The sequence below is a fragment of the Schistocerca americana genome, chromosome 2, assembly GCF_021461395.2.
Source record: "Schistocerca americana isolate TAMUIC-IGC-003095 chromosome 2, iqSchAmer2.1, whole genome shotgun sequence".
NCBI classification, from domain to species: domain Eukaryota; kingdom Metazoa; phylum Arthropoda; class Insecta; order Orthoptera; family Acrididae; genus Schistocerca; species Schistocerca americana.
Genome location: NC_060120.1, coordinates 219,281,949 through 219,426,127, shown reverse-complemented (window position 1 = coordinate 219,426,127; position 144,179 = coordinate 219,281,949). Strand labels below are relative to the sequence as shown.

Here is a 144,179-nt window from a genome sequence, read left to right as displayed (position 1 = left end):
TGGAATATTTACTTAGTATTTTTTGGTGAAGGAATTTTTGGAAAACCATATATAGTAATTCCGCTTTAGTGACACTATCACTATTGTGCAGCAAAAGTACTCATTGCGTCTTGCGCTGGTGAACTTTACATAGGACCAAAATCTCTCAGGGTTTTATACCAGATTTCAAGAATTTTAGTTGTGCAAACCATTAAAAGCATCTCACATAGAAGTCTGTGCTAAACTACCAGCTTCTGTAAAACGTTGTCAGTCTTGGAGATTCTGCATTCTTTTAAATTAGACATGCTTTTTTCATTGCTTCAGCAATAATGTTCTGACATGGCTGTGTACAATGAGGGATTATTTTCCTCTCTTATTAATTTATCTGCTATAAATCTCTCAATTGCCATCAATCCTATTTCTTTGAGTTTAAGCCACATATGGGCTATGCTTCCATAGTAGGTTGGGAAGAATAGGGACTGCCTCTAAGGAAGGAAGCAAGCAAAGACTTTTTTAAATTTTTTTTTAATTTTTTTAAAAATATATCTATCTCGCATTTATTTTTGATGGGTATGGATGTTATGGAGTATTGACGAGGTCTTTGCTGACTGCACCTGGCATGCTGCATGCTGCTCACAGCTACATGGGAGACAGCACTTTTAAGCTTCCCACCAGCATGCCACGGTGAGCTTGCTCTTCTGTTGCTCCCTGTATTCAATGGGGGTGCCATGCCTACATGTCACCAGAGGATGCTGAACTGATATGACTGCACTGATATGACTGCACTGACTGTGACTCTGATTGACTGGCACACCTTTTTAAGCAGCTGCACTAACAGCTTTGCCACTTACTCACTGAATCTACAAATGTATCGACCTTTGATGGAAGACTGAAGTGACAAAATTACACTGTCAGTGACTTATCTAATTGTATCAGCATTCAAGACTTCATTTCTATCAGGTACCAGCACCACAAAAAGACCTCATAACTATACTAAGTTATGCACATCTAAATTATTACGTGTAAATATTGTAAATAAACTTATTAATGTGTCACCTTTTTGTAGATATTGTCTTTACTGGGCCACCTCATCTACCAATACATCAGTTACAGTACTCAGTCTTACTACAGTGACCTTGTGGTTACTAATCCCTGTGTCTATCATGACGCTCCCAATTTGCTCAGGATTATTTGTTGCTATGAGGTCAAGTACATTTTCACAACCATTTGCTCTTCAAGTGAGCTGTTGAACTAACTGCTCAAAATAATTTTCGGAGAAAGCATTTGAACAATTTCAGATGATGTTTAACACCCACCACCAGCTTTGAACATGTATTTTTTTTCAACTAAACAATAATCTGTATTTTTTGTCCCATGTAAGAATCCATCACTTGCCTTCTGCATCTACATCTAAATCTACATCCATACTCCGCAAGCCACCTGACAGTGTGTGGCGAAGGGTACCTTGAGTACCTCTATCGGTTCTCCCTTCTATTCCAGTCTCGTATTGTTCGTGGAAAGAAGGATTGTCGGTATGCCTCTGTGTGGGCTCTAATCTCTCTGATTTTATCCTCATGGTCTCTTCGTGAGATATTTTGATGGTAAGCAATGAGTATGATACAAAGCCTAAAAACTAAACTCAGAATTACTCCCAGAGCCAACTATGAATGACTTCAGATCAAACCAATATGAGGATCACTTCTCTGATCTAACTGGCATATTAGCACTGAGCAAGTGAAGCACTGGACAAACACAGTTTCTGTGTTGTACCAGTGGTGGTCATATTAATGCTGAACTGTGACAGCTGTGTTTCGATAGAGTAGTAAGGTAACACTTGGATGAGAAAGTTTGTGGAAATGATTGAACTGTCCGCAATTTAATGACAACTTTCTATTTTTATCTAAAAACTGTATTTGAAAACACTGAAGATAACTTCTTTTTCAGCTATCCATACCTGCAGAAAATATATGTCACCCTCAGGATAAAGCATCTCAAGGCTTGGCTTCAATATACAGTCCAGAATATTAAAATAAGCCTCTCTGTTGAAGATATCATCTATTCTCCACAGTGGCCCTGCTCCCTGAGCAGAGACGTAACCCCAAACACCAGCATAAAAGCATTTGTTTCTCTTCTTTTTGACCGAAAATGTGGAACTGAAACACTCTCCCTGTGGTGACGACACCTAGTGATAAAAAATTCATTTGCCTGTTAATAAAAAAATTTCTCATAGAGTCAATATTTTCATTTACATAATAACAAAGCTACTTTAATCACAATAAAGGGAAAATGTGTACCTATTTATAATGCACATTTCTAATAACCACAAGTGAAAATAATTTAGAAACTAAAACTGTACTAAAACTGATACAATCATTTTTTCATTTCCTACCTGGCACAGGGCATTGTTAATGGAAGAAAATAATTTTTTGTCCGAAAAAATGACTCTACTCCAATCAAAGTCCATATATTCTTCTGCAAAAGCCATACGGTCAATCTTTTGAGAGGCAGTTAAATGCCGATTTAGAGCACCAGCTCTTTGATTGCAAAGTCCACTGTTTTTCAGTCTCCTTGCCACAGTTCTTGCACTACCAGGAAAATGGCAAATCTCTCCCAGAGCAGAAACACTGAGAAATGGTTTGGAACACATGCTGTCCAACGTTGGTCATCTCTCACACTGGACACATGGGGTCGACCACTCCCTACTTTCCGCCCAATACGCCCAGTTTCCAAATACTCTTTCCACCAGCATCTAGCAGTCCTCTTTGGCACCCCGTGTTTCACTCCAGCTTCAGATGGACAGTATTTTCCATCTTTAACCAGTGTTATCACACTAGTTTTGCTCTGTTGGTCCCACTGTAAATTCATTTCAAAATTTGCACTTATACACAAGGACATTCACAAACAAACAAGGAAAAAAAAATGAAAAATACAGAAAATCAAAAATGTTATTAGTTATGTGATGAAAAAAACTGTGGAACAATTGCACAAATAATCATCACTAAAAGGAAAAACCAAATTATGAAACATCAAAAATGACATTCAGCAAGCTAATGAAGTACTGTATTTAAATTGGAAACAAATCACAAAATTAATTTTGAGTCTGACTCATGTCTTGCATATAACCATACTTAACAAAATACTCACTTCTTACTTTTGACTTGAGTAATAAATCAAACCAAGTAACAGAATGAACAAAATGCTCACCGCCATGTGGTGTTTATGTTGGCTGGCAGAGGATGGCTGGAACAGCCAGTGTGATGTACAAGGAAAGATAAATGGTAGACTTGAATGCAGACCCAATGTGCAGACAACCACTCTGATCATGTGCTTCAAAGATGTGGAGACTGCGCCAGAAATTCAGAGATCCAGTGGAGCAAGAGAAACCAATGTTATATGTTGTTAGGATCTTTGAAGATCTGAGAGACTGCCCACTTGTATTTTGATCCTGAGAAACAATTGACCTCTTCGGAGAGTAAGATGAGAAACTAACAAAACTTACAGAGCAAAGAAAAATATGCTACAAGCTATTCTGAACTCAAGAGGTTTTAACATATATATTAATTTTTTCTAATTGAATTACAGGCAATGAAATGAAAGGAATGGAGTCATTCAGGGAAAAACTAAATGAAGATACACTCATAGAAAAGGACAGCCATGAAAACTGTTCCGAAATGCTGAACTAGAAATGTGGTGAGTGCATTATGACAAATGAAAATGTGTGTCAGACCAGGACTTGAACATGGAACTTCAACGCGCGCGCGCGCACACACACACACACACACACACAACACACACACACACACACACACACACACACACACACACACACATCTATATGCAACTCACACACACATGACTGCAGCCTAAGGCAACTGTAGCCACACTGCCAGTGTGTGTTCAGTTGTATCCATATGCAGAAAAATTTGTACCCTCTGTTTTTCCAATTGTTTTTCCATTTATCCAATATGAGAGTTATCTGTTGTCCTATTCAGGGTGTTCACTGCAACAGTTTCTTCAAGATTTTCCACCAATCTGTTTGTGATGGCCTTAATGTTGTTTTCAAAGGTTTCTTTGGTACTTTCTGTAATTAAGATACTGGTGTCATTGAAAATACATTGCTATTAGGTCAATTCTGAAGCTAGACCCATGAAAATTGTTTTCTCAATCAGAAATATAGAAATATGTTTTTCAGTATTTTTGTAAATTTAACTTGGGTACTTTGTGCCCAACTGAAAAAAAAAAAAATGTTAATTATTGTAGAATTATATTAACAACATACTTTTTAAACAGTTGCTGATGTGTATGGTCCAGAACCAGAAAATAACCTTTAGCACACACTTATAAATATCAATGCTCTTTCAATACCACCTATTCCGACTTCATGATCACCATCAAAAAAGTTAAAAAATGCAAATTTCGTTCATTGTTGTTGACTTTTATAAACATACTTCTTAAAAATATCGTGATGTGTAAGTAAGATTTTGAACCTCGAAGTACTGAATATGACACTGATTGGGGAAGTGAAATCCGCTACTGAGACTTAAATTTTTGGGTTAAGTTTAACTGAAAAATTGCATATGGTAGAAGTACTTACTAGAAACAATTTTTTTTGAAAATTTTTAAAGTACAAAGTAACTGATTAGATTACAATTTTTCAAAAGGTGGGCATAAAGTAACCCCCCCCCCCCCCCCCAACCTCTGGTATTCCAAGGGTTACCTTTATGGGGATGAATGTTTTCTCTTTCTCTCTCTCTTAATAAATCATTATTAAAAAACTACTGAAGTATTTATAAAGCTACACGTATAAAAATTGGTATTTGACTTCTTGGTTAAATTAAAAATATACCTATCAGACTGTTTTTGGAACGTCAACCTCTAAGGGGGTGAAAGAGGGGACAAAAAGTTTTAGTTAAATATTCTGTCATATTAAAAAATTTTAAAGCTAAATCTATGAAAACTGATATTTCACTTCTCAATTGGTTATAAACAAATATGCATTAGGGGATGAAAGTTTCTATGGAAATACAGGGGATGAAAGTTTCTATGGAAATATCACCACATGATTGCAAAAGGCATGATTAGCAAAAGCCTTGGACTCCAGCTACCAGAATTGCTTCTTGGTCAGAAGTACATTTGGAAAAGACCGTGCTTCTATGGCCTTAATTAGCTTGAAAAGTTTACAAGGTGGTTGCAATTTGCTTGGAAACGACATAAAGATGCAAGGTGGGGGTGGGGGGGGGGGGGGGGGGGGGGGGGGAGGAGAAGAAAAGAAAATTCTACTCAGACCGTACAGTCTACAAAAATGCAGCAGCAAGTGCTAAGCTAGTATTTTATATTTGTTTAAGGAATTAGTGTTTTTTATAAAAGTATTTCTAGGATTTTTGAAAAGACAAACAGTACAGGAATAGATCTGTAGTGTGACACCTCCATTTGGCTTCCATTTTTGTGAAATGGTTTCACTCTAGCAATTTTAAGAATATTGGAAGGGAAGAGACAGGAAGGAATATTGGGTTTAATGTCCCATCAACACTGAGGTCATTACAAACAGAGCACAAGCTTGTATTAGGGATATCAATGAAAACCTAACGCTGGATGGCCAGATGTGAATTTGAACCATTGTCCTTCTGAATGTGAGTCCAATAATACCCTAACCATAGCGCCACCTTGCTCGGTAAAGCATGTTGGAAAGCAGCCAGTTGAGCAGGACAGGTTTACAATATAAGCTAGTGATTCAGAGATTATGTCTTTGCTCTTTCTCCCCCCCCCCCCCCCCCCCCCCCCCCCCCCCAAGCTCCCTTGCCACCCCCACTTTTTTTTTACAACAAAATCTAGCAGCAGATGGCTGCTTTGGCTAGCTTGTCTACCGTTTCATTGCTAGGTATCAGGCATGCCACAACATGCCTTCACCCAGCACAGCGTAATTTCTTGATTCCTATGTGAACCGTAACATCAAATTCTTAGTGTCATATGCTACTGGATGACTGGATCTTCCACTGTGCAGATTTCTCAGTAGTTCCAGCACTGATGTCAAATCAGATAGGATAATGAATTCAGAACCCAAATGCTTCTCGACATACTGAAGGGCTCAAAGACAGCCAAAAGCTTGGCTGTCATAATGGCGGGTTCCTTATGGAGGCTGAATTTCATTCCAATATGACAGCTGCTGTACTGGTAAGAACAACCACATACAGCTTCACTCTACAAAGCATTGGTGCTGATGAGTTGTACTCCATAAAAAATCAATTATTTGAATAACGACAGCCAAAGTCCAAGTAAAATACAACTTGTGGTTCCAATAACCTGGTATAGCAGACTACTTCAATGCAGGATAATTGCTGTGCAGAAATTCTTCATTTGAGATATGGACTAGTGTCTTTGTTTGTGGTAATAACAGGAGGAAGAACTTTATTGAGACAGAATATGGATGTATAGCACAACCTCATTAAGGTATAAATGTCACGTAATATCTGGTCTTGTGCAAGCTGTGACTGTTTGAGTAAAAATTTTGCACTCAGGTATTCATGATGTAGGTATAGGACAGACTTTCTTGCTTCAATTAAAAAGCATTAGTTGGTATACATCACATTGCCTCAAGGATTCCTGGAGCTGACCCAAAGACAAGCATAATCTATGTATGGAAGTATTAAATGAAAATATACTCGTAGTCTTAGTCCAATGGCTGAATCTGCTCCCCAGCTCACACTCATGATAGCTTGAAATATATTAATGGATTTTTCACAGCTTGCAACAGCTTCTGTAACATGTGCCCTCTGCCAAAGATTGTGGTCAATATGGAGTCCAAGATAATTTGCTACTGTCTTGACTCATAGTCTGTACAGACCAAGCTTCAGTGTATGAATGAGAGGAACTCTGTGTCTGATGAAAAGTAGAACCAAAGGCTTGCTAAATGATATATCAAAACCATTCTTTGCCATATAAGTGTGTAGTCTTAGGCATAGCTTGATCCATCTTCTGCAGGACACCAAGTACATACTGTAAAACTGTTACATTTTGGAACAAACTGTTGTGTAATCCAACATAAATATGTTAGAAGCAGGAGAGAGAGAGAGAGAGAGAGAGAGAGAGAGAGAGAGAGAGAGAGAGAGAAAACTGAACCCCGGAGTAGCCCCACACAGCCATTTCCACTTCTAACTATAAGTGATGATGAATGGAAAGTAACTGGATATGTTTGGTCATGATGCTACCAGAAATATTCTGCTTCTACATTTTGGCAGCCAGCATCAACAAGGTGATATTATCATATGCATTGTTTATGCCAGTAAAAAGAATGATGACATATCCATTGCGACAGACTTCTTTGGACATCGGTTACTAATGTTATTAGTGTTTGATTCATGGTATGTCCTCTCCAAAACCCAAGATCTGTGTTGGGGAACAGGTTGTGGTGCTCATACTACCACTCAAGTTTACATTTCAACATCCTTTCCAGCACTTTCTCTACACATCTCAGGAGCATTATTGAACCATATGAGGTTGCTTCATTAACTGGTTTACTGTGTTTTACTATCAGTGCTATTTGTGATGTCTTCCATTCGTGGTTATTAATTGTTTTGTTCCAAATATTATTAAAAATACTACAAAGATGATTCCTCCCTTTCTGCATTAAGGAAGAGAGCATATACGAGGTGCAGCAATAAAGTAATGAGACTGATGCAAAAAAAAAAAAAAAAAATGTTGCTTACTGTTTCAGTCAAGTTTAGTGTTGTCTCCTTCAAAGTAGTTCCCTTTTGATTGCACACACATTTTCCAGTGCTTCTGCCATTGATGGCAACATTTTTGGAACTCATCTTCTGTAATATTCTCCAAAACCCTTGTCACAGCTTTTGAACAGCTTGTGTTGTTTGAAAATTGTGTCCCTTGACCACTGTTTTGACTCTTGGAAATAGAAAAAAGTCGCACGGAGTGATATCTGGTGAATAAGGTGGCTGTGGTAGTACTGAAATTTGTTTTGAGGTTAAAAATTGCTGTACTGACAGAGCAGTATGGGATGGCGCATTATCGTGATGCAGAATCCAATTATCAGCAATGTTGGCACGGACACGAAGAACTCTTTTATGAAGTCTTTCCAAAATTTCTTAGTAGTAATACTGGTTAACTGTTTATCCAGGAGGCACCCACTCTTTATGAACGATTCCCTTGGAATCAAAGAAGCACACATGCATGCATTTCACTTCTGATTTTGACATGTGAGCTTTTTTTAGTCTGGGTGATCTCTTTGAGCACCACTGCGGACTTCAGCGTTTTGTCTCTGGATCGTACTGAAAAAACCAACTTTCATAGCCAATGTTAACACAGCTCAACAATTCTGGATTGATTTCCGTTTGCTCTAACAGATCGGCTGCCACATTTTTCCGGGTTTCTCGCTGCTGTGGTGTGAGATTTTTGGGGACCATTTTTGCACAAATCTTTCTCATACCAAAATCTTCAGTTATTATTAGACGAACTGTTTCTTGATTGATGTTCAGTTCTTCTACAATCATTTTTATGGATAATCTTCGATCAGATCGCACGAGTTCATGCACCCTGGCCAAGTTGAGGTTGATGGTCAGAAAAACTTGAGCTCTCGACATAACCTCCTCTCCAAATGCCTTCTGAAGCTTACCGTAAGTTGTTGTAGCGTTTTCACCCAATTTAACACAAAAGAAATGGCACACTGTTGCGCAATATTATGTGGCTCCATTTCTGTCACAAGAGACGCAGACACGTGTTAACTTATTACAGCACAACTCAAGACTGAGCAGTTGCATCGATGTGCCACTTGGACTACAAGCAGCTTACAGACCAAGGTCAAACGTATTGTGCCTACGCAAGCCTGCAGGGTTGCCACATCTTGCAAAGAAAATCAGTCTCATTACTTTATTGTCACACCTCGTATACTGTCAGTCCCTGGGGCACTACTACTCCCAAACAACAGAGCTCTGTTGAGTTCCACAACAGTAGAGCATTTGTTCGGGAAATGGTCTCCTTCCTCTTCTTTCTCATCAATGTAGTGTCCAACTGAAACTGTTGCCAAACACTTCAAGAAGCCATCCACTAATTTGTCCTGTTGTTGTTTCAGGCTCTATGTATGCACTTAATTAGCTATCAGATGATTGAGCAGGGTACATCATTGTTAAGGTTTTCACAGAAGTTTATCTATGCAGATTTCTTATTATTTTCGAATAGTTGCTTTACTTTCATCTGCAGTCTATTGAGGTTTATGTTATTTTCTTCCAAAATATGCCTTCTGTACAGTTTTAGTGCTTCCCTTCACTCCAGCAATGCATTATTGCATTCATCATCCCACAATACTAGTAATGTTTTAGTTTTCAGAACGAAGGGTTTATTCTGTAAGACAGATACTGTTGCAGTTTCTTCAATACAAGCAATAATATTTTTATAGTCTGTTCTTGCCTCTCCACATTCTGAAAATGTCTGTGTCTTTTTCAAAAATGTAGTAGTGTACTTATTTCAGTCTGCTTTCTGAACTTTCCACTTGTACGCTGATCATATGACACGACTTATTGCTCCTGCATCCCACCTGTGAATGGTGGGTAGATGATCAGATTGAACGAGTTCTGCAACTACCTCCCACGTGAAGTCCAATGCTAAACTCGGTGACACCAAACATATATCTACAGCTCCCAGTTGTTGGTTTGGTACAGTCATGTTTGTCAGCAACCATCATATAAAGCAATTAAGCTACCATTGTCGACAATCTCGATTACCATTTTGCCGATGGCGTTATCTTGCTCTGAGCCTCAAGCAGGGTGATGAACATTAAAATCACCTAATATTATCTTTGGATGTGCTACTGAGCTAAGCAATATACTCAGCTATTTGTTACAGTCTCTCTTTGCACTCAGTAAACTGACATTACGTTTATTTCATTCCAGTTCCTACACAAAGTAGCAGCAGCAGCTTCAATTGGTATCTCTTGTCTAACACCCCTTGAATATTATACAGGATTCCTTTTCTTATAAGGAGTGCACTCACCCCATATCCATGGTCTCTGTCAGATTGAATCACATTAAACCCAGGAAAGAGATATGGTTCACTTGCTAGTGACTATGTTACAGATATCACACGTAATGATACCTGGTTGAAGAACAAAAAAATGGAGGAGGTTATGTTCTCTACTTTTAGTGGAGTGAGGATTTTAGTGCACTATATTCTTAACATATCTTGTAATTTTTGAGAACCAGACTCACAAGCGATTCTGCAATGAATTTCTTTACATTATTATTGTTTGATACCGCATATGGATAACCCATCATCTTTTGTAGTACATTTATTACTATATTATAAATTGCTTTGATTAAGCCTTTCTGAACGACTGGGTGTTCCTGAAGCATATGAGGCTACAGTGGGTATGGGTTGTTTCCCCCTGGAATTGTGTGAACTACGTTCAGCACTCGTAAGCTTTTGCTTGTACTGCCTGGAACTAAATGTACTCTTTCCTGCACAGTTCTCTGTTGTGCCACTACTGTCTCCATTTGAACCCTATTTGCTTCATTATTGCCTACTGAAATGTCAAAAATATGCAGCCTTTCACTGGAAAGTCCAGGATGGACCTTTCACTGGCATGTGTAGTCAACATTAGTAAAACACGTGGTGTCTGTTAAAGTGGCTGACTTGCAGAAGACCTGTTCCTTTTATTTAGTAGTTTCTTGGTATCCAAAATGTACTGAGTGACTAGCTGTACTAGGCTGAGAGTATACAAAGGTGTGGAAAGACACCAAGTTTCCTGCTACTACATCTGTGAATGTAATGAAATTTACTTGTGAAGCTGCTTGCTGTTATGCTATGCCATTTATTGCCATGCACTGGTTAATTTTTCTTTGTCAGGTGGACTCTAGACACACACTAGAATTAGATGGATGCCCTTCTAATTAGTGGGCACAAAACGGAGGTGTTTGTCGCATTCATTAATGTTGTGTGGCCCTAAGCAGTGAGCATAGCATTTCATACAATGGCATTGTTAGTGACCATACCACAGGCAATTCAACCATTGGAGACCAGGTCTCACTTATGTTTCAACAGTACAACGCACACCATGTATATACAGAGAGTCAGGTTGTTTCTGCACTTCGAAGGGTACAAGGCACAATGGCCATGACACTTACTTAATCTGTTCATATGTTTGATCTGAAAATGCTTCTTGCTTGAAGTACTGAAAACTGAATCATATAGTAATTGGGTAGATAAAAAAAAATCTACTCACCAAGCAGTGGTAAGAGAAAACACATATAAAGGTTGAGGAAATGTGGAAGCTTTTGGAGATCAGGTTTAAGGGGAAGGAAGAGGATGAAGGAAGAGGATGGCTAGGTTTAAGAAAAGGGAAGAATTTGGAAAAGTCACCCAGAATCCTGCATCATGCGATACTTACTGTACGAGATGAGAAGAAGAGCCAGTCTGTTAAGGAGAAGATTCCACTACTTGGGAGTACATTTTTTTATCCAACCAATTACATTATATTTTTGAAAACTGATTATTTTCTTGGATACTGATGTTGGATGACATCTACTGTTTCTTCTTCTGATAAGTCATTACTTATTTCATGAGAAAATTGGTGTATGCTAATGGAAAAAAATTTCAACACCGATAAATACTTAATTTAGAATAATGCAATTTCAGGAATACATTTGTCTAGTTAACACATTTAAGTGATTAACATTGCAATTTCACAGGTTAATTGCAAGAAAAGCAATTGCAAATGTGAAATGCTGGTACTTAATAACTGGTGTAACAGCCAGAATGTCGAATACAAGCAAGCAAACATGCATGCATTGTGTCGTACAGGTGCCAGATGTCAGTTTGTGGGATGGAGTGCTATGCCTGTTGAATTTGGTTGGTCAATACAGGGGACGTTAATACTGGTTATGGATGACACAGGAGTTGTCAGCTGATGATGTCCCACATATACTCATTTGGAGACAGATCTGGTGATCATGGCAACTTGTCAACACACTGTTGAGCATGTTGGGTTTCAACAGTGGTATGTGGGCGAGGGTGATCCTGTTGAAAACACCCTCTACAATGCTGTTCACGAATGACAGCACAATAGAATCATCAGACTGATGCACAAATTTGCAGTTGGGGTGTGTGGAATAGCCACTAGAGTGCTCCTGCTGTCATACGAAATTGCATCCCGGATCAAACTCCAGGTGCGTGTCCAGTTTGTCTAGGCTGCAGACAGGTTCATTGTAGATGCTCACCTGGTCTCCTCCTAATCAGCACGTGGCCTCACTGGTTACAAAGGCAGAACCGACTTTCATCAGAAAACACAACAGACCTCCACTCCACCCTCCAATGAGCTCTTGCTTGACATCACTGAAGTCACAAACAGCAGTGGTTTGGGGTCAGTGGAATGTACGCTACAGAGCACCTGGTTCAGAACTATCCTTGAAGTAATAGATTTGTAACAGTTGATTGTGTCACTGTGGCGCCAACTGTGCTTGACTTGCTCCTGAAGATCAGTACGATGTGTCATTGCCTTATGCTGAACGTGATGGGTTCCCTCTTCGTAGTGCTGTGTGGCAGTCTGGAGCTCGATCTTCTTGCAACTGTACCTTCCTCTGATCACCACTGCAGCAATCATGTACAGTCACTACATTCCTGCCAAGCCTTTCTGCAATATCTCAGAAGGAACATCCAGCTTCTCGTAGCCCTATTACACGAGCTCGTTCAAACTCAGTGAGCTGCTGATAACGGTATCTTCATCATCTTAAAGGCATTCTTTGAATCAACAACTTACTACATCCAGTGTCAAAGGTAGCTAGCGCTCATGACTGTTACAGCTTGTATTAGAAGCAAACCTGATTTGCATCCTCATAGTGGTGCCACTAGCGCCACTCTTATGCAACCTGTGCGAAATCTGAATAGACATCTTTTTACAGATGTATAAACACACCTACCAACATCCATTTATCTCTAACAACTCCTTCTTGGTGTTAAGATTTTATTCTATCACTGTGTATACTGCAAGACCCACATGTGTAAAAACAGTATTTTGCTGGTGATGATGTTAATTATTAGTGATGGATGTGGCAATCACTGATCTCCTTCAGGACATACTGTGGATGATCAGTGTCACTGTACCATGAGGTTGTGAGCTCGTGATCCATTGTTATGCAGATCCCGGCGCGGGGTAGGCTGACGGGCATCCAGCAGCTGATGATCCCGGTGAAGGTGTGAGATGGTACTGCCTTATGGGCAGTGGCAGGTGTTGTGGTCCAAAGCATAGTCTCAATGATGGCTGGCAGTTGGCCTGGAGTGTGGACTGTAACTTGCCGTCAAGTGACCGAGTGGTGACCTAAATACCTGTCAGCGGAGGAATACAGACAGTGTCATGGGGACATGTAACAACATGGACACAAATAGGTGCCTGCAACTGTAGTGCTGTTTACACTCAGCTGAGCAAAAGCTACAGATGAGTTGCAAACATGTATGACACACTGATAGGGCATGAGGTTAGCTGTAAAATGAGTGTATCATAGTGCCAACAGACACATTAATTGTCATAAATTATTTAGTAAGTAGTAACTGAGTGCCCAACACAGAGTCCTCCAAAGGTACATGAAAGATTAGATCCATAATTAAACATTTGTACTGTTGAATCTATTTGTTTATATTTAATTGTTTAAATGTTAGACAGTATTTATTTGAATCAGGTTGAGTGACATAGTGAGGAAGTGAGTGCCCAACACAGATTCCTCCAAAGGTACATGAAAGATTAGATCCATAATTAAACATTTGTACTGTTGAATCTATTTGTTTATATTTAATTGTTTAAATGTTAGACAGTATTTATTTGAATCAGGTTGAGTGACATAGTGAGGAAGTGGACAGATGAATAATGTGATAAGGATAAGATAGGGCAGGCATAGAGGAGATTTCCCATATCCTTCTCAAAGAAATCATTCCAACACTTGCATTAAACAATTTGGACAAACTCCAAAACACCTTAGTATGAATAATGGTAGCACCTCCCTCCGGACATTCTGTTTTGTGTGAAATATACAACTGTAACTTAATGTTCCCCCCATGAACCACGGACCTTGCTGTTGGTGAGGAGGCTTGCATGCCCCGGCACTATAGATAGCCGTACCATAGGTGCAACTACAACGGAGGGGTATCTGTTGAGAGGCCACACAAACATGTGGTTCCTGACGAGGGGCAGCAGCTGTTTCAACAGTTGCAGGAACAACAGTCTGGATGATTGACTGATCTGGCCTTGTAACATTAACCAAAACGGCCTTGCTGTACTGGCACTGTGAATGGCTGAAAGCAAGGGGGAACTACAGCCATAATTTTTGCTGAGGGCATGCAGCTTTACTGTACGGTTAAATGATGATGGCGTCCTCTTGGGTAAAATATTCCGGAGGTAAAATAGTCCCCCATTCGGATCTCCGGACGGGGACTACTCAGGAGGACGTCATTGTCAGGAGAAAGGAAACTGGCGTTCTACGGATCGGAGTGGGAATTAGTGAAGTTTGGTGGCAGGAGGTTCAATGGTTCAAATGGCTCTGAGCACTATGGGACTTAACATCTATGGTCATCAGTCCCCTAGAACTTAGAACTACTTAAAACTAACTAACCTAAGGACAGCACACAACACCCAGTCATCACGAGGCAGAGAAAATCCTTGACCCCGCCGGGAATCGATCCCAGGAACCCGGGCGTGGGAAGCGAGAACGCTACCGCACGACCACGAGCTGCAGACGGTGGCAGGAGGAACACGACTTCTGGTCAGGTGAATACAGGGTTATAAATACAAAATCTAATAGGGGTAATGCAGGAGTAGGTTTAATAATGAATAAAAAAATAGGAGTGTGGGTAAGTTATTACAAACAGCATAGTGAATGCATTATTGTGGCCAAGATAGATATGAAGCCCATGCCTACCACAGTAGTACAAGTTTTATGCCAACTAGCTCCGCAGATGACGAAGAGATTGATGAAATGTATGATGAGATAAAAGAAATTATTCTGATAGTGAAGGGCGACAAAAATTTAATAGTCATGGGTGACTAGAATTCAATAGTGGGAAAAGGAAGAGATGGAAACGTAGTAGGTGAATATGCCATAGGGGTAAGAAATGAAAGAGGAAGCCACCTGGTAGAATTTTGCACAGAGCATAACTTAATCATAGCTAACACTTGGTTCAAGAATCATGACAGAAGGTTGTATACATGGAAGAGGCCTGGAGATACTGGAAGGTTTCAGATAGATTAAATAATGCTAAGACAGAGATTTAGGAACCAGGTTTTAAATTGTAAGACATTTCATCACAATCTATTGGTTATGAAATGTATATTAAAACTGAAGAAACTGCAAAAAAGGTGGGAATTTAAGGAGATGGGACCTGGATAAACTGACAGAACCAGAGGTTGTAGAGAGTTTCAGTGAGAGCATTAGGGAATGATTGTCAGGAATGGGGGAAAGAAATGCAGTAGAAGAAGAATGGGTAGCTTTGAGGGATGAAATAGTGAAGGCAGCAGAGGATCAAGTAGTTAAAAAGACGAGGGCTGGTAGAAATCCTTGGGTAACAGAAGAGATATTACATTTATTTGATGAAAGGAGAAAATATAAAAATGCAGTAAATGAAGCAGGCAAAAAGGAATACAAACATCTCAAAAATGAGATCGACAGGAAGTGCAAAATGGCTAAGCAGGGATGGCTACAGGACAAATGTAAGGATGTAGAAGCATTTCTCACTAGGGGTAAGATAGATACTGCCTAGACAAAAATTAAAGAGACCTTTGGAGAAAAGAGAACCACTAGTATGAACATCAAGAGCTCAGATGGAAACCCAGTTCTAAGCAAAGAAGAGAAAGCAGAAAGGTGGAAGGAGTATATAGAGGGCCTACACGAGGGTGGTGTACTTGAGGACAATATTATGTAAATGGAAGAGGATGTAGATGAAGATGAAATGGGAGATATGATACTGCGTGAAGAGCTTGACAGAGCACTGAAAGTCCTAAGTCGAAACAAGGCCCCAGGAATAGACAACATTCCATTAGAACTACTGACAGCCTTGGGAGAGCCAGCCCTGACAAAACTCTATCACGTGGTGAGCAAGATATATGAGACAGGTGAAATACCCTCAGACTTCAAGAAGAATATAATAATTCCAATCCCAAAGAAAGCAAGTGTTGACAGATGTGAAAATTACCAAACTATCAGTTTAATAAGTCACGGCTGCAAAATACTAACGTGAATTCTTTACAGACGAATGGAAAAACTGGTAGAAGCCGACCTCAGGGAAGATCAGTTTGGTTTCCATAGAAATGTTGGAACACGTGAGGCAATACTGACCCTACGACTTATCTTAGAAGATTAAGGAAAGGCAAACATACATTTCTAGTATTTGTAGACTTAGAGAAAGCTTTTGACAACGTTGACTGGAATATTCTCTTTCAAATTCTGAAGGTGTCAGGGGTAAAATATTGGGAGCGAAAGGCTATTTACAATTTGTACAGAAACCAGATGGCAGTTGTAAGAGTCGAGGGGCATGAAAGGGAAGCAGTGGTTGGGAAGGGAGTGAGACAAGGTTGTAGCCTATCCCCGATGTTATTCAATCTGTATATTGAGCAAGCAGTAAAGGAAACAAAAGAAAAATTCAGAGTAGGAATTAAAATCCATGGAGAAGAAATAAAAACTCTGAGGTTCACCGATGACATTGTAATTCTATCAGAGACAGCAAAGGACCTGGAAGAGCAGTTGAATGGAACGGACAGTGTCTTGAAAGGATGATATAAGATTAACATCAACAAAAGCAAAACGAGGATAATGGAATGTAGTCAAATTAAGATGGGTGACGCTGAGGGAATTAGATTAGCAAATGAGACATTTAAAGTAGTAGATGAGTTTTGCTATTTGGGGAGCAAAATAACTGATGATGACCGAAGTAGAGAGGATATAAATTGTTGACTGGCAATGGTAAGGAAAGCGTTTCTGAAGAAGAGAAGTGTGTCAGGAAGTCCTTTCTGAAAGTACTTGTATGGAGTGTAGCCATGTATGGAAGTGAAATGTGGGCGATAAAAAGTTTGGACAAGAAGAGAATAGAAGCTTTCGAAATGTGGTGCTACAGAAGAATGCTGAAGATTAGATGGATAGATTACATAGCTAATGAGGAGGTATTGAATAGAATTAGGGAGAAGAGAAATTTGTGGCACAAGTTGACTAGAAGAAGGGTTCGGTTGGTAGGAAATAGTTCTGAGGCATCAAGGGATCACCAATTTAGTACTGGAGGGCAGCGTTGGAGGGCAGTGTGGAGGGTAAAAATCGTAGAGGGAGACCAAGAGATGAATATACTAAGCAGATTCAGAAGGATGTAGGTTGCAGTAGGTACTGGGAGATGAAGAAGCTTGCACAGGATAGAGTAGCATGGAGAGCTGCATCAAACCAATCTCTGGACTGAAGACCACAACTACAACAACGACGACAACAACAACAACAACAACTTAATGTAAACCATCTTACAATCTTTAACATATAACGAAGTAGTAACACATTCAAAGTTTAGAAAAACATATGTTATGTGTATTTGAAGTATTTAAAATTGTGGAAACTTGCATCCAATGGAATGATGGTCGAACTTCCAGATACTCACTTCACCGCAATAGTCAGTCACATCATGTACATGATAAAGAGGTAAGCAGAGCATGTTTGGGGTGTTTTAGTGTCTGTACCTAATTGGGTAAGGTTCTAGCTAAGGTTGAGCAACCAGAAACCTGCAGGGATTCAAGTGTTTTTGGTGTTACCAATATTTTGATGTGCACTGATTCTGGGCTTAGTCATTTTGTTGCTTGTCAGCTTTTGATTTAGAGAATATTTGAATAGTGAGTGCTAAGATAGCTACCAGTAACTTAACGATAGTTATACTGTTATTCAACATATACTTGTGTGAATTTGTTGAGGATTAGGAATTAATTTGGTATACAGGGCGGGGGCGGGGGTGAGGGCGGGGGCGGGGCCGGACACGGGGGCTGGGTTGGGAGAGTGGGAGTGGGAGGGGGAGCGGGATGGGGATGGGGATGGGTATGGGGATGGGGATGGGGATGGGGAGGGGGAGGGGGAGGGGGAGGGGGAGGTGAGGTGGAGTGGGCTACATTCTCACTTTTGAATTTCCTGCTGTGAATCAAAGTTTAACTGCCACATACTTTTATGAAACTACTGGCATCAATACATGCTTAAAAAGTAATATTCTTACCACAGAAAGCTTGGTATAATTATCCAGTTTGATAATAGATATCCACTTGATAACACACATCTTCATCAGGCGGAATCTGAAAATGTCAACTTTGTTGTTCTTGTTGTAGAAACACAACCCTGTTCACCATTCTAATTAACACTCAAGTGCTAAAGACAGTATAAATCCCAGAAGCTACTACAAAGCACTAAGGAAGAGAAAAATTTAGCAAATAATTTAAAGCACTAGTAAACAGCCCTGTTTAACCTTACTGTCATTGCGGTACACCTGCAGCATGTGATGGCACTCCCTAAGTATGACACAGATGAATGGCCTTGTTCTCTATGTGGTGTCGGTAAAGATGTATCCATAGTTAGTGTTATGGAAAATGGCTTTCTACATCTACATATGTACTCCACATGTCACCATAGAGACCATGGCAGCGCCTAACTTGTACCACTGCTAGTCATTCCTTCACTGTTCCACTCACAAATGGAGTGAGGGAAAGACAACTGTCTATGTGTCACCATATGAGCCTTCATTTCACTTATCTTGTCTTCATAGCCCTTACGCAAGATGCATGCTGATGGCAGTGGAATCATTCTACAGCCAGTTGCAAATGCCAGTTCTCTAAAGTTTTGTAATACAGTTTTGCAAAAGTAACATCATCAACCTCCAGGGATTCCCATTTGAGTTCACAGAGCATTTTTGTAATACTTGTCTGTTGATAAAAACTATCAGTAACAAATTAGTAGCATACCTCTGAACTGCTTCAATATTTTCTTTTTATCTGATGTAGTGGTGATACCAAACACTTGGCAGTACTCAAGAATAGGTCACACAACTGTTCTTTAAATTGTATCCTTTAAATATAAACTAAACTTCCCTAAAATTTTCCCAATACACTGAAATTGACCATTTGCCTTCCCTGCTACCAACCTCACATAATTGTCCCATTTCATACTGCTTTGCAACATTACACCTAGATATTTGATCAACTTAGCTGTGTCTGTACCACACCACTAAAACTGTATTTCAACATTACATTTTGTTTTCATAATCATTAGCATTAACTGACATTTTCTACATTGAGGGGAAGCTGCAATTCATCACAGCAAATAGAAATTCTGCCCAAGTCATCCTTTAAACTAGTGAAGTTACTCAATGATGATACTTTCCTGTAAATTACAGAGTCATCAGCAGACAGTTGCAGACTGCTGCGTAACACCTGTCAGATCATTTATGTATAGGGAGAACAAGAAAGATCCTATCACATTTTCCTGGGGCACTCCTGATGATACCCTTGTTTCCAATGAACACTCACCATTCACAACAACATATTGCGTTCTATTACTTAAAAGGTCTTTGAGTCACTGACATACCTGAGAGCCTATTCTGTTTGCTCAGACCTTCACTGACAATCTCCAATGGGGCACTGTGTCATAAACTTCCCAGAAATCTAGGAATATGGAATATGCCAACTGCCCTTCATCCTTGGTTCATAGGTTATTGTGTGAGAAAAGGGTATAGAAATTTACTACATTTGAACTCAGTAAGCTAAGTAAAGGTGTAAGAATTCATCCCATTATACTTAGAGATCTGACCATGATTCAAATGGTTGGCTAGCTGACTATAGGGTGAGAGACTGACTTCAGTCACAATTGCACAGAAAAAGTAAACTGTAGACTGATTGCACTTAGAACAACTGTAATTACTTGCAACAAAAGTAACCATAAGACCTGGTTGGGTTCTTTGGAAATAAAAAATGAGATCCTTTAATTTGATTTATTCATCTTCAAACAATGGAAAACATGCCTAACTGTACCACACTCATTCCTTTGATGAATCTGCCAATTTTAGAAGTTCATTCACTCCAAAAAAGTCACAGACAATTCATCATTCAAATTGCAATGAAATATTTCTCTCAATGCACTGCCAAACATTTTATAATTCAAGTTTGTGTATTTTTGCCTCACTCCTCCTCCATGACATGTTCAGGGAGCAAATAACAAAGAGTAGTTTTTGTAGATCCGAATTTGTATTCCTCCAGATCTGGCAACTTACTCGTTTTCAACTCTTTCAGCTGCTTCTCAACAGCAGGGGCACCTACTTCTATGTCCTCCATCAATGAGTCAGTGTGACAGGCAAATGATAGTATGTCTGTATGATCCTTCTGCTTCAATGATTTATAAAAGCAGAATTTCAGCTTTCTCTTGCTGTCTTCAGTGTCACTGAGACTGGTCAATGAGTGAGTGAATAGGAGCCTTCAATCTGCTAACAATTTTGTGCAGGACCAGAATTTTTTCTCTGGTTATCGGTTAGATCTTTCGCAAATGTATGAGTGTGGAAGTTTTATGATGATCTTTTCATAGACACATGAAGTTCTACTAACTTCCATTTGTTGAAATTTCTGACTATATTTTTATTTGTTTTTCCTAAAAAGCAGTCTGTTCTCTCAGCAATTTCTGAATTTTGTTATTAAACTATGGGGATTTTCTCCATCCAGTATAAAGATGGCGCCCACGAAAAAGGATAGTGTAATGCTGTCATCAAAAACGGAAAAATGTAAGTTCATTGTGTAAAGAATCTAATAAAAAAGTGATGAAAGGAATCTTATGTGTTAGGTGCAATTACTGGTTGCACGAAAGGTGCGCCAAAATAAACTTAAAACACATCAGTGATGATTATTCATGAACATGTCTCACCTGTTTACATTTTGAAACATCCGAACTTGAAAAAGCAGTGAAAACAAAAAGCGAAATTATCAAGATATTACAAGGTGATATTGAGATGTTGAAAAGTGAAGTCTTGACTTCAAAGTGTGAAAATGATAAATTATTACGAGAAAAAGAAGTCAGTGTGTCCGAAAACAGTGAAACAAAAACAAAACAACTTTGCGAAAATTCATGTGCATAAATTAGTAGTGGACTGGTAAACAACAAAATGGTGACTCCAGGTAAAGTCAATGATAGATTAGTGAGAGAAGTACAGTCTGTTTGTGTAAAAGCCCAAAAACTGCAACAAATCGATACTCTGAAAACTCAAGAGCGAGTATAAGCAGTAACAACGATCAAAACTTTAAGCCTAATGTATCAGTTGTGCACAATGATTCACCGATAACTTCAGTAACCCAAAATCCATCACACAAATACAAGTGGATATCAGTAACATACACTAAACATGGCTCAAGTTTACAAAAAAACAAAAACGAATTTCCATTAATAGGCGATTTGTTACTGAAAAATGTCGGTGTTCCAGGATGCAACATTGATGTGCGGCCTGGAATTAGAATGCAACAGTTAAACAAGCATTTTAAAAATATGGAAATCTTCAAACACAATACTACAGAAAACGAACTCAAACAAAACTATTGTTGTGTGCTAATACACGTTGGAACAAACTCGATACAAAGTAGCAATGAGGAAGAAATCGCTAATGAAACAAGAAACTTAATTCGCTCAGCCAAAAGTGTCATTAAAGGTTCCCAGCGGAATAATAAAACGAAGATCTGTAAGTGATCAATATACCTGCAAAATAAACTATGCCATAAAAGAACAATGTGACGTGCTTGGGGCAGTGTTCATTGATCCAAATAAATTTCTGAATGATAACTGCTTAGGAAAGGATGGCCTGCATCTAAATAGATTGGGGTCTCAAACACTCAGTAGAATGTTCACAGATGTTTGCAAGATGATAAGAAGCAAGGGAAACTAAAAAGGCTTGATAGGGGTGAAAAACTGGACAAAGTAGCTAAAACGTCCAAAAATAAGCATCATCCAAGAAATGTGGAAGGACAGAATACAGACCTAAAAATTGGTTTTCTAAATACTCAAGGACTGAATGACAAGGAACTGGTACTAAATGATTTTTCATCAGTGAATAAATTTGACTTGTTGTGTTTAAGTGAACATTGGGCCACTGAAGCCGAACTTCCATTCTGTAAATTAGAAAATTATAGTCTATTAAACAGTTATTGCAGAAGACTCCACAAGAGAGGTGGTGTAGCAATCTATGCTGACACATCAATGGACTGCTTAATTGATACCTTAGATTTAGATTATCTATGTGAAGAACTGAATTTTGAGGCCACTAGTATAGTTATTAGTAGTATGAAACTAATAGTAGTATCATTGCACAGGTCTCCCAGTGGTATTATTAGTGTTTTCTCAGAAAAATTGGACATCCTCTTATGTACACTTACTGAGAACAAATTTACCAACTATGAAATTGTAATAGGTGGTGAGCTTAATTTGGATTTTAACATGTTGACTGATAAACATAGTGTTAGTGACCTGAAAAACCTATTGTGACAGTTCAACCTACAGTATACTAACTACAAACCTACCAGGGAACTAGCATGTTTAGACAATATATTTGTTAACTTTAAATATGCCCAAAATCAATGTGATGTAACAGTGTTCCCTTTTTCAGACCACAAATCAGTGTACTTAATATATGCAAATAGGATCAGCTCTGTCACTCCTTGTGATGCATCATCCAAATCAAAAATGGTGACCACTAGGCCAATGAGTGAAAGAAAAATTGATAAGTTTAAGAAATCTCTTGCAGATACGGCTTGGTTTTTCCAGAAAGTGATAGTAATATTTGTGCACCAAAACATGCAACAGCTAAGATAATATTTAAACACTTTTTTAACTCATTTCTGCAAATATTCAATGACAGTATTCCCACCAGAAGATGCAAGATAACAGATAATGGCTGTGAAAAAAGGGGGTCAAAAAAGAAAAATTCTTCGTACACAAAAATGCTGTCTGTTATGAAGGGTCATGTAATGACTCTGCTAGATATATACAAAAATACTATGACTGATAATGCAAAATCCTCATACGTAAAATGTAGAAATGATTATAAAAAAGCAGTTATTCAAGCAAAAAAGGCACACAATGTCCAATGCATCGAGAGTGCTAACAATAAATGCAAAGCTGCTTGGAATATCATAAACAGCTTTTTGAAAGAACAACAAAAGGTCAAACTCAGCATCTCTTCACAAGATTTCAACAAGTATTTTATTAAATCTGTGGAGGAATCAAGCAATTGTATTAGTAAGCCTAATGTAAGTGCAGCTGAACTACTAGAAAGAAACTATCATGGAACTGCCTATGACAATATTCTCACTTTCTCTGAGGTTACACCAACTACTATTTTAAAAAAATAGTTAGGAACTTCAAATCATCAGATAGTGTTGATATTTATGACATGTCATGCAACTTGCTGAAAAAAATAATTGATTCTATTGTGTATCCATTGAGCCACTGCATAAATAAATGTATATCAGGGGGCTACTTTCCAGAGGAGCTGAAACTATCTAGGGTGGTCCCTGTCTACAAAAAGGGTGACAAAGACAACCCTGCAAGCTACAGACCAATATCAATTGTTCCAGTCTTGGCCAAAATAATGGAATATATCATATACCCTCAGTTGTCAACCCACTTCAAAAAACTTGGAATATTTAATGAGTCACAATATGGATTCAGAAAAAAATTATCAACAGTTGATGTAATAGACTCCATAATTAAATATATACTTAGAGTGTTTGAGGAGAAAGGCTATGCTCAGGCCACTTTTTGTGACCTGAGTAAAGCATTTGACTGTGTAGGACACGATACACTGCTAGCAAAACTCCATTTATATGGCATCAGGGAAAACAGCTTAAAACTACTAACATCCTATCTCCAAGTGTATTGGCTCAGAAAAGTCTACTGAGAAACATACTAAGATGGGAGTTCTGCAGGACTCTGTCTTGGGACCATTTTTGTTTTTGGTTATGATAAATGACTTACCCTCCTTTACAAGTTCCAGTACGGTCCTATTTGCAGATGACACAACCTTCCTAAACTACAATTATGACCTGAACAAGCTAAAAGATCTGTGGACAATACACTTGCCCAAGCAAAATATCGTCAAATGGTTTTCTCCTGAATGAGAACAAGACACAAAAAATGTTATTTAGCCTAAGGGACAAAAGCCCTGTTAATGATCCCAGCTATGTAAAGTTCTTGGGGATTTACTTAGACAATAAATTGTCCTGGGAACAACACATAAAATATATTAGTATCAAACTGCCTAGAGTAATTTATTTATTAAGATGTCTTATAAAATATGTACCAGCAGCCTATGTTAAGACTTCGTATTTTGCATTCTTCCAAAGTATTGTGTCATATGGACTTATCCTCTGGGGAAACTCAAGCCATGTTCAAAATATATTACTTCTGCAGAAGAAAGCAATCAGAGTCATTACATGTTCCCAGCATAAAGCACATTGTAAGACCTTGTTCACCACACTTAAAATAATGACTGTTATAAATCTGTACATATACCAAGTGTTAATCTATACAAAAAATAACCTACACGAAGTAAAACATAGAAATAATATCCATGGCCACAACACAAGGAAAAACAAGACCATATATACATGTCATCCTCTGCTTCAGTACCATTTTGGTCACATAGTGTCTGGACATTTTGTTTTGATCCACCTACCGCTTTGACATAAGACCAAAATTTCTTAGGAATTTTTGCCAAGTCAGTACATAGAACTTTACTTTCGAATTCATTGAATGCCTCTTGCATAGCCCTCCTCACACTACATCTCGCTTCGCGTAATTTTTTTTTATCCGCAAGGCTTTGGCTATGTTTATGTTTGCTATGAAGTTCCCTTTGCTTCTGCAGCAGTTTTCTAACTCTGTTGTTGTACCACAGTGGCTCTTTTCCACCTCTTATGATCTTGCTTGGCACATACTCATCCAACGCATATTGTACGATGGTTTTGAACTTTGTCCACTGATCCTCAACACTATCTGTACTTGAGACAAAACTTTTGTGTTGAGCCATCAGGTACTCTGAAATCTGCTTGTTGTCACTTTTGCTAAACAGAAAAATCTTCCTACCTTTTTTAATATTTCTATTTATGGCTGAAATCATCGATGCAGTAACCGCTTTATGATTGCTGATTCCCTGTTCTGCGTTAACTGTTCCAAATAGTTCGGGTCAGTTTGTCACCAGAAGGTCTAATATGTTATCACCATGAGTTGGTTCTCTGCTTAACTGCTCAAGGCAGTTTTCAGATAAAGCACTTAAAAAAATTTCACTGGATTCTTTGTCCCTGTAACCCATTATGAACGTTTGAGTCTCCCAGTCTATATCCGGCAAATTGAAATCTCCACCCAGAACTATAACATTGTGGGGAAATCTACTCAAAATATTTTCCAAATTATCCTTCAGGTGCTCAGCCACAACAGCTGCTGAGCCAGGAGGCCTATAGAGACATCCAATTACCATGTCTGAGCCTGCTTTAACCGTGACCTTCACCCAAATTATTTCACGTTTTGGATCTCCGTCAATTTCCTTCAATACTATTCCACTTCTTATCGCTATAAACACACCTCCCCCTTCACTGTCCAGCCTGTCTCTGCGGTATACATTCCAGTCTGAGTTTAGAATTTCATTACTGTTTACATCTGGTTCCAGCAAACTTTCTGCCCCTAGTACTATGTGGGCATTGTGACCTTTTATTAATTAGAGCAGTTCTGGGACCTTTCTATAGACACTCCTGCAGTTTACTATTAGCACATTAATATTGTTATTCCCTATTGCATTTTGCCTACTCCTACCTTGCCGCATCTCAGGAGCCATCTTGTCGGGCCTAGGGAGGGAATTCTCTAACCTAAAAAACCCACATGTGCACTCCACACGTACCCCGCTACCCTTGTAGCCGTTTCCTGCGTGTAGTGCATGCCTGACCTATTCAGGGTGACCCTACATTTCTCCACCCGATAGCGGAAGTTGAGAAATTTGCACCCCAGATCTCCGCAGAATTGTCTGAGCCTCTGGTTTAAGCCTTCCACTCGGCTCCAAACCAGAGGACCGCGATCAGTTCTGGTAATGATACTACAAATAGTTAGCTCAGATTCCACCCCACGAGCGAGGCTTTCCGCCTTCACCAACACCACCAACCACCTGTATGAACTGAGGATGACCTCTGAACCCAGACGGCAGGAGTCATTGGTGCCGACATGAGCAACAATTTCCAGTCGGGTACACCCAGTGCTCTCTATCGCTGCCAGCAGGGCCTCCTCCACATCTCGGATGAGACCCCCTGGCCAGCAGACAGAGTGAACACTGGCCTTCTTCCCGAACCTTTCCGCTATTTCCCTGAGGGGCTCCATCACCTGCCTAACGTTGGAGCTCCCAATCACTAATAAACCCCTCCCTCCATGTGCCTGCTCGGACCTTGCTGAAGAAGTGGCCACATGTCCACTCACAGGCAGAGCGGGCAATGCCACATGGCCAGCCTACACATTGACCCTCCACCTCGTGCGCCGCGAACGCCGCTGAACCCGCCACTCCCCTTGGGCAGAGGGTGGCCCAATCGCGCCCGGTACCTGCGAAGATGTCTCGACAGCAGGGACAGTGGGTGAAGCATGTAACACCTGGGGTGTACCATGCAATGCACCAGACCCCCACTGCCGCTACACTCTGAGGCAGCAGCCTGAAGACGGCTGACTGCGGCCATCAACACTTTCAACTGTTCGCGAACAGTGGCCAGCTCCTCCTGCGTTCGTACACAATTTACTGTACAGAGTTAATCAACTTTTAACTAGACTGCTAATTCACTAAAGACAGCTGATAGTTGACTAGACTGTGGTTACTAGACACTTCTTGTAGAAAACAATGCAATTAGCACTACCTGTCTCCGGACTGTATTCAAAACAAACCCTAGCACTACTGGCACTATGGCTGACTAAAGGGACTCTCTCTGACTGTATTCAAAACAAACATGAAATCTATGGAACATTATTACTAGCACTCGACAATTAAAGCTTCCTAAAAGCAAAAACACACGGAAGAAGAAGTGACAAGTAAGAAAAATACAGTTAATACTTAAATTAATGTAGCTCGCTGCACAGCAGACGTGACACAGATGGCAGTTAGTTGTCTGTAATTGGTTTTTATTTGTCAGTCTGGGTTTGTTGATGCTTTCACACAAAGTCAGTTTCAGATTTACATACACTCCATCTCCATGTCTGCTCTTGAAACAAAGAAACTTGTCACATTAGAAGTTAAGTAGCCTCCTTATGACCAAATTATACGTAAATCCATAACCTGTTGTTTACAGTGTAAAAGTGCTCATATAACTACTTATTTGATAAGATAGTGTGGTTATAATTACAAATCGGGTAATCTATTTTCTAAGTGTTAATAAAAAGAATTCTTTCCAGATGTCGATTCCTCTAGTAATGGCATGGCTGTTAAGTTCTCAGGGAAGACATTCTTCAGAATTCCAAATAAGATACTCAAAAGGTAAGAGCCCTCTTTAAAGCTCAAATTCTTTATAATAATTATTTTAATATAAAGTATAAGCACTTAAAAAACACAGTTAATACCTTTTTGTACTAAGTAGGAAGCAGCTGATGGCATTGCCATTGGGCAGAAATAAGGATGAGCTACTGAAGATGATTCACCACTCTGATTGATATGTGAGATGGAGACCAGTGAAATCAAAAGAAAAATTATGACCTACACAAGAGACAGAAAACAAAATGCAATTGCGCATTTTAAAGCTGATAAGCTGACACTTGTAAATGTGTTCAAGTATGCGTACATGAGAAGCTGTATCACAGCAGATGGAACAAGTACAACTAATGTGAAAAAAGGAGTATCTCAGCTATTACAACCACTTGAAAAAAAATATAACATGGAACTGTGTGTCCCTAGATAGCAAAAAAACTATTTGATAACAGTTATTCTTCTGCGGGTCATAAATGTGGACACTGAGGAAGGTGGAAAATAAACATCTGCGAGCTCTTGAGATGTGCTGCTGGAATAGAAGTTATAGATACTTTGGGCAGGATAATAGAAGAGACAAGGAGCCTGCTCCAAAAAGACATTGATACAAGAAACAAAATGATTAACTGGGTGAAGATTTTAATGTCGTTTTGGGTGGTTGGCTCATCCTATTAGTTCCTCGGTCAGCCAGTCATGTTTATGGCTTCCACTGCTTTATTAATACTGTTAACTTACAACAATGGTATGAACAGATATACTGGACAATGTGTGTGATTTTTTTTTTATGGCTGAGGCTTTGTACCACAATCTTGAGAAAGGGCACTGATGACCACATTGTTTAGCACCCACCAGTTTTAAATCCATCCACTCATCCATCCATTAGTCACTTACCTTGTCATTCCTCTCAATTTACTACTCTGATCCAGGAAGTGATGAGAGGTAGAAGAGGTAAGGGGCAGTCAAGTCAGGTAAATATGGATGAGGTTAAAGCTCATAGGAAATACAAGAATGTGGAAAGATTAGGTACACCGGCACAAAAATTACTATAATATAAAGTTTAGAAACAAATTTCAATGAGTTTTGCTTGACAGCTCCTTTCCATCTATTGGATAATTTTTTAGTAGACGATATTTATATCTAAGAATAGGTGAGTCTATATGTGCTTGTATGTGTGTTTCCATTAAATATTTGAACACAGGTTTTTCAAACATGAGGATAAGCAGCCACTCATCAGCAAGTGATTGGTAACTAGTTGATATAAGCACTTAAAACCTCAGAAAATTGTACCGGGTTTTGCTTGTTTTCTAGTTTTAGTTCAAAAATTTTCTTTCACAGAACATCAAAAGTATCCAAACATAGATGTTTATGACTGTAACCACACTGATTATGTTTGGCTGCTGAAATAAGACACTATTTTAAAAGGAACCATCTCCTTGGACTAATCTTAATGTTCAGCCACTATTTATCTATCCCTTCTACTTTATATTTATGAGTACAAACTCATACTCTTAAGAAAAGAATTCTAATTAATGTAAAAATAAAAGCATTTTTGCTATTTACTTGTTTTATTACATGTAATCATATAATTCTGATGTTTGGATAACTTAAGAAAGCTGTTTTGTTGAAGATTGTTTTTATTTGGTTTTTAGTTTCTAAGGATTGTGGCTAAGACATTGAACTTTTATTCAGGAAGATCAGATTCCAAATAGTCCAAGACACTGCAGAATGATTTCAAGAAAGCACTTCAGATGACTATCAGAATGATTCCTTTGATAAGGCTGTGGCCAGAGTCCTGGAACTTCTTTATCCAGACAAACTTATCCTCTAATGGCATTAATGTCAAAAAAGAAATTAAACGCTAATCTTGAACATTTTTCCATCCTAATCTCCCTTGATAAGTGTCGTTAATTAGTATGACGAGTTTTATATTCTTGGTAAAAAATGAGAATTCCACAGAATCAAAGCAGTCTACCAAGAATCTCATGAAACTACTAGATGCTAATTCTATTTGCAAAGCACTGTATTTTTTCAGATTAATTCTTTTTCTCCTTATTCTTTGTCTATTATTACTACTACTACTATCACTGCTAATTCTAGTACTACTACTTCTATACATCAGCGTACTTCAGACTGTTCCCTCTACACAGGTTGTTTAGATTCATCTGGCTTCTAATTCTGTTATCATTCATGAGTTCCACACTGCGTAAATCCATCACACAGCTGCACTTTCCCCTCTCAGATTTAAATAAATCAGTAATTGTTTGTTCGCTGATTATATGTGTTCATAGGTTTGTATAATTTGTACACAAAAACATGTTACTAAAATCTGTTACTAATGACTGATGTAACTTAAGTGATTAACATACTAAAATGTGAACTTCTGTTTAACTTTATTCATACATTTACTTCATCTAACATACTAACCACATCAATCTTCCTGTCACTTCTATGCAGCACTAACATTTCTCAAAGCACAAACTACACTGATTTAAGTTCACGAGAAGAAGATGAAGAATATGAAATTTATAATGATTATGACACTCAAGGTGTGGATGACATGTATGATGAAGATGACACAGAATTCTTTGACAAAGGGTAAGTGTAAAATAAAATCTCTCTCTAGCTAACGTCTCTTGTATGAACACTACTGCCTGTAAAGTTCCAACTCTCCATTTAGCATCCAAATATCCTCCTAGTCTCTATGTGCCCACCTCTCTTCTCCTCAATACACAACATATACTCTGTACATTTCCTCATTTCCCTAATCATGGAGGTACTGAAATCTTTGAAGCGGTAGATCTTGAAGACAGATGCAAGCTATTCCATGAAAGCCTACTTGCAAAGTTTCAGGAATCAGCAAACCAGCTAAGTGAGAAATCTGCTAACACACCACAACCCCCTACATATTCATCACACAAGGAATGCAAACACAAAGTTAGACTAATTACAGCACGCAAAGAGGGACACTACATACAATGCTCCATACAAGAATGGAATGAAAAGAAGCCCTAATATGTAATACAATTGGAACTGCCCTCAGCCCTGTACTTCGGAAGTGCCCTCTGCCATGTAATTCGCAGCTATTTGCAGAACGTAGGTGTAATTGTCAATGTTTATATTGATTTTTCTTCTGCTAATCATCAAGAATTGCTACTTGTCGGCACAAAAGTTCAAATAATTAGACTAAAAAGGAAGGGAATTGTTTTTTCCTCTGTGGATGTATTTTGTTTGCAATCATTCATAACAGTTAACTATATTCAGTCCCTTAGTTCTGGCTGTTCTAGCTCAAGTGCCCACCTGTGGACAGCTAGGTGCCCAGGAGCCCAGGCCAACAGGGATGGGCAAACAGCTGATGTGTGGGTTGTCAGGTAGCCAGGCAGGAGCATATGTGATCATATTCCAGTAGCCAAGACACATGGGCAGGGGTGACCAAGTGGTTCACACATGCACAAAAAGTGTGTAATTGGGCCACCTGGTGGACAGCGTATCACACCTGCACCAGACTGTGGGCATCTCAGAGTACTCGTATCCCATAGTGTAGGGTTGAAATTCCTTAGTTACTTCCAATCAAATGTAGTCAGTTAGATATGTATTTGTTTGCTTGAGGATGATGAAGGATTCATGTGACTACAAGAGTGGCTATCAGTAAACTGCAGCCAATGCTGGAAAATATATTATTCCGCAATTAATCAAATTCAATTGTTGACCCAAATCTATATATGGCTAAACTGTTTATTTAGTTCATGCTATTCTTTCTGGGAAATTCCTCCACCCCTACTAGCTCTAATTAGTTCGTTATCAGCATGACAGTAAACCCTTATCTTGCTTTATTATTTCTTTCAGAACTGCCTAGTTCACCCCCAATATGAGTACAATCTGTCACTACTATTTGCATGAAATTTGACTATATCATCATCAGCAGCAGCAGCCATTTGTCATCCTTTATTGATAAAATTATTTAATTGGATAGATAAAAAATCTACTCACCAAGCAACGGCAGAACACACACACAAAAGACTGTTGTGACTGGCAAGCTTCCAGAGCCAGTGGCTCCTTCTTCAGGCAAAAGGGGAGGGAGGAATGGTGAAGGAAAACGACTGGAGAGCTCTAGGAAAAGGGATAGATTTTCAGAAAGCCACCCAGAACTGCAGGTCAGAGGAGACTTACCATATTGTTAGTGGCACACACTACACTGCTGTTGTTTGTTTCCTTATGTCAAGTATGCACTTATCATTACGTCATTGTCTTGGACTTTTTTTTGTATCTGGAAGTCCAGCTAAGAACTCCCTTAGTTCACCTTCTGGGTGACTTTCTCAAAATCTACCCCTTTTCCTAGACCTCTCCAGTCGTTTTCCTTCACCCTTCTTCCTTCCACTTCTGTCTGAAGAAGAAGCCACTGGCTCCAAAAACTTGCCAATCACAACAGTCTTTTATGTGTGTGTTCTGCCACTGCTTGGTGAGTAGACTTTTTATCTATCCAATTAAATAATTTGTGGTGGTGGTGGTGGTGGTGGTGGTTAGTGTTTAACGTCCCGTTGACAACGAGGTCATTAGAGACGGAGCGCAAGCTCGGGTTAGGGAAGGAAATTGGCCGTGCCCTTTCAAAGGAACCATCCTGGCATTTGCCTGAAACGATTTAGGGAAATCATGGAAAACCTAAATCAGGATGGCCGGAGATGGGATTGAACCGTCGTCGTCCCGAATGCGAGTCCAGTGTGCTAACCACTGCGCCACCTTGCTCGGTCAAATAATTTGTCATCCTTTGCTGGAGAAAGGCCAAATGTTGACTTTTCTGTGCATTGCAGTCTTCACCAACATGCATCTACACTGCTGTTGTTTGTTTCCTTATGTCAAGTATGCACTTATCATTACGTCATTGTCTTGGACTTTTTTTGTATCTGGAAGTCCAGCTAAGAACTCCCTTAGTTCACCTTCCATTCACACACCTTGCAACATCACCTATTCACTTTCATTCCATTTTCAGAACAGTCATTATTATGTCTTCCTCTCAATTGTACTGCATGGTTCATCTGTTTATCTTATTGTCTCTCCTAGTAATTCCCTACATGCATCACCATTCTTCAGTGAGATGACATTAGATTATTAATTGTTTTTTTGCACTAAAAGTCCATGTGTCACTGTCATAAGTCAGTACTGGTAATAGACATTTACTGAAGACATTGTGTTTTAGTCATATCAAGAGCTTTGTTTTGAGTACTCTATTTAATTTACAAAAAGCACTCTAAACCTGTCTTACTATACTTATTTCTTTTCCCATTCATACAGTCTTTGTCTTCAACTGCTCAAATACAAAACAGAATCAATTGATTCTATTACTTCACTCTCAATCTGCACTTTTTGTTCTATATGTTCATGGCACATTATTTTAGACTTATTATTATTAATTTTAATATTAATATACATTTTTATATTCAACAATTGTCAGTAAATAATAATGTTTTCCAACATATTAAAAATCTTTGTGTTTTCTATTACAGGAGGAAGGGTGAGCAAATGAATCGTTACGAAATAGTCTTCCGAACAACAGAGCTCAATGGTTTATTGTTGTGGCTGGGTAAAGGGAGAAACAACAAAGGACATCATTTTGGAGTGACTGTAGCTGATGGGTTCCCAGAAATGAGGTTCAATCTTGGCAAAAAGCAAGCTACTCTCCAAATTTCTAAATCAAAGGTAGACATCAATTTTTGCAATTCCAGCCAGTAGAGACGACACAGTTTCTCACTATGATAATTAATTACTAACTAGTAGTGACTGAAGGCACATAGAGTTTATGCTTCAAATCAGCCCACACATGGCTACAGAATGAAAATTGATTTTGAATACCTAGACTAGCTTTGGAATATTTGTTTCATTAAAATGCTCTATGACGATTAAAGGACATTGTGCAACAGCATTAACAGTTTGTTCTTACATACATTTTTCTTCAATGATTTAAATGTAAAATCAGTTGTCAAATCTTAACAATAAAATATACTGAACAGTTACAAAGAGAGCATACAAGAAAAGTGCTATATCGTAAAATCATAAACAATAACTCAATTGTGGTGTTTAGAAGAAATTATGGGAAGAATATTGGGAAGAACTGTATAAGGCAGACAGTGCACATGTAAAATTTAACTCTTTTTTTTAACAAATTTTTACAGGACTTTGAGTTTTGTTGCCCTCTAAAAAACAAAGATACAAAGCACAAAAACAAGGATATGGCACAGTTAATTCTTGGGACTAAAATAACTTGAACTAGAAAGAAAAATCTTTACCAAAGTCGCAGAACAACTCACTACAGAGTGAAAAGCCCATTCTGGAAACATCTCCCAGGCTGTGGCTAAGCCATGTCTCCACTATACCCTTTCTTCCGGGAGTGATAGTTCTGCAAGTTTTGCAGATGAATTGTGTTTCGTGCTTGGGTAGCTCATTCAATAGAGCATTTGTCCATGGAAGGCAAAGGTCTCATGTTTGAGTTCTGGTTTGGCACAAATTTTAATGTGTGAGGAAGTTTCATAATTAAAGATGTATGATAAGGAATACATAGTTTTGCTACATTTATTATGGCCTCACACAACAGTGAATAATCAGTTGCCATAATTTCAAAGCTAGAACAGTTGAACAGTTGTTGTTTTTTCATATGGTCAGTTCACAGATGTAGATGTTAGTAATATACTTTGTAAGTATAGTTTCATCAGTTGCTTGTGATATACATTACATCTATATTGCTTGGATTGCACAGTGTTTCTAAGCAACAGTGTCATTAACAGTGCCTTTCAGTATTGTGAATAAGACAGTTAGTGAAAACAAGCATAGCTATTAAACATTTTATATAATCATTTGACTGAAATAAACTTTATTATTAGAGTATGTGGCATCTCACAAGGGTCAGTACTGTACCCACTGATGTTCTTACTTTGAAATATAGTTCAATAAATGTGTTATTTGCTCTTGATACAAACATATTAATTAAGGGGTCCCTGTCAGGCATGGCTAAATGATATAGTAGCTGAAAAGCCTTATGACTGATCCACTACAAACAGTTTAAATATTAATCTCCTGAGGACTCGTACGATTTTAGTCAAGCAAAAATTATCTGTACCTTTAGCATGGACATACACTGAAAGAACACTGTGTAAAATTTCGTGGTATCCAGCTCAACAATAAGTTTAAATGGAGTCAAGACAGATAAACTAATCAAGAAATTCAGATCAACAAGTTTTCCCTATAATAATTTTGTGTTGCTCTTAGATGGGTTTCTGATTGTGTAGAATCAGATTAAGAGTGTTGGCTTACTTTGAATATTTTCAGCCCCTGTTGTCTTATGTAAGTATCATTGCAGGCAGTCTACTTAAAGTGAATAAGGTATTTATTCAGCAGAATGAGCAGTGAGAATATTGTATAAAGTAGATAATTATATATCTTGCAGTAGTCTGCTTAAGGGTCCCGAAGTTCTTTCACTCTCTTCCCAGTGCTTTTATTCCTTAAAGGTTTTTGTTCCAGACAGTAAAAAGTGTTGAACTATTACTCAGAGTGGAATTATGTACTTAAACTCAAAAGTAATTTCTCATCCAATTGAACATAAATTTAAAAAATGTGTCTCATTAGGTGCACTTTGCTCTCACAAAACTAGTTTCCATTGATAAAACAGATATCACAAAAATTACAGCACTTTAAAAATTAAGCGTCAGATATGATGGAATTTAGCAAATAAATTGAGCATAGGGCAGCTTTAAAACACTGTTTCAACCAAAGAATTTATTTTCTGCGACATCAACATGTACAAAATCATTTTGTCATTATATCACTATAGTGTAATAGAGGTACTGTCAATTCACATGAGTAGTATGAAGAACACAGTGGCATGTGATTCCATAAATGCTGCTGCTTTTGATTTCCAAGGATTTGAACATTAAAACTTCTTACAAAGACACTCAGTTTGGTAAAGATCTACAGAGGAGGGTGTAAGCAACAAGGTGCATTCCAAATATAATTTCTGATAATCAGGGCAAGAGATTATTAATCTGACCACTCCATGCACAGAATTTTTGCTGTTAAAGATATCTGTCTGTGAAATGAGTCCTATTGTTTTCTAAGGAAGAAATTTTTCTTACTGAATGGGCTTGGGACTACACTTAAACCTCATATATGCCATCCCTTCATACATATAGTCACAGTTTCAATTATAAAGACATGGAGGCCTGTGTATTTACCCAGAGGAACAACAATGTCCATACCTACAGCCACTGCCACATAAATACTGCCTTATCTGAAATCATCTATTTCATGGATGCTTGATAGATAACATTTTTGTAGACTTATCAAACCACACCATTTCCTTTTACTCTGTGAGTTAAACTAAGACTTATTTGTGCAGACACAGTCATCTATTGATCTACAGACCAGCATACATGTTATAGTACCCACAGCAAAAACTGTCTCATTTGATGATTTGTGAAGTTTACAAATACGGCTGTTTGCCAGGTATGTGTTTGAGATCTTATGCAAACAGTACTATATCAGTCTTCCTGTGCCTGCAGAAATGGCAAACTCTACTTGGGATGGCTTCATAACCCTACTCCTTCAAGGACATTGATGTTCGTTACAAGCTTTGACAAACATTCTGGATATCAAATCTGTTGTTAAAAGTAGTTGCCACAGTGTATGAACACTGAAAGTACAGACATATAACTACTTTCTACCTGTTCCTGAGTGTGACCTACCTCTGGCTCTCAGCCCCATGTGTATCATTTATGTGTCTTGTTTGTACTTGTGAATATCACTGTTATTCCCAAATTTAGATGGGTTGTTGATAATTTCATAAACGTTTATTATCAGCCATACAGTATATATGTACTGTGGGGGTGCAGTTAATGTTCCCATCTGCTTAAAGAGATAGCTGTATGATGTACTTGTGTGAACTCTATGCACATTTCTTATTACTTTATTTTCTACAATGAATACTTCTTGAGCAAGTGAGGAGTTACCCCACAATACTAACCCATAAAGAGATCAACGAATCAAAATATGCAAAATTTGATTATAGTAGGAAAGTCCTTGGTCCCACCACTTTATATTTTGAGTAAAAATCATCAGTAATGGCGGCCGAAGACTTCCAGCATAAGGAGTCACCCTCATTCAGCCAACGGTCTTGTCAGAGAGGTCAAAGGAGTGGACAGAGATTCAGGGCACTCTCTTGCCCTTGAGTGGGAAACTGTCCCAAAGGCAGAAGAATCACCAATGATCAATGGCATGAGGATGCAGAAGGCAACAGGAACCACTGCACTAAAGACACATAACGTGTATGGTTCAAATGGCCCTGAGCACTATGGGACTTAACTTCTGAGGTCATCAGTCCTCTAGAACTTAGAACTACTTAAACCTAACTAACCTAAGGACATCACACACATCCATGCCCGAGGCAGGATTCGAACCTGCGACCATAGTGGTCGCGTGGTTCCAGACTGTAGCGCCTAGAACCACTCGGCCGCCTTGGCCGGCCATAATGTGTATCCACAAACCATGTGGCCAGTAATTGAAAGGCAACATGATGATCTCTCCATTGGCAAAAGGTTCCAGAATAGTCCCCCATTTCAATCTCTGGAAGGGGACTGCCAAAAAGGAGATGACCATGAGAAAAAGACTGAATAACCAATGAAAAGATAACATTATTTTCTGGTCAGACAAATATAGGGCAATATCAACTCAACTGAGGGAGTCTGGAGTGACTACTCATGGCACAGTGTGTTCTCTCAACAACAAAATTACACCATCGTCAAGAGTCAGTCTATGGCACAGCACAAACTAATTACAGATGGGTCCCAACGCTCGAGCTGGTAGCCATTCTGGCCACCCCTGCAGAATATACTGCCATGCCTGGAGAAGAACAGGCTTGGAGCTGACTGCGAGACAAAGCAGGAGCCCATAATAGGGAACCAGTTCAGTGTCGCTTGAGCTTTGTCATTGAGTTTAACCAAAGGACTTCATCCTGATCAACCCATAGGAAGGTGTGAGAGAGCACTAGCATTATAGTACTGAGCAGTTGAACAGTAGTGAATTGCATAGCAATAATGACTGAGGAACAGTGCCCACTGTTGAAATGTATGGGCCGTTTTGTCTGGCAGATGTGCCATAGGGCTAAAGAGACCGACTAAAGGACTGTCAACAATAAATAGGTGAAACTTAACAGCATAGAGAAACACATGAAGCTTCTTGATGGCATAGTTAATATCAAGTGTTTCCTTCTCAATGTAAGAGTCTTTCTTATGTGCCACATTGAGCGTCTTCAAGGCAAAAGATATTGGCTGTTCAGAACCACCTACAATGTGATGGGACAGTATGGCCACAAGCCATACAGAGATGCATCTGTAGCCACAACAACTTGTCAAACCAGCTCATATGTGGCGGCCACAGTGCACAATGAAGACTATCTTTCAAATTCTTGAATGCTTATTCACAAGTATAACATGGCTTTTTTGAGCAACTGATTTAGAGGATACGCCATGGTATCTGCCCACTGTTTAAATTTGTGGCAGTATGAAACTATACCTAAAAGTACATGAAGCTCCTTCACATCAGCCCAACAAGGAAGGACCTCAACAGCTGCAGTACAAGGTCTACCAAAAAAATTCCAGAACTTCATCCACAATTTTTTTCTACACTTACCTTTACTTATTGAGTGTGGTCTTCTTCAAAACACTCTCCTCACAACTGATGCACTGCTCCCAACACCGTTTCCACTTCTGGAAGTAGTCCTGTTATGCCTCTTGCAGGACGTGAATTTTCTTTTATCTCATCTATTGTTGCAAATCTTTGTCCTTTCAATGTGATTTTCCACCTTGGAAATTAAAGAAAAGTATACAGGGGCCAGGTCTGGAGACCACAGAGGGCAAGACAGCATGGTGATTTCATTTTTTGTGCGATAGTCTCACACCAACAGGGATGAATGTACAGGTGCATTATTGTAATGCGAAAGCAATGAATTGCCTCACCACATTTCAGGCCATTTCTTCTCAAATTTTCTCGCAGGCATTGCAACACATCCCAATAGTACTATCAATTAGCAGTTTGTCCCTGTGGCATGAATTCATGATGAACTAATCCTTCTTCAAAGTCAAAGAAAACTATCAGCATGGCTTTGACATTTGACCTGACCTGATGAACTCTTTTTATCTTGGAAAACCTTTCCTGACCAATTGTGAAGATTGAACCTTGGTCTCAAAATCATAATTGTAGACCCATGTCTCATCATCAGGCGTGATTCTCTTAACGAACATCTAGTTCTGATTTGCACAACCCAAAAGCTCTCCACAGATTGCAAAGTGAAGGTCTTTCTGGCCTTGAGTCATGAGCTGTGGGACAAACTTGGCGGCAACACAGTGCACTCCAAGATGCTGTCAGTCTTCGATTCTCATGCACAATTTCACTGACATTTGTGACATGAGCATCATCGATAGACTTTGAAGGGCGTCCTGAATGAGGGCCATCTTTAACTTCTGTCCAGCCATTTTTAAACCATGTGAACCATTCATAACACCGAGTATGACTTAATCACTCATCATCATAGGCTCCCTGCATCAGATGGTGTGTCTCTGTAAAGGTTTTCCTCAGTTTCACACAAAATATAATGCAGACATGTTGCTCCTCTAACTCTTCCATCTCAAAATTCGCAAACTCTGCAACACAACGTTCTACTCAATACAGCACTTAACAATAACTAACAGACATATAACAATGAAACTTCCAGAAGTTACACATTAAACAAAGGTGTGTGCAGGGATGACAACCACATTTTGCTCCAACACACCATTGGTGCGAAATTACAAATGTTCTGGAATTTTTGAACAGACCCCATATGACTGTTTGTCAGCTGGATCCCCCTATGGGAAATGACATGACCCACATATTCAACAGAGATTTGGAAGAAATATGGCTTATCTAAATGGCACTTGAGACCCACATCTGACATGGTCTGATACAGAAGCCATACGTTGTAGCGATGGTACTTGGTGGTGCAACCTGTGACAACAATGTCATCAAGGTAGTTGATACAACAGGAACACAATGTGCAAGTTGCTCCAAAAAAATGTGGAGAAAGGGCCAGTGTGCTTGTAATTTCAAAAACTAACCAGCCTTACCTGTCGAGACCATTTGATGTGTTGACGACAAGGAGCTGTTGCGACTCTTCATCCAGTGGCAGTTGTAAATAAACCTCTGCCATATCCAGCTTAGAAAAATACTGTCCCCCTACCAGTTTTGCCATGAGTTGTTCTGGGTGTGGGATGCAGTATCAGTCAGCCCCAGACTGTGCATTAATCATCACCATGAAATCGCTGGAAAGATGGAGCTCGCCAGTTGGTTTCTTGATAACATAGTTCAATGACATCCAAAGCAGTCAGCCTATCGAGTGCTTTCTTAATCATTAAGTGTGAGCAGTAGTGGCCTGATTTTGAGAGGAGGAGGGGGGGGGGGGGGGAGTGAGGACACAGTTCTATCACAGTTTTAAGAGAAAATCTGTGACCTTGCCGAACCCAGGCAGAGAAAGGACAAGGACAAAATATTCCTTGCACAGTTAATCCACTTCTTGATAGGGCACATGATAAGAAATGAGGCACATCAAATCAGTGAGAGTGAATCTAAATGCTGTAAAAGCATCCAAGACAAACAAATTTTCCACAAATGCACTGTCCACCACAAGGAATATCAATGGGCGGACACCACCCTGTATGTCATCTCTGCCATAAACTGTCCAAAAATAGGGATTTCTTACCAGTTGTAAATGACAAAACAGCGTGAAGTAGAAGACACCGCAGGGGAGCCAGGCACAGATATGAGTCAGAATTAAGAAGCGAAGTCACCCCAGCTGTATCCACTTGTAATCGTAGGGGTGTCCATTCATACGCACATTGATGAACAATTTGTCAGAAAGAGTTTCAAGATTACAAGAATGAAATTTTCACTCTACAGTGGAGTGTACGCTGATATGAAACTTCCTGGCAGATTAAAACTGTGTGCCGGACTGAGACTCGAACTCGGGACCTTTGCCTTTCACGGGCAAGTGCTCTACCGAATGAGCTACCCAAGCACGACTCACGCCCCGTCCCCACAGCTTTACTTCTGCCAGTACCTCACCTCCTACCTTCCAAACTTTACAGAAGCGCTCCTGTGAATCTGCAGGACTAGCACTTCTGAAAGAAAGGATATTGCGGAGACGAGGTACTGGCACAAGTAAAGCTGTGGGGACGGGGCGTGAGTCGTGCTTGGGTAGCTCATTCAGTAGAGCTCTTGCCCGCGAAAGGCGAAGGTCCCGAGTTCGAGTCTCGGTCCGACACACAGTTTTAATCTGCCAGTTTCAAGATTGTCACATGTGAGGCTAACAATTTTAATGCCCATTACCTGAGAGTTCAAATCCTCAGCCGAAGCTGACCATGTGTGATGTATCCCCACAATATTCTTCTTACAGTGACGGCAAGAAGCCTAACACTGAGGCTAACTAACCTAAGGACATCACACACATCCATGCCTGAGGCAGGATTCAAACCTGCAACTATAGCGGTTGCACGGTTCCATACTGTAGCACCTGAACCGCTTGGCCACCCTGGCCAGTGTTGACATCATCACTTTATCCAAAAACACACATGAATTATCAACTTCAATTGTCACCACTGATGTTGTAACTACACATACAAATAAATACATGTATTGGATGATCAAAAAGTCAGTATCAATTTGAAAACTTAATAAACCATGGAATAACATAGATAGAGAGGTAAAAATTGACACACATGCTTGGAATGGCATGGGGATTTATTAGGATAGCGCTCCACCCCATATTGCTAGACGCGTGAAAGATCTCCTGCACGTGTCGTTTGGTAATGATCGTGTGCTCGGCCGCCACTTTCGTCATGCTTGGCCTCCCAGGACCCCAGACCTCAGTCCATGCGATTATTGGCTTTGGGGTTACCTGCAGTCACAAGTGTATTGTGATCGACCGACATCTCTAGGGATGCTGAAAGGCAACATCCGACGCCAATGCCTCACCATAATTCCGGACATGCTTTACAGTGCTGTTCACAACATTATTCCTTGACTACAGCTATTGTTGAGGAATGATGGTGGACATATTGAGCATTTCCTGTAAAGAACATCGTCTTTGCTTTGTCTTACTTTTTTATGCTAATTATTGCTATTCTGATCAGATGAAGCACCATCTGTCAGACATTTTTTGAACTTTTGTATTTTTTTGGTTCTAATAAAACCCCATGTCATTCCAAGCATGTACCTCTCTATCTACATTATTCCGAGATTTATTCAGTTTTCAAATTTATACTGACTTTTTGATCACCCAGTATAATATTAAAATTAATTTAACTCTTAACCTGGAACATCTCTTAAACATGCCTAACTAGAAACATGCAGTCTCATAGACCTTGTTATATTTTTTATCATATAACTCCACATTAGCTGACAAAAATTAAGTGAGTAGTCAACTATTTTATTTTATAATTAGATGAAATACTATTCAGCACTTAGAAAGAATTTATGTTATTTAAAATTAACGGAAAACATCATGAGTATCTCTAGTCATTTAAAACAAGTCTTCAAATGATGGTTAATATTGTTACACTGATCACAATATTCGTGATTAAAATGAAAGATTGCAGAAAATATAAATGAAGGTAATAATAAATTAATTGAAAATATTAATTATTAGAGCTTTTGCAAAGTCAAAACACATCTTCCCACTACATTTCCAAGCAACTCGGTTGGTCACATTTGGTGCACTTATACGCCATTTTCCTTTACTTTGAGGTAAGATACTTCACTCAAGTGTTACTCTTTTCTGTTCTATGACTTGGTATAACTCCAACATGACATCATCAAATAATTCTCCTATATCTCAGATTCAGATCACCGAAGTTAAGCACTGTCAGGCTGGGCTAGCACTTGGATGGGTGACCATCTGGTCTGCAAAGCACTGTTGGCAAGTGGGGTGCACTCAGCCCTTGTGAGGCAAACTGAGGAGCTACTTGATTGAGAAGTAGCAGCTCCAATCTCAGAAACTGACATACAGTTGGGAGAGCTATGTGCTGACCACATGCCCCTCCATATACACATCCAGTGATGCCTATCTTCTGAGTATGACACGGCTGCCAGTCAGTACCATTTGGCCTTCATGCCCTGTTTGGGAGAAGTTTAGTTTCTTTAGTTTTATTCCTCCTTTCAAATTGTGTTGTTGATGTGTTTTTCTTGCTCGAACAGACTCTGAGTCTCAATGTTTCCACTTGAAATTATCTTCGTTATAAGACTGTTTATGATGACTAGTTACCTGTGGTACATGCCACAACAGGCTCTTCCTGCAATAAAGCATTTTCTTCACTACTATCATTATTTGTTTCATGGTGACCATCAGCTACCTTAAAATCAGAATCAGCATCAGGCATCAGAAACATCAAAAATTTTGCTATAATTCCCATTTTCTTCTTCATTTATTTCACATAATTGCTCTTGTGCCCAAGCTTCAAAGTTCAGATCAACTGCTGAGATATTCCTCTTAGTCAGTTCATGCTACAGTTGAAAAGTAACATAAATTCATGCATATAATAAAATGGTATAAAATAAGAAAATCTGAAAAGTCAATTGAAAGAAAAATATGGACACATCAAAAAAAGTTTTGCATCACCTCAGTTCTGAGAGTTCCAAAACCTGTACAGAAAACTGGAACAGAGATCAACACAAACATCATTTTCGCCCTTTTTATTATTCATCAAAAACCTGACACTGCATTTTGTAGCACCATACAATGAGACCTTCAGCGGTGGTGGTCCAGATTGCTGTACACATTGGTACCTCTAATACTCACTAGCATGTCTCCTTGCACTGATGCATGCCTATATTCATTGTGGCATACTATCCACAAGTTCATCAAGGCACTGTTGGTTCACATTGCCCCACTCCTCAACGGCGACTCAGTGTAGATCCCTCAGAGTGGTTGGTGGGTCACATCATCCATAGACAGCCCTTTTCAAGCTGCCCCAGGCATGTTCAATAGGGTTCATGTCTGGAGAACATGTGGCCACTCTAGTTGAATGACGTCATTATCCTGAAGGAAGTCATTCACAAAATGTGCACAAAGGGGGTGCAAATTGTCATCCATGAAGATGAATGCCTCGCCAATATGCTGCCGATATCATTGCACTATCCGTTGGAGGATGGCATTCACATATTGTACAGCCATTATAGAGCCTTCCATGACCACCAACAATGTACATCAGCCCCACACAATTCCACCCCAAAACAGCAGTGAACCTCTACCTTGCTGTGCTTGCTGAACTTTGTGTCTAAGGCGTTCAGCCTGACTGGGTTGCCTCCAAACACATCTCCAACAATTGTCTGGTTGGAGGCAAATGCGACACTCATCAGTGAAGAGAACGTGATGCCAATCCTGAGTGGTCCATTCGCATGTTGTTGGACCCATCTGTATGAAGCTGCATGGTGTCGTGGTTGCAAAGTTGGACCTCGCATGGACATCGGGAGTAAAGTTGCACGTCACGCAACCTATTGCGCACAGTTTGAGTCTTAACGTGACGTCCTGTGGCTGCACAAAAAGCATTATTCAAAGTGGTGGGATTGCTGTCAGGGTTCCTCCAAGCCATAATCCATAGGTAGCAGTCATCCATTGCAGTAGTAGCCCTTGGGCGGCCTGAGCATGGCATGTCATCGACAGTTCCTGTCTCTCTATCTCCTCCACATCCGAAAAACATCGCTTCGGTTCACTCCAAGATGTCTGGACACTTCCCTTGTTGAGAGCCCTTCCTGGCACAAAGTAAAACCTCTGACACAGTCAAACTGCGGTAATGACCATCTAGGCACAGTTGAGCTACAGACGACACAAGCTGTGTACCTCCTTCCTGGTGGAATGACTGGAACTGATCTGCTGTCGGACCCCCTCCATCTAATAGGCACTGCTCATGCATGGTTGTTTACATCTTTAGGCAGATTTAGTGACATCTCCGAACAGTCAAATGGACTGTGTCTGTGATACAATATCCACAGTCAACCTCTATCTTAAGGAGTTCTGGGAACCGGGGTGATGCAAAACTTTTTTTGATGTGTGTATAACACTTGGAAACATGTAGCTATCGAACTTTACCTCATTATTTCATATAATGTGAAACATGCAGTCAGGCAGGGAACCACTTTCATGCCCAGTTCTAAATAACACAGTTTATCATTAGACTGACAAAGTCAATATGATTGTTGAATGCTGATTAACACGCAGCAAGTATCAAAACAAAGACACTGAAAAAGAGAGACTGTGGTATTTTGCAGTGCTACCACAGTCAGGGCTTAAAATGAATAATGGGTCTGAGAGACCAATGTTTCAGGTTAAGGGATATTGAAAACACAGTTGGGAAGTTCCATACAAGTCCAAGAACAATGCCAGGCTGAGTCTAATTAGATACTGAGAGATCCGAGAGCACGGTCAAGTGAACAAATCCTAATGGAATGAGGAAGAATGTACTCTGCTGTGGAATTGTAATGTAGATTGCAAGTCAATTTCTTGGACTGACTGTGTTCGCCGACCTTAGTGGGAAGCTGCCTTTGATGTTTGATTGTGCCACCACCTGATGGCCAGACCTGAGTCACTGGGTGCTGTTGTGGGCGACTGCAATTATAACAAGATGAGCCAGCGGCTTGCATCCTTTTACAGTAATGGCCAGTGAGCTGATAGTGCAACCCGAGTGGTAGACAAGGGTTTTTTTCAGCCTCTGAAACAAATGCATTGTCAGTCATGACACATTATGTTTAAACTGGAATATATATTAAAAAGTGTATTTTTAGAATTGATTATGATAAGCATAAGGTATCCTCCAGTTCCTGGTAAACAACCCATAATATGTCTGGAACACGATATTTACATATATCTGTCAGGCATCTCCCTTTAAAGTTTTAAGTGTGTGTCATCCATTTCAATACAAGCTTCACAGTAGTTACACACATGCTGTTTTACTGTTGCTAATGCTTATGATGAATCCAGTGGCAGTAGCTATTGTAATCTCACAGATCATACATGCCTTTCACTATTCATTGCATAAACACTTGGTACACTTCCAAAAGATAAGATCCAGTGTATTTTAGGCTCTGTGGCCAAGGAGACCCAGCCACAAGTACACTGTATTGAGGCAAACTGGTCATGGTAAACACTACCGAATTGTTGCCACATAATATAAGGAAGAAAAAAAGGCATTTTGCATCATTATGCATAAACTGCATTATAGTCAATATAGTCAACAAAACTACTTACCGTAAAGATGACATGTCAAGAATGAGATTTTCACTCTGCAGCAGAGTGTGCACTGATATGAATCTTCCTGGTAGATTAAAACTGTGTGCCGAACCGAGACTCAAACTCGAGACCTTTGCCTTTCACGGGAAAGTTTGGAAGGTAGGAGATGAGGTACTGGCAGAATTGAAGCTGTGAAGGCGGGTTGTGAGTTGTGCTTGGGTACCTCAGTTGGTAGAGTACTTACCCATGAAAGGCAAAGGTCCCAAGTTCGAACCTTGGTCGGGCACACAGTTTTAATCTGCCAAGAAGTTTCATGACATATCAAGTTGCAGACAAGTAGACCTAAAAGATACTTATACATTAGCTTTTGGCCACAGCTAATTGGCATTCCAATCCGAACCACTGGAGACGTCAGTTACACGTGCATGAGGCATGCTTGCTTGTGTGAATGATTACGTGTGTGTGTGTGTGTGTGTGTGTGTGTGTGTGTGTGTGTGTGTGTGTGCGCGCGCGCACGCGCATGCGTGCATGCGTGCATGCGTGTGTGTGTGGTGTGTGTGTGTTTCCTAAAACCTTTTAGTTGCACCCATCTGCAGCTTAATGTGTCATCTTCACAGCAATTAGCAATCTATATATTCCTTGATTTATTGATATTCCAACCTGGAGATTCCATTGTTTGATTTAGTAAACAGTACTTTATATAAAGTTTTTTCCCTCCTATGCCTCAGGAACAGCATACCAAAGTACTCACTATTATTTATTTGACACCTTGTACATAATATCTACTTCTCCTGTTACCAAATTATGTATATTTATTCCCCTCATTTCATAACAGTTAAAAGCAGTTAAAACTCCACATCACTCACATCAACATTTCGCAAAATACAACACATGTTACTTGCAATATACTCACACTTAGTAGACCTGCAGAAGGACTATTAATCAAAGGCTTAATTTTTAAAACTGTATCTTAATGGCAGTAATATTTGATAAAAGCCTTATTGAGTCTGTGTGTTTAACCTGTTTGTTCTCAGTGACCACTACATTTGATAAACAGATTCCTATACCAGTTCACTGGCAAAACCAATAAAGATACCTCATATGAGAATGGACACAGATTTGAGAAAATATAAAGTGAATATTTTTAGTTGAAAATATGATTATTCATGAAAAATATAGCCTTTCTGAGAATAACAAACTACAAAATAAGTCTTTTCCTTCTTTCCCTATGCAAATCATTTGTGAGTAAAGGACACAACTGACTGAATAGTGGAAACATTGTGTCATTCACAAGAACACAAAAAAGAATGTAAACACACACACAAACACAAACACACCTGTGCTATTTGTATTTACTGTAATACTCGTGGTCACTTATAGTAATCTTTACACCAATTTTAAATTTTGTTAATCTATAATGAAAATCTGTTGAAATCTTTCAATAACTTTTGTACTTCTATTGCCATTGGAGCATTTGTATCTTCTTTTCCAGTAGGATGCTTTTAAAACTAATGACAGCGAAATATGTTTTCAACATATTCTGATATACAGCCCACAATAATCAGATTATGTGCGACACATTAAATTTGTTTGCCGAACTGGGTTTTGACCCCTTATGAATAATTACTTACACTAAGCATAAATAAGGGACTGTCTCAAAGTGTTTGTTTCTTACACCTCCTCCCCTTTCCTTCCAAACTCTACAAAGACTTTCCCATGGTGCTGTGAGAATACCACATATGCATGAAATTTATAGTAGGAAAGTTCTGACAGAATGTAAATACTTTAGGAGTAAATGAGGCAACTCACTGAAAAGCAGAAGCACTGAATCATCGACAGGGACATACAAGCATATAGCTTTCAGAATAAATCCTTCCTCAAGCTGGAGTACCTGTCCTCCCACAACAGGAGTCCATGTGGGGGTGGGGGTGGGGGGAATAGGGGAGGGGGGCGAGCAGGGGAGGGGGGAGGACATACAAGCATATAGCTTTCAGAATAAATCCTTCCTCAAGCTGGAGTACCTGTCCTCCCACAACAGGAGTTCATGTGGGGGGGGGGGGGGGGAATAGGGGAGGGGGGGTGAGTAGGGGAGGGGGGGGAGAGGCATGCATGCATACATGTGTCTCTGTACTCAAGAAAGAATTTATTTCAAAAGCTATCAAGTTTTCTTCCTTTTTTATGTCCCTGTTAGTGACTCAATGCTTCTGCTTTTTCAGTGAGTGGTCTCCTTTACTTCTAAAGTATTTACATGTGTGTGAAAGGATATAGTAGGGAATCTGCTTTATCCAAATCCTCAGAATACTTTCTGAGAAAGAAGTCTTTTGCCATGTGCAAAATATTTGTTGCATTGATCACATGTACAAAGTTAAGTGTGCTGGACGATGTTTCAGACATGAATCTCTGCCTCTTTCTGGCAGAAGGATTTCTTTCTCTATAATAATTTTTTTATGTTTGCTTCTCTCTCTCTCTCTCTCTCTCTCTCTCTCTCTCTCTCTCTCTCTCTCTCATATGAGACTATGTACAACCCACATTATATCCACAGGTGAGTGCAGGTCTGTCATTATTCTTATTACTCAGTACTACTTAATTTAAACAAAAGTTCCAGATATCTGACACTAATTGCATCCATAATTGGCTCATCACTGCTTTGTTTCATATGTTTCAGGTTTATGTCAGTGATGGTGCCTGGCATACACTCATGGCCTACAGAAGACAAAGACATGGCTTCCTTCAAGTCGATGATGAGAGTCCTATCAGAGCACTCTCACTCTCTGGGCCTGTGAGACTTCACTCGAATGGGTGGCTTTGGCTAGGTCTGTAGAAGCAAACCTTTCTTGTAAATCATACACTTAACTTTTTGGCAACATTCTACTAAAATCTGCAGTAAACAGATTAAAATTTAGCACTCACTGTAGACTTTACAATTTATGGACTTAAAAACTCATGAAACTGAGGATAGTGCTCATTATTTGTGCACTCTCTTTGAAGAGAGTACTTAGATCAAAAATGACAAACATAGTATATGCAACAATAGATAATACAGAATTGTGGATACTTGCTGCTTTTATAGGCTGCAACATTTTACTTCTGAAGGAATAATTTCAGACTCAGAAGTGTGCGATTTTAGGTTTCTGTCAAATTTTTGCTAATTGAGAACTTTTAATTCTTCAACAAACTCATTAATTTTGATTTATTAAATCTGTGCCTTGGGCGTTTCACTGTTTTTGATTACTGTAAATTATTTTTTAAGTTTTGATTATGATTATTTTTTAATTGCATGATTTATTTGCCTGTTGAATGGTTTCACAGAAAATGATGCAGACTGCAATGAATACCCAAAGTGTAATACAGTTCATTACCTTTATTTTATTGTAAACCAATCAACATTTTAGTCATATCAAATTCTGATGATAAATGTAATACACCAAGCCACACAGATTTGTAGAATTAGTCAGTAAGTTCAATGTCTCATCATATGCACATCTACTGAATTTGAGCACTATGAGTTAGTCCACAGTTAAAAAATTTATATCAATTACAAGCTTAAGAATAGATGATAATGCTTTGCTTGAAAGAAACACATGGTCATTAATTACATCCTATTTAAAATAGGTGGTGCTCCAGTCCTACCTTCTGGCTTGCCTACTGCATACTACACTGGATTTCAGGGCTGCATACAGAAAATTAAAATTTCAAAGAAAGAATTTGACTTGATACAGCACACCAGACACCAGAAGACAGTGACAGAATACTGCCATGAAAATGATGTATGAACTGCATGAGTGAAAAGAAGAATGAAAAGACATCTGAAGAGAAGAGCCCAAGGAAAACAAAAGAAAATGAAAATACCTTGAGTGTTAGATCATTTGTACCACACAGAGAAGGAAATTATGAAATACCAGCTCAAAGAGTCTTTTATTTTGTGTTTGTGTTGTTTTGTAATTAGTGAATCTCTTAACACAATAAGACAAATTTCATACATTTTAGTATGAATATGAAGCAACCACAGAAGTGATATCTTAGTTTTTTATGTGACAGTTTTTGAAGGCAGTGTGCAACTGACAGTTTATATATTTATGAGATCTGGTTATTTCATTGCTTACTATCTGTAACCTAATCAGACTGGTTTTGACTCTCCAGCAATAAGAGGACATTTAAGGATACTCCTAACAAATTAATAATTAACTGAAGTTATGGTGCTTTTCTGTTCATTTGACAGATTTACTGCCATGCAACTGTGTCTAAATCAGGGTCACAGTCTTGACTGATACATTTTATGTCATATTTTTTTAAAAATAAAATGGATGAATTTGATGGTAACAGTCCATAAGTCTTTAAGAAAGAGTGCTATTTGTTTTGTAGTAAAATGGAAGTGTGTGACAGATGCTAAAATTATATATACATATACATATTCCAAGTTATATTTTATAATATACAGAATGAAAATTGTGAATTTTAAAGGTTCATTTCTATTTTGATCACATGACTTTTGGATGTTCAATGCTTGAGACATTTAACTACATCACCTCAAATGTGAAAACTACTGAACAGTACTGTACAAGTCTTCTACAAAAAAAGTACAGTATTATTGCCAGGATAACTTATTACATTTACCATTTCCAGTATTTATTCAATTATTAACAGGTCTGCATTACTCATCAGCCATGAGTGGAAAGACTGCATCAATTTTAAAACATTAATACATTACAATGCAAATAAAATGTGACATTACAACTATTTTAAACAAATTAGACATTTTAATCTAGAATAAATTTTTGATCGACATACATTCAATTAAAAGATTTGTGGAAATGACAATCCACAATGAATTGGGAACAGTATTAGCAACACATACTTCATTAATTTACTAAAAGAATACATATGACACATGACAGAAGATACATGGAACAGATCAAAGCAAGAAGATAATAGTGGGAAAACAGAGTACACTATAAACCTGTCAGTGAGGAAAACGAAAGACTATTATGTAAACTGAGCTTGGATGAGGGAGAAAGGAAAGGGAAATGAAGGAACTTTCGGTGTCATCTGCATCAGAACTTTATGCAGAATCAGCAGCAACGAGAGAAAATGTGTGCTTGACCAGGATTCAAACTCAGGCACTGCTGCTTACTAGGCAGTCGTGTTAACCACTGCATCTTCAAGACACAGTGTTTATTGCAGTTGCACAGACTCTCTCAGCACACTTCCTGGGCAATCCACATTCCCACCTAGTACCATCTGTCCACAGTTCCCATCCATGTACTCCATGCTCACTACTTTGAGATTCCCACAAGAGGTCAAATGTAATATTGCATCTGCACTAAAAGGAGGTGGATTAATTGCCCATCAAGATAAATCAGTTATATGAATATCTGATCTTTCAGATATGTCCAAATGAACAGACACCACGCATTCAAATGAAAACAAAAACACACCACACTATAATCTTGATCTTAATTTTTGCCTAATTGTAACATCACATAGGCTTCACCCCCCACTGCCATCCCACTATAGACCAGAGCTCCTGGAATGAATGGATAGTTATGTCTTACAATTTTCCGAGACCATGTGTAGACTGGATGCAAAACAAGATAAATTGAGAGAGTTCTGTGAGGATTGGTCCAGTGACTGTGTAACCTTGTTAGCAGTTGCATCTATTGACATAGCTGGTGGCTGAATGAACTTGTCTGGTGACAGTGGAAGCAGGTTAGCCACTGGATGATGTGACATAAGTACCAGGCAACAACAACAATGGAATCAAATTGCAGCATCATTCACCTGGAGCAGTTAGGCTGCCTTGAAACATATAACAGAAAGCTTGGTATGTTTGGCATTAACCAATATCATCACTATGTGAGCAACAAGTTTCAGTACCAGGTACAGATCCATGTAAGGCCTTTGCAAAGATGACCGGTTGTAGTCCATATGTAGCAAAACATCAGAGCATTCAGAGCATGTACAGAGATCTTTGTGAATGAAAATGTGGGTGGGTGGGGGATGGGGGGGGGATCTGCATGTTGGATTGTAGGGAAGGATGGAAACAGGAAATACATTTCTTGGTTTGTCATATTAAGAAGGGAGGATCTCAAATTAGGTAGCCCAACTGTTGCCGCAATAGACCCAAAGAAAGCCTGATGGTCTCACCATACACAAAGTTTGCCACTGATGTTCCAATATCAGGTTTGTGTACTGCACATAACCAACCAACATGAGAGGTAAGGCCAACAACCAAAAAAGAACCATGACATATCACGGCTGACTTTAAAGCTGATTACCAATATTTCACCATACCATTACTGAACAAATGGTAGCCGGTGGTACAATGATGTGCACAACCACATAAATCTACCAATTCATGAAATAAGGTGGACTCAAACTGGTGATCCTGGTCCATTGTAACACTCATTGAAGAGCAGAACTGCAAGTTCCACATGGTGTGAAAGGTTTGTGGAACTGTTTCTGCCGAAATGTCCATGATGGGTTCTGCTTCCACCCCAGCGGTGCACAGGGCTGGGAGATCTAACCAAGTTGATATGGACATGACAAGAAAAGTTCTGTCATGGGTGCTTCATTTTGTTTACAACTCCAGCAATTTTCTGGGAAAGAACCCAAATGGCTACCACATACCACTTACTTGCTGTTGTAGGGTCACTCCTATCACTTTTCTTGAATACCTCGAGATGTGACAGGGTATTTCCCTCTTGAACTTGAATTGGACAGCACAGCAGTGAGGTGCACTTGTAAGGTCATGGTGTGGGGAATATTGTGCATGTAGGAGTTTTCCATATCCAAAAAATGGCATAACTCTTTGAAGTTCTCCAGCAAAGGCACAGGCTGAATCAAATTACACTTATTTTGTAAAGGCCAAATGCCAGAGGAGATAATCACAATGTCCCACACAGTCCACCTCTTTCTGCCTAAGCATATATTTGTCTTTGTTGATTTGCAGCCTGCAATGAGAAATTCCATCAAAAATAATCTGCAGATGTTAGTCATGCTCCACGCAACATTTGGGAAAACCAATACATCATCCAGATACACGAAACAGGGGGGCAGGGCACAAAGCAGATCATCAACAAAATGCTGCCATGTTTGAGCTGTGTATTAAGATCAAATGGCAATCTGACATATCTGAAGAGACTTAAAGGCATAATCACTGCCATCTTCAGTATATTTGTCAGTGCCACAGGAATCTGATGATACGCTTTTCGAAAGTCGATAATGCTGAAAAGCTGAGCATCTGCTAACATAGCTGTAAAATCCTGAAGATGTGGAATAGGATAACAGTCAATAGCCATATGTGCATTCAAAGCATAACAGTTCCCACAAGGACACCAGAAACCATCTTCCTTTTTTAAAAAAAATGGAGGGCTGAAGCCCAGAGACTCTCTGAAGGTTGAATAATCCCTCCAGCCAAAAAGTCTTCAAATTCTTTCTTTGCTTTCAGGCACCAACCTGTGGGCTTTGGAGGCAAACAGTGGTCTCAGAGTAGCTAGTGTTGTATAGCATCCTGTGGATGGCTGCAGGCAGCTGTTTCATATTGTCCAAGGTCACCTGGGGAGTGATGTCATCTTGTAACATATGTAATTTATTCTTAGCTGTCCTGAGGATTAATTTGAGCATGTATCACAGGATTGTCTGCAAAAATGCATGTTTTCTCTTCTTTCAAGATCGCTAGTTTCCCATGTAATCCACTAACAGTGTACACTATGATAAGAAGTTCTTTTAATAACAAGGCCTCTGTGTTGACAGGTGAGTACGTGGGCTTCTCCTTGGACACTGTTGCACCTGAAACCTCCGTATTTTTCAGTTTGCAAGCAATTCCTAAACAGCTAGTGTGTCCATAAATTGTCTCACTGCTCATATGGAGTTGCCTGAAAGTAGGTATCTTCAAGTTATTTGCTGTGGTAAGCCAGGAGGCAATGGAAGGTTGGTCTTTGAGTTTTGCCAGTAGAATGCTAATATTTGATCCCAACTCAGTTAAATAATTTTGTGCAGAGCAGGTGTCCTGGACATAGAAGTGGTGTCATATTATAAAACTGTTAATAGTGGAATATCAGCTAGACATGCCTGGTAGGATCACAATTCCAATACCAGGGAGAAATTCGCCTTCTTGCAACTCAGTGTTCACAGCTGACATCAGCCCACATTCTTGTAGTGGTGGGGTATAGGAACTTTGTATAAGGGGTCAGTCACACCCACACTCACCTGCTACCCTTGTTTGTGTAGTTGCAAGGAGGGATGTATTTTCTAGCCAGGCATCCAAAATGCAAAGTGGGCTACTGAAACTTGCAGGAGCTTGTCAAAATTCCCACTGGAGAGCACTGAAGTCTTGGTATAGTGAGCTAACTAGTCTTGCTAGTGGAGCCTGTTCCCCTCTAGTAGTGTCCCCCGTATCTACACTTGCAATGCCATTTCCAGTTTGGCAGGCCCCACCTGCATTATCATGTAACAACATATCATTTATTTGGCCAGCACTGAGTAACTGTGAATTCAAATTTGACATGTTACTTGAAACCATAGTCCTTTTGACCACAAAAGGCATCTAATTAATGCACACATCTTACAGAGTTGCCTCAGACACTTCAGATTGAGACACTAGTGACCAGACATGATGCTAGAACACAGAAGGCAATTTGGCATCAGTAACTTCACTTCTCAAGAAACTGTTGGTTTATGAACTCAGCAAAGCATATTGTCCTATTTATTGTATTTTTATACATGAATTGCACACCTGTCATGTGTTACTCATGATATCAGACAGTAAGAACAAGGTTTGAGAGTTTAACACTCCATGAGAACAAACTGAAAGTTGTCATCAGTGACACCAGAAGCAGCAAACAAATGTTCTAGGAGACAGAACTTAGATCCAATTGCTGTGGCATTTATGGCAGAGCAACAAATTTTCCTCACAGCATAGAAGATGTGATGCAGCTTATTGGCAAGCTGTAAGTCACATTAAGTGCCTGGCACTTGTCTGAAATTTATCACCACTAGCAGAATGATAGTTATTTCCTCTGAGGTACACAACAACTGTCCTGATGAGGTGGTGTGCACAGTGGCCACTTGAGTATCATCACTTTTCATGTGTCTGTCATCTGCCATGGCACTTGTTAGGACCACCACTTGTGGGAATGATGATCCACAATTAAGTGTGAACAGTATTAGTGACACAAAGTTCATTAATTTACCAAAAGAGTATGTCTAACACATAATGTGATATACACATTGAGGCATAAAATAAGACTACAGCAACAGGAAAAACAGAATAAACCAAAGAACTCATCAATAAGGAAAACCAAGATATTCCTCAGTTTTGTCTTGGTCTTAATGTTCAACTAATTTCTTTGCCATAGATTTACTAAGTTGGGAGTTGCTGCTCTCTTATAAACTTTTTCTTGAACTTCTCTAGCTGTACGATCTGGAGGTCAAACATAATAAACTGAACATCATTAGGACAATCATTGGAAAGCTGTCTCTTGTTTTCAACAGTCGACAACCTGGTAAGCTGTTTCAAGCAGGAATTCCTCCCTTGCACCTTGGTTGAACATTTTCATACTTACGAATGAAAAACTACGCTAAATATTTAAAGTTCTTTGCTTTTCATCCCTGAACAAAGAAAATGCTTTTGGAAGGTTAGGGAGAACAGCAGTAGAAATATTGCTACATTATTGTGAAGACAGAGTCACTAGAATTTTAAATGGAACGTAATACATTGATACCTCTCCTCAGTGCAGCACTCCTTGAAGAATGGGCTGCCATTCCCCAAGAAACCTTCCAGCACCTGACTGAACGTATGCCTCCGAGAGTGGAAGCTGTCATCAAGGCTAAGGGTGGGCCAACACCATATTGAATTCCAGCATTAGCGATGGAGGGTGCAACAAACTTGTAATTCATTTTCAGCCAGGTGTATGGATACTTTTGATCACATAGTGTATATTCTTATATTCACAATGTAAGAGTTATCTTACATTTAATGGGAAACTTGAGTAGATGATCTGACAAGAATGTCCATAACATTTGGTGTATAACTTGTTACACTCAGTCGAATATAGGAGTCCATGTAATCATCAGTCAACTTTGTTCTGTGCTTATTTTTAACATAATTAATATTTGAAAATGATGATTCCCAAAGGAAAGCAGAATCAAATAAGGCCTTTATACTAAGTAATATAGGGATTTTCTCCTGGGGAATTAGAGGCCAGCAATTTTTGGGTTCTGCATCACTTCTAAGATACGAATCATTTTTAAAATATATTATTTCAGTTCAGCTGCTGCCATATCTATGTAAAAAACATGTTCAGAGGAGGATGATATATTTAGTAGTTCAACATCAGCAAAAGGGAAAGACACAAACTGAAATCTTTTTGAAATCTGAAAACCAGACACTGAAATCATCCCTAACATTGGATATCACTGCTGCATGACATTCACTATCATAAGGTATCTAACTTTCTCCTATTAGGGTCTTCTGAGTTGAGACGTGTCTTAACCCATCTCTTTTAAGGCATCACTCCCAGAAACACAACTTACTACTAAAAGAATTTACTTCAGCTGTCATATTAGCAATGCCTTTGTAATTATCTTGAGATTTCAAATTTATTTCATTAAGTTTTTCTGTTAGCTCAGTTAAGAAAGTAATATTCATAACCCAGAGAGGATCTTCAGTACAGGCTAACAGACTATTCACTTCCAGTTCTTGAAAACAGTTTGACAGCCAGAAGAGTTTGTGATGTTGAAATGCTTTTTCTTCCCTAAGCAACACACTTCAGTATGGAGAAGTAAATGTCCGTATTGCAGTTCTACTTCATCTACCAATCTTTGAAAAGTCTTACTTGAAGAGAGTGACACCTCATTCTGTTGACTATCTTCACAACAGTTTTCATTGTTTCCTTCAAATTTTAAAAAACCTTTCCACATACAGATTGCTGGTGTAAAATACAGTGACATGTTACAAACTGTGGAAAACTTTCATCATTTTGGCACTGAGCAAGAAAACTGTTTTAGACTCTCTTAAGACTGGAGCTCAACTTGTGATAGTGCATCCAAGCTCATGGATAGGTATTTACTCAGAACTTGACAAACAGGAAACAGAAAACACAAATAAAACATGAACTAAAGAAAAATTCTAGGATATGTTTCTCAGATCAGTTGTAAAAAAAAGAGCCCTTCAGTGATCCATTCTTGGGCCAATCCACAAAAAACAACATTCCTAAAATTCTGTTTAAAAGGTTATGCATACACCACCAATGTGACAGTAGACTCCAACAAAATTTCATCTTCTTTGGAAACAAAGTTTTTTGGCATACGGCTTTAAAACAACTTCAAATGGCATACACACATAAACAAAACAAATGGAACACTAAATAAAATATATTATAGGCTACAATTACTGTATGTTAAAGCAATTTTTAACACTGTCTGAGTTACCTACTTCATTCAATTCCATTGCATCCTACAGTATGGAATTATATTCTGTGGAAATACACCATTTACTTCAGTCAGTTTCCTGACCCACAAAAAACTGCAAGAGCAATGCAACATGCTCAATGAACAGATTTTTCCTTACTCACAAAAGAACTGTAAGGGCAATTCAATATGCGCGACAAACAGATTCTTGCAAACCCCTCTTTCAAAAGTTGTCAATCCTCCCACTTCCCTATATGTACATAATAAAAGTATTTAAGTATGTTACAAAGAATTTAAAAGATATCAATGAAAATTTTAATATTTGTGAGCATGACACAAGATAAAAGGAAAAGCTTCATATCCAATCAGTAAGGACATCAGACTACAAAACTTTCACAATAAAAAGTGGCATACAAACTCACAACACTCTTCCACATAAGGTAACAGTCATATCATAATTTACACTCTTTTCTAAAACCCTAAAGGCATTCTTATTAGATCATTGCTTCTATTCAGTAACAGAATTTTTAGCACTTTTGAGATAAAAGAGACTTGAAACAAGGCAGTGCAGCAATTGCAAGTAGTGCAAGCTCTTTTGTAGGTAAAGCTAAAATTTAAGTGTCTACTGAAGTAAAACTGTATTTTTACTGCGTTGTGTTGTTTTACTGTTTTGTTTTGTGTTTTTTCTGTGTCCCACAACTACGAAAATTTTTCTGGATGAATAAATAAATAAAAACAGAGCACCACCCTTCCAGCAGAAGAAATGACAGCCATACATAGCCTCAAAACAGATACTCATCTAATCAAACTACCTGCAGACAAAGGTTCCACCACTGTTGTTATGAATCACAGTCACTATCTAGCAGGAGACTCTGCCAATTGTCTGACTCCACTATCTATAAACTGCGCCAGAGTGATCCCATCCCAGGAGCCCAACAAAACTTTCAATCCTTGCATAAAGCATAGGGCCCACCCCAGTAACTCTCCACTTAATCCATTTCCTTTCTCGCCCTAATGACACTCTGCAAATCCACCTTCTACACATTCCCCACAATCCACAACCCAACATCCCTCGACTCCCCACTGTAGCTGTTTATAGTACTCCCACTGCCAGAATTTCAGCCCTCATTCATCAAGACCTCCAGTCAACTGCCCAAAATCTAGCCTGCCACATCAAAGATCCAACTACTTCCTTCACCAACTCTCAACCATACCCCACTACTTTACCTCCTGGTTCCCTACTCATCACTGTCGATGTCACTTCCCTATACACCAGTGGTAGTCAACCTTTCACCTACCACCGATTTCTGTAACTCTCTCAGTAGTAAAATTTTCTGACTACCCACTAGTTCCAAAATTATGGTAATTTACAAAGTAGGGGAGTAACTTTACTTTAAGAAATTCATAAAATAGAGTTATAGCACATTAAAGTATATAATAATAACTACTTACCAAATACAAGAGTGGTGCATAAGATCACAGCAGTTTCGTTTTGCAGGTTGGTATTCCAGTTGCTATGGGTGTATTTATTGATTGTCATTTTTTATTTGCACTTCACTGTTGCTATATGAGTTTACATATCATCATTTTGTCATTTGGAGATAGTGAGTGGAGCTGTGGACACTAAAAAATGAAGAGCCAAGTGGTAAAATCGGAACATTTCCGACATATTGTTCTATTTCAGTTTAATACAGGGGTGACAGCAGTAGGGGCACCCAGAAACATTTGTGCCAAAAATGGGGATAATGTCACTGGACAGAGTATGACAAGAAAATGGTTCTCATTTTAAGGAGGTTCATTTTGACATTAGTGGCACTCCACATTCACGAAGACCTTAGGAGTTTGATGAAGATCGTTTAAATGCATTAATCCACATCAGTGTACACAAAATTTGACTAATGTGATGAACTGTGATCATTCCACCACTGTGCAACATTTGCATGCAGTGAGGAAAGTTCAAAAATTGGGTGTATGGGTACCACATGCTCTAAGCTAAAATCATAAACATCAACAGGTGGCCCTATGGGCATCTCTACTTGCTCGTCATCAGTTGGCTCATGAAAGACATCAACTAGTCCTATGCTGTATCATTACTGGTGATGAGAAATTGTACCTTTATGCTAACGTAAGAAAAATAAAGGAATAGCAGAGCTGAAGCAAAGCAGCAACTCCCCACACAAAGACCTGAACACATCTGTAAAAGATCATGTTACGCATCTGGTGGAACAGCAATGGTGTGGTGTACTATGAATTACTTCCTCAATGTGTAATAATCACTGCCGACATCTGAGATGTCTTGCAGACACAATCCAACAAAAACTGCCAGGAAATTGCGTCTAGTGATGCTACTCAATGATAATGCCCATCCGCATTCTGCTAGATTAACAGTAAACACTACACAGAAGTTAGGTTGGAGAGTCATTCTGCAGCCATCTCATTTACCTGATCTGGTGGACTCAGATTTTCACCTTTTCTGATCCCTATCAAACAAAGGACTTCCTTTCTGTATGAAAATGAGCTCCAAACATGGCGCAACAAGTTCTATGCCCCAAAACCATGTGATTTCTAATCATGGAATCAAAAAGCTGCTCCAATGTTGACAGACAGTCATGTATAGTAAAAGGATAATATATTATTGGTTATGTTTATTTGTTGTATTTACTAAACTTACGGAAAAACGCTATGAACTTACGCACCGACTTAATACTTTTATGACAAAATTTTACAGAAACCTAATGAAAAAGTTTTTACCATCTTACTTCCTACCATAAAAGCTACAATGCCCACTAGTGGGTAATAGGGACCAGGTAGACTACCACTGCTATATACCTACATCCCTTGTACCCAAGCTCTTGCCGCTACTGAACTCTACCTCTGTCTCCCAACATCTTTCAGACTCCAGACCCACTACCTGATTCCTCATACACCTTACTAACTTTATGCTAACACACAACTACTTCTCCTTAGAAGGAAAGGCATACAAAGAAATACATGGCACTGCCACAGACATCCACATGGCACCCTCCTATGCCAACCTGTTTATGGACCATTTAGAGGAAACCTTCCTAGCCTCCCAAATTTCCTAACTCCTGGTCTGCTTCAGGTTCACTGATGAAATATTCTTGATCTGGGCTCAGGGCCAAGACATCCTACCCTCATTCCTTCACAACTTCAACACCTTCTCTCCCACCTGCTTCACCTGGTCTTCATCTACATCTACATCTATATTCTGCAAACGACCATGAAGTGCACAGCAGAAGGTAAACCCCATTGTACTAGTTATAAGGTTTTCTCTCATTCTGTTCACACATGGCACAAGAAGAATGATTGTTTGAATGAATTTACAGGCATTCTGTAATTATTCTAATCTTATCCTCACATCCCTTTGTGAGCAATATATAGGGATTCTGGTACATTCCCAGAGTTGTTATTTAAAGCTGGTTCTCGAAACTTTGTTAGCAGACTTTCTTGAGACAGTTTATGTCTATCTTCAAGAGTCTACCAGTTCAATTTCTTCAGTATCTCTGTGACCCTCTCCCATGGATCAAACAAACCTGTGACCATTTGTGCAGCCCTTCTCTGTATACACTCAGTATCCCCTGTTAGTCCTGTCCAGTAGAGGTTTCATACACTTGAGCAGTATTCAGATCCAGTTTCACAAGAGACTTGTAAGCAATCTCCATCGTAGACTGACCGCACTTCCCCAGTATTCTACCAATAAACAGAAGTCTACCACCTGTTTGACCTGCAACTGAGCCTATGTGATCATTCTGTTTCACATCCCAACAAAGTGTTACACCCAGGTATTTGTATGAGTTGGCTGATTCCAACAGTAATCAGCAGGTTTGATTGTAGAGTTATTTGTTCACTCCCTTGTAATACATTTCACCAGCGCCACTGTGAACACTGTTCTCAAACATGGGATGAGATGGCTGACATTCAGAAGCAGCTGTAAATCGCTCTGACTACCATCAAACAATTGGCAGCTGTTGCGAATTTATGTGCTGGAAGAGCTCCCAAGAGTCGTGCACCTGTGATACCTGTACCAGAGGTACCTCAAGTGCTATCCTCTCCCTTGGATGCTGAGTCCTCTGCAGAAAGTACAGTATCTGCCATTACCTGTCCCCTTGACTGTGAGCGGTGTGTCAGTGGTAGATCTAGGCATCCTGTACAGGGTGGATGGCGACGACGGAGGACTCAGAGTGTTGTACCAATCCCTATACCAGAAAAGTTAGAGGTGCTGCCTTTCACTGAAACTGAAACTAAACCAGTGGGACTCACTTCACCTGTTTTGGGGAAACACGTTTTTTTGGGTATCAGGAGGAGACAAACACAAAATCATAGGCTTTTCAAACATAAGACAAATGACGGTAGCCCTCAGGGAAACAGCAGCAAGGGCTAGGACAGGACACCAGGTGCACTCACTGTGTATGTCTGGGGGACTCACCCAGTATGCTGAAGGGGCTATTCCAGCAGCCATTAAGGAAACAGGGTGCAACCAGCTGCAGATTGTGGCACATGTTGGAACAAATTATGCCTGTCGTCTGCACTCTGAGGTCATTCTTGGATCATTCCAGCAACTGGCAGGCATGGTTCAGAAGACCAACCTTGCATGTGGAGTTTCAATGAAGCTCACAATTTGCATCATTGTTCCCAGAACTGATTGCAGCCCTTTGCTTCTGAGTCGAATGGAAGGACTGAACAAGGGTCTTTGAAGATTTGGTGACAAGCTAGACTGCAACTCCCTGGACTTTCACCATAGGGTTGAGAAGTGTAGGGTCCCTCTAAATAGGTCAGGTGTGCACTACTCATCAAAGGATGCTATTCAGATAGCTGACTGTGTGTGGTGTGCACACAAGGGCTTTTTATGTTAGGTGACTCTCCATCCAATCCAGATAACAATAGCTGTAGTAAATCCTGAAGTATTAGTATAAGATCAAAAGAAATGCCTCCCAAGGGTGAGAGTATTAAAATTATAATGGTAAACTGCCAAAGCATTCACAACAAAGTGTCAGAGTTTGAAGTGCTCATGAAAAGCAGTGAAGCTCACATAATACTAGGTACAGGAGGCTGGTTGAAACCTAAAATTGATAGCAGCGAAATTTAAGTGTTTATCAGAAGGATAGGCAAATGGGAAATGGATGTGGTGAATTTGTCACAGTAGACAAGAAAATCAAATCCACCAAGATAGAGTCTATATGTATGTGAGATTGTTTGTGCAAGACTCAGTATGCCTTCTCTGAAAACTACCTACAACAGATTGTCAGGAACCCCACACATGATGCAAATATATTGACTCAAATGGAAACAATGGTGATAACACCAGTTACCATCAGATCACCGAAGTTAGGTGCTGCCAGGCTGGGTTTGCACTTGGATGAGTGACCATCCGGTCTGCATAGTGCTGTTGGCAAGCTGAGTGCGCTCAACCCTTGTGAGGCAAACTAAGGAGCAATTTGATTGAGAAGTAACGGCTTCCGTCTTGTAAACTGACATACGGCCGGGAGAGCAGTGCACTGAACATGTGCCCCTCCATACCCACATCCAGTGACATCTATGGGCTGAGGATGACATGGCGGCCAGTTGGTACCAATGGGCCTTCATGGTCTGTTTGGGCAGAGTTTAGTTTAATGGCAACAAATAAACCTGATGTCTTTGAGATGTCCACACTGAAACTGGTGTCAATGACCAAGATGCGGTTGTGGCAACAATGCTTACCAAAGTACATAGAACAACTAAAACAAGAAGAAAGATATATATGTTGAGTCAAATACATAAAAAATCAATAGTGTCATATCTCAATGAGGAACTTGAAACTTTTAGCACAGGTCAGGAGCATGAATAGGAACTCTGGCTCAAGTTTAAAAGAACAGTTGATCATGCACTGGATAGATATGTACCCAGTAGAACAGTTCATAATGGCAGGGAACCTCCATGGAATACAGTCACCATAAAGAAACTTCTAAAAAAAAACAGAGATTACTGCACAATAGGTGTAAAATGAAGTGTAGGTCTGTAAATAGAGAGATGCTGAATTAAACACATTTGGATGCTGAGAGAGCAATGTGAGATGCCTTCAGTGAGAACCATAGGAGAATATTGTCAAATGACTTTCCACAAAATGCAAAGAAATTCTGGTCATATGTAAAGGCCATTAGCAGCACCAAAGTTAGTTTCCAGTCCCTAGCAAATGAGATGAACTGAAACTGAGGGTAGCAAAGCAAAAGCTGAAATGCTTAACTCCATTTTCAAATGTTTCCATACAAAGGCAAACCATATCCTTCATAAGGGCTTTGATTATCTGTCATCATGCCCTGAAATCAGGGACATCCTACCCAAGATCCTTTCATTCCTCATAAGTGGTGTTCCATACTGCCTACCCAACCTTCACAAGAGCCTAATCCATTCCCACACCACTCCTAATCCCAGGGATCATATCCCCGTGAAATACCCAGGTGTAAGACCTGCCCAATCCACCAAGCCAGCACTTCCTGTTCCAATGCTGCCACAGGCTTAAACTATCCTGTCAGAGGCCAAGCCACCTGTGATAGTGGTCACATCATATACCAGCTCTGTTGCAATCACTGTATAGCTTTTTATATTGGTATGATTATCAATCAGCTGTCCACCAGGATGAATGGCCACTGCCAAATTGTGGCCAAGAGCAAACTGAACTACCCTGTGGCCCAACACACAGGTGAACATAAGATGCTTGGTTTCAATGGCTCCTTCACAATCTCCCTTCTACCATCAGCTTTTCTAAACTGTGCAGATGGGAATTATCTGCAGCACATTCTCTGCTCCCTAAAACATCCCAGTAAACTACTGTCCCGATATCCTCCACCCAAGAGTTTCCACCCTGTCTGTCCTATCACCTCCTCCCAATTCATGGCCCCCTCCCCCCACTCACTGTGCACAGCTCTCTGCCAACATAACTAATGGTTGGTCTATTGACCTTCTCTGCTCCTCTACTTCTTCTCTGCGTGCGTCCCCCCCCCCCCCCCCCACCTCCCCTGGCCCCCTCCCTCACAGACTCCTGATGTTGCACCTAGCGGCCTTGTTCTGCCACAATCTAGTCCCTTTGCACTCTGCTCCGCCAAGCAGGGTTCACTTCTTTCCTGAGCCCTGTACCCTGCTCCCTCCATCTTCCCACCCTACTCCAGATTTTTGCTCCCGTTCAATACGGCAGAGTTTCATTCTGGCAGTAGTCATCATGTGTGCATGAGGTATGCTAAATTGCGTGAATATGTGTGTGTTTTCTTTTCTGAAGAAGTCTTTGGCCAAAAGCTGAGATGTGGAACGATCTTATTGTTGTGCCTGTCTGCAATCAGAATGTCATCAGAGCATGGTGGGGAAGGTGGAGGGAGCAGAGTACGTTTCCTAGGAGCAGCAATCTATTCTTTTCATAATATTACTGATCTTTTCTCAGATAGGATGAGTTGTTTCATGGTAAAAGATATATCTTCCCCCTTGTACAGCCTTTCAAAGAAATTACTTTCTAAAGTTCTTCTTTGACCAACAAGATATTAAAAATCATCTTTACAAAAACTGGTAACTGAGCAATGGTTCTTTTTGTGATCATTATTGATGAAAGCTGAGGGATTCAATGGCAACCACTATTTCAGACTTGGTTTTGAAATTCTGAAATGACTCACTGGCAGCTTCTTAAAATGCTTTGTATATGAACTCACCACTTTCAAAGGCTTACCTCCTTTTTACCAATATATTCAAAACATGGTAAGAAGCAGCATTTCCATCTACTGGTTTGTGAACAGATTTTGCTGAAAATGTAACTGATTTTTAAGTTCCTTGATTTTTTTTTCTCTCAGCTCACACTATAAAGGAAACTTAGCATTCACACTTGGGTGCACAGTTTTGAAATGTCTCTTGACATGTTTCTTTCTCACAATGGCAGTAGTACTTTATCAGAATAAACAAATGTATGTGGCATTTCTTTCTGTAATGAAAAATTCAAGTTCCCATTTGGATTGCAAATGATAAATTTTATGTTTTTTTTAATGCACAACCCATTATGCATGAAGTCGTTTCACTATGTATTATTTTCTTCATACAAGATCACATTTGCAGACCTTAGTCATAAAATTTCCATGATGACCACACATGAACTTTGAGATAACACCACTTAGGTGTGGCTAACTGTGATGACATTCTCACAAAGCATGTCAGCTTGTAATTATGGCCAGGTCTGACAGCATACACAAACTATTTACAGCATTCTACCTATGTCTGTTCCACACACTATTGCATCACAGAAGTTGTAGTGCACTGTAATGGCATGAAGCTCACTGACTTCTCCTGACACATACTGAACCAATTATGCACAAAAGATAAATGAAATTATGTGGCAACGAATGTTGTGCAGGTGGTGACTGATTAAACTGATGTGAGAAATATGGTTAAGTATGATTAACACAGTTTCAAAGGTTGAAGACAGATGTCAGTATCAGTTCTATGTGCTTGTTAACTAACAAAATAAACTTGTGTTGAACGAGCAGTATTTTCAGTGCTACAAAAAAAAAAATTATCATTTTTATTCAATAATTTTTCTTTTGCTCTCTCAATACTCACACGATCTACCAAAAAAGTGCTAGCCATATTCCACTAGACCATGGTTGACATGATGCTGACCCCTGCATTAGTGAATGAAAATATGAAAAGTAAGTAAACGTTTTGAAATTTTTATCTCCAAACCCTAATGTTATCTGTAACACAAGATGTAGAGCTTATAGATTTAAGATGATTTGTAAAATGTGACTCCCAATTCAGGTTCTTATCAATATAACCACTTAATAATTTCGAATATTGTGCTCCAATTATCGACTGACCTTCATACATTACTTGTAATGATATGGTCAGTTCTGGAGCCGTATTGAATCATCCACTGAAGCTCCAAAGAAACTGTGTATGTAAACACGCAGAATACTGCACTGTGGTCAGCAATGCCTGTATAAGACAACAAGAGTCTGACACAGTTGTTACATCAGTCACTGCTACTACAATGGCAGGTTATCAAGATTTAATTGAGTTTGAACATGGTGTTATAGTCAGCGCACTAGCAATGGGACACACCATTTCTGAGGTAACAATGAAGTAGGGATTTTCCCATACGACTATTTTGTGAGTGTACAATGAATATTAGGAATCCTGTGAAACATCAAATCTCCAACATCGCTGTGGCCAGAAAAAGATCCCATGAACAGGGCCAACAACAACTGAAGAGAATCGTTCAACATGACAGAAGTGCAACCCTTCAGCAAATTGCTGCTGATTTCAATGCTGAGCTATCAACAAGTGTCAGTGTGTGAACCATTCAATGAAACATCATTGATAAGGGCTTTTCAAGCCGAAGGCTCACTTGTGTACTCTTGATGACTGCTCGACACAAAGCTTTACAACTCAGTTGGGCCCATCAACACTGATATTGGATTGTTGATGACTATAAACATGTTGCCTGATCAGATGAGTCTCATTTCAAATTGTATCGAGCAGATGGATGTGTACAGATATGGGGACAACCTCATGAATCCATGGACCCTGCATGTCAGCAGGAGATTGTTCAACCTGGTGGAGGCTCTGTAATGATATGGGGCACATCCAGTTGGAGCGTTACAGGACCCCTGGTATGTCTAGATATGACTCTGGCAGGTGATACATACGTAAGCATCACCTGCAACCATTCATGTCCATTGTTCATTCTGATGGACTTGGGCAATTCCAGCAGGACAATGCAACACCCACACGTTCAGAATTGCTGCAGGGTGGCTCCAGCAACAATCTTCTGAGTTTAAACACTTCCACCAAACTCTCCAGACATGAACATTATTGAGCATGTTTGTAATGCGCTGCAACGTGCTCTTCAGGAGAGATCTCAACCCGCTCATATTCTTACAAATTTATGGACAGCCCTGCAGAATTCATGGTATCAATTGCCTCCAGCACCACATCAGACATTAGTCGAGTCCCTGCCACTTCATGCTGCGGCACTTCTGTGTGCTCGCAAGGACCCTACAAGATATTAGGCAGGTCTACCGGTTTCTTTTGCTCTTCCTTGTATTTATTCTGCTTTATCTAAATGCACTGACAAATCATTTGCAGAGCATCAGGTATTAATTTTCAAGAAAATTTTATTACATTTTCAAGTTTTGAAGTAACCCCATTAGGCTTGATAGGTACATTATTGTGTAGACTCTGTGAGTTTATTAATGTAACATTCTGCATCCTTTAACCAATTACCGTAAAAATCTCTGTTTCTATAATACATAAACGTTTCTGGGGGAATAGTGTGACATTCACAATCAAAAGCTTTTGCCAAGCCACGGAAAATACAATTTTGCAATGTTTAGTCGTGTGAATTCTGTATAATTTGATTCGTGAACTGAAAAATAGCATGATCTGTGGACAGACCTCATTAAAATCCAAATTTAGAGTGAAGTACCTTATTTTTAGAGAGGTGTGCATTGGTTCTTGCATACATAATGTTTCCACTACATTCAAGGAGGAGGTAAGTAGTGAGATTTGTTGATAATTAGTAATAACTGTATTACTACCATTTTTGTAAAGGGACCTGAAAAAATCACATTTCACTTTGTCTGAAAATAAGCACTGTGATTGTGATGTGCCAGTACTGAGTTTGTGACTGACTATATTGCATATACTTTACTATTTGAAATATTATCAAATTTGTGAGAATTTTTTATTTTGAAGGAGCTGACTGCTATCATTTATTATTTGGCAGTTTGCTTTAATAACAAAGTCTGCAAATTCCATAACTCATTTCTTGTTTTCTCTTTTAACTATTGCCCATGCAGATTTAATTTCAATGATTGACCAATTAATTTCATACATTACACAGATGTTTTTTGAGTTTTTAATCACTTCCCTTATGGCAGGAGAGGGTGTCTTGTAATATGTACTCATACTTCTCTTTTTGTCCTGACCAATTCAAACAATTTCCTGTCCCTTTCACATCATACTTTGAGTCCTTTTGTAATCCAGAGCTTTTTTATGTCTTATTAGTGCCATATTTTATTCCAATCTTACAAAAGTAGCTGTAAAGACTGACAGAAATCTTTTTAAAATACAGTGAATTCTGTTTTAACATCTGTCACAATATACACAACTCTACAACCAGCTTCCTGTAAGGCTGTCTTGAAATTTTTTGTCCTCTCTTCATTAATTACTCTGTTTTCCATGACAGCATTTCATTGTAATTATGTAAGTTATTTAGTATAGTATGTTGTGCAGCCATTCATCACTGGATAAACATTTACTATTGATCAACTGTTCGCCTACAAAAATACTGTCTATTAATGTAGGCTACAGTTTTCCTGTACATTTCTGCTGGAAAAATTAGCAACAGAACTCATGTTCCAAGTGTTAAGCAACATATCCAAACCTTTTTTTTATCAGACTTTCACAAAATTAATATTAATACCTCCACAGACTTTCATCTGCTGTCTTTTGTCTGCTAGACTGAATAACAATGACTCAAACTTTTCTACGAGTGTTTGAAAGTTTTCAAGTTTTGACCCATGCACAGAAATAATTATCAATGACTTTTTCATAGCAGCAATTCAGAAGCACAGATTTCCAATTGTTGATCTAACCAGAAACTACTGGCTTCAACAGATATAAACTTGATTTTGTTTTATTCATAGATAACATTTTCTCCTCTCTCCATATTTTCTGTACAGAAAACGGATGCTAGTTTACATTCCTCTGTATTTAACATATAACTGTTGCATTTACATGATACTCAGCCAGACATAATACTTCCACTACCTCTTGAAATTATCGATTGTGGAAACAGTTAAGAACTTTGTTTTTTAGTCCTCTAACATCCTGACACATTATGATAATGTTATTTTAAATAATATTTTTTTTAGTGTGTGATACTTCACTCATCTGGACCTCTGTTAAAACAATCTGTCTCAAAGAATTATTTAACCTAAACAATGCTTACTTCTCACACCTTTAATTACAGTAATTCTACCACTGGTGAGAGTGACCCTGCTATATTTTCAACTGTCAGTTCATTTAATCTATCTTTCCTCCTCCTGTAAAAGTGTAAGCTATGTCTTGTGTATCCCTCACCTTCTAATAACAGCAACTGGCACCACATCTACACTGATCAGCCAGAACATTATGAGCACCTACCTAATAGCCAGTATGTCCACCTTTTACACAGATAATAGTGTCGCAGTAATGAGGCCTTGGTAAGTCACTGGAGACAGTTGGCATCACATCTGCACACACAGGTCACCTAATTCTCGTTAATTCCTCTGGTGAGCTGGGGGGGGGGGGGGGGGCAGCACAGCAATTGGAACTCGCCACTGTGTTCCTCGAACCATTCCATCATACTCCTGGCCTTGTGACGTGACACATTATCTTGTTGAAAAATGTCACTGCCGTCGAATAACATGATCGTCATAAAGGGGTGTACATGGTCTTCAACCAGTGTACAATACTCCTTGGCCATCAAGGTGCCTTTCACAAGTTCCACTGGTTCCATGGATACTCACGTGAATGCTCCCCAGAGCATAATGGAGCTGCCACCAGCTTGTCTTTATCCTGCAGTACAGGTGTCAAGAAATTGTTCTCCTGGATGATGACAGATTTGCGCTCTCCCATTGGTATGATGAAGAAGGTGTTGGGATTCATCAGATAATGAAATGCTCTGCCACTGTGCCAGCATTCAGTGGCGATGGTCACATGCCCATTTTAGTCGTAGTTGCTGACGTTGTGGTGTTAACATTGGCACATGCATGGGTAGTCAGCTGTGGTGACCCTCCGTTAGGAGTGTTTGGTGCACTGTGTGTTCAGACACACTTCTACTCTTCCCAGCATTAATGTCTGATATGAGTTCCACCACTGTTGGCTGCCTGTTCTGTTTCACCAGTGTGCCCAGTCTCGGATATCCGGCATCTGTAATGAGGGGTGGCCACCCAAACGTCAACGCGTGTGAACATAATTTCACCTTGGTTTCACCACATTTTGAAGACACTCATCACAGCACTCCTCCACTACCCAACAAGTCATGCAGTTTCGAAAATGCTCATGCTGAGTCTCTGGGCCATCACAATCTGCCCTGGGTTGGTCAAACTCAGATAGATCGTGCGCCATCCCCATTCTGCACACTGACAGCACACTCACTGACACTACATGCACTGTGCGTGTCTGACTAGCAGTCATTCCTCGCCAGGTGACAGTGCTATTGCCTGGATGGGTTTATATCGATGATGTTATGGCCGATAATGGTATGTAAGACCCAACTGAAGCTAGCAGTGACCCAGTCGGTTTCTGGTTAGGTCTCCTGATGGCTTTGTTCACCCAGAGTTTATTATGCCATACAGAACTGCAAAGAAGATCGCACTTGTGTGTGCGGTTGCTGTACTTATTTTCTCCAGTTCACAGCTGATATTCTGTTTTCTGTCCTTGGAGAGGCGACTGCCTCCTCCCCAATTATAAACGCTTGAACCTCTTTACTCAAATCCATAGTCAGTGCCTCAATATCTCCTATTACCAAGCCAAGGCTAACACTAGGTTTAACAATAATTGTGACCTGCCACCCAGATTTTCATTTTTCCTGCAGCTGTTGACGTATCCCTCTCCCAGGAGTAGTTTCCAACCTGACTGTTACATTTTTATTAATGTTTGCTGCGCTTTCTTCTTCACCTGAATGGGGCTCCTTCCCTTCAATAGGTAACAGACTACATACGTTCTGTAACTCAAAGGTAACAAGACTACCCAAAATATATCCTTTTCTTCCCTCTATTCTTATCTTTTCACACATATCACTTCTTTACCACCCCCTCAAGGGCTGTAATTCAATTAAAGCAGATTTACACCCTACCAAAAGGACACAAACGTTCACCTCTTGCTCTGTGACCTCTCAGCCCTTCAAACATACGAAAAATATCCATGGGAGAACCTCAGTAGCAATCCTTTCTCTCTCCCACTTCATTCACCCCTGTGAAACTACTGGATTTGCTTCCTCTCTTCCCAATGCACGATAGTGGTAAACAGTTTCTGCCCATATTTTATGGAAAACAAGGCTGGCATTCTAGGAATTCATTCCAAAGATGTTTCAGACAAAGATAACATGAACGCAAGCGTCTGGAAAATCGTTTCAAACTACGGGGTACTGTACTTCTCACACATTGTTAATGGTTTGAAACCATATCCCGTAGAGATCACTAAGACAGAACACCTGCGCACAAAGCAATAACCATTTCTTCGTAGTTCCATGGCAATGAGATGGATTTCTGGCTCATTTGAACATTGTTGGTGTGAATTCCTGGAAAGTCAGATAGATTTGCCTCAAAACCTGTCAATAACTGATTACCGGTCTCTTGCTTCAGGACGAATTGAAACAATTTCCTTCCTCATTATATCAGAACGCAAGCATTCTGAGACAGTTAAATGATGTGACAATACTAAAAGAAAATCGCACACATTATACATTTCATGCTATTGAGGGACCCTAATCTGATATAACTTAACAATAGAGCCATCTATTTAATATATCTGTGTGTTTTAACATTGTCCAAAATTTTATCCAAATAATAAATTTTACTATCATAAAACTTGATTAATCAAAAAATATTCAAACATTTGAGGCTATGCTCTTCTCAGTTGGCGCACTTTCGGCTAATTTTCGTGAATTCAATACAACAATAAAATACGAGTTCGCTATTTTTACATGACATGTTTTATATGTTATCACTTTTTCGCGTTGTATCAGCAGTGAATGTGCTACAATAACACAAGTTAAAGATGGACGATACAGTAACCGCAAGGATAAATGTAACACACCGGTACCTGGTTTGTGTATGATATATAATCTCTTTGTATGGCGTTTCTCCACCGATCGAGGCAGTAGCAGCTGTAGACACTACTGTCACTATCCAGTAACACCATCAGTGGATAAAAATTTCGGATCGAAAGATGCAATCTGTAAGGTAAGCGGCGTATATATTGCAACTCTGCTCAAGGTCCGAATAATATTATTTCAGGTTTAGATGGTAGTGAAAGGGAATACATTTTCTGTGAATGTCAGTTGCAGTTAACATTTTTTTAAATTTTATTCATCAAGAGTACAGTTACAGTTTTTAGTGATACAATGAAAGGCCATCTTCATATCGCATTGCAATGTAGGCTATGTGCTCCAGCTGTACGGAGAGGCTCCATGTGCTGCAACATTTGACGTGAAACAGACTGTAGCCAATAACCGAAGTTAGTCATCCAGCGACAAAAAACTGTGATTGTTGCCGCCAAGGCACCTCTCCGAAATGACAGTTACCTCGTATTTTAGTAAACAAGCCCACGCCAGACATTTACATTGAATCCTAATTGCTCATTAGAGCAGGCGCTTTCCAAACTTCTACACATGGTTGTACAATATGTACACCATTACATATTAGCATACTGAAACCTGCTTCAAAATAGATAAACCTCTCCAATAATCACACTAGAAGCGGGAAAGTCGGATAAGTGGCAGGATCTTACCGAGGTAATGGCGAGATACATCCCCGCCAAGGACACAGGTATGTAGGGAGCGCAAAACCTGATCAGTTAAAAAAAATGCGGTTTAAAAATTAACCTGTAGGTGTTTGTGAGTCCTTCTACTCCTTGTGTTGCATCTTATTTCGTCCCCTCGAGTGGGTGTAAGGGGGGGGGGGGGGGGGAAGAGAAGAGAAGATGATCTGTCAGTGGTCCAGGCAACCCGCTCTTCAGGCAGTTGACAATAAAAATTAAATGAGATGAAAATGAAAACGGAAAGATTTTTTTCTGCCAAATAAAAATGATGACAAGACACATTTATTTAAATGTAAGGTTGCAAACATAAGGTTCTTCTAATATAATTGGTTTCTTACAGCAAAAATATTAGTTATGAAATCACTTCCTCTACACATCGAATAAGTATTAGTACAACTTAACAAAAATGAAATTAAGGTTTCTCTACTTCATGTAACTCAGTTCTAGTAGCCTGTGTTTATACCGTTAGCACTGATGACAGCTTGCAAACGCACTGATGACAGCTTGCAAACGTCGTGACATGGAGTGAAGCAAATTGCGAATAATATCTGGTGAGATCTTCGACCAGTTCTCCAACACCACCGTCTGAAACTCCCTAACTTTTGTATCCAAGTGTGCCCAAAAATGCGCTATCGGTTTAAGATTAGGGCTCTATGGTGGAGTGAAAACTGTTCTTAGGGCATTATGTAACAGCCACTCCAGAATTCTCAGAGCCGTACGTTTAGGGTCGTTGTCTTGTTGAAAGTAAAAGACGCCATTAAGACCTAGTTTCTGTGCAACGCTACGTAAATGGCCTAGCAACACATCGATTTATTTTCGACGATCCATGAAGCCTTCAATAACCGCTAAGTCACCAACATCAGAAGCTGCGATGCATGCCCTAACCATTATGCTTCCTACCCCAAGTTTTACTGTAGGTAGGACATGTGATTGGAGCTTTGTATTTGGTTTGCGCCTCACCTTTCCCTTTCTGTCAGATCCAAACCTGATAAATTTGGATTTGTCAGAAAATAGCACAGTATCCCAAACTTCAATCGATTTATTGACATAATCTTCGGCGAATTGCAAAGGTTTTCTTTGGTTAATTTCCAGAATAAATGGCTTCCTTCTGAGATATCTGCCATGAACATTGGCTGTGTTCAACACATTCTTAAAAATTTGAGCACAGACTTGTTTGTTGGCCGTTGACTGGACGTCATTAAACGACACTTTTAAAGGGCTGTCCTTCGACGCTCTATAAATGTAAGAACTCTTGGACATCCGGATCTGCTTTTATTGTCTGTTGTACCAGTCTCTTGAAACTTCTTGGCTATTGCCCGCACTGTTGTGTAATTAACAGAATGTTCTTTACCAATCTCATGGTAATTTTTACCCTGCTGAGCGTCACGAATACTCCTTCCCCTTCGGACTCACCATTACAAGGTACATTCCGCCGACGACCGACATCGCCCAAAAACAGCCGATCTATTCAAATCAGTACGCCACTACAAGCGCGGTCACAATGTAGCTCGAACAGATTTCGACCGACAGTCGGTGAAATTCTGATCAGTTTGTTCTGTTCGGACATATTGGCCGACACGACATGAAACATGGACTACGGGAAACTGATAAGTTTAGTCAAAGGAGTAGTTTGTGGCATCCTGAGGATGGAAAGTATCATAATTGGGGTACAGCTCGTAATCTAAGGGCAGATATCGCAGTTTTATTGAAAACTACAAGTAAACAAAATCCTCATCGGAAATCTTCGGTATAGATTATAACCTCGAAAAACAAATTGTTCAAGTGACAAGGACGATGTATCTTATGATTAAAGTTTCAGCAGGGAATCTTTTTGAGTTGTGGTAAGTGGACGTTAGATGTCCACAAGTTATTGTTACTGCTAACTGGCGTGATTCTGTTACATGAAGTGGTTTGCAAACGTGGTGTATGTATGTGTTTCCACTTTACAGTGCTTTAGGCGTTCAGAGTATCTTACTCCAACCTTTGTGTTTATGTTTCATACGTATACTGAATGACAGTCATTGGACATGACATGACATGACGTATGTCTGCACAACTACAAACACATTCAGCGAAACAGATTTCTAGTGCTTGCCTAGAGGTGTGATTTTAGCTCGATTAAGGAATCCGATACTCGCATTAAAGATGCAGTTGTGGCTCAAGTAAAACTAGTAGTAACACTTTGATATTTGACATCTGGGGATTACATCTTTCCAATGATTAGGTCTATACCGCGATCTGAAAAGCACAGTTTCAAAGCTTTTGTGTGATGCGTTGGATGTTATTTACAATGCCAAAATACTAATTTAAAAGCTAATTTTTTCGATCTTGCACCCCAAATACTATAAAATTTTTAATTTATTCTATATAGAATTTTGGAGCTATGCTTCGTGCAAGTGCCCTAAAACATGTTTTAATAGAGTTGATTTTCTTTATTAAAAGTTACACTGAATGAACTAATATTCTCACCAGAAATCTTATTACGTCCTTTCTCAGATCCACTGGGCAACTGTTCAAAGGGCAGTGAAGTTTCCAGTACTAGAATCTGATTATCCGGATATATCTACTGCCAGTATTGCATTACTACACACCGTTTTCAGAATAAAGTGAGCTGTTGTGGAACCACAAATCTACTTTTCATTGATTAAATAGTACTTGCGTACTCTGGTATAGGCAAGCGTATTCAAATACAGAGGTGTGTAAACAGGCAGAATATGGCGCTGCAGTCGGCAACGCCTATAGAAGACAAGTGTCTGGCGCAGTTGTTAGATCGGTTACTGCTGCTACAATGGCAGGTTATCAACACTTAAGTGAGGCTGAATGTCATGTTATAGCTGGCGCACGAGCGATGGGACACAGCATCTTCGAGGTAGGAATGAAGTGAGGATTTTCCCATGCAACCATTTCACGAGTGACCGTGAATATCTTGAAGCAGGTAAAACAACAAATCTCCGACATCGCTGCGGCCGGAAAAAAATCCTGCAAGAACGGGACCAACGACTGAAGAGAATCGTTCAACGCGACAGAGGTGCGACCCTTCCGCAAATTGCTGCCGATTTCAGTGCTGGACCATCAACAAGTGTCAGCGTACGAACAATTCAACGAAACGCCATCGATATGGGCTGTCGGAGCCGAAGGCCCACTCGTGTACCCTTGATAACTGCACGATGCAAAGCTTTATGCCTCGCCTGGGCCCACCAACACTGATTTTTGACTGTTTATGACTGGAAACATGTCGCCTGGTCGGACGAGACTCGTTTCAAATCGTCCCGAGCGGATGGACGTGTACGGGTATGGAGACAAACTCATGAATCCATGGACCCTGTATGTCAGCAGGGGACTGTTCAAGCTGGTGGAGGCTCTGTAACTGTGTGGGGCATGTGCAGTTGGAGTGATGTGGGACCCCCGATACGTCTAGATACGATTCTGACAGGTGACACGTACGTAAGCATACTGCCTGATCCTCTGCATCCATTCATGTCCATTGTGCATTCAGAGGGACTTGGGAAATTCCAGCAGGACAATGCGACACCGCACACATCCAGAATTACTATGGAGTGGCTCCAGACTCTTCTGAGTTTAAACGCTTCCGCTGGCCACCAAACTCCCCAGTCATGAACATTATTGACCATATCTGGGATGCCTTGCAACGTGCTGTTCAGTAAAGATCTCCACCCCATCCTACACTTACGGATTGATTGACAGCCCCGCAGGATTCTTGCTGTCAGTGTCCTCCAGCACTACGTCAGACATTAGTCGAGTCCATGCCACGTCGTGTTGCGGCACTTCTGTGTGCTCGCGGGGGGCCCTACACGCTATTAGGTAGAGGTGCCAGTTTCTTTGACTCTTCAGTGTATAATAGAAACATCTACTTTCACCAGGTAAATTAACTATTATATGCTCGTATCCTCATTGGCAAAACGTTTATACATCGAAGTAGCCACTATAGCATAATTAACCATAATCTGAACAACGTGTTTTGGAGAGATCCTTAGTGCGGTGTATCACTGAAACTACACATTTTTGTAATACAAGTGTATTTCGTAAAACTTGTCTGCTAATCCCAATAACTGAAGATAGAGAGTACAGCACTTGTGACGTTCTCTTTGAGGCAGATATAACTCATTCGGCATCTTTTTAATAGCAAACGCCGCATTGCAACACTCGTCTCCAAACCCAGAGGCGTCGTGGTATCCATCCCACCCATGGCAGTTAAAATCTAACGTACTTCATACATAGACTAGATTATAATCTGACCTAACCTGCTCGCCAAACACTGACGAATGAGATCGGACGTATCGTGACCAAGCTGTCGTTCTATGTTATCGGGCGACCTCTGGCGATTACAGCACTTCGCTTGTACGTCTTCTCACCAGGACATGAGAACAACGAAAGGTCATTATTACTAAAACCAATAAACGAAAAGCGTAACTCTTCTTTGGTAAGAGTCGAATAATTACCTATATACTTATCAATAAGAAAAAATTATTATGTTTTTTTATAGATTCTTATATAGACTCTTTATTATACATCATACTAAAACCAATGTACCAAGCAATATGATATCGTTTTACTTTATTTTTTTAGAAGTTTATACTAGGTGTGATTCATTTACTACAATGCAACATTTAATTTGTTACGTGCAATAGTTTATACAAATATGGTACAATTAAACAATATTTTTCAATTATAAAAATATTAAAGTCCATGGAGAAGAAATAAAAGCTTTGAGGTTTACTGATGACATTGTAATTCTGTCAGAGACAGCAAAGGACTTGGAAGAGCAGTTGAACGGAATGGACAGTGTCTTGAAAGAAGGATATAAGATGACCATCAACAGAAGCAAAACGAGGATAATGGAATGTAGTCGAATTAAGTCGGGTGACGCTGAGGGAGTTAGCTCAGGAAACGAGACACTTAAGGTAGTAAAGGAGTTTTGCTATTTGGGGAGCAAAATAACTGATGATGGTCGAAGTAGAGAGGATATAAGATGTAGACTGGCAATGGCAAGGAAAGCGTTTCTGAAGAAGAAAAATTTGCTAACACCGAGTATAGATTTAAGTGTCAGGAAGTCGTTTCTGATAGTATTTGTATGGAGAATAGCCATGTATGGAAGTGAAATATGGACGATAAATACACTCCTGGAAATGGAAAAAAGAACACATTGACACCGGTGTGTCAGACCCACCATACTTGCTCCGGACACTGCGAGAGGGCTGTACAAGCAATGATCACACGCACGGCACAGCGGACACACCAGGAACCGCGGTGTTGGCCGTCGAATGGCGCTAGCTGCGCAGCATTTGTGCACCGCCGCCGTCAGTGTCAGCCAGTTTGCCGTGGCATACGGAGCTCCATCGCAGTCTTTAACACTGGTAGCATGCCGCGACAGCGTGGACGTGAACCGTATGTGCAGTTGACGGACTTGGAGCGAGGGCGTATAGTGGGCATGCGGGAGGCCGGGTGGACGTACCGCCGAATTGCTCAACACGTGGGGCGTGAGGTCTCCACAGTACATCGATGTTGTCGCCAGTGGTCGGCGGAAGGTGCACGTGCCCGTCGACCTGGGACCGGACCGCAGCGACGCACGGATGCACGCCAAGACTGTAGGATCCTACACAGTGCCGTAGGGGACTGCACCGCCACTTCCCAGCAAATTAGGGACACTGTTGCTCCTGGGGTATCGGCGAGGACCATTCGCAACCGTCTCCATGAAGCTGGGCTACGGTCCCGCACACCGTCAGGCCGTCTTCCGCTCACGCCCCAACATCGTGCAGCCCGCCTCCAGTGGTGTCGCGACAGGCGTGAATGGAGGGACGAATGGAGACGTGTCGTCTTCAGCGATGAGAGTCGCTTCTGCCTTGGTGCCAATGATGGTCGTATGCGTGTTTGGCGCCGTGCAGGTGAGCGCCACAATCAGGACTGCATACGACTGAGGCACACCCGGCATCATGGTGTGGGGAGCGATCTCCTACACTGGCCGTACACCACTGGTGATCGTCGAGGGGACACTGAATAGTGCACGGTACATCCAAACCGTCGTTGAACCCATCGTTCTACCATTCCTAGACCGGCAAGGGAACTTGCTGTTCGAACAGGACAATGCACGTCCGCATGTATCCCGTGCCACCCAACGTGCTCTAGAAGGTGTAAGTCAACTACCCTGGCCAGCAAGATCTCCGGATCTGTCCCCCATTGAGCATGTTTGGGACTGGATGAAGCGTCGTCTCACGCGGTCTGCACGTCCAGCACGAACGCTGGCCCAACTGAGGCGCCAGGTGGTAATGGCATGGCAAGCCGTTCCACAGGACTACATCCAGCATCTCTACGATCGTCTCCATGGGAGAATAGCAGCCTGCATTGCTGCGAAAGGTGGATATACACTGTACTAGTGCCGACATTGTGCATGCTCTGTTGCCTGTGTCTATGTGCCTGTGGTTCTGTCAGTGTGATCATGTGATGTATCTGACCCCAGGAATGTGTCAATAAAGTTTCCCCTTCCTGGGACAATGAATTCACGGTGTTCTTATTTCAATTTCCAGGAGTGTAGTTTAGACAGGGAGAGAATAGAAGGTTTCGAAATGTGGTGCTACAGAAGAATGCTGAAGATTAGATGGGTAGATCACATAACTAATGAGGAGGTATTGAATAGAATTGGGGAGAAGAGGAGTTTGTGGCACAACTTGACTAGAAGAAGGGATCGGTTGGTAGGACATATTCTGATGCATGAAGGGATCACCAATTTAGGATTGGAGGGCAGCGTGGAGGGTAAAAATCGTAGAGGGAGACCAAGAGATGAATACACTAAGCAGATTCAGAAGGATGTAGGTTGCGGTAGGTACTGGGAGATGAAGAAACTTGCACAGGATAGACTAGCATGGAGAGCTGCATCAAACCAGTCTCAGGACTGAAGACCACAACAACAACAACAACAAAAATAACTAAACAGTTACCACAGCAGAGTGTTTGTTACCGCTCCAGACAAATATACTAGCACTATGGCCTAGGTGTTAACGAAGAGGTAGGAAGTTTCCTGTAAAGGTTATTACCAAATGATACTTTAAAAGCAATGTCATGAGATCACATGCGTATTTCTTATACTACGCCTTGTAATGACAACAGTTTGTTAAAAATTAATCACATTCCGTGACATTGTTGTAAAATAAACAGGATCTGTGAGTGCAGTCCTTAACCACCGATTATACAGAGAAATATAAAACGACGTCATATTACAGTAAAAGCTCTACTTTGCTATTACATTGGTTTTACTCGCCTACATTTAAGGGTACAGCCGTCATAATCCCATAATAAGCGATTATGACAAGTTTTTAGAGTTGTTTGCAACTATAATAAAAATATTTCATACGAAAATACATCTTATTTTAAAAATAAAACGCATTTGTTTATTTGACGTTTTGAATTTTGAACTGAAAGGCTCACAGTGGCCACATGGTGTCACAGGTCAGAGGGTAGACTATCTGTCAGGCGCTGTGGATTTTAATGCTTCTTGTACGTTTCCCACGTATGGTGCACGGAAGGAATGTTTAAATGCCTCTATGCATACTGTAATTAATCCGATGTTGTCCTCACGATCCCTAAGGGAGCGATGTGTAGGGGTTTTTTGGTAGTGCCACGATTTAAAGCCACTTCTTGAAACTTTGTAACTGGGCTTTCTCGGGATAGTTTACGTATGTCTACAAGCGTCTGCCAGTTCAGTTCTTTCAACATCTCTGTGACACTCCCCAGGGTTCAAGCAACCTGTGACCATTCTCTGTATACTTGAGTTGGGGTTGGGTTGTTTGGGGGAAGAGACCAAACAGCGAGGTCATCGGTCTCATCGGATTAGGGAACGACGGGAAAGGAAGTCGGCCGTGCCCTTTCAAAGGAACCATCCCGGCGGTTGCCTGGAGCGATTTAGGGAAATCACGGAAAACCTAAATCAGGATAGCTGGACGCGGGATTGAACCGTCGTCCTCTGTATACTGTCGGTTCCCGGACCTAAGCTTCTCGTGGTCAGGAAGGAACACAGTCCTCCCGTTCAATGCATTTAGTAACAGACATACTTCTGGTCGAAGCTGTAAAACGTTTTTCCGTCGTAAGTAATATGAAAAAATGCCCCTAACATACTGCTATTGCTTAAATATGAATTAATTATTTTAGCACCAGTTCGTTTACCATTACCCAGGCTGTACCACATGGAGGGGAACTTTCTCAGGTTTTACTTTATAGGAAACTAATTTCACATATTACCTACTTGTGATTTTTCCATCTTTGAAGTCTGCACCTCTTGCTTCACGAATTTTAAATCCTGATAAGATCTTTCATTCTTTTCGTTTGTTGAGGATTTGACTGCAATTTTGAAGTCGAGTTGAATTTGCATCTGTACTTCAAGAAATCAAGAGTGCAGGAGTAGAACTGATTATCGTGCTTGATGTGGAAACTTTCGCAAGTATTGGTAGTTGCTGCCTACTGCAACTTAGATCTGCCCACTTGGATGGAGGAAATATCGTGTATTTGCCTATATAAATATGTACCGTGTAGTCGCAGAAAGTTTGTAGTTTTTCACACACGGGCATCACTGAAACGAAGTCTTCACCCAATCAGTCACCAAACATATTAGCATTGGCAAACCAAATATACGCGGTGGACATTAATAAAACCGACAAACTGTAGAGACGGATTCCTTACTGTAAATTGAGGAAAAAAGGTCCTATGAACATGTGTCCAGATATGAATCGTTGCTATGGTAGATGGCGATGTGTTGTGTGTTGTGTGTTGCAGGTGATAGGGATAGTAGCGGTTGTCATGCAGGATACACATAATCGTACTTCGGCTTACACCATGTTGGGGGGCCACTTGTCTGGAACTTGAACTAGGGTTCGTCTCAGTATCCTGTAGAATACGGTCCTCCAAATCTGCGCCGCGCGGGATGGCTGTGCGGTCTCAGGCGCCTTGCACGGTTCGCGCGGCTCCCTCGTCGGAGGCTCGAGTCCTCCTTCGGGCATAGGCGTGTGTGTTGTCCTTAGCGTAAGTTAGGTTCAGTCAGACTAAGTAGTGTCTAAGTGTAGGGTCTGATGACCTCAGCAGTTTGGTACCATAGAACTTACCACAAATTTCCAAATCTGTTGTACCCTCAGTCCGCCGCCTCCCTACACGTTTTTCGCTCTGAAAGTCTGCGTGATCAAAGAAACGCCCAAAAAGAACTCGTAATGTTGTTTGATGTGGTTGGTGTCTGTCAGAGCACTTGTTTTGATATAGTCGTGCTGCCTCTCGACCATTTCCATCTGCTTGGCCGTACACAAACACGATTTCGGCTTGTTCCCGACATGGATACCGGACCATTCTACAGCTTATAGTACGCTGCATCAATCAAAATGCCTGCAACTTACAAGGAACTCACGGTACGTGGGCAAAGGAACTGTCATTTGTCAGCGCCATCTGCTGTGGCAACGATGCATTTCCGGACACGTGTTCATAGGATCTTTCTTCCTCCATTTGCATTCAGGAATCAGTACCTGCAGTTTGTCGGTTTTATTAATGTGCACCCTGTATAAGACAGAAACTTCCCGATTTCAATTTAAGAAATAGTAGTCATGTGCAAGTCCCAACGTATGTATGCTTTGCCACGAGAGCTCTGTGTTACATGAAATTTACAACCTTAGTCCAAAAATCGCTTCCAGCTTTCGTTACGCTTCCTTCGAAGTCTGAAAACTCCGTTGACAGAGATAATTTCAGACAAAGGTTATCACATTTATCAACAATTGTTGAAGAGACATGGTGATAACGTGAAGTTTTCTTATCGTTCAAGAAAGAAAAGCTTGTTGGAATATAATGTCCATTAACAAGCCCATAGACTGTAAATAGGTGACAAAAAACTGTGTACAATACTTTAAAGTTCTGTCAACATATAAATATTGTGTCACACTGTCTAAGTTGGTTGGTTGGTTGATTTGGGGGAGGGGGCCAAACAGCGAGGTCATCGGTCCCATCGGATTAGGGAAGGAAGTCGGCCGTGCCCTTTTCAAAGGAACCATCCCAGCATTTGCCTGAAGCGATTTAGGGAAGTCAAGGAACACATAAACCAGGAGGACCAGACGCGGGGTTGAACCGTCATCCTCCCAAATTCGAGTCCAGTGTGATAACCACAGCGCCACCTGCTCGGTACTGACTTAAGTGTTTTCTGGTTTTCAGCTTCGCAAAGTATAACGTCGTTCTTGAGCTTCATTATGTGACAACAAATCCGCCACGTCTGTAGTTTTCACAATGAGTTCAGAAAAACATGAACCTCCTGAATACTTTTAGAAAATTTCGGTAGAATTTTTCACCTAGCTTTGTAAATGTGTTTACGAAAGCTATGGATATCTGTAATGGTTATATCTTCCGTGTGATCTCTTTCCAGTTGAATATATAAAAGTTTCGATGGTCTCTCACATATGCAGGCTGTCCATAACTAAAGTTCCAATTTCAAAGCGCTATAGGAAGAGAAACACTCCTCCAGAATGACGCCCTTAGGGGCTCAGGATTTGTTTGCTGAGTACGAGCTTGGCGACGCCGGGATTCCTGAGCTGGGGACTGGTAAGCGCCGCCATGCTTCAGTGACCACTGTGCTGCGCGGCGGTGGAACGGTGTGTGTCACCTCGGAATGGGGATCTTGGCTTGACCATCCAGATCGCGAGTATGGAATAAAACTCTATTAAAAAACCTCAATCTCAAAGTGTACTGCGCGCTGATGAGATGCATGGCTGTTGAGATGGAACAGTCGTTAGCAGGCAACCTCTGGAGAACGTGCCGCACCTCAGGCATGCAGGGCTCTGTCTCAGTGGACCCGCCGCGCGGGATTAGCCGAGCGGTCAGGGGCGCTGCAATCATGGACTGTGTGGCTAGTCCCGGCGGAAGTTCGAGTCCTCCCTTGGGCATGGGTGTGTGTGTTTGTCCTTAGGATAATTTGCGTTAAGTAGTGTGTAAGCTTAGGGACTAATGACCTTAGCAGTTAAGTCCCATAAGATTTCACACATATTTTCTTTTTTTGAGTGGACCCTTACTTCCCTAGCTGCTCATGGGACCGAGATGGAACCCTCGAAATCTTCTTCTTCTCCTCCCAGCGGGAAAGGTGTACTGCCTGGGAGTTCTAACACCCACTCACCAAAAAGAATGAGGGAGGTTAGTCCTCCTGATAATCAACTTGTTGTCAGTAATGGGGTTCAAGGAGTCATGAATCGCAATGTCTTTGTAGTTATCAAGGGGAAGGAGGAAAGTGTCTCCCCTTCTATATCCATAAAGGCTTAGAAGGGCTGGCTGGTACCCTAAAGTCTATTAAGTGGTTGCGAAATGGTTCCTTACTTGTTGAGACTAATCGGGCTAAGCAGGTGCAACTCCTTAAGAAGTCACAGCAATTGGGTGATTACAACATCATTGTTGAGTTGCATAATCCCTTAACTCCAGCAAAGGTGTGGTAACGTGCCGTGATATTATGGATATAGATGTTGCTGAACTCAAACAAGAATGGGCACCACAGTGGATCAACAATGTGGAACAAAGGACATGCAAGAACAATGGAGACACTGACAAGACTGCCACTTTTACTGTGGCCTCCAATTTCCAATGCTACCTGAACACATCATGGCCAGTTTCCTCCAACTTAGGGTTCAGCCCTGTGTACCTAACCCTATGCGATGCTTCAAATGCCAGTGTTTTGGCCATACAATGCTGAGTTGCAGAGGCGAAGCGACTTGTGGGAAGTGTGGAGAGGCTGTCCATCTCCAGCAGTCTGCATTAACTGCTCTGGGAGCCACCCAGTCTGGAGCCGAGCCTGCCCTGTTTTTGCAGAGGAACGCAAAATTCAGGAAATCAAAGGGACCAAGCGGACCCCCTATGCAGAAGCCAAAAAGGACTATCAGGCGATGAAACCCCCTGTCTTTGCCACTTCTTATGCTTCGTGCTTCGTAGGTGCAGAAACCTGTGACTGGGGTCGACACCTCGACTTACAAGACTTTTCAGTGTTCCATTATCCACCTCTAGCACCTGAACTTGCACCTGTATGTGCCAAAGTAAAGTGAAAGACATAGAGATCCAGACAGCTATGACGGAAGAGACCAGTAAAGCTTCCACAGCGCACAGCCTGAAGTCATCCCAAAAGCAGAGTGCCTCTCAACGCCAAGTTTCTTCAAAGAAAGGCTCTCATCGCCCCCTCTCCCCCTAATCCTCGCTGGGAAAGGGAGCACAGAAAGAATCTCAATATTCGGGTCACAAGCTGACCCAGGCGCCATCAGATGTCATTCTGGACTGTCTAGCTGATGATGACAGCATCATGGATTTTGATATCTCATCACCAGACTCAGTCAGCCCTAACATCCCACCTCGCTCTGCAAGAGCATCACCCCAGTGCAAAGACAGGGGTAAATGAAGACCACATTGATGAAATGGCTCCCATACTCGAATGGAATATAAATGGATACCGGACTCATCTGGAGGAACTGAGACTCCTTGTACAGGATATAACCCTTTTGCCTCTGCCTTTAAGAGACTCATTTTAAAGAGACTGACACTTCTCTACATGGAGGCTATCACCTTTATAGAAACGATGACCTTACTGGTGAGATTGGAAAAGGTGAGGTTGCAGTGTTCGTAAACGATACTTTTCACTCCTCACCTATTCCCTTAACAACAACACTCCAAGTGGTTGCTGTTCGGATAGTAGCCTATGTTGACAACACAGTGTGGTCTGTGACTTACCACCTCATGAGCCTCTTGAAAAAGTGAGGTTCTCATTCATCTTCTTGATGCACTACCCTAACCCTTTCTCCTTTTGGGGGACTTCAATGTACACAATGCACTATGGGGTTCTAACACCACATGCCCCAAGGGTCAGGTACTTGAGGATATGCTACACACAACAGATCTTATTCTGCTGAACATGGTCAAGCCACACATTTTAGCACCGCTACAGGTTCGTCTACAGCCATAGACCTCTCCTTCTGCTCGCCAGCTCTTGTGGGCACTGCTCAGTGGGCAGTGGACGATGACCTTGATGGTAGTGATCATTTCCCTATTTGGATCCGTCTGCCTGATGGAGCAGATCCTGGAAGAAAGCCAGCGAGATGGTTATTCAAGAAGGCTAACTGGATGCTTTACAGGCAGTTAGCTGTTTTCAAACAATGTGACGGCATCCAGGACTGGGTGGATCACATTACAGTTGTGATTCACCATGCCGCTGATGCATCCATCCCAAAGCCTGTGGAAGTGCCTAGGAGGCGACCAGTCCCTTGGTGGAACAATGAGTATCGTTTTGCAATCAGGCACAGGAGGGCAGCTATGCGCAGATTCAATTGATGCCCTACAGATGCGAATCTTGCAAACTTCGAATGGCGCGTGCAAAGGCGAGGAGAATAATTCGGGAGAGTAAGCAGAGGTCCTGGCAAGAGTTCCTGAACTCCATCAATGAGTCCACATCCGCAAGTAAATTTTGGTGAAGCCATCAGGAGGATCTCAAGGCACAACTCTTAACTGCCAATAGCAGCTGCATGAATACAGGGGTCTCTTGTAACATCGAGGATGGACGTAGCTCAGACAATGGCTGAATCATATAAATCCATTACGGCTGATTCCAGCCAGGATCCCACCTTCCATCGATATCGGGAGGCTCAGGAGAAGGTTGATCTTGATTTCCATTCCACCAACAAGGAAGAATACAACCAGCCTCTCTCTCTGTGGGAGCTGGATTCTGCATTGTCAGTTGCTTGTGATACGACCCCTGGAAACGACCTGATAACCAACAGCATGTTGCAACAGTTGGACCAACAGTTGAAGGAAGTCCTCCTCCAGCTCTTCAATAAAATCTGGATAACTGGCGACTTTCCCAACTCTTGGAAAGAATCTATTTTTATCTCAATTTTAAAACAAGGAAAGGATCAGACAGACCCTGGTTGTTGTTGTAGTATTAGCCTGACAAGCTGCATAGGAAAGACTATGGAGCCTAGGATCAATCGGCGCCCTGTGTGTATTCTTGAAACCAGGACCCTAATCAGTCACTCCCAGTGTGGGTTCAGGAGGTATCGCTCCACTCTCGATAACCTGACCCTGCTGGAAGCTGCAATTCAACAAGCTTTCCTTCGTAAGCATCACCTTATCAATGTTTTCTTCGATTTGGAAAAGGCCTGCGACACTACCTGGAGGCATAATATTTTGTCATAGCTCCATCACTGGGGATTCCGTGGCGCCTACTGACCTTCATATTGTCCTTTCTCTCGGACAAAAAAAATGGCTCTGAGCACTACGGGACTTAATTTGTGAGGTCATCAGTCCCCTAGAACTTAGAACTACTTAAACCTAACTAACCTAAGGACATCACATACATCCATGCCCGAGTCAGGATTCGAACCTGCGACCGTAGCGGTCGCGCGGTTCCAAACTGTAGGGCCTAGAACCGCTCGACCACTCTGGACGGCTCTCTCGGACAGATATTTTAGATACAGGGTTGGGAATGCCCTGTCTGACGGTTTTAAGCAGGAGAATGGTGTCCATCAAGGGAGTGTTTTAAGTGTCACGGCTTTTGCCGTTGCAGTCAACAGTATTACAACCACAGTGCGACGTCCAGTACTATGTTCCTTGTTTGTGGACGACTTCTCCATCTTCTGCGCATCCTCCAGCCTTGCCACGGCGACTCGGCAATTGCAGCTGACGATCAGGCTGTTGGAGGAATGGACTTGCATCACAGGTTTTTAATTCTTATTAGAAAAGACAGTTTCTGTTGATTTTAATCTTTCCTGCCGTCTGTTTAATATGCCCACTTCAAAACTGGGGGACACCATTCTCACTTTTAAGGAAAAGGTGAATTATCTGGGTTTTATCTTTGATGAGAAGTTAACATGGTTGCCACACCTTAAAGAACTGAAACTCATGTGTCTCAAAGCCTTTAACAGCCTGAAATGTTTCAGTCATAGGTCTTTGGTAGCTGACGGGACACGTCTACTCCAAATTTATAAAGCCTTTGTGCGACCCCAGCTTGAATACGGATGGCAGATTTATGGATCAGCAAGGCCTTCATACCTTAAAATGCTGGATTCAGTTCACCACGAGGGTATTAGGCTGTCGACAGGCGCCTATCGCACGAGCTCTGTTGTTAGTTTGTGTGCAGCGGCTGGTGAGCCTCCGCTGTCTATTCGACGTCTTCTTCTCGTGGTACGCCAATCATATAGGGCATTGTCCGTTCCTACATCGCCTGCTTCCAGTTGCGTTGTTCAACCGCCACTGGAACGGACATTCTATCATCGGCCACAAGCAACACAGCCATTTGGGATCCGTGCGAGGGAGAGCCTTGAATTATTACAGGTTGGTGGTATTAAGGTCCAAAGTCAGGGTTGGAGTAGGGAATCCCCTTGCCTACTACCAAGGCCCAAATTGCTTTTAGAACTGATTGAGCCGGCCGATGTGACCGAGCGGTTCTAGGCGCTTCAGTCTGGAACCGCGCGACCGCTACGTTCTCAGGTTCGAATTCCTCTCGGACATGGATGTGTGTGATATCCTTAGGTAAGTTAGGTTTAAGTAGTTCTAAGTTCTAGGGGACTGATGACAGATGTAAAGTCCCATAGTGCTCAGAGCCATTTGAAGAACTGATTGCTTACAAGAAGCATTGTACCCCAGACTATGTTTTTAAACTTAAATTTAAGATTTTACAAGCCACCCAGATTTTATTACTGTGTACACGGATGGTTCTAAGCAGGGAGATTTATTCGGCTGTGCTGTCGTGTTCCCCGACGTTGTCCTCAGTATAGGACGCCCAGAGCAGTTTTCAGTTTATTACGCGGAGCTGTTTGCTGTCCTGAGCGTTGATGCTGCCGCTAAGGACGCTTGCTCCCTTCCTCCTCCTGCTCGCTGTTCAGTCCCTCTGGGAGCTGTCACTTCATATGTGACCAGGAAGGCCATATATTGGTGGGAGTCTCAGTGGCTGGAAGTGAGGAATAATAAACTGCGTTCCACTAAGACTTCAGTGCGACCTTGGATTACCTCCTTCCGCTTGCGACGGTGTGAAGAAGTAGCCCTTACTCGGCTCACAGTGGGACATTGTCTACTGGCGCATGGCTTCCTCATACGTCTGGGGGAGCCGCCAGTATGTCAGAGATGCGGGACACAGCTGCCAATACGACATATCTTAACTGAGTGTGTTTTATATGACGGCCTGAGGGTTGAACTGGGTCTCCCACAGGATTTTCCCTCTATTTTAACTGATAACGAGACGAGCGTTGTTCGTGTCTTAAGATTTTGCGTGGTGCCCGGAATTCTTCGCAAAATCCCGGGTGTGAGATCTTAATGTGTCACAGAGTGGCTGGGTTACGTATTATTTCTAAGTCGTCATCCGGCCACGGTTATTTGTCACTTTGTAACAGCGTCTTTACAGGTATTTTATCCCTAATTTTATTTAGTTATCCCACTGTGTCTCGCTGGGGCTTTATTACGGGCTTTTCTGAACCTCACCTTCTTGGAGTTGCTTTACGTTTCCTGTGGTGGGATCATACGTAGTTTTCCAGTTTATTGATCTTATTCCATAAATTGTGAAAATCTTCTTTGGTATAACATTAATGCAAGGGCGCTGATGACCTTGCTGTTTAGCGCCCTCCACTATAAATCATCATCATCATCCAGAATGACGTCACATTTGAACAGCATATTATTGACGGAGGGGAAAACGCCATGAAAGGAAAAAAGTAATTAAATTTGGAATTGTGGGTGGCGCTGTAAGCGTCAGAAAATGCACACCAACTGACCTTTTGTCGAGGAGATGAATCCTGTGGGTCTGCTTACCTCTACCGTCACTAAAGGTGGCTGTTTCTGACGGGTTCCTAAGGTCCATGTTTCTTACACGATTGGAATGGAAAGAAACCTTAAGGCTGCGTTACGCTTCTCTCTTGAACAAAATATTTTTTCAAGGGTATAATTTACGACTAAAACATTCATTACGAATTTGCCTACTTGTAATCTCCAATAAAGTTTCGACTTCAGTCCATACATTCCGAGCTATATCCAGATTAAGATACTTTTCATGCTCAGGATGCCACAAATTCCTTCTTTCTTGGACTAAACTTATTAATTTCTCACAGTCCATATTTCGTGTATGAATACGTCGGCCTATTCGACGAAAGAAAATAAATTTATTTGAATTTCACCGATTGTTGTCCGAAGTTTGTATTTCCGGCTGTGAGATCGGCTGCATTGTGTCCACGCACATAAGAGCGTGCTGATTGATAAACATCGGTAATCTTCGGCCGATGTCAGTCTTTAGCAGAATCCATCAATGTCGGTGCCACTGTGACCACAGCGTAACATGTGGTACAATGCTAAGAACCCTCTGTCATGCACTTCACAATGGTTTACAGAATACGCATGTACATATTTAGATTTAGACCTCAAGACCTTTAGTTTTCAACTCACATTATTCTCCATACGTTGCTAGAAAATTTTGGAAATTGAAGAACTAAATTATTTTTATACAAAAATAAACCAAACCGCCTTCAGTTACTAATCGTGATGCCGGCCGGGGTGGCCGAGCGGTTCTAGGCGCTACAGTCTGGAACCGCGTGACCGCTACAGTCGCAGGTTCGAATCCTTCCTCGGTCATGGGTGTGTGTGATGTCCTTAGGCTAGTTAGGTTTAAGTAGTTCTAAGTTCTAGGGGACTGATGACCTCAGAAGTTAAGTCCCATAGTGCTCAGAGCCATTTGAACCATTTGAACTAATCGTGATTTTTATTTCAATTCATGATGCATTTCTAGCCTAGGGGGCCCATCTGAAGATGTCCATTTAGTTAATATTTATTTAAAATACGTTACTACTTGTCCTGCTGAGAGTATATTACAGGGCCGTGAAACTCCAATTTTTACAAAACTAGGACAAAAAAGGAAATTACTTTCTGTTACCAACAATGGTTACGTAGATTGTAAGTGTAGTACATGTAAATATGTTTGCATGCATACATACATTTTTAGTTCCACGGTATATTTGCACAAAATTTTAAACAATTCCCAGAGTATCTAAATAGAAAGACGTTAAGTTTTTATATATACACAGATTTTGTTACTCTCAAGATGATATAGGTGTTACATTTTTGTCTACACACTGTTGTTTTGGTATAAGAAATTTTTTCTGTAGACATCAGATTGAAAAATGGTTAAAACTGCTCAATTCGGGCCTCTTTAGGAAGAAAACTAAACTTGTGCAACTGTTTCTTAAATGCAGTTTGTTCGTTTAAAATGTTTTCAAAGAAAAATGTTATGAATATATGTTAAAAGAATAAACTGAGCTAAATAGCCACAGTTTTTTCAGCAGTTTCAAAAGTTGGTTTTTTCGTAAAGAAGCCAGAATTTAATTGCTGTAATCGTATTTCATCATAGTCACATTGAAAGGGGGGCGATGTGATTCAGTTTTTTTGTTTGTATAAATAATGTTAAGTCTTTGAAGATATGCGGGGAGGGCAGCAGACCGAACCGCTGCTGTTGTTACATTCATCTGTAACAGTACTAAATCTCAGTAATGTGTTGTAGAGTAATGTCCACAGAAGTTATCGCTTTACCTCGTTTCATCTTAATGGTAGCAGCTCCGGTATCTACTTCTGTGGCCGTCCTCTTACTACATAAACAAATTTCTTTTGACCATGTCACGTCGATAAGTCCATCGTCTTCGTGAAATAAAATTTTTACAGTAGGAATCTTAATAGACATATGTTTTTCCTCCTACTAAATAAAACCCCGCTCCACACCTGTAATACACACTGTATTGAAAACATTTTTATATAAGTTTACACTGTTTTCTTTCACACAAAAGACGGAGCATATCCTTCAAATATCCAACCATGGAGGCGTCCGAAACAAGAGAAGTTATTAATGATGAAAACAGTTAACAAATCAACATTTAAAAAACTGAAATTACTAAGATAACATTGTTCTGTACCACATATTGTATAATCTTGTTAGGTTAATCTTACTATAAATTATGAAAAAGAGAAAGACAAACAGTTAAAAAATTACAGTCTTTCACGTGTCCCGGTTTAGATACGCTACAACATCTGATATCTGCAGAAAAACTTCGTTTATGCAATAACATCCATGTATAGATCAAAATGTAACATATCTATACCATCTTGGAAATAACAACATCTGTGTATATATAAAAATGTAACATCTTTCCATTTAGATAGTCTTTTACGTATTTAAATTTTGCGCAAATGTACTGTGGAACTAAAAATGTAGGTATCCATGCAAATATAAACACATCAAAAATCGTTTTGCATCACCTCCGTTCCGAGAGTTCCGGAACCTGTAAAGAAAATTGGAATACAGATCAACATAAACATCATTTCCGCTCTTTTTATTGCTCATGAAAACCACACATTGCATGTTGTACCACCATACAGCGAGACCTTCGGAGGCGGTGGTCCAGATTGCTGTACACACCAGTACCTCTAATACCGAGTAGCACGTCGATGTGTGCCTGTATTCGTCGTGGCATACTATCCACAAGTTCATCATGGTACTGTTGGTCCAGACTGTCCCATTCCTCAACGGTGATTCGGCGTAGAAACCTCAGAGCGGTTGGTGGGTCACGTAGTCCACAAACAGCCCTGTTCAATCTATCCCAGGCATGTTCGTTAGGGTTCATGTCTGAGATCATGCTGGCCACTCCAGTCGAGCGATGTCGTTATCTTGAAGGAATTCATTCACAATATGTGCACGATAGAGGCGCGAATTGTCGTCCATGAAGACGAACGCCTTGCCAATATGCAGCCGATATGGTTGCACCATCGGTCGGAGGATGGCATTCGCGTATCGTACAGCCGTTACGGCGCCTTCAATGACTAGTAGCTGCGTACGTCGGCCCCACATAATGCCACCCCAAAACAGCAGGGAACCTCCTCCTTGCTACACTCGCTGGACAATGTGTCTAAGGCGTTCAACCTGACCGGGTTACCTCCAAACATGTCTCCGATGATTGCCTTGTTGAAGGCATATGCGACACTCATCGCTGAAGACAACGTGATGCCAGTCCGGAGCGGTCCATTCGGCATGTTGTTGGGCCCATCTATACCGCGCTGCATGGTGCTGTGTTTGCAAAGATGGACCTCGCCATGGACGTCGAAAGTGAAGTTGCGCATCATGCAGCGTATTGCGCACAGTTTGAGTCGTAACACGACGTCCTGTGGCTGCACGAAAAGCATTATTCAACATGGTGGGGTTGCTGTCAGGGTTCTTCCTAGCCATAACCCGTAGGTAGCGGTCATCCACTGCAGTAGTAGCCCTTGGGCGGCCTGAGCGAGGCATGTCATCGACAGTTCCTGCCTCTCTGTATCTCCTCCATATCCGAACAATATGGCTTTCGTTCACTCCGAGACGCCTGGACACTTCCCTTGTTGAGAGCCCTTCCTGGCACAAAGTAACAATGTGGACGCGATCGAACCGCGTTATTGACCGTCTAGACATGGCTGAACTACAGACAACACGAGCCGTGTACCCTCTTCCTGTTGGAATGACTGGAACTGATCAGCTGTCGGACCCCCTCCGTCTAATAGGCACTGCTTATGCATTGTTTACATCTTTGGGAGGATTTAGTGACACCTCTGAACAGTCGGAGGTTCTGTGTCTGTGATACAAATCCACAGACAACGTCTGTCTTCAGGAGTTCTGGGAACCGGGGTGATGCAAAACGTTTTTTGATGTGTGTATTTACATATGCTGTACCTGAAAACTATGTGATCACTGTGAGCAACAATCTTTAATTCCCTTTTTTGTCCTAGTTCGGTAAAAATGGTTTCTCCACCCTGTAATATATCTATATACTCTCAGTAGGACTATTGGAAAGGTGTTTGCAGAAAATCATGTAAACTGATGAAGTACACGAAGATGAGTCCTCAGGGCTCGATATTTATCGTGTAGCAAAAAAAAAAAAAAAATCACAGTTAGTGCCTGAAAACGAGTTGTTTTCATTTTTACGAAATTACACTGCCTGACAAAAAAACTGAAGCACCCAGAAGAGTATGAGGAAATGAACGGGACTTCACAGGCTGAGAGAATATTTAATACCACACTGATTACAAAATCGAGTCACATTTATAAAGACTTTGGCAGTATAAGCAGTTATCAGTATGACGTTGCACACACTCTGGCCAGGAAGCATGCTCTGATTCGGCTGGGAGGAGTGTCAAAAAGCTGTTGTATCCTCCCTTGAAGCAAGTTTGTCCACAACTGTTGTGACTGGTCCTTGGTATCCTCGGTCCTGGTACTTGGACAGAGTTGAAGTCCAAGCTACTCCCAAACATGTTCTATTGGGACAGACAGACAGCTGATCACAGGAATCCCTCAGCATCACTCGGACTGTTGACAGAGATACATGTCGTGTGTGGACAAACAATGTGCTGTTGGAAAATGGCACCAAGATACTGTCGCATGTGGGGTAATGCATAATGATGCAGGGTTTTCGTGGAGTACTGTTGGACCGAAGAGTTCCCTCAGTCATGAATAACTGCGAGCTGAAGTCATAACTGATGTTTCCCCACACCATGTCACCAGGAGTAACACCACTGTGCCTCTCCAAAACATTGGAAAAATGAAACCTCTCCCAAGGTCTCTGCTATTCTCACCAACAATGGTCATACAGGTTAGTACAGAACTGTGAACATCGCTGAATGCAATACGATACCAATCATCAGCAGTCATGCTTCACAGTCACAGCTCCAATCAAAATGCATACGTTTGTGATGTGGTGATAATGGCATGGTAATTCCATTGTCTGTCTGCTGCTAGTCTCTGACTAATGATGCAGATCAGACAGAATGTAGCAGGGAGTCCATTACTTGTTTTCAGATGGCAAGGGAGATGTGAAGGGTCTATGATGTGCTTGTGGGACAGTATGTAAATTCCCCTTGTGGTGGTGATACCAGAACCTTAATGTTCCAACATCAGGCCTCTATCACATCTGCGTGGCGCACAGACCTCAATTTTTCACAATTTGAACACTGCTTGTCAGCTGAGACCCATATCAAGTAGGATAGAGAGAGGAAATAAAGGAGATCCAAAGAAGATCACCACTTTAGTTACAGGTTCATTTAGTAAGCACACAAGAGAGTCATAAAGATGTTCAGCCAAACTGCAGTGTCAGAAGCTGCAAGAGAGGCATTCTGCACCACATTATGGTCTGCTGTTAAAGTTCAGAGCCTTATGTTCCTAGAAGAGTCAGCCAGTATAATGTTTCCTCATACATGTACCTCGGAAAAAGACTTTGAAGATAGAGATATTCGACCCACACAAAGGCTTATCAGCAATCGTTCTCTCTGTGAACCATTCGTGAATGAAACAGGAGAAGAAGGAAGTTACACTGGTATACAAAATACCCTCTGCCACACACAAGGTGACTTGCGGAGTATACCGGGTGATCAAAAAGTCAGTATAAATTTGAAAACTGAATAAATCTCGGAATAATGTAGATAGAGAGGCACAAATTGACACACCTGCTTGAAATGACATGGGGTTTTATTAGAACCAAAAAAATACAAAAGTTCAAAAAATGTCCGACAGATGGCGCTTCATCTGATCAGAATAGCAATAATTAGCATAACAAAGTAAGACAAAGCAAAGATGATGTTCTTTACAGGAAATGTTCAATATGTCCACCATCATTCGTCAACAATAGCTGTAGTCGAGGAATAATGTTGTGAACAGCACTGTAAAGCATGTCCGGAGTTATGGTGAGGCATTGGCGTCGGATGTTGTCTTTCAGCAACCCTAGAGATGCCGGTCGATCACGATACACTTGCGACTTCAAATGGTTCAAATGGCTCTGAGCACTATGGGACTCAACTGCTGAGGTCATTAGTCCCCTAGAACTTAGAACTAGTTAAACCTAACTAACCTAAGGACATCACAAACATCCATGCCCGAGGCAGGATTCGAACCCGCGACCGTAGCGGCCTTGCGGTTCCAGACTGCAGCGCCTTTAACCGCACGGCCACTTCGGCCGGCACTTGCGACTTCAGGTAACCCCAAAGCCAATAATCGCACGGACTGAGGTCTAGGGACCTGGAAGGCCAAGCATGACGAAAGTGGCGGTTGAGCACACGATCATCACCAAACGACGCGCGCAAGAGATCTTTCACGCGTCTAGCAATATGGGGTGGAGCGCCATCCTGCATAAACATCGTACGTTCCAGCAGGTGTTTATCAGCCACGCTGGGGGTGATGCGATTCTGTAACATATCAGCTTACCTCTCACCCGTCACGGTAGCAGTTACAAAACCAGAATCACGCATTTCCTCGAAGAAAAAAGGCCCGATAACGGTAGATGTGGTAAATCCAACCCATACCGTGACTTTCTCGTCGTGCAATGGAGTTTCCACGACAGTTCTAGGATTTTCGGTAGCCCAAATTCTGCAGTTGTGGGCATTGACAGACCCTCGGAGCGTGAAATGAGCTTCGTCGGTCCACAACATGTTACTCAACCAAACGTCATCTTCCACCATCTTTTGAAACGCCCACACCGCAAATGCCCTCCGCTTCACTAAGTCGCCAGGTAACAGTTCATGATGCCGATGGACTTCGTACGGATAGCATCGGAGGGTACGCCTCAGTGCCAACCAAACAGTAGTGTATGGAATGCGATTGCACGAGCGCTGACTTCCCGTGCATAGACGAACCCGCTACAGTCTCCATTTCTTCCTGAACTGTCCCAGCAGCAATACGCCTTGTGCTCGGTCGGCCACTACGGGGTCTATCGTCTAAACAACCCGTGGCTTCGAACTTCGAAATCATTCTCGCCACAGCTGCATTTGTCAACGGACCTTTACCCGTTCCCCTTCCTATGGCGATAGGATCGTAACGCTGAACTAGCACATTCCCCATTCTGATAATACAGCTTCACTAAAAGGGCCTTTTCAGGTAACGTCAACATGCTGCGACTGCTGCCGCATCTGATTCTCTCTCATTACAGCTCCTTTTATACGCGATTGTCATGCGCAGTCACTGACGTTTTGCTGTCCAGCGCCATCTTTAGGACATTTTGTGAACTTTGTTTTTTTTTTGTTCTAATAAAACCCCATGTCATTCCAAGCATGTGTGTCAATTTTTACCTCTGTATCTACATTATTCCGTGGTTTATTAAGTTTTCAAATTTTTACTGACTTTTTGATCACCCAGTAGATGTGTATGCACATGAATAATTGTCCACCTGCCCAAATGGAAACCCACAATGAGGCCCCCTTCAAATTTTGTCAGATCTTGACAACGCCATCCAACATGGGTATGGTGCATCTCCGTGTCCTTGACAGGACATATACCCTACCAGGCCTGGTAGGGTATATGCACTCACATCAGGCCTTATCACTTTCTAACCCACCGATGATGTGTACAAAGCTGCAGTAACATTCGGTCTGCATGAACATGTGATCTGGGTGATTCACTCTTTCTGACAGGCAGTGTAATAGGTTGCAGTTATGGTGACAACACTGACGACAGTGGACAAAATTATGTAAATTTTTCACTGGAGTCCTCCATGACTCTCTGCCTGGACCCGCACCTGTGCGGATGTAACGCATAAAGAGCGTGCTAAGATATCAGTTGGTGTTTGGCAGTGGGATAGTGCGGAAGGCGAGCGCCGCACCAGAGCAGGAGGGCTCAGCGGGTGGCCAGCAGTCGTCGGAGAGGAGCGAGCTGCAGGTGTGGTTGATGCGGCAGGCGCCGCCCCTCGACTACTCGTATGCCCGGCTGCGAGAACTGGACCACCTCGAGGACATGGGGCTGGAACCCAGGACCGACCGTGTGCGCCGTGCGCCGCAGCGCTCCAAAAAGTCCGGGTAAGGGAGGTGCTCGTCACTCTGCCTACTCTCTAGTTCATCCCTTCATTAAACGTAGTTTCTGTAGTCTTCAGCCCGAAAGTTGTTTGATTCAAATCTCCACACTACTCTATTCTGAGCAAGACTCTTCATCTGACAAGGGGAGTGTGTGACCTCTAACGCCCAGAACCATACGAAAATGTGCTTAGAACATCAATCGCTAATCCCAAAAAAAGTTGTGTGAGCGATCTGCATGCGTGATACATTTGAATGATCAATTGCTAATGCAAAGAAACAAAAACCAGTATAATAGGCCAAAATATACACCTGCAGAGGGTGGACAAAAATATGGGAGCAACAAAAATACAGCACATTACCATGGCCAATACAGTGTAGGTGTTACGATATGATTCTGCAACCATTATGTCAAGAGGAGTCCAATGTTATGTACTCATTGTGAATGATAGATGTGTAGGAGGTGGCCAAAGAATCTGTCACTGTACGAATCTGGACAAACAAGCAAAAGATTATTTGATGCAAGTGCACTTGAAATAAATATATTTTACTCAACTTGTTGCTCAAGAACTGCTGTACTATTGACAACTTGTGGCAGCCATGACCAGCTGAAAGCAGAGGTGCAACATGGACATGCATCGTCGACTGCTCAATGTAATGTTCAACACCAATGTAATGTTCAACACCAATGTAATGTTCAACACCAATGTAATGTTGAGCACCAATTTCCAAGCAACTTTACGACGATGTCGTGTTCCCAGCGCAATCGACCGTTGTAACACCTAAAAAAATTGGGTCATTAGCTTGGGTCATTGCCTGAGTGGGCGGACTAGGTGCTGGCCGCCATGGTGGGTGCAGCAACTGGACCTAGGTGCAATGGCGCCATCCATGAAGCAGCTCCACCATTGTGAGACAGGGTGTGGAAGGACAACAAGAAGAGCAGCAAAACTTGATCCCGCACGTGTTGTATCCATTTGCTGTTTGAAGGTGTAAAAGAAGTGTTCCTCTTCGCCGTTGGTCTGTGAATGAAAACTATTGGTCTGTCAGCAGAACCAAATTCTGCGCGAGAGTACGGAGCCAATATCATACGAAGAGGTCTGTACGACCATAACTACAGGTTTGGAAGGATCAAAATGAACTAGGCAGCAATCACTGAACAAAGTGTCTCTGAGTCGTCGAAAAGCAGTGTCACATTCCTGGTACCACCAAAAGATACATTCTTGTAGAGAAGGCTGTGCAACAGTGCCTCAATCTGAACTGTATTCGGAATTAAGCGGATGTAATACATCAGCTTCCCTACCACTGACCGCAATTCAGTAACATTCCTTGGAAGTTGAGGTCAAGAATGGCCTGCGAGTGTGACTGTGTTGGATGAACACCCAGAGAATTAATTTCTTGTCCCATGTACCCAATCTCAGTTTGGAGGAATACACTTGTCTCTGCTGCATTTAAGGTTTGGCTCTGATAACACTTGGAATAGGGTGGGCAAATTACTAAGGTGCTCGTCTGCTATGTGACCTGATACCACTGTATCATATAAATAATTTTTACATGAAGATACAGAGGCAGTTAATTGTTCGAAATAGCGCAGGAAAATTGCTGGTGCGGATGTCCTACCGGAAGGCAAACGAAGAAATTTGAAGAGACGCATGTACATATTAACGACAAACACTTGCTGTGACTGTTCATCTGAAGGTATCTGGAGGTAGACATCGCGAAAATTAATCTTATGGGAGTAACGGCCAAATCCCAAACGGTCGATAAGTCCATGAGATCAAGGAAAGAAAGTGAATCAGCCACTGTTTGTGTATTAACTGTTGCTTTGAAGTCTGCACAAATACCCAGTTTTCCTGAAGGCTTCTTGGCTAACGGAGATGCCCTCTGACTGGCTGTGATGGCTGCCACTATTCTGCCACTAAGAAAGTTCCTAAATAATCCGTTCACGGAGCAGGTGTAGTACGGTACAGCCTTGAAGAAATGAGGCTGTGTATTATCTTTCATGGCCTCATACGCAACAAAATTAGAAGTTTGGCCTGAACCACCAGCAAACAAGACTTTGAATTCAGCACACAACTGAGCAACACTGTCCTTCGAATCAAAGGGAGTAACTGGCAACACATTGTCTACCACACGTAGCCCAAACGAATCAAACAAATCAAGGCCAAATATACATGCACTGTTATGTGAACGCAAAACCTGAAATGTCATAGTCTTTTGTAAACTCTGGGAAACGGCAGGAAGGCTGTAAGAACCTAACGCTAGAATGTCTCGTCCGTTACAAGCTGTAATCGTAGTGTGTAATTTCTGCAGCTACGGCTTGCCAAGATCATAAGTATTGCGCTTGAGTAAAGAAACTGAGGCACCCGTAGCTAATTGCAAGTGAATAGTTTGGGCAGCTGCCACAAGGTCCACAAAGAGTTTGTTAGAGTGGCGTTGCACCGAAGAAGAGACTATTGATTTCTTGAAATGCGAACTGCCACACTTCTGTTTCACACTAGAAGCTCTGTTTGATTCGGAACACACAACATGTACAGCAAAGTTTGATTTCTTTTGGCGTATATTAGGTGAGGGAGCCTTCTTTTCATGTAAGCATACTGCTTGGACTGTAAAGTGGCTTTACAGTGCCATTCAGGACAGGACCAGTGGGAAGGCAAGTGATCCCTCAAGTTATTGAAGTGAGCCCTGAGGTTAGAACAGTTCTCATGAAGCCACAAAAATTATAGCTTGGGTTTCGTTCGGTAGTAGTGATGCGATGAGTTCAGGGCCAAGATCTTGGTCATTTGGTAGAACATTGTGATAAACAGGTAGTAATTTATGGTCATTATGGGGAAGAAGGCCATATCAGAAAAGACTGCAACAAAATCAAACAAGCGGTGGTGTGTGTGCCATATAAATGTAGGGGTAAAAAGTGCACAGGGAACAGAGACAGATGTCACACGTATCAAGCCCGCCGATTTTAAGAACGGATTATGAGTGTGCCTCTCGTGTGCGTCTCATAACCCTAGAAAGCAATGAGGACTCTCCAGAATGAGATTTTCACTCTGCAGCGGAGTGTGCGCTGATATGAAACTTCCTGGCAGATTAAAACTGTGTGCCCGACCGAGACTCGAACTCGGGACCTTTGCCTTTCGCGGGCAAGTGCTCTACCATCTGAGCTACCGAAGCACGACTCACGCCCGGTCTCACAGCTTTACTTCTGCGAGTATCTCGTCTCCTACCTTCCAAACTTTACAGAAGCTCTTCTGCGAACCTTGCAGAACTAGCACTCCTGAAAGAAAGGATATTGCGGAGACATGGCTTAGCCACAGCCTGGGGGATGTTTCCAGAATGAGATTTTCACTCTGCAGCGGAGTGTGCGCACACTCCGCTGCAGAGTGAAAATCTCATTCTGGAAACATCCCCCAGGCTGTGGCTAAGCCATGTCTCCGCAATATCCTTTCTTTCAGGAGTGCTAGTTCTGCAAGGTTCGCAGAAGAGCTTCTGTAAAGTTTGGAAGGTAGGAGACGAGATACTGGCAGAAGTAAAGCTGTGAGACCGGGCGTGAGTCGTGCTTCGGTAGCTCAGATGGTAGAGCACTTGCCCGCGAAAGGCAAAGGTCCCGGGTTCGAGTCTCGGTCGGGCACACAGTTTTAATCTGCCAGGAAGTTTCAATGAGGACTCTAATGACACTATCAAACGCTGTCTACGTAAGAAACATAAATCACCATCGAGGAGAAGAAGGGAGAAAGAGCGAGGAATTTGTGGCAAAAATTGAGCAGTAAGTACCATAGAAATATCATTCGACACAAAGCATTCCACACAGGAGATCATGTACCTACGAAAAAGCAGGAAGGAAGTTTTTGGCGAAAATTCTGAACGTTGTGGTATAACAGAGAAGAAAGATCAGAGACGGATATAGAAGTGATATATGATACAGGCGATCAGGATTTGCTGACACAAACTAGGCAGTTGTATGTAGAATGCGACAGCATAAATCCTGAACTGCCTACAGAAGAAAAAAAGAAGATTCACGAATACCGAATGAGAAGACACAACAAACGAGACTCAGAGCCAGTTCGTAACAGGAAACAAACACCTACTACAAAGAAGTAAACAATAAAGTACAGACCGGAACAGATGCGCAACAGATTTATGAAAGCATAAAAAACGTAGTACTAGAGTGGAAGAGCAGAGACGTAGATAGAATCCATCTCAAAGGGAACAATCTTCGAACAGAAGTGGAAATATTGGAGAAGTTACTGAAGCAGGTTTCTGCCAGAAGAGATGAATCATTTTCCTTAGATACGCTGTGCAAGCACGTTGTGATGACACACTGTCTTATAGCATGGGATTACAGGAGAGAAGTACATTATCGTCGAACATATACCCATCATACCTAATCACGCTTTAGAAGACAAATGTAATGTGGCGCTTCATGAACTTGAGGGCTGGAGTCGAAGTGTTAAATTGCCACTAGCACCTCACAAACAACCGTACCTCCTGTTGAAAGGAACCTAATAAGAAACCCTAAAATAAAATTAAATGATATAACGATTAGGAGAAGCGCAGTAACAAGATATCTAGGGGTATTTCTAGACGAACATCACAACTTTGCACGTCATGTAGAGGAAGCAGACAGGAAACGTACCAACGTAATGAATAAAATTGATAATAGGAAATTTCGGCTTCCCTTGAAAACAGTCAGAGTATACCACCAATCTGTATTAGCATGAGTCGTAGGATATGGTGCGAGCGTTTGGGCTCATAGACTGCAGCTAGTGAAGCCAGCCTCATTAGTGAGAAAAGTTCAACGAGGAGTGCTGCTAAGACTAACTGCACTACCCCGAATGATGCAGTGTTAGTAATTCTAGGAATGTCCCCACTGGACTTGGAAATTAGGAAAAGGAGAGTCTTTTACTGGTTAAAGAAAGGCAATCAAATGGAAGTACGAATGGTGCTTGGAACTGACGGCAATTCGAAAAAGATAATAAAAGACCGCATATTACAACTGTGGCAATATGAATGGGACACTCCAGGCACAGGCAGGAGAACATACGAATTTCTCCCCAACATCAGGGAGGGATTAAAAATGAGATTTCTTAACCCATAGAGTGTATTAATGCATTACTGACTGGCCATGGGCCGTATGCTACGTATCTGTACAAAATCAAAAAATACGTGAATGATAGCTGCGCCTGCGGCAGTGTGGGTACCCCAGTACATACGCTGGGGTAATGGAGGTCAGGTATTTATGGCGCTGGATCCCAAAGCAGCACTAAGGAGCGAGTCGATCTGATGCATCGTGGACGATACTGCAGCCGCAGTATTCAGGAAGGCCAAGGAAGACCATAAGTCAGCTTTCTGTTATCCAGGCTGGAGAGAAGATAACTGAGGTAGACGACCACCGAATCTACATTGCGTTGGTGTAACATCTCATGGAGAGGTAGACTTCAAGACGTAGCGGTGATGGGTGGAGTTGCTTGCTATAATGGAAATGCTGTTGGCGTGCTGTCCGACACCCATGGAATCCAACAAACAATGGCTCTTGACCGGGATAGTACGAGGGCGAATCCAGTAGCGGAAACAAACATCTACAACTTAAATGCACCAACATTAATGAAAAAGGAGAGAACAGATTCTGTAATGCTTAGTAGTTGGGTAATTGCTTAAGGGTTTTATTGCAATTTAATATTAGTAGAAGTAGTCGTAATACTAAAAAAATTTAGCATCGAAAGTAAATAGTTAATGCATAAAGTAGAAGTAGTTGTAGTATTAAAAAAATTAACTATCAGAAATAAATAATCAATACATAAATTTATTGCTATCCAAGGAAATATATTTTGTGTGGCCTACTTTAGCTTTTCAGATAATAGGCTGTAATTATGAAGACTAAGTGAATACATAAATTTGCTGAGCCAGGGAGGGCCGCTGTGCGCTCGACTTAGAAGCGGCCAGTTTAAGCGACAGTGCAATGCTATTGCTAGACGCAACAGCACGAATGTCCACTGATTGAAAACTGTCTACGGCACTGTCACAAGAATCTTGATAATCAATAATTTGCAAAACTTTCTACAAGGAAGTATCGGGATACTTGAGAATCTGTTCTCTTATTCTACACACATCAAAAGAAGTTTTGCATCACCCCGGTTCCCAGAACTCCTGAAGGTAGAAGTTGACTGTGGATATTGTATCACAGACACAGTCCCTTGGACTGTTCAGAGATGTCACTAAAACCGCCCAAAGATATAAACAATCATCCATGAGCAGCGTCTATTAGACGGAGAGGGTCCGATAGCCGACCAGTTCCAGTCATTCCACCAGGAAGGAGGTACACGGCTCGTGTTGTCTGTAGTTCAACCACGCCTAGACGGTCAATACCGCGGTTCGATCACGTCCACATTGTTACTTTGTGCCAGGAAGGGCTCCCAACAAGGTAACCGTCCAGGCCTCTCGGAGTAAACGAAAGCGATGTTGTTCGGACATGGAGGAAATACAGAGAGACAGGAACTGTCGATGACATGCCTCGCTCAGGCCAAGGGCTACTACTGCAGTGGATGACCGCTACCTACGGATTAAGGCTCGGAGGAACCCCGACAGCAACGCCACCATGTTGAATAATGCTTTTCGTCCAGCCACAGGACATCGCGTTACGACTCAACCTGCGCGCAATAGGCTGCATGATGCGCAACTTCACTCCCGACGCACATGGCGAGGTCCATCTTTGCAACCACACCACCATGCCAAGCGGTACGGATGGGCCCAACAACATGCCGAATGGACCGCTCAGGATTGGTATCACGTTCTCTTCACCGATGAGTGTCGTATATGCCGTCAACCATACAATAATCAGAGACATGTTTGGAGGCAACCCGGTCAGGCTGAACACCTTAGAGACATTGTCCAGCGAGTGTAGCAAGGCGGAGGTTCCCAGCTGTGTGGCCGACGTACGCAGCTGGTTGTCATGGAAGGCGCCGAATTGGCTGTACGGTACGTGAATGCCATCCTACAACCGATAGTGCATCCATATCAGCAGAATAGTGGCGAGGCATTCGCCTTCATGGACGACAATTAGCACCCCTATCGTGCACATCTTGTGAACGACTTCCTTCAGGATAACGACATCGCTCGACTAGAGTGGCCAGCATGTTCTCCAGACATGAACGTATCTAACATGCCTGGGATAGATTGAAAAGGGCTGTTTATGGACGACATGACTCGCCAACCACTCTGAGGGATCTACGCCGAATCGCCGTTGAGGACTGGGACAATCTGGACCAACAGTGTCTTGATGAACTTGTGGATAGTATGCCACGGCAAATACAGGCATGCATCAATACAAGAGGACGTGCTACTGGGTTTAGAGGTACCGGTGTGTACAGAAATCTGGACCACCACCTCTGTAGGATTCGCTGTATGGTAGTACAACTGCAATGTGTGGTTTTCATGAGCAATAAAAAGGGCGAAAATGATGTTCCAATTTTCTGTACAGGTTTCGGAACTGTCGGAACCGAGGTTATACAATTATTTTTTTTATATGCGTATAACGATGATTTTTTGTGGAACATTTTCATGCAAAATACTGTCTGCGTGACGAACAGGATGTAACAGACACCATATTGTTTCGCAAATTTCTAAAAGTAAATTGTGGTTTTTATCGTCAGTAAGAGCAACGGCCATTTCACGGCTGCTTCTCTATCTTTTGTCAGGAAATACAGTTTGTGCTGTGGCTGAGCAACAAACTGCTCAGGTCAGTATGTAATGTTGTGCCGGTTCTATGTGACGTGATGGCTGAGGATGAATAACAACACCCTGTTGAGGTCAGTACGCTATTTTTTTACATATTGTATGTGACGTGGTCATTGTGGCCGAGCAGCAACCTGCTCAGGTCCGAATGCTACATTGTGCCGGTTTTGTATGACAGTCACTGTGGTTGAGCAAAAACCTGCTGTAATCAATATGCAGTGTTGTGTGGGTTGTATGTGAGGTGGTCACTGTGAGTGAGTAACTCCCTGCTGAAGTCAGTATGCTACATTGTGCAAGGATGTTTATGCATATGGTAAGTGTGGCTGAGCAATAATCTGCTGAAGTCAGTATGCTCCATTATGCAGGTTGTATGTGACTTGGTTGGTGCAGTTGAGCAACAACATGCTGAGGCGAATATACAACGTCGTAATTGTGGCGGAGCAACAAGCTGCTGAAGTCAGTCATGTAGTACATGACGTGGTCGCTGTGGTTGTGTAACAACCTGCCTAGATCAGTTTGCAACGTTCTGCAGGTTGTATGTGACATGGCCGCTGTGGCTGAGCAGTAAAATTCTGAGGTCAGCATGTCTCGCTATGCATGCTGTGAATAAGGTGCTGTTGCTGAACAACTACTTGTTCAGGTCAGTATGCAACACTGAGTGGATTGAATGTGATTTGGTCGCCGTGGTTGAATAACAACCCGCTGAGATCGATACGCAACGTCGTGCAGGTAGTATGTGACGACGTTACAATCCTTGAGCAACAAACTGCTGAGTTTAGTACCTACGTCTACATCATACTCCGCAAGCCATCAAATGGTGTATGACGGAGGGTATTTCGGGAACCACTAACCAATCCCCCTTCCCTTTTACACTCAAGAATGGCACGTGGAAAAAATGATTGCCGGTGAGCCTCTGTATTGGCTCTAATTTCTCGATTTTTCTCATCGTGGTCATTACGCGGGACGAATGTGGGAGGAAGTAATATGTTGTTCGTCTCTTCCCGGAAAATGCTCTCTCCAAATTTCAATAGTAAATCTTTCTGTGATGCACAACGCCTCTCTTATAGCGTCTGCAAATGTAGTTTGTTCAGCATCTTCGAAGCGCTCTCGCTGTGGCCAAACGATTCTGTTCCATAATTCTAAAACAGGCTGACATCAGCTTTATAGGTCTATAATTGTGTACATCTGTCCTACAGCCCTTCTTAAAAACGGGAATGACCTGCGCTTTCTTCCAGTCACTAGGTACACTTCGTTGCTCAAGCGATCTACGATAAATTACTGCTAGAAGGGGAGCAAGTTCTTTCGCATAATCTCTGTATAATCCTATAAGTATTTCATCTGGTCCTGACGCCTTCCCACTACTAAGCGATTGTAGTTGTTTTTCCATTCCGCGATCGGTTTTCTCAATACCTGCATTTTGACGTTCGTACGACTAGTATGGTCACTGAGCTAATGAATAGATGATTTTGTCCAACTTACTGATTTTGCGTACGACGAAAACCTCATAGGGTTTTTACTCAGACCGATCGAAAAAGTTTTACTTTCAAAGTCATTGAACGCTTCTCTCATTGCTCTCCTTACGCTCATTTTCGCTTCGTTCAGCTTTTGTTTGCCAAGTAGGTTTTCTTAGTTCTCCTGAATCTGAGATTTGTTTACGTAGTAGTTATCTAATACGGCTATTAAAACATGGTGTATCTTTCCCATCCCTTAAGATCTTAGCCCGGACTTTCTTGTTTAGAGAGTAATGCACGATGCCTTTGAATTTTTTCCATTTGCTCTCCACATCTTCGTCCTCACCACCGGACATTTGACGCTGAGTGTTCAGATTCTCTCAAATTCGGTATCCTGTCACTTTTGCTAAGAAAAAATACCTTCTACATTTCTTAAAATTCTTTGCAAAGCCCGTTGTCATAGATGCTATCACAACCTTATGATCACCGATAACTTCCCCCACATTAACTAATCCAGGAAGTTCAGGTCTTTTTGTTGCCACGAGGTCTAAGACGTTACCCTCACGAGTTGGTTCTCTCACTATTGCCTCAAAGTAATTTTCGGACAAGACATCCAGAACAATTCACACGAATCCCTGGCAAGTTGAAGTCACGCTCTATCACAAAAGCATGATCAGAAAAATTACTAACGATATTTTGCAAGTTCTATCTGAAGCGCTCCGTAACTAGAGTTCCTGACCCACACGGTCTATAAAAGCGTCCGATTACCATTCTGACCGATCTTTGGTACTTAACTTCACCCAGATTAATTCACAATGGAAATCGGTAGCGTATTATGTATGTTGTATATGATGTGGTTGCTGTGGTTTGCAACAGCCTTGTGTGAACATTTTTCAACATTGAGTGGAATGTATGAGGCATGATCGCTGTGGCTGAGCAACAAACTGCTGAGATCTGTATGCTGCGTTACGCGTATTTTACACTGAAGAGTCAAAGAAACTGGTACAGCTGCCTAATATAGTGTAGGACCTCCGCGAGCACGCAGAAGTGCCGCAACACAACGTCACATGGACTCGACTAATGTCTGAAGTAGTGCTGCAGGGAACTGACACCATGTCCATAAATCCGTAAGAGTATGAGGGGGTGGAGTCTCTTCTGAACAGCACGTTGCAAGACAGCCCAGATATGCTCAATAATTTTCGTGTCTGGGAAGTTTAGTGGCGGAAGTGTTTAAACACAGAAGAGTGTTCCTGGAGCCACTCTATCAACTCTGGACGTTTAGGGTGTCGCATTGTACTGCTGGAATTGCGCAAGTTCATCTGAATGCACAATGGACATGAAGGGATGCAGGTGATCAGACAGGATGCTTACGTACGAGTCACCTGTCAGAGTCATCTGAGGGGTCCCATACCACTTTAACTGCACACACACCACACGATCACAGAGCCTCTGCCAGCTTGAACAGTGCCCTGGTGACATGCAGGATCCATGGATATATGAGGTTGTCTCCATATCCGCACACGTCCATCCGCTCGATACAATTTGAAACGAGGCTCGTCCGACCAGACAACATGTTTCCAGTCATCAACAGTCCAATGTCGGTGTTGACGGGCCCAGGCGAGGCGTAAAGCTTTGTGTGTGCAGTCATCAAGGGTACACGAGTGGGCCTTCGGCTCCGGAAGCCCATTTCGATTATGTCTCGTTGAATGGTTCGTATTCTGGCACTTGTTGATGGCTCAGCATTGAAATCTGCAGCAGTTTGCGGAAGGACTGCACTTCTGTCCCGTTGAACGCTTCTCTGCAGTCGTCGTTGGTCCCGTTCTTGCAGGATCTTTTTCCGGCCGCAGCGATGTCGGAGATTTGATGTTTTACCGGATTCCTGATATTCACAGTACACTCGTGAAATCGTAGTAAGGGAAAATCCCAACTTCATCGCTGTCTCGGAGGTGCTGTGTTCCAACACTCGTGCGCCAACACCACGTCCAGACTCACTTAAATCTTGATAACCTGCCACTGTAGCAGCAGTAACCGATCTAACAACTGCGGCAGACACTTGTTGTCTTATGTAGGCATTGCCGACGCAGCGCTGTTTACATATCTCTGTATTTGACTACGCATGCCTATTACAGTTTCTTAGCGTTTCAGTGTATAAAACAAGGTGGCTGTGGCTGAGCAACGAATTGATGAGGTCTGTGTGCTGCATTATGCACGTTGTTTATGACACTATCGCTGTGGTCGGGCAGCAGTCTGCTGACGTCTGCACGCTACGCTGTGCAGGCTGTACATAACGCGTTCGCTGTGGCTGAGCAATAACCTGCTGAAGTCGGTACGCGGCCTGCAAGCGCTGACGCGGCGTCTGCTGTGGCAGCCGGAAGCGCTCGCCTGGCTCAACCTGTCGCACAACTTCCTGGTGGAGCTGGGCGCCGAGCTGGCCGACTTCCACAACCTGACCATCCTCTACCTGCACTGCAACCGCGTCCACACTCTCAGCGGGATCGCCGTGCTGCGACACCTGCCGTTCATCGCCCACCTCACTCTGCACGGCAACCCGCTCGCACAAGTTCCCTTCTACAGGTATCCAAAAGAGCTAGACGCAATGACCCGTTTAATTAAGCCCTTAACTGTCCACTATGTGGCCAAACAAAGGAAGAGTCATATACCATCGTTGGCATGGAGACCAAATTTACGAGGGCGGTTCAGAAAGTAACCTCCGATTGGTCACAGTGCGGGTTGTGGGGGGAGTAGCGACGCCATCTGTGCGTTCACGCACTCAACAGGTCAGTCGGCATCAAGCCGTGGTCGAGTGAACGTCGTACCTGCGCTAGTTTAGTTTTTGTGGCAGTTTGAAATGTGTGCTGCAATAGATAACCCCGCCAAATGTGAAGTGCGTGCTGTCATAAGGTTTTTTACAGCCAAAGGATATTCTGCAGCAGCTATTCATCGTGAGCTTTGTGCCGTGTAAGGACCAAGAGTTATGAGTGAAGGAGTTGTCCGTGAATGGGTACGTTTATTTAAAAGTGGACGAGAAAACGTTCATGATGAAGAGAGGAGTGGTAGACCATCATTGGTGACTGACGAACTCCTTCAGACAGTTGATGCAAAAGTTCGTGAAAATCGACGTTTCTCAATGTCGGAGTTGTCTACTGGTTTTCCACAGATTTCTAAGACTCTCTTGTACGAGATAGTGACAGCAAGATTGGGTTACCGTAAGTTCTGTGCACGATGTGTGCCCAAAGTTCTTACCGACCACCACAAAACTCAAAGAATGGCCTCTGCATTAGACTTTCTGTCACGTTATGAGGACGAAGGAGAACCATTGTTAAACAGAATCGTGACCGGTGACGAAACCTGGATTAAGTACGTGAACCCTGAGACAAAAGAACAATCAAAGATGTGGGCACATTCAAATTCGCCTACCAAACCAAGAAAAGCCTCGCAAGATTTTTCTGCCAGAAAACTGATGGCAACGGTGTTTTGGGATGCCAAAGGGGTGTTGTTGGTTGAATTCATGGAACGTGGTACGACCATTAATCAAGACGTGTACTGTGAAACAATAAAAAAGTTACGACGGGCTATACAGAACAAACGCCGTGGTATGCTGACTTCCGGTATCGTTTTTTTCCACGATAACCCCCGTCCTCACTCTGCTCGCAGAACAACGGCCCTTCTTGAGTCCTTCAAGTGGGACGTTATCAACCATCCACCTTACAGCCCAGACCTGGCGCCAAGTGATTATCACCTCTTCATGCATTTGAAGAAATGGCTCGGGTCACAGCGGTTTGATGACGACGAAGAGGTCAAAGATGCGGTCACAGGCTGGCTCCAGGCACAAGCGGGTGATTTTTATGCAGAAGGAGTTTCAAAGCTTGTGAAGAGATACGATAAGTGCCTCAATCGCTTGGAGAGTATGTAGAAAAATAGTGCAAAGATGTAGTTGTAAGATGTATATATTAAAATATTTTTATTTAACTTGGTGTATTTTTTTAAATCAACCGGAGGTTACTTTCTGAACGGCCCTCTTATATACCAGGTGATCAAAAAGTCAGTATAAATTTGAAAAATTAATAAACCACGGAATAATGTAGATAGAGAGGTAAAATTTGACACACATGCTTGGAATGACATGGGGTTTTATTAGAAACAAAAAAAAACAAAGTTCACAAAATGTCCAACAGATGGCGCTGGACAGCAAAACTGCTACTGTGACGGGTGAGAGGTAAGCCGATATGTTAGAGAAACGCATCATCCCCAGCCTGGCTGATAAACACCTGCTGGAACGTACGATGTTTATGCAGAATGGCGCTCCACCCCATATTGCTAGACAAGTGAAAGATCTCTTGCGCGCGTCGTTTGGTGATGATCGTGGGCTCAGCCGCCACTTTCGTCATGCCAGGTCCCCAGACCTCAGTCCGTGCGATTATTGGCTTTGGGGTTACCTGACGGCACAAGTATATCGTGATCGACCGACAGCTCTAGGAATGCTGAAAGACAACATCCGACGCCAATGCCTCACCACAACTCCGGACATGCTTCACAGTGCTGTTAACAACATTATTCCTCGACTACAGCTATTGTTGAGGAACGATGGTGGACGTATTGAGCATTTCCTGTAAAGAATATCATCTTTGCTTTGTCTTACTTTGTTATGTAAATATTGCCATTCTGATCAGATGAAGCACCACCTGGCGGACATTTTTTGAACTTTTGTATTTTTTTGGTTCTAATAAAACCCCATGTCATTCCAAGCATGTGTGTCAATTTGTACCTCTCTATCTACATTATTCCGTGATTTATTCAGTTTTAAAATTTATACTGACTTTCTGATCACCCAGTATATACAGGGTGGTCCATTGATCGTGACCAGGCAAAATATCTCACGAAATAAGCGTCAAACGAAAAAACTACAATGAACGAAACTTGTCTAGCTTGAAGGGGAAAAGCAGATGGCGCTATGGTTCTCCCGCTAGATGGCGCTGCCATAGGTCAAACGGATATCAATTGCGTTTTTTTTTAAATAGGAACCCTCATTTTTTATTACATATTCGTGTAGTATGTAAAGAAATATGAATTTTTTAGTTGGACCACTTTTTTAGCTTTGTGGTAGATGGCGCTGTAATAGTCACAAACATATGATTCACAATTTTAGACGAACGGTTGGTAACAGGTAGGTCTTTTAAATTAAAATACAGAACGTAGGTACGTTTGAACATTTTATTTCGGTTGTTCCAATGTGATACATCTACCTTTGTGAACTTATCATTTCTGAGAACGCATGCCGTTACAGCGTGATTACCTGTAAATACCACATTAATGCAATAAATGCTTAAAGTAATGTCCGTCAACCGCAATGCATTTGGGAATACTTGTAACGACATTCCTCTCAACAGCGAGTAGTTCGGCTTCCGTAATGTTTGCACAGGCATTGACAATGCGCTGACGGACGTTGTCAGGCGTTGTCGGTGGATCACGATGGCAAATATCCGTCAACTTTCCCCACAGAAAGAAATCCAGGGACGTCAGATCCGGTGAACGTGCGGGCCATAGTATGGTGCTTCGACGACCAATCCACCTGTCATGAAATATGCTATTCAATACCGCTTCAACCGCACGCGACCTATGTGCCGGACATCCATCATGTTGGAAGTACATCGCCATTCTGTCATGCAGTGAAACATCTTGTAGTAACATCGGTAGAACATTACGTAGGAAATCAGCATACATTGCACCATTTAGATTGCCATCGATAAAATGGGGGCCAATTATCCTTCCTCCCATAATGCCCCACCATACATTAACCCGCCAAGGTCGCTGATGTTCCACTTGTCGCAGCCATCGTGGATTTTCCGTTGCCCAATAGTGTGTATTATGCTGGTTTACGTTACCGCTGCTGGTGAATGACTCTTCGTCGCTAAATAGAACGTGTGCAAAAAATCTGTCATCATACCGTAATTTCTCTTGTACCCAGTGGCAGAACTGTACACGACGTTCAAAGTCGTCGCCATGCAATTCCTGGTGCATAGAAATATGGTGCGGGTTCAATCGATGTTGATGTAGCATTCTCAACACCGACGTTTTTGAGATTCCCGATTCTCGCGCAATTTGTCTGCTACTTATGTGCGGATTAGCCGCAACAGCAGCTAAAACAGCTACTTGGGCACCATCATTCGTTGCAGGTCATGGTTGACGTTTCGCATGTGACTGAACACTTCCTGTTTCCTTAAATAACGTAACTATCCGGCGAACGGTCCGGACACTTGGATGATGTGGTCCAGGATACCGAGCAGCATACATAGTACACGCCCGTTGGGCATTTTGATCACAATAGCCATACATCAGCACGATGTCGACCTTTTCCGCAACTGGTAAACGGTCCATTTTAACACGGATAATGTGTCACGAAGCAAATACCGTCCGCACTGGCGGAATGTTACGTGATACCACGTACTTATACGTTTGTGGCTATTACAGCGCCATCTATCACAAAGCGAAAAAAGTGGTCCAAATAAAACATTCATATTTCTTTACGTACCATACAAATATGTAATAAAAAATGGGGGTTCCCATTTTAAAAAAAAACGCAGTTGATATCCGTTTGACCTATGGCAGCGCCATCTAACGGGCCAACCATAGCGTCAGCTGGTTTCCCCCTTCGAGCTAGACGAGTTTCGTTCTTTGTAGTTTTTTCCTTTGACGCTTATTTCGTGAGATATTTGGCCCGGTCATTATCAATGGACCACCCCGTATATTTTTCACATTTACGTTTGTCTTTAGTGATAGTCCATCACATAGATAACTAAATGGACAGTTTTTTGCATTATTTATTTGTACAAGTCACGCAAAAGACATTTTTGTTATATGAAGGTAGTATGTGTTCCCGAAAGCACAGATAACATTGATGACCGTGCAGCTTCTCTAGAATGAAATGATATTTAAATGGACACCCTGGCTGCAAACAGGCATTGATATACAACATTGGGGACAGGTTGATAATGTGTGCCCCGACCGGGACTCTAACCCGGGATCGGATGCTTATTTAGCAGACGCTCTATCTGTCTGAGCCACCGAGGTCACAGAGGACAGTGTGCCTGCAGGGACTTATCCCTTGTACTCTCCCTGTGAGACCCACATTCCCAACATGTCCACACCACTACATTCGTAGTGCGCCTAATAGATGTTTGCCCATCACACTCATTACTCGTGGCAGATTACATATAGTTAAAAATATGGCTACCCGGCCATTGACCTTCTTGTGCTGGCGCCCACGCTATGCCCCAACTCGCACAGTACTAGGTAGATTAATCTGCCACGAGTAATGAGTGTGAGGGGTCAACTTCTATTAGGCGCACTACGAATGTAGTGGTGTGGACATGTTGGGAATGTGGGTCTCACAGGGAGCGTGCAAGGAATAAATCCCTGCAGGCGCACTATCCCTTGTGCCCTCGGTGGCTCAGATGGATAGAGCGTCTGCCATGTAAGCTGGAGATTGCGGGTTCGAGTGCTGGTCAGGACATACACTTTCAACATGTCCCCAATGATGTATATCAATGCCTGTTTGCAGCTAGGGTGTCGATTTAATTATCATGACATTTTTATTGTATCTTCTTATACAAAGGGTGTTTTCGTAAGAGCGTGCAAAAGTGCAACATGACATAGAAAATGCTCCTCTAAACAATTTGAGGTAGGGAACCTGGAGTCAGAGCAGCGAGCTTCATGAGATAAAGAAACAAACTTGTCTACCGCTTTGTCTAGCATAACTGTATTCCAGCTTATTTAAAACTGGTATGCGTACAGGTTTACATGTACATTCTTTATTTCCTGCGAGGAAACAAGGGGGACGAGTCTGATTTCCAGGAAATCATTATACAGGTTTTGTTTACTTTACTTTCCGATAAGGTGACTCTGTTGTATCGTATTTACATTTTCTCATGACCGAACGTGCCATGAATCAACGACAGACACAATCATTACTCAGTGGTGCCCCGCGCGGTCTTAGGCGCCTTGCCACGGTTCGCGTGGCTCCCCCCGTCGGAGGTTCCGATCCTCTCTCGGGCATGGGTGTGTGTGTGCTGTCCTTAGCTAAGTTAGTTTAAGTTAGATTAAGTAGTTTGTAAGCCTAGGGACCGATGACCTCAGTAGTTTGGTCCCATAGGAACTTACCACAGAAAAAAGAAAAAAATTACTCAGTGGTATTCAGATACGTACAGTGCAATACGATGTAGCAGTATCGGTACAGTATATCGTGGTCGCTGGATTGGAAGAGCAGGTCCTCTTCCATGGCCTGCGAGTTCACCTCACGTGAATCTTCTTGATTATTTCCTATGGGGATATCTAAAGTCAGTTGCGTATGAGACCCCAGTGGTTAAGGAGATCGAATTAGTTGCCAGAATTGTAGCTGCCTGTGATGTGATTCGAAACACACCAGGGATATTTGTCGGTGTGAGTCAGCATCTTGTTCGCCGATTCATGCTTTCATTGAGGTTGATGGCCGGCAGTATCAGCACATTTTGGAAGGTACAGTACAGATGGTACGTTCATTGTATCAATGATGGTACTGTATTTGCAGTTAACTGTAACTAATGTAAATGAAAAATTACACAGTAATGTGTTTCATTCCTATTACCTCCGTTCGTTGGCTTCCCGTACACAGGTATCCTACCTCAAATTGTTCGGTGGAGCATCATCTATGTCCTGTTAAATTTTTGAACACTCTCACGAAAACACCCTGTACTTATGATTTTACAATTAAATAAAAACTTGACAAATAGCATTTTATTGAGAAATGTAGAGGCTTATCTCACTAGGGGTAAGATAGATACGCACTTGCATGAATATCAAGAGCTCCGATGGAAACCCAGTCCTAAGCAAAGAAGGGAAAGCAGAAAGGTGGAAGGAGTATATAGAGGGTCTATACAATGGCGATGTACTTGAGGACAATATTATGGAAATCGAAGAGGATGTAGATGAAGAAATGGGAGATATGACACTGCGTGAAGAGTTTGACAGAGCACTGAAAGACCTGAGTCGAAACAAGGCCCTGGGAGCAGACAACATCACATTAGAACTACTGACAGCCTTGGGAGACCCAGTCCTGACAAAACTCTACCATCTGGAGAGCAAGATGCATGAGACAGGCGAAATACCCTCAGACTTTAAGAAGAATATAATAATTCCAATCCCAAAGAAAGCAGGTGTTGACAGATGTGAAAATTACCGAACAATCAGTTTAATAAGCCACAGCTGCTAAATACTAATGCGAATTCTTTACAGACGAATGGAAAAACTAGTAGAAGCCAACCTTGGGGAAGATCAGTTTGGATTCCGTTGAAATATTAGAACACGTGAGGTAATACTGACCCTACGACTTATCTTAGAAGCTAGATTAAGGAAAGGCAAACCTACGTTTCTAGCATTTGTAGACTTAGAGAAAGCTTTTGACAGTGTTGACTGGAATACTCTCTTTCAAATTCTGAAGGTGGCAGGGGTAAAATACAGGGAGCGAATGGCTATTTACAATTTGTACAGAAAGGAGATGGCAGTTATAAGAGTCGTGGGACATGCAAGGGAAGCAGTGGTTGGGAAGAGTGTGAGACAGGGTTGTAGCCTCTCCCCGATGTTATTCAACGTGTATATTGAACAAGCACTAAAGGAAACAAAAGAAAAATTCGGAGTAGGTATTAAAATCCATGCAGAAGAAATAAAAACTTTGAGGTTCGCCGATGACACTGTAATTCTGTCAGAGACAGCAAAGGACTTGGAAGGGCAGTTGAACAGAATAGACAGTGTCTTGAAAAGAGGATATAAGATGAACATCAAAATGGCTCTGAACACTATGCGACTTAACATCTGAGGTCATCAGTCCCCTAGAACTTAGAACTACTTAAACCTAACTAACCTAAGGACATCACACACATCCATGCCCGAGGCAGGATTCGAACCTGCGACCGTAGCGGTCGCGCGGTTCCAGACTGTAGCGCCTTTAACCGCTTGGCCACCCCGGCCGGCAGATGAACATCAACGAAAGCAGAAAGGATAATGGAATGTAGTCAAATTGAGTCGGGTGATGCTGAGGGAATTAGATTAGGAAATGAGACACTTAAAGTAGTAAAGGAGTTCTGCTATTTCGGGAGCAAAATAACCTATGATGGTCGAAGTAGAGAGGATATAAAATGTAGATTGGCAATGGCAAGGAAAGCGTTACTGAAGAAGAGAAATTTGTTAACAACGAGTATAGATTTAAGTGTCAGGAAGCCGTTTCTGAAAGTATTTGTATGGAGTGTAGCCATGTATGGAAGTGAAACATGGACGATAAATAGTTTGGACAAGAAGAGAATAGAAGCTTTCGAAATGTGGTGCTACCGAAGAATGCTGAAGATTAGACGGGTAGATTACATAAGTAATGACAAGGTATTGAATAGAATTGGGGAGAAGAGGAGTTTGTGGCACAACTTGACTAGAAGAAGGGATCGGTTGGTAGGACATGTTCTGAGGCATCAAGAGACCAAGAGATGAATACACTAAGCAGATTCAGAAGATTGTAGGTGGCAGCATGTACTGGGAGATGAAGAAGCTTGCACAGGATAAAGTAGCATAGAGAGCTGCATCAAACCAGTCTCAGGACTGAAGACCACAACAACAACACAACAACAACATTGAGAAATTAGAAGGATTTAAGTTATGATTATTTTATTAGGAAGTGAGATAGACATGATAAGATCCCCCCACCGCCGCCATTCGAAATGCGAGGACATCAGTGGTACACTCCAAGCCATTCGCCTTTGCGCAGCATACTTATTTGTAATGCTAGTCATTGACTGACTGTAGGGAATAATCTCCAAATGAATGTATAGTTGCTGCCTTGCTATTCTGCTTCTGTGATATTCTATTATAATTGCTATTCTATTCTAATTTAATCTAAGTCCTTGTATCTGTGTGTGGTTAGCGTGTTTCATTTACAAACAGGGTGACAATTATTGAACTATATGGAAATAATAGTAAAATAGTTACAAACTACGGCGTGCACACACGTTATTCAACATGTAAACGTCGCTACAGGTATTCGGATTTAGGTAATGACATGTTCGACATCATTGGCGACGATGTGGCGCAGACAAATAGCGAAATTCTTCATGGCCTGCTGAAGTGTCGGGACAACGATGCTGTCGATGACCTCTTGAATGGCTGTTTTCAGCTCAGCAGTGGTTTCTGGGTTACTGATGTGCACCTTGTCTTTAATATAGCCCACCAAAGAAGAGTCGTATGTGTTCAGATGCGGGGAATATGACGGCCAACCGAGGCCCACGCCAGTGGCCTCTGGGTATCCCAGAGCCAGAATGCGTTCCGCAAAGTACTCTTCCAGGACATCAAACACTCTCCTGCTTCATTGGGGTCGAGCTCCGTCTTGTATGAAACGCAGCTTGTCAAAATCACAGTCACTTTGGATAATGGTGATGAAATCATCTTCCAAAACCTTCACGTACCGTTCGGTAGTCACCGTGCCATCAAGGAATACCGCACCGATTATTCCGTAACTGGACACTGCACGCCACACAGTCACCCGTTGAGGGTGAAGAGACTTCTCGATCGCGGAATTCGGATTCTCAGTCCCCCAAATGCGCCAGTTTTGCTTATTGAAGAACCCACCCAAATAAACGTGGGCGAGCCGACCACAGTGGTCGTGCGGTTCTAGGCGCTGCAGTCTGGAACCGCGAGACCGCTACGGTCGCAGGTTGGAATCCTGCCTCGGGCATGGATGTGTGTGATGTCCTTAGGTTAGTTAGGTTTAAGTGGTTCTAAGTTCTAGGGGACTGATGACCACAGATGTTTAGTCCCATAGTGCTCAGAGCCATTTGAAAAGTGGGCGACAACAACAAGTCGCGTGCGCATGCGCATACTAATTCCCATCATGTCCTGCTGCCAAAAGTGCAGTTTGAACGTCCTAACGCAAACCGTTCAAAAGTTATGACGACGTTATTTCGTATAGTTCAATAATTGTCACCCTGTAGAATCTAGTGATTTTGTGTTACCCCTTCTAAACTGAAGTTACTGAAGGTTTAACGTGCCTATTTAGGGCACATACAGACGTTGTTATAGCTATAGTCTGTTGATCGTGAACATTACTCTGCGTATTCTTCCACGTTTGCTATTACGTCATTGGATTTTATGCCCTGTGGAGCTTCAGCTGTGTATAGTCGGATACAATAATTAAAATATCTCGCCGGTGTGCCTCCACGCAGCGGCCACCCGTATAACAGATCCGTCACGTGGGCCCGGACTGAGTAGGCCACCAAGCAGAGTCCATGTCACACCGCCCCCCCCCCCCCTCACCCGCCAGGAGGCATCCGATACGCCACTTGGGATCACGACGTACACAGATTTCTTTATTGTATATAGACATGTGATTGAAAATAATACGCAGAGTATTCTGCTATCAGCGGTCTATTTAAAGCTGTGCACAATCGACAAAAGACAATGCCACGTTCCCATGATGTCCTTATACCTGGCAGTCTGCATCCACTCATCTGTTCACTCGTCTAGATATCTGTTTTAATCAGTCAACAATCACCCTTTCCGTTTTACTTTATTCAGTTGTCTATCTGCTTTTATATATTCCTGTGTGACACTCATTTTTCACTCAACTGCGTCTATATTTTAACTAATCACCAAATCAGCCTTTTACGAGATGATAACTTATGCAACTGACGACCTGTGTCTTCATTGTACAAACCGTTTATATTACTTTTTTAAAATTTTTGCTCTCATGTGGCAGGAGAGCAGCAGTTGTATCCACATAGGCCGGGGGGGGGGGGGGGGGGGGATGAAATAATAATAATAATAATAATAAAGGGGAAAAAACACAGAAGGCAGTCTTCACTAAGTCACTGGGCCAGGTGCCAAGATCAGCTGCTCTTCCACGATCAGGGTCTCACTTCGGCGCATTCAAGGAAGACGCATTGCAGTCCACCACCGCTACACCGCCAACTCGTCCTTCCCGGGCAGTCAGTACACTACGGACCATTACCAGTTGACACGTGGTCTGCGACGCTGTATCGACAGTCTGGATCTGTAAATTGTCCTGGTTGTTGACTTCGGTTGCACCAAACTCTGAAACGTCTAACCTTTTTGGATACTGACTATCAGTGATTGATGTCTGACTCCAGAACCGTAGAATTGGCATACTGATATGTTTTCCGAATTACGTTGACAGACTAACTGAAAGCGGCTGAAGTATTGGGTTGGTTCCAAGTTCGTAGCGTTTTTCCATTTCAACCGCTGCAGAAATTACATGGTTTTGAGGCGAATATCTCGTCGAACCATGTTCTTACGGAAAAGAAGTTCCTTGAAGGTCGTTCGACAGAGCGGAAAAGGTGAAAATCTGAGACCAGAAGATCAGATGAATAAGGTGGGTGCTCTATAGCTTTCCAATCCCACTCCTTTATAATGTTTTTTTCAACCTGTGAGGATGCAGGCGCCCATTATCATGGAATAGCGTCATTTCACACAGTCTTCGTGGTGGTTGATCTTGGATTGGTTCTGCAAGACGTTTCAGTTGTTGACAATAAATATCATCAGTGATGGTTACACTCTGTAAAGCAATTCGTAGCACACCATACGGTCGCTGTTCCATCAGATGCACAACACTATCTTTTGTGGATGCGCGCAGATCTTTGTATGGGGAGTTGCTGCTTTGATTCGCTCAACCATTCCTCTCTTTTCCTTATGTTAGCTTACAGACATGATTACTCGTCACCATTAAGGATACAGGATAGGAATCGTCAGTGTTGAGCATGAGCCAATTGATGACGTGCAAGCAGAGATGCACATGTGGTCAACCGCTGATTATTTTATTTTGGATTAAAGCATGCAGTACCCATACACACAATTTTTGAACCTTCCCCGTTGTATGCAAATGTCGCATGACGGTGGGATGATCACAGTTCAACACTTTTGCCAGTTCTCGAGTACACTGACGTGGACCATTGTGGATTAATGGGCTTAAACGATCTTCATCAAACCCTAAAGGTCTTCCTGAATGTGACCGTTACTAATGTCAAACCATTCCTTCTTAACAAGAGAAAACTATTTTCTTGGCGTGCTCCGTAGAATGGCATTACCCCCATGCACGGCGCATACGTTTCTTGCTGCTTCCGTTGCTGTTACCCCTCTATGGAATTCAAACAGAAGAACATGTCGGAAAGGTTCAGATTTCTCCACTTGGCACTGCATTTTCTAGGGTGCACAGCTCCACTCACTATCTCTAAATGATAAAATGACAATACGTTAACTCAAATAGCAATAGTAATCTACAAATAAAAAATGACAATCGATAAATAAACCAGTAGCAACCGGAATACCAACAGGCGAAATAAAAACCGGGAGAGGTGGTGAAGAGCTCGATAATCCTTTGGGTTTCGGTACTTCTGCCATTGCTTCCGCACCCTATTTTTAAGCGTTTGAGGTCCTGGATAATTGGGAGAATTCATCTTGTTGTTGAACATGCCCTTTGGTGGTGATTATCGCCCTGCGGAAGGCCCATTTGATCTTAACAGTAAGTGCAATCACTGCTTCGTCGACGATGGCTGGGGTGGACACATCCGCAGCAGGTCGGATGTTGTTATTCAAGAAGGTTTGGAATTGTTCCTAGTCATCTGAAGTCTTTATTTGTGACCATATATGTTCCAGAGCTGCCAAGAAGTTGCCAATGACTGGGTGGTGGTCCATAGCAAGATCGTTAATCGCCTGGAGGTGTAGGTCCACTCAAAGATTCTTTAAGATCGCAATGACCAGTACGTCTGGAAAATGTTGACGATTGACAGGCATGTGCGTCGGATTTTCCGGTATGTAAATGATCGTCTCCAGCCATTCTTCAAGCACATATAGCTTGTTTCCTCTTTGATTTGTGTGCTGTGTGCCTTAAGATCTCCGCAAAGAAGGATTTTATTGTGCTGATCAAACAGAGTTATGAAATCTCCTTTGGCAAATCGTATTGCAGGGCAAAGATAGGCAGCAATAAACGTGATGTGTCCGCGATGGGCTCAGATGGTAATAACCAATACCTCCAGTGACTAAAACTGAAACAGTGGTAACACTACATGGGAATGAGTGTTTGTCCTTTTTACGAAGATGGCTACGCCATCAACCCAGCCATTGGCGTGTTCCGTTTTGTATCCAACAATGTCGCCGATTTTGAAGGTATATGTTGATTGGAGGTGTATCTCTGTCAGGAAAAGGAGTCGACATGGAAATGTAGAAATTCCTTTAACTCTGACTATCATAAACCCCATTGTTCTTGTAAACATAGAATGTGAGGTCGTCATTTCAAGTTGGTCTATGGGCCATTTGTTGGAGCAAGAAGTTTCATGGCTCCGCTGAATGAGATGAGGAGATTGTTGACACGGTGTCTACTGCATTGCTGAATTGATGCATCGTTTCGCCGCGCGGAGTGGCCGCGCAGTTTGAGGCGTCATGTCACGGACTGCGCGGCCCTCCCGCCGGAGGTTCGAGTCATGACTCGGGCATGGGTGTGTGTGTTGTTCTTAGCATAATTTAGTTTAAGTAGTGTGTAAGTCTACGGACCGATGACCTCAGCAGTTTGGTCTCATTGGAATTCACACACATTTGAACGTTTTGATGCATCCTTTATTTGAAGAGTTTTGCCGACGTAGCGCTCCAAAAAAGTCAGTGACGCTTGAAATCCTATTTTTAATCTCTGAAAAACCTAATGCTGACTGCTTCGATAGTTGTGGGGTGGGTTGCCGCTGGCGCGTCGTCCATGCACAGGGGTGTTGGGCGGTGGTGTCAGACTCCTGTGTTGGTAATGATGGAAAAGTGGTTGGGTCGCTGGCCTTTAGTGGTGTTAGAGTGGCGGTCGGTTATTGTTGTCTGGTGCGTGCTACTTCTCCTTGTGCTGTGTAGGGGTGTAGAGCTTCTTGGGAAATTTGACACCCCCTGCAGGTGACAGGGTGTTCGCCTTTGCAGTTGACACATATCGCTTTCTGGGTCTGAGGTTTCTGAGAGGCCTTTGACACATGGTTACTGGTGCATTTGACGCACCGTGGGGGCAGAGAATAATAATTTTCCGTGTGGAAGTATGTTGGCAACGCTTGAATTTGTGTGGGTCGTCTTTCCAGCAGGAAGTCTCGATTTGGACTTCCATATCCAACAGATATTGCACACCATAAATTGACTCACTGGCTGGTCCAGCCGGCAGGGTGACATAGTACACCGGTTGGAGGATCAGCTTGTTCATCTTTTCGTCCCTGATCTTGAATGGGTGGACTGGGGTCTGCAGGAAGCCGATGGCATGTAGTTCTTTCTCCACTACTTTTCCTGTCATCTCAGCTGGAAAGTATTGCACCACCATTTTTTGTGTCCAGTCTGTTAGTAGTTGGTGGGCGAAAAACAGGGTTTTTGCTGCTTGGAAAAAGCGCAAGCCCAGCCTCTGGTCTTCTAATGTATCCAAGTGGTATTTGACTATGTTTCCTCTATAGATGGCTTTGATTGGTCCTTTCACGTTCTTCTTGATTTGAGCATTGAGAGTTAGGTAGCCTCTTCTATATTGTACTGTTATTGGCGGAATCTTCGCCGGTGACTACTCTGTCGGTTCAATTTGTGCTGGTGCGATGGCAGAAGTCGTTCCCGCCGCATCTGGCGGCGATGTCACACCCATTTGTTCGCTCCCAGGTTGCAGAGGGGAGAATCTGTTGGCAGCCGGGACAGGAATGTGTTTTTCGAAGCGCCATCCGCCTCCTGTGAGATTTTCCGCTTCCTGCTTGCGCGCTGTCAGTCCACTAGTTGGAAACCATCGGTGGCGCCTTCATTGTTTTGGCATTGTCCATCTCCGTCTGAATCGCCAGAATCGGATGCATAGTTCTGCAGTGGTGTACCTTCCTCTTCAGATGAACTGTCACTCCCTTTTTGAACCGAAGTCAACATTCCGCACGCAGTCTCTGGCACGCAGATCCGTCTGACGTCTGTCCTCCTCGCTGATGGGTCGTTTTTCGGTGTTGCGATGATGGTCGGAGGTGGAGGGTAAGTCGACAACAATTCTTCCCGCGCTATCCTGCCTTGTTTCTGATCTAGATCGTGGTCGTGGAGGGCGCGGGATTACCAGCTGCGGGGCTGGCCCACCATCGTCCCCTACCCTTGGCATGGCTGATCATGGCATGTCTGAAGGCTGGGTTGTCATAATCGACTGTCTATCTGCCATAGCCAAGGCACTGTAAACAGAGTGGCAAGCCCCGCCGGACTGCAACCGTCCAGTTGCTCCGCCTCGGCCGCAGGCGTACTGCGGTCGGCTTTCTCTGGCTCGGCGCTCTCGACTGCTCACGCCTCCGGTGCTCTGCAGGGGTCGCGTGCTGTCGCTGGTGCCACAGCTGCGCTCGCTCGACGGCAGCTGCGTGCTGCCCGGGGAGCGCGAGATGCCGCTGCCGGTGTTCGCGCCGCCGTTCCTGGTGGCCGAGCAACCGCCCACGCCGCCCGCGCGCGAGGTGGAGCTCCAGGAGGCGGACACCTCCAGCTGGTTGGACCTGCTGTGCGCCGAGATTCAGCTGCGGCGCCAGCAGCGCGCCGACCGCATCCGCGCAATGCTCGAGGCCGAGCAGGCGTCAGACGAGTTCGGCTTCTAGAGCCTGCGGCCGCTGCCGCTACCCGTAGAGCCAGCGCGGTCTTCGCGTCCCTCACAACGACTGTTACCTGTACCGTCCTTTCCTGGCCAGTGTTATTCACCAGAACGAGAAGTAAGAGTCGCATGTACTGTGAGGTGGCGGTTGTGACCTTAAAATATTTGAATGGGTGTTAACTGAGGCAAATAAACGTGGTGATTTGGCAAGAATATTAATACATCACGTCGTTGTATTTCTCGGCGAGTTGAAATAATATAAAGCTCTCGTATTTCAAGCCAACTGAGTTCGTCAATGTTGCAGCGGGCCGGGGTTTAGTGACACGAGATATTGAGCGTCAGTGACAGAGGAGGACAAAGGTCATTATTTTGTCAGGGATGGCGGGAGGGGAAACGACACTTTGTGGGCGGTGGTGTGGGCTCTCTCCTTGGCTCGGAGGGAGAGGTCTACATCTACATGATTACTCTGCAATTCACATTTAAGTGCTTGGCAGAGGGTTCATCGAACCACAATCATACTATCTCTCTACCATTCCACTCCCGAACAGCGCGCGGGAAAAACGAACACCTAAATCTTTCTGTTCGAGCTCTGATTTCTCTTATTTTATTTTGATGATCGTTGCTACAGCAAAATATTTTCGCATTCGGAAGAAAACGTTTGTGACTGAAATTTCGTAAATAGATCTCGCCGCGACGAAAAACGTCTTTGCTTTAATGACTTCCATCCCAACTCGCGTATCATATCTGCCACACTCTCTCCCCTATTACGTGACAATGCAAAACGAGCTGCCCTTTTTTGCTCCCGTTCGATGTCTTCTGTCAATCCCACCTGGTAAGGATCCCACACCGCGCAGCAATATTCTAACCGAGGACGAACGAGTGTAATGTAAGCTGTCTCTTTAGTGGACTTGTTGCATCTTCTAAGTATCCTGCCAATGAAACGTAACATTTGGCTCGCCTTCCCCACAATATTATCTATGTGGTCTTTCCAACTGAAGTTGTTCGTAATTTTAACACCCAGGTACTCAGTTGAATTGACAGCCTTGAGAATTGTACTATTTATCGAGTAATCGAATTCCAACGGATTTCTTTTGGAACTCATGTGGATCGCCTCACACTTTTCGTTATTTAGCGTCAACTGCCACCTGCCACACCATACAGCAATCTTTTCTAAATCGCTTTGCAACTGATACTGGTCTTCGGATGACCTTACTAGACGGTAAATTGCAGCATCATCTGCGAACAACCTAAGAGAACTGCTCAGATTGTCACCCAGGTCATTTATATAGATCAGGAACAGCAGAGGTCCCAGGACGCTTCCCTGGGGAACACCTGACATCACTTCAGTTTTACTCGATGATTTGCCGTCTATTACTACGAACTGCGACCTTCCTGACAGGAAATCACGAATCCAGTCGCACAATTGGGACGATATCCCATAGGCCCGCAGCTTTATTAGAAGTCGCTTGTGAGGAACGGTGTCAAAAGCTTTCCGGAAATCTAGAAATACGGAATCAACTTGAGATCCCCTGTCAATAGCGGCCATTACTTCGTGCGAATAAAGAGCTAGCTGCGTTGCACAAGAACGATGTTTCTGTGAGTGAAACATTGGTGGTTCCACTAACAGTCATTTACTGAGACATAGGACCCTTTAAACAAACAGACAAATACAACAGGTTTTAACTCGCTCAATTTCTCGCAGCAGCGGAGCGGTGGAGTCGTAGCGTGCAGATTCCAGTGACCTCTGATGCGGCGAAGGCTCGTGTTGCAGCGGTGCGCCGGCGGGGTCTTCTTCCATTCAACACCGTACCCGTGACTCACTGCGGCGGCGGCGCGGTCATCTCCTTGTGAATACGCTCGGTGCGTTATTAACAAGCAGCTACGGCGTGGCGCGGAGTGCACCATCCCGGAATCGAATTAGTGACCCTCAGGTTCGGCGTCTTCTGGCGGAGTTCATCAACTTCTACATCTACATCTCCATCTACATGGATACTCTGCAAATCACATTTAAGTGCCTGGCAGAGGGTTCATCGAACCACCTTCACAATTCTCTATTATTCCAATCTCGTATAGCTCGCGGAAAGAATGAACACCTATATCTTTCCGAACGAGCTCTGATTTCCATTATTTTATGGTGGTAATCGTTCCGCACTGTGTAGATCGGTGTCAACAAAATGTTTTCGCATTCGGAGGAGAAAGTTGGTGAGTGGAATTTCGTGAGAAGATTACGTCGCAACGAAAAACGCCTTACTTTTAACGATTTCCAGCCCAGATCCTGTATCATTTATGTGACACTCTCTCCCATATTTCGCGATAATACAAAACGTGCTGCCTTTCTTTGAACTTTTTCGATGTACTCCGTCAGTCGTACCTGGTAGGGATCCCACACCGCGCAGCAGTACTCTAAAAGAGGACGGTTCACATGCGATCCATTTGGTAAGGCCGCAGTCCCTTCGTCCTCACCAGCCACCTAGGTAAGTACCACATGGACTTCTTTCTGGTAACATCTGGGATGGCATAATCTGCGTTGACCTATTGGCGCGGTACCGACATCTTCTTCTGTCGAGCAGCGTGGCGGCTAAATCGTTGTAGCGAAGTATGACGTCCGCTGACTGACCATTGATCCGTCCGTCCAGGTGACGTTTCGTCGTGTCTTCTTTCTTCCCTCGAAGAACATCTTCAAAGGACTATCTCAAGCCGATTTTTCGGAGGTATTTGTCCGGTGGTTTTGTTAACGTCGCGAAGTTTCTATGGCGGCAACTAACTCTTCGGTCGTTGATCTATGCTCCTCACGTTGGACAGAAACGTGACCAATGTCGACACACGTGCCGGCTTTCCACTGTTTTACCTCTATGCTGGCGTGGTCGGACATTGCCCTGTCGTCCACCTTTTCATCGCCAGACACGTCACGCACGTGAGTTCAGTATGCCGACAGTTCCTGAAGCATTGACCACTGATGTGCGAACAGCGCTGGTCGTTGTTTTTCTTGGAAGCATTGCCCATCTGCTCGGTCATTGATCTCTCGAAGTGCTGACTGCTGCTGCGCAAACTCCGCTGGTCATCGGCCTTCTCACGATGGGCAGCAACATGACCAATGTCACACACGTGCCAGCTATTCTTATTCGACTATGGCTTAACTTGTCGATGTCTGTAAAATTTTCACTTAACCTATAATAAGTCTTTACGTATTTTTCTGCTTTGAACAATCATAAATAACACAATTTTTATACGTAATTAGTATACACTCTACAATGCGGCGCGACGTTTCTATGTGTTTCACTTCGATCATCGGGCGAAGTTGATTTGTATAATATAGCCAACAGATTGCGACAAGATTTAACTCGACATGGTTTCGACACCGACTGTGGAAGTCTTCATCAGAAAATCCAAAACAGTTACCCAAACAGATGTATGAGGTGACTATATTCACGTGTAATGACAGATCGAGAGGTTTACGAGCAGAATGCTCTCTTCAGTAAAACAACTTATTAAAATTATACTTAAAACCATATAAAAGGTACAGATATTGGAACTGACATAACAATGGCACTTCCCAGTAAAAATCATAGTTACATGATGTAGCACACTGTGCGCCACTAAGGGCTGTAAGGCAATGGGATACTGGAAGCGGCATTAGACTAAAAGGATCACAAGTCGCAGTTGTCACAACATGAGCACAAAAAAAGTCACACCATCTAGCAGCAATCCAAGAAATCTGCTGCTTGCATCAACAAAAATGTTTCAAATAGAATATAAGTGTTCATGTCGCAAGTCAACATCCACTATTATGCAAAATAAAAATTTATACAGGACAATGCAGGAGCAAATATTCTATACATTACAATGTGATAAATAAAAATGCGGGAGGAAGACGATATCGTAGAGTCTGTTCTGAAGAAAAGTAGGATTCAGTATTAGCCATTTCTAAGTAATTTTTATTACGTGGCTGCAACTGTTCGTTCAGAATGAAACAATCACTAGGAGAAAGGTATTTGAAAATACCTAATTCTTCAAGGATATTAAGTCTGACGCCTTTCTTTTCTGTGTGCGGGGTACTCACGTCATGAATTCCTTTACCCTTGTAGTATTTAATTAATAAATGATCAGTAAAGACTAGTGGTATATATTTGCACCTTTCTCTCCTCTGAAATGTTCTATAAATCTAACAGCCTCTGTCTGTCATTTGTAATAGGCTGGACATGTATCACAGCTAATTTTATAGACACCTGAGTTCTGTAAGGGAGAATGTACTGGTTTCAGATTATGAATAAGGCCAATTTTTAAATTATTATTAGTACAAGGCGAAGTGACTTCCTTGTCCTTACACACTATCTGATCAAAGCAATCCGGACATCCCTGTATAATGAGGAATTGATCAGTAGATGTCAGGAGAGGCAGACCCGCCACTATAAAAATAAGCAGGGGTTACTGAGAAGCAATAGCAACAGAAAGGCGCTTCTAAAGCTGTCCAAGTCGACTGTTGGTGATGTAACTGTGAAGTGGAAACGCGAGAAAACAACCACAGCTAAGACCAAGACGAGCCAGACCTCATGTACTGTCAGATACTGAATGTCGAGCGCCGAGGAAGGCGGGTTTTGAAGAATTGTATGAAAGTACCGGAAGGAAACAACCGAAAATTTCAAGAGGCTACCACCTGTCCAGTGAATCGAAGCCCAGACAACCTTCAAACAGATCACGGCGGAGAGTTTCGGAATAGATACCTCAAGACTGTGATGGAGCGGTATGGAATACATCACTGCTCGACGTTCAACCACCTGAAGGCGAGTGTCGTGGAACGTCTGAACAGAATAGTGAAAACCCAAATGTGGATGCGATTCAATCCTCGTGGCTCACACAAATGGATCGATATCCTCCCGCAAATAATTCCACAGTATAATCGAATCAAATATTCCACAACAAAAATGAGACCAATCAATGTTCATGATAATAGACTTATAAATACAGTATACAACCGTATTAAAATGTTAGATCTGCGGAAACAGAAATTTAACGTAGGTGATTTAGTACGTATTTCAAAAGACAAGACAGCATTTGAGAAGTCACACATGCCAAACTTACAACCCTTCCACTTCCGTTATAATTTTGTATGGTTTTACCTACATAACAGAACCCCTGTCTCTATGTTGCCATGTATAACCCTCTTACTACAACTTAGTTTAGTACACTATGGGAGGATAGTCCTGTTAATAGTAAAAGCTAATCAATAGAGTTATCCTTTCTACGGGATTTGACTGTGTGTTGTGTCTAACGCTCAAGTAAATCAGATTAAGCAATTCTTTTCCTAAGGACTTACCCAACGGTTAGAAAAAAACGCAGTATGAATTGTATTATATTGAAGCTAGGACAACTCAGTTCCAAGTTCATTTAGTGGTTTAAAACATGTACTAACGGTCGCAAGCCTATCCAGGCAATGAAACAGTGAAGTATTGGAAAAGCAGAAGTATGAATTTTGCCTACTTTCTTGCTACTGTTTAAGTTTCTTCTTCAAATAAATATTACTCCACGTAAACAATGTTGGACTACACTCTTATACATTACGTTTTTAAAAGAGAAAAAGCTCGGTAGATAACTTCAAGGAAGCCAAAAAGCAACTGGCGAGAGGGACCTTTAGAAAAGCATTTTCCATACTCAACAATCTTAAATACTAAAATACGAGTACTTAGATACTAAAGATCCAACTTTTTATAATGAAAATTTCACGTCAGTAAAACCTCTTTATTATTGGAATTCACTTTCAAAAGCTATTACTCTTTGAACTAACTCTGTATATTCATTTAGTAGATTTTAGTAATTTTTCTTCATTCTGACTGAATTTTACGTAAACAAACTTTTGCTATAACACTTTGCACTAGATAAGAAAACTTTCTCATTATTTACACATAACCAATTTAAATGGTGCCTCTTTATATTAACTTGGCACTTCATAACTCTGTAAAACAGGATACTCGGATTAATCAAACACCAGGAAAGAACCCTATATATACCTATGATTATGATGAATTAACAGGCTGAACAAGTTTCTTTAACGTTCAAGACTGGTAATATACCAATAAAACACAGTTTAAATAAATGGTTCACGCTGTACAAAAGTAAAATAACAAACAAAAATATCTTATGTAGTGGCTGTAGGCTTGGGTGTGGCGGACAATTACGATGGCTACACTACCCACAGTACGGCCTTCAAGTACCTTGCTGTTTGGGCTCAGTTTCTCTTCTTGGCGTCGTTCAGTTTTACGTTCAGTAACCGAACAACTCGCAGCTATGCCGTAAGACGTTTGCAGTCCTCATCCGAGGCAATTTTGTGCAAATTTGTAGGCAAAGCTTCTCCTGCTCCACAAGGGTGCTGCCTCAATCACTGCTGCCTACAGACTGTGTGACTTACTTCCTGTGCCTGCTCTAGATAGCGCGCCAATTCGCCCTTGCCACCTTTTCCACTCCTCAGAGCCATTTCGTTTCAAACAAAAGCACACTGGCTTTTACATAACACCCATTTCTTACATTGCTCAAAAGCGTGATCTTTTCTTACAGCTGTCAAATTTACATCAATATGAACAGTTTATACACACAAATATTTTAAATACAAAATGTCATCAGAAAATTCTTTAACGTAATAAACAACTTTACATAGTTTATTACATACATTACTCACATACAATGAAAAGGATTACATCTTCCAGTATAGGACACTTTACTTTACATACACAGATAATATGGTTCCAATATGCGAAAATTTTAAAGCAAAAAATTGTAAAAAAATTAGATGAACCATATACAAGTAGTGTTATAATCGGTCCCATCGGATTAGGGAAGGATGAGAAAGGAAGTCGGCCGTGCCCTCTCAAAGGAACCATCCTGGAATTTGCCAGAAGCGATTTAGGGAAATCACGGAAAACCTAATTCAGGATGGCTGGGCGCGGGTTTGAAGTGTCATCCTCCCAAATGCGAGTCCAGTGTGCTAACCACTGCACCGCCTCGCGCGCTCAGTGGGTGAGAAGGGAATCAGACAGAGTTGTAACCTATCCTTGATGTTATATCATTTGTATATTGAGCAATCTGCAAAGAAAACCAAAGAAATATTTGGAGTAGGAATTAAATTCCAGGGAGAAGAAATAAAAACTTTGACGTTTGCTGATGACATTGTAATTCCGTCAAAGACAGCAAAGGGCTTGGAAGAGCAGTTGAATGGGATGGCCAGGGTCTTGAAAACAGGATATAAGATGAACATCGACAAAAGCAAAACAAAGATAATGGAATGTAGTCTAATTAAATAAGTTGATACTGAGGGTATTAATTAGGAAATGAGACACTTAAAGTTGTAGATGAGTTTTGTTATTTGGGGAGCAAAATAACTGATGATCGCTGAAGTAAAGAGGACAACGGCAAAGAAAGAAATTTAAGTGTTAGGAAGTCTTTACTAAAGGCATTTGTCTCGAGTTTAGCCATGTATGGAAGTGAAGCATAAGCAGTAAACAGTTTAGACAAGAAGGGAATAGAAGCTTTTGAAATGTGGGCGAATACTGAAGGTATCACGTAACTAAAGAGGAGGTACTGAATAGAAATGGAGAGAAAAGAAATCTGTGGTACAGCCTGACTAGATGAAGTTATTGGTTGACAGGACACATTCTGAGACATCTAGGGATGACCGCTTAAAACAGGAAGGAAACGTGGGGTTAAAAATCGTAAAGGGGGACCAAGAAATGAGTACAGTAAGCAGATTCAGAAGGATGTCAGTTGCAGTAGTTATTCAGAATTGAAGGGGCTTGCACTGGACAGACTAGCTTGGAGAGCTGCATCAAACCTGTCTTCAGACTGATGACCGTAATAACAACAACATTAGTTTATGATACCTTAGATTAAGAATGAACAAAAGTGGACACTTAGGGTCTTCAAAATCCCTAGCTAGTATAGCTGATTCAGTGTTGTTAGCAAATGGCTGAAAGCGGCAAAACGTACCAACAATGAAGGTTACATATTTGTTGCATTTCAAACAGCATTGTTGATGTGAGGAAAATAAATGATGTCATACATTATTAGGTAACCTCAGTATTTTTATTGAAATCTTACAATTTTTCATTATAACCTAAGTAAGTCAGAAATGATGAAGATTGTAGAAGGTGAAGGAAAAACTATTGTTGTTGGAACAGATTGATAAGATTCTCCTATAGATGTGATGTAATGCTGATGTCGACAATGAGATATATTTTTCACCTGAATGATGATGAATACTTGCCCTGAGATAGAGAAGAGGATGAAAGCAGTGACATAAGGGAATAGAAAAAGGAAGATAATGAAGATGACGTCATTCATAATAATTATGGTGCAATAGTAAATGATTACAACACTAAGAAATATAATTCCACTGGAATAATTGAATAACTGGGTGCAAAGAGCGCTCAGTGCCGGATTTCATCCTACAATATAATCTGAGATAAACGTGGTCCTAAAGCAACACCCTCTATTTCAAAAAAAGAAGCCCTAAAGCTCCAATTTACCCCAGGCATTATATCTGTAGTAGTATGGGAAGCTAACAGAGGATAGGTGAGAGTACAACAAGTGGAATGGAGATTTCCCTAACAGTGTACCTAAGGTATAGAAGGAAATAGATGGGGAAGAATTAGAGGCCTGCAATAGTTACAGATCAGGGCAGGAGGATTTGGGTGAACAGCGGAATGAGGAAAATGCTAGGCTTATTTTCAGGGCAACAGTGCACCTAAAAATATTTCGAGTTACCACACATTTCTTCAGATCTGACAGTAGAGAAATTAGGCCAGATCGTAGGATTCATGATAAAGTAACTGCACTTAGAAACACTTCAAGGCTTCCTTCAATGCACAATTCGGGCTTTGACATGACTGTTGATGAACAGCTTATTGCCTTTAAGAGGGAAATGTGCATTTCGACAATTCTTGAAACGCAAGCCTGCTAAATATATTAAAAAATTATGGTGGGCTTGCAATTCTAGAAATTCATTTCCATTCAGTGGACAGATTTACTTAGGAAAGTAACACCGCCAACAGAGAGAAGTAAATCAAAGTTCCACAGTCATAAAGTTCCTATCAACAAAATGGGTCTGAGGCGGCGCGTTTACCTTCGTCAATTACCTGCACTTACTTGTGAACTCGTTGCAGCGTATCGCCGGTAGGAAATCCGAGCAAAAACCTACCGTATTGCAACTTTCACCAGGCTGCATACAACGTAACTATTCTAAGAATCGGGAAAACGTATTAATTTCGAATGAAAGGTGGCAATACTGGCAAAACTCGGGTATATTCTGAGCCCTGAGATGTACACGTTCACTGCCAGGCCCGTGCTAATCTTAACAGTCATGCACAAACCCTTTCATTCACGTTAGCAAGTTTATGGTTACGTATTTCCCGAAATCTGAACAGCTACCAAGCACGGATTGTTCTTGAATGAAAATGGTCGCCATACTATTAAGTTTATCGGTGTCTAATGCACTCAAGTTTTTAGTCACCGATCTGTTCAATATGCCACGCGGAATTACTGTCTTTTCTCGTACACAAAATTACTTAAAAAATCCGTACTTTCTAAAAAACACACAGGACTAAATGTGCCTTCACTTTAAAACGCTTTTGAAACATGTAGCACAACTAAAACCGGCAAATTATAACTTCCTTCGGAGCTCATACTACACACGACCGTACCATTGAACGGCTGGGCTCCGACTCTTAGAATGCTGTAAGCATTCTGTAAGCATTCTCTATCTCCAAGAGAAAAGACGCGCGAAGAACGTTCTGATTGGTCAGTTTTCTTTAAGGCCAATAGAAAAACATTATTCTCCCGCGTTATTCCCCGCTTTTCATGACTAACCAATCAACAAATAACACACTTTCGAACTGTACTTTTCCCGAAATAAATATTTTACATTCTGATATTTTGTTTATACTTTACGTTATTAACTATTTACACTTGCACTCGAATTAGCTTTCATTTTACCACAAACTTGCTCAACGTATTATGATACATAATTCCCCGCCGTCTGCATTCACACTGTCTTAAAACTTCCTCACACTAGTTCGTACCGCGTTCATCAGTAGAACAATGGTCTACTTATTTGCTTTAGACCACATTCACGCATCATTCACACTACTAAAAGCAAAACTGTACAAACATAAATAAACAAAAAAGCCCTCTAGAAATAAACAGGACAATTCACAAAAACATTCTCTTGACCTGTTTCTTAAATGTCTCAGAGCACTACTGGACTCTGGTGTTCAAAATTCTTAACTACATTATAGTTCTTTCTGTTTAGTCCTATCCACTACTGTCCCCTAGCAGATGAAAATTAGAACTACGTACTCGACTGAACCCGCTTCAGACCATCTGTCACTGTACACGCATAAGTCATTCTCCCGATACCCAGGCTCTAGAAGGGAGCTATTACAGCGCCATCTATCACAAAGCGAAAAAGTGGTCCAACTAAAACATTCATATTTCTTTACGTACTAAACGAATATGTAATACAAAATGGGAGTTCCTATTTGAAAAAACGCAGTTGATATCCGTTTGATCTATGGCAGCGCGATCTAGCGGGCCAACCATAGCGCCATCTGGTTTCCCCCTTCAAGCTAGACGAGTTTCGTTCTTTGTGGTTTCTGCGTTGGATGCTTATTTCGTGAGATATTTGGCCCGGTCACTATCAATGGACCACCCTGTATAATGCTGAATTTTCTTCCATACAGCCGGCCAGTGTGGCCACGCGATTAAAGGCGCTTCAGTCTGGAACCGCGCGACCGCGACGGTCGCAGGTTCGAATCCTGCCTCGGGCATGGATGTGTGTGATGTCCTTAGGTTAGTTAGGTTTACGTAGTTCTAAGTTCTAGTGGACTGATGACCTCAGATGTTAAGTCCCATAGTGCTCAGAGCCATTTGAACCATCTTCCATACAAAATAGAAAACACAAATTTTCACTTGTTGTATATTATCTACTAATAATAAAACCAGTTGTGGATCATAACATTGTGATGTTACAACAGAGAAATTGCGACAAAACCAAACAATAAATAAAGTTATATAAATCCTTCCACTTGATGGTCGTGGTGCAGCAAGTGTGATAGACTTTCAGGAGGAAAATACAATCTCAGTTGCAAAACAGCATAAGCTTTGTTGACGCATTTCACCTTTCTGAGGCATCTTCAGAATTCGTATAGCAACTGGGCCACGATGACTGCAATGCACTATCAGGAACATCACATATCACACAACAAGCATCTGTAACTGCTGTCGGGATTAGCGCAATTTGGACTAACCGACCTTGGCTTATCATGAACAGAACAGTCTGATGGTTTCAACAGAACAAAATTCTTTGTCGCGTTAACAGCATCTGCTGAACAGATTGGAAAAGCGATTGTTCCCTACGTCAAGTACGAATCCGAACGTTTAACTCACAGGTGGGACGTTCTGAACATGAGTATAACTAAGGAAGAAACCAGTCATAAAACTGGTCGTTGACACTGTATCCTGGAGTGATAAAAGTAATCATGGAAAATAAAAACATAAAACATACAACAACATATAAAAATGCACATACCCAACAATAAAAAATACACCAGAAATTAAAAACATATGATGAAACACTACGCCCCTGGTAGTTTGCGCGGAAGCAGTTTGCCAGTTGTGACTCGTTTGTTATCACAGACTATACACATAACACTGTACCACTAAATACAATTACATGGTCAGTTGGCGCGAACTTTATAGTGGACACTGTATTCCCCTATGACGGAAGCGAAGCGCCGTCACTGAATCGGGCCGGGAAATGCAGCTTCTGGTCAGAACGATTGTGCGCTCTGGTCGTCGGTCGACAGTGGTTGGCTGTTCTTCCTGTAGCAGGGATTGTAGCGCCGGTACTGAAAGCTGCTGTAGTATCAGTGCTGCGGTGGCACTTATTTGAACACGTATGCAGGTTTGACACAGTTAAGGACAACAGTCGTAGGGTTGCCATGAACCACAATGTCTAAAAGTCTGTGTTTTTCATCGTAGGACACGGTACGGGCCAGTGTACAGCAGGCGCAACGGTGTCAACACTGTTCGAAGCATCACAAGCGTGCAGCTTTCCATTTTGCAGGGCATGTAAGTGGTTGACGATCCATGTCTGGAGGCAGTGCTGGTGTCAATGGATGCGACATGTCTCTTAATTGTTAAAGGAATTTCGATTGATTTTGAGTTGGTAACTGTACTGAGCTGGCCTCAAGAAATTTCCTGGGAAGACGCTGTGGTTCACCATAAACTAATTCCACAAGCTGAATATTTTTTTCCAAGTACCGTTATGACTACTAGGGCCTGCCATTTACGCTGAAGAGCCAAAGAAACTGGTACATATGCCTAATATCGTGTAGAGTTCCCGCGAGCACTCAGACGTGCCGCAACACGACGTGCATTGGACTCGACTAATGTCTGAAGTAGTGCTGGAGGGAACCGACACCATGAATCCTGTAGGGTTATCCATAAATCCTTAAGAGTACGACGGGGTGGTGATTTTTTCTGAACAACACGTTGCAAGGCATTCCAGATATGCTCAATAATGTTCATGTCTGGGGAGTTTGGAGGCCAGCGGAAGTGTTTAAACTCAGAAGAGTGTTCCTGGAACCACTCTGTAGCAGTTCTGGACGTGTAGGGTGTCGCATTGTCGTGCTGGAATTACCCCAGTCCGTCAGAATGCACAATGGACGTGAGTGGATGCAGGTGATCAGACAGGATGCTTACGTACTTGTCACCTGTCAGAGTCGTGTCTAGACGTAAGCAGGTGTCCCATATCACTCCAACTGCACATGGCCTACACCATTACAGAGCCTCCACCAGCTTGAACTGTCCCTTGCTGACATGCATGGTCCATGGTTTCATCAGGTTGTCTCCATATCCGTACACGTCCATCCGCTCGATTCAATTTTAAACGAGATTTATCCGACCATCCAGTCATCAACAGTCCAATGTCGGTGTTCAAATGGTTCACATGGCTCTGAGCACTATGGGACTTAACATCTGAGTTCATCAGTCCCCTAGACTTAGAACTACTTAAACCTAACTAACCTAAGGACATCACACACTTCCATGCCCGAGGCAGGATTCGAACCTGCGACCGTAGCGGTCGCGCGGTTCCAGACTGTAGCGCCTAGAACCGCTCGGCCACAGTGTCGGTGTTGACGGGCCCAGGCGAGGCGTAAAGCTTTGTGTCATGCAGCCATCAAGGGTACACGATGATGTTTCGTTGAATGGTTCTCACGCTACACTTGTTGATGGCCCAGCATTGAAATGTGCAGCAGTTTGCGGAAGGGTCGCACTTCTGTCACGTTGAACGACTCTCTTCAGTCGTCGTTGGTCTCGTTCTTGCGGAATCTTTTTCCGGCCGCAGCAATGTCGGAGATTTGATGCTTTACCGGATTCCGGATATTCACGGTACACTCGTGAAATGGTCGTACGGGAAAATCCCCACTTGATCGCTACCTTGGAGATGCTATGTCCCATCGGTCGTCCAGCGACTATCACGCCACGTTCAAAGCCACTTAAATCTTGATAACCTGCTATTGTAGCAGCAGTAAGCGATCAAGGACTGCGCCAAACACTTGTCGTATAGAGGCGTTGCCGACCGCAGCAACGTATGCTTTTTACATGTCTCTGTATTTGAATAAGCACGCCTATATCAGTTTCTTTGGCGCTTCAGTGTATTACTTTATGCAGTTGTGGTCATAGGCATTGTTGCCCACGCAACACCACGTGGAGGTGAGGCTGCGCGGAGTTCTTTTGGTGTTTCTTTCATTTATTTAGAGCAGTTACAACTATTTTTAAAGGAAAATATAGGAATTTGAAAGTGTGAAATTATAAATTTATGGCATAATTAAAGAAGAGAATAACAGAAGACAGGAAAGAACAACACTACCTGTGGAAGGGGACTTGGTACTGAACTTCAAGTCCAACGTCGACATGTTCATGCGGATCTACTCGATATTGGTGTTGCTTGTTAGAGTGCGCCGGCCGAAGTGGCCGTGCGGTTAAAGGCGCTGCAGTCTGGAACCGCAAGGCCGCTACGGTCGCAGGTTCGAATCCTGCCTCGGGCATGGATGTTTGTGTTGTCCTTAGGTTAGTTAGGTTAAACTAGTTCTAAGTTCTAGGGGACTAATGACCTCAGCAGTTGAGTCCCATAGTGCTCAGAGCCATTTGAACCATTTTTTTGTTAGAGTGCTGTATGTGTGTTGATGTTTGTTAGGTTACATAACAAGTACTACACATAGATTAGTTAGTAAACAAATTCTGTGTGACCTTGGAACAATATCCTACCTCAACGTAATCTAATTAAATTACATACTGTTCGTACACAGCTGTAGGAGATATAACAAGCCACCATTAACCTATTATTAATCTTGTAAAACATGTTTGTAGAATAAAACTAGACTTTTTTGAATAGTGGGCCCATTAATTTCGTGTAATTGCGTAACATGCATGATCTATTTTGCTGTGTATTTACACTGTTTAGTATTGCTTGCTTACTTTATATTAAGTTTATATTGCATTCATATTATTACCTTTACAATGATGTGTTCATTTATGTAACTGCTTAAAAATTTTGGGTATGGGCTTAGCATAGCTTCTAGAACAATATCTATCCACCGACTATTCTAATTACTTCTGCTTTTAATTAGGTAATAAGATATAAATTGAAATCTTTGATTCAAGTTCACGTGATTAGTTGTGCGTGTTTTACTGTTTTATGTGTGTTTTGCATGTCTGTGTCATGTCAGTGTTGTTACTGTCACTCGTTTCATCATCAGTACTGGAGCTACTCGAGTCAGTTTCACAACCGAGGAGTCCAAATCTTGCTTATACGTCGTTCTTAGGCTTAGGAGAATTATAAGAAGTGCAAAACGTGTCGTGGCACATGTAAATGAACGTACAGCATTGTGGGCCTGGAGTCCCCCACTCGGGGAAGTTCGGCCGCCGAGGACAAGTACTTATTACATTCGACGCCACATTGGACGACTTGCGCGTCGGAGATGGGGATGAAATGATGATGAGGACAACACCCAGTCCCTGATCTTAGAAAATCTCCTGCCGCAGCCGGGAATCGAACCCGGGCCCCTTGGCGTGGCATTCCGCCGCGCTGACGTCTCAGCTGACGGGGGCGGACGTCATGGCAGTTGAGTGTTGCCTTCACGGAACAGTTCCATCTCTTGGCCATGCCGTTACTAGCAGGGTGGTAGCTAGTAGTATTATGACATACATACCCACAGAGTCTAGCCAGCTGGACGAACACTTCTGATGCAAACTGCCTGCTCTATTTGTAGTTATGTGGAGCTAACAGTCAAAAATAGCTGGCCAAGTTGACTTGAAGGCAGAGGCTAAGGTTTCTGCAGTGATGTTATCCACAGCTGTTGCTTCCAGGTGGCATATAAATACACTACTGGCCATTAAAATTGCTACACCAAGAAGAAATGCAGATGATAAACGGGTATTCATTGTACAAATATATTATACTAAAACTGACAAGTGATTACATTAGCCGGCCGGAGTGGCCGTGCGGTTCTAGGCGCTACAGTCTGGAACCGCGTGACCGCTACGGTCGCAGGTTCGAATCCTGCCTCGGGCATGGATGTGTGTGATGTCCTTAGGTTAGTTAGGTTTAAGTAGTTCTAAGTTCTAGGGGACTGATGACCACAGCAGTTAAGTCCCATAGTGCTCAGAGCCATTTGAACCATTTGATTACATTTTCACGCATTTGGATGCATAGATCCTGAGAAATCAGTACCGAGAACAACCACCTCTAGCCGTAATAATGGCCTTGATACGCCTGGGCATTGAGTCAAACAGAGCTTGGATGGCGTGTACAGGTACAGCTGCCCATGCAGCTTCAACACGATACCACAGTTCATCAAGAGTAGTGACTGGCGTATTGTGACGAGCCAGTTGCTCGGCCATAATGACCAGACGTTTCCAATTGGTGAGAGATCTGGAGAATGTGCTGGCCATGGCAGCAGTCGAACATTTTCTGTATCCAGAAAGGCCCGTACAGGACCTGCAACATGCGGGCGTGCATTAACCTGCTGAAATGTAGGGTTTTGCAGGGATCGAATGAAGGGTAGAGCCACGGGTCCTAACACATCTGAAATCTAACGTCCACTGTTCAAAGTGCCGTCAATGCGAACAAGACGTGCCGAGACGTGTAACCAATGGCACCCGATACCATGACGCCCGGTGATACGCCAGTATGGCGATGACGAATACACGCTTCCAATGTGCGTTCATCGCGATGTCGCTAAACACGGATGCGACCATCATGATGCTGTAAACAGAACCTGGATTCATCCGAAAAAATGACGTTTTGCCATTCGTGCACCCAGGTTCGTCGTTGAGTACATTATCGCAGGCGCTCCTGTCTGTGATGCAATGTCAAGGGTAACCGCAGCCATGGTCTCCGAGCTGATAATCCATGCTGCTGCAAACGTCGTCGAACTGTTCGTGCAGATGGTGGTTGTCTTGCAAACGTCCCCATCTGTTAACTCAGGGATCAAGACGTGGCTGCACGATCTGTTACAGCCATGCGGATAAGATGCCTGTGATCTCGACTGCTAGAGATACGAGGCCGTTGGGATCCAGCACGGCGTTCCGTATTATCCTCCTGAACCCACCGAGTCCATATTCTGCTAACAGTCATTGGATCTTGACCAACGCGAGCAGCAATGTCGCGATACGATAAACCGCAATCGCGATAGACTACAATCCCACCTTTATCAAAGTCGAAGACGTGATGGTACGCATTTCTCCTCCTTACACGAGGCATCACAACAACGTTTCACCAGGCAACGCCGGTCAACTGCTGTTTGTGTATGAGAAATCGGTTGGAAACTTTCCTCATGTCAGCACGTTGTAGGTATCGCCATCGGAGCAAACCTTGTGTGAATGCTGTGAAAAGGTAATCATTTACATATCACAGCAACTTCTTCCTGACGGTTAAATTTCGCGTCTGTAGCACGTCATCTTCGTGGTGTAGCAATTTTAATGGCCAGTAGTGTAGCTCTATCATTATAAGGAGCAGGGTGCGATTTGTGCTTTTACCAGTGGGGGGGGGGGGGGGGGGGGGGGGGGGGAAATGGCTTAGGGAGTTAGTAGAATTATATATGTTACTAGCCCGGACCGTGGCGTTACGCATGGTTAAACAGCTATTTATAAATAGATGTTAATGCCGAAACTCACTATTGATGCGTATGCACTATCAGAAAAGCCATCCCTTGTTATATCTTTAAAAGTACATTATAGGTCAAGCTTATTTACAAAATCATCTACATACAGGTACAGATATACGAGGGGAATTTAAAAAGTAGAGGCACATTTGTGAAAAGTTGTACTTGTTCTGCTGATAGAAAACTGAAACATATTAATAGTATTATTAAAAACTTTCAGTGTTCGGCTCCACAAATTTAAATTATATGTAAATTTTTACTCCAATGCGAGGGAAATAAACATCCCAGGTTGGGATGCATAAACTAAAACCAGAGGAGGGGATGGTCTGATGCAGAGGGGCGGGGGGGGGGGGGGGGGGGGGGGGGGGAAATACCCCCCATCCCACCTGCAAATCGCACACTGGCTAAGGAGCTGGCGTTTTACAGAGGAAGTGGTCTCACAACATCTAGGTGTACTTGAGTGAAGCGAGATGTTGCATCTGGAAAATTATGCACTGGCACATGCAAATGATGGGAAACTACATTGAAGGCATGTCCACGTCCACTCTCCTCAGTCCGTCTTCATACCTGGGCAAACTAAGTATTGTGACAGGAAGCAAAAGGATGGACGGGCTCCAGGGTGACTTAGGTTGTGGACATTGTCAAAGGCTTGTCGCTGGAAAGGTGATGGGAGAAAAGGTCGAAGTCTTCCTCAGGAGACGTCACAATATAGTCTGGTATCTTCTCGATGAGTTGCAATGCTGACGTGACATTGTCGACAAATATTTGGAGCTTTTGGTTGTCCTGTTAAGTATGTGCCAACTCCTTAAAGTCGAAAGGGCCCACTACATTGCTGACATGCGGGAGACAGTCAGCCACTACGTTATAAATGCCAGAAACGTGCCTTAAGCGTGTACTAAACTGGCTAGATGATTGTACTGACGGGAAGAACAGTTGATACTACGGTATTCCCTTTGAATTTGTAGATCAGTGGTTTGTGATTCATGGAGATTGTGAACGTCCTCGCTTCTATTTGCGGACGGGAATATTTGACTGCCTCGTATATGGCCAGGAGTTCGTCGTCTTATGCACTCACTCACACTGAGACGGCGACAGTCTGCATAACAAATAGGTGAGCGGTTGCCATGAATTTTCTGACAGTTGTTGGAGTATCGCACCAACATCATTTTGACATGCGTCCAGGACTAATGCTAAAGGTGCGTCCACATAGGGTGCGCAAGCGGTGCTGCATTTCCTATGCTGTTCGATGCGGCCTCGAAAGTAGAGCACATTGTTTTATTTCACTCCACTAGAGCGCCGCCTCGAACCTTGCGGTCGGAAACTGTTCCATTCAAAGGCTCCTGCAGTTCCGCTGCGCGGGGTATGTGTCGGCGGTAAAAGTTCAGCATGACAAAAACCTGGCGTTAACTCCTTGAGTGCCATCGGCTGTGGTGTTTTTATGATCGCTTCGATGTTTCTCCGTCAGTGGAAGGGAACCTGTAGATGAAATTAGGTGCGCTAGGAACATCACCTTAGGCTGTCCAAACGCACACTTGACCACATTCAACACCACGCCCAGATGTTCTAGGTGCTTAAATACTTCTTGCAGATGCTGGTGATATTTCTTCCGGGTGGCAAAAAACACAAGTGTGTCGTCCAGGTAAATGAAATGTCGTGCGGCTAGGGCCTCCCGTCGGGTAGACCAGTCGCCTGGTGCAAGTCTTCTTAGTTGACGCCACTTCGGCGACTTGCGCGTCGGGGATGATAAGATGATGATGAAGACAACACAACACCCAGTCCCTGAGTGGAGAAAATCTCCGACGCAGCCAGAGATCGAACCCGGACACATTTTCACGGCATTCCGTCGCGCTGACCACTCAACTACCGAGAGTCGTCCAGGTAAGCTAGGCAAACTGGTGGACCTTACAGAATTTAGTCGATAAGTCTCTGTCAGGTTTTTTCCACGTTCCGTAACCCAAACATCATAAATTTGCTATCAAAGAGTCCATGGGGTGACTATCCCTGTCTTTAGAATGTCCTCTTCTGCCAAAGGTATCTGCATATACGCTCTGGAGCAGTCCAACACGCTGAATACCGTCGCACCATGTGGCATGTCACTGTAATCGCGTAGCAATGGCACGAGATAGTGATCAGGCATGGTTCTTACGTTGAGCATGTGATAGACACCACAGGGGCGTCAGGTTCCTCCTTTCTTCGGGACAAGGTGCAGCGTGGACGACCACGAGCTACACGATCACCGAATTATGCCTTATTTAATCGTCGCATGGAATTCCACTTTAGCAATAGCCAAATAATCATGTGCCAGTCTCTTGTTGTAGAACACACCGGTGGACCGTCTGTGGTTTCCACATGGTGTACTGTGTTGAGTGCCACAGGTGTACGTGTTCTAGGTGGTCTGTTCAAGGTCGGATATTGCCCCAGCAATGGAGCGTACTCCTCGTCATACACCTTTATTAGTTTGGCACTATGTGGTAATGTGATGTGGTGAAAGCCTGTTGCCCTCAGTCCGGTAACGCTGTCGACCAATTTATCATTGACAGCATCTGGTGAAAGACTGTAATGTACCAAAAGACCAGCTCTTATTATCAGCCATATAACGATGGTAATGGTTAAGTCCC

General features: G+C 42.0%; 2 protein-coding genes across 2 annotated transcripts in view; one reads left to right on the top strand and one right to left on the bottom strand.

The window, feature by feature from the left end:
* Positions 1-2,614, bottom strand: part of LOC124596627 — a 9,563-nt gene extending 6,949 nt beyond the window's left edge. Inside the window, exons 1-2 of the mRNA XM_047135856.1 lie at positions 2,369-2,614; positions 1,934-2,161 (exon numbers count right to left, since the gene is read on the bottom strand). Of these exons, the coding sequence (XP_046991812.1) occupies positions 1,934-2,161; positions 2,369-2,464 (324 nt within the window). The 5' untranslated portion in view covers positions 2,465-2,614. The remainder of the gene's footprint in view (positions 1-1,933; positions 2,162-2,368) is intronic.
* Positions 2,615-27,419: 24,805 nt separating this feature from the next.
* Positions 27,420-119,522, top strand: LOC124593904. The gene is made up of 6 exons (XM_047132255.1): positions 27,420-27,495; positions 32,979-33,171; positions 48,438-48,571; positions 97,343-97,564; positions 109,009-109,305; positions 119,498-119,522. The coding sequence occupies exons 1-6, from the start codon at positions 27,437-27,439 to the stop codon at positions 119,520-119,522; spliced, it is 930 nt and encodes a 309-aa protein (XP_046988211.1). The 5' UTR covers positions 27,420-27,436.
* Positions 119,523-144,179: the final 24,657 nt, after the last annotated feature.

What these genes read in the sequence shown, in the direction of transcription:
- LOC124593904 (XM_047132255.1), top strand. Translation starts at nt 27,437, where the DNA reads ATGGCTGTTAAGTTCTCAGGGAAGACATTCTTCAGAATTCCAAATAAG. An exon ending in TCCAAATTTCTAAATCAAAG is followed by an intron (nt 33,172 to 48,437) that starts GTAGACATCAAT and finishes CATATGTTTCAG; the next exon opens with GTTTATGTCAGTGATGGTGC. An exon ending in CAGCGCTCCAAAAAGTCCGG is followed by an intron (nt 97,565 to 109,008) that starts GTAAGGGAGGTG and finishes TACGCTGTGCAG; the next exon opens with GCTGTACATAACGCGTTCGC.